General features: G+C 41.5%; 2 protein-coding genes and 1 pseudogene across 4 annotated transcripts; 2 read left to right on the top strand and 1 right to left on the bottom strand.

Annotated features, from left to right (window-relative positions):
- Positions 1 to 408: 408 nt before the first annotated feature.
- LOC119512589 lies at positions 409 to 834 on the bottom strand (annotated as a pseudogene).
- A 47,786-nt stretch (positions 835 to 48,620) lies between these two features.
- Positions 48,621 to 72,271, top strand: ACTG2 (actin gamma 2, smooth muscle). The gene is made up of 9 exons (XM_037807160.1): positions 48,621 to 48,739; positions 56,473 to 56,634; positions 57,405 to 57,533; positions 62,802 to 62,912; positions 63,192 to 63,276; positions 65,425 to 65,586; positions 66,430 to 66,621; positions 69,311 to 69,492; positions 72,051 to 72,271. Exons 2-9 carry the CDS (start codon positions 56,509 to 56,511, stop codon positions 72,192 to 72,194), a joined length of 1,131 nt encoding a protein of 376 aa, XP_037663088.1. The 5' UTR covers positions 48,621 to 48,739; positions 56,473 to 56,508; the 3' UTR covers positions 72,195 to 72,271.
- A 6,405-nt stretch (positions 72,272 to 78,676) lies between these two features.
- On the top strand, positions 78,677 to 112,198 carry DGUOK (deoxyguanosine kinase). 3 transcript variants are annotated; one of them, XM_037807040.1, is made up of 7 exons: positions 78,677 to 78,833; positions 90,315 to 90,427; positions 101,196 to 101,383; positions 104,820 to 104,967; positions 110,664 to 110,779; positions 111,401 to 111,500; positions 111,957 to 112,198. In XM_037807040.1, the coding sequence occupies exons 1-7, from the start codon at positions 78,692 to 78,694 to the stop codon at positions 111,981 to 111,983; spliced, it is 834 nt and encodes a 277-aa protein (XP_037662968.1). In that variant the 5' UTR covers positions 78,677 to 78,691; the 3' UTR covers positions 111,984 to 112,198. The 3 variants fall into 3 exon arrangements, with proteins under 3 accessions (XP_037662968.1, XP_037662969.1, XP_037662970.1); XM_037807042.1 differs by lacking the exon at positions 90,315 to 90,427 and having other exon boundaries at positions 78,704 to 78,833; XM_037807041.1 differs by lacking the exons at positions 104,820 to 104,967; positions 110,664 to 110,779.
- The last annotated feature ends 225 nt before the right edge of the window (positions 112,199 to 112,423 follow it).

The following is a 112,423-nucleotide window of genomic DNA, read 5'->3' as shown; positions in this document are numbered from 1 at the left end:
TTCCTAGTTTGAAGTTGCCAGTAAAATCAATTACAAATATTTATTCTAAAAGATGTTACTATGAAGGCTGCACAGTCAAATATCGATAATGATTATTCAAAAATTAAATTTATGGAATACCTAGAAGATGGGTTTAATTGGAACCTGCAGGCAGAATTACAATATTCATTAGCAATTATTTTTTTTAAAGACTTAGAAGGCCACTGTTTTAATGTAAATTAGTTTTGAAATCATCTCCCTTTAGTATTTTCAGTTGTCACAGAACCAAATTATTACAAATGATCACTGATACTATTTAGGCAAAAATTCTTGTGTTGGTGTTTTTAATGTTGTGTTCATCAAATTATGGTAAAAAGACAACCTTAAACAAGATGTAGTCACTCTATTTTCACTAACAGCACAACTATGTTATAGTAAACCAAGTTTATCTTCAAGCATCAAGTGTGGTTTTCCCATTACTTTACTTTGTGATGGATCATTAAGAACATCTTCAAATCCAATAGTGTCATCACTACCCCTCAAAATATCCAATGAAAGGTTTGAGCTTGGAAGAAATGGAAGCTGTTGAGCCTGCTGCATTGCCTTGAATTCCATCTGTAATTTTAGTGGAGCAAACAGACCTTGGTTGTTTCTCTTTGTGGAAAAATTAATTTTATCTTGGTTGAGCTGGAAATTCTTTTTTGATAATTCAAGAGGATGACTGGGCAAAAGTTCATTTTACACACAAGGAAAACCTTTCTGAAGAAGATCTTGACTTTCAAAATGTCCAGTTGATGAATGTTCAGTAACTGGAATACTGTCCCTTAACTGAGCTCCAAGTCCTCTGGCATTCATCTCAGCCCGCTGTCCTCAGCCTGTTTTCTCCATTTTATTTTGTTCTTTTCTGACTCAGGCAATATCTAGGAAGATGTTTGAAGCTCCAACTGATTCTGTATTTTTCTTTATATGAGCTGAGCCTAGTATTCAAATGTAGTGTAGAAGTAATGGTGGTGTTTGTGACACTTCAGGTGAGGGCAGAAGAGTAAATAACCTTGTATAGGAGAAGAATGACAGTTCCTTACTATGTCAGAAATGTGTAGGGAGAAAAAATTGTGACTGCATGAAGTTTGGCTTCACTGTAAATTTTGTGTCCTGAATCTCTTTGGTCTTTATTGCTTAAGTTTGTGGTCTTTGAACTTTTCTCCTCAGAGAACCAAGTCTCTATATTCTTTTCCTTCTCTTAGGTTCTTAACTCTCAAGATATAAGAAATTCTTTCTTCTGCAGTTTTTGGTGTACGTCAAATATGGGGACAAGTGGGTGTGGGCAGAGGGAAGAATGCCTCCCCAGTCACCTACCCCCTCCTTTCCTTGCTGTGGCCCTAGAGGCAGCCTGGACCATTCCATCTTGCCTTAAACAGTCCTGAAATTGCCCAGTCCTATACTTTCCAGAAGATTGTGTCCCCTTCTTTCCATTCCCAAGGCTAACACTTTGTTCAGGACTTTATTATCCCTTAATTGGACTACAGAAAGTCTTTTACTGGGTCCCTTTGTTTTCAGTGTTTCTTCATTCTGGTCTGTTCTGCACTGTATGATCAGAAGCTTCCCACATGTCAGCCATCATCGTGTTTCCGTTGTGCAAAAACCTGCAATAGCTTTCCATCACCTAAAATCTGAATTTAGCCTTTATTCAGAACTTTCCACATAAAGTTCTCCTGGTTGCACATTAAAGTGGGGAACTTCTTAAACCATACTTAAAAGGTCAGTTGGTTTTTGATAAAGATGCCAAGACCATTTAATGGGGAAAGAATAGTCTCTTCGACAAATGATGCTGGGACAACTGGATATCCACATGCAGAAAAATGAAGTTGGACCCTTACCTCAGGCTATATTTAACAGTTAACTCAAAATGGATCAATGACCTAAATATAAGAGCCCAAGCTATAAAACTCTTACAGAAAACATAGGGTAACTCTTCACGTCTTTGTATTTGGCAAAGGATTCTGATATCAAGAGTGAAAAGACAAAACAGAATGGGGGGAAATATTTCCAAATCTTGTATCCAATAAGGGTCTAGTATCCAGAATATATGAAGAACTCTCACAACTCAACAAAGAAAGACACTGTGTGACAATTTGGATGTATTATGTCCCCCAAAACTCCATGTCTTTGATGCAGTCTTTTGAAGGCAGATGTATTAGTGTTGATTAGGTTGGAACCTTTGGATTAGGTTGTTTCCATGGAGATATGACCCACCCAAACGTGAGTGACACCTTTGGTTAGGGTGTGACCTCTGATTGAATGTTTCCATGGAGATGTGGCCCTGCCCATTCAGCATGGGCCATGATTAGTTCACTGGAGCCCTGTAAAAGCTCAGACAGGAGCTACAGCTGAGGGATACATTTTGAAGATGGCCATTGGAAGCTGACATTGACATTTTGGAGAATGCCATTTTGAAATGCAACCTGGGAGCAAGCAGATGCCAACCACATGCCTTCCCAGCTAACAGGTTTTTAAATGCCATCCGCCATCTGCCATCCTTCAGTGAAGGTACCCTATTGTTGATGCCTTACCTTGGACACTTAATGACCTTCAGACTGTAACTTTGTAATCAAATAAACCCCCTTTATAAAAGCGAATCCATTTCTGGTATTTTGCATAAAGGCAGCATTGGCAAACCAGAACAACTAAAATAGACATTTTTCCATGGAAAATATACAAATGGCCAAAAGGCATGTGGAAAGATGCTCAACGTCATTAATCATTAGGGAAATGCCAATTAAAACCACAATGAGATACCGCTTTCATATCTTCTAGGATAGTCAAAAAAACAAACTAAGTGTTGAAGAAGATGTGGAGAAATTGGAAACCTCATACATTGCTGATGGAAATGTAAAGTGGTACAACCATTATAGAAAACCATTTGGTGGTTAATTAAGTTAAGCAGAATTCCCATTTTATCCAGCAATTCCATTCCTGGGTGTATACCCCAAAGAATTGAAAACGGACTCAAACAGGTATTTGTACACCAGTGTTCAAAGCAGCAGCATTCCAATAGCCAGAAGGTGTAAACAACCAAAATGTCTGTCAATGAGGGTTAAACAAAATGTATATACATATAATGGAATATTTCTTGGCCATAAAAAGGAATGAAGTACTGATACGTGCTACAACATGGATGAACCTCCAAAGCATTATGCTAAATGAAAGAGGCCAGATACAAAGGTGACATATTGTTTAACTCCATTTACATGAACTGTTCAGAATAGTTAAATCTATAAAAACAAAGTAGATTAGTGGTTGTCAGGGTCTGGGGAGAGAGGAAAATGGGAAGAAACTGCTTAACTGACATGGGGTTGATGAAAAAGTTCTGAAACTAGATGGTGATGATGGTTGTACAACATCATTAATGTATTTAAAGCCAGAAAGTTGTACACTTCGAAATGATCAGATGGTAAATTTTATGTTTTTATGTGTTTTACCACATACAAAAGATTAAAAACAAACAAACGAAAAATAAAAACTGAGGCCCATGCCCTCGGGCTATATGAATTTAATCAAAGTCTCTAGGCACAGCCACAGACTTTTTTTGTTTTCCTTAAAGCTGGAGACTGCTGGGATCAAAGCTTTAAAAAAGTGATGGCCTAGTGAATCCTACAACTTTGGTTTATTTCAAAAGGATTTTGAGAATAGTTTTAGGACCAGATCAGTTGTTCCCTGGGAAACAGTTTAAATCAATTGTCTCCCACTTTCTCGAATTTTAGTGTTTTAACCTCACCTGGGTTTGGAGATCAGTTTGTCTAAGGATCTCTCAAGCCTATGAGCCCAGAGTGGAACTTCTGTGTCAGGGCACATTTCTTTTTGTGAGGAGCTTTGTTTGGGGTACTTAGAAGGCCTACTCAGATCAGGGTCTTTGGAACATTATCCTCTGAAGGGGCAAATTAATAGAATGAGTGAAGTGCCAGATTGAATATTTAAGGACTTTGCTTCTAGGCCCAGGTGTTCATTCATCAGTCATTCACTTAACTTCCCAAATGCCTTTGAAATCTGTAAAATTAGAATTGTCTAATATGCCTACCTCAAATGAGGACTTGAGAGTTGTAAGATGCTATAAAGATTTAAGGTGTTTGTTGTTGGTATATCTTGAAATACTAGAAGTGAGATGCCATTGCTTCCACCTGTTGGACCTCTATCCCATTCAACTTCCAGTTAGAGGACTCTGCAGGCATATCCATATTGTTTATTACTAGCTGGGCTTTGGCTCCAAATCTCTTATCTGGTCTGTCTGGTGTTTGAGCTGGAAAACAGAATGTCAAGAATCACTAGAACCATTCCAAATTCTTACTCATTTTCCCTCTGACCCAGAGCAGAGCCAGTATCTAAGGGAGATTACACCATCTCTTTTTTTCCCCTGGCTTCACCTCAACTTTGTTTGAACGTTTCACTTTTGTTGTTCCAGTTACTTCTTGAGATGAAAGAAGAGCAAGAGAATTTTGACCCTCTTCACTGAAATCTTTTCTCCTTAGTCCAGGACTCAATTTTTAGTTAACCTTTGCCTACTTGGGGTTAGAAATGAGACCATAAGGGGTTGGTTCCAGTTCTGCTCTTGTGTCTTCTCTCACTGGGTAAGTTTACTCTAAGGGCTTCTTTCTTTGAACACCAATAGCATATATAGCCTTTTCCACACAAGTTGGTGTATGATTGTTTGCTGTTTTGCAGTGTTTTCTCATTGTCTTCTTGTGTGAGTCTCTGAACTATGGTGTAAGCTCTGATAGTATAGACACCATTTTTGCTCTATAGCACTGTATTGAGTTTCTTTCGATCAGTACAGCACTTCCTTTCTTCCTTCTTGCTTAGCCCTTCCTTGAGATAGTGCCCTTGGCATTATATATTGTGTGTGTGAAGAGGCTAGTTGGCCCTGCACCTTGGCCTTGAGAAGCTCTACCCCCATTTGTAAGAAGCCGTCTTTATTTTTATTTTTTTTTTTTTTTTACATTTATTATTTTTTTAAATGTTTGTTGTGGTAACATATATACAACATAATATTTCCATTGTATAATTAGTGGTGTTAATGACATTCACAATGTTGTCCTACCATCACCACCATACATTACACATATTTTTAAAATAATTTTTATTTTTTCATTTTTTTAACATTTTTAAATTGTGAAATATAATATACAGAAAAGTGATAACTTTGAAAGTACCATTTAACAAGTAGTTAGCAAATTTCAAAGAATGTTATGGGTTACAGTTCCACAATTTCAGTTATTTCCTTATCGTGAAGTATAACATAATGTGATAGCTTTCAAAGTACAATTTAACAAGCAGCTATAGAGCAAATTTCAAAGCATGTTATGTATGTATTCCAGTTTCACCATGTCAGTTATTTCCTTCTAGTTATTCTAGTACCCCAGAAACTTTTAAAGATTCAGTATTTGTAATCCTTTTTTAAATCTTATCTTGTAAGTTGCTACCCCTCTCTCTCCTTTGATCACTTTCTCAATCTTCAGGGATATCTGGGCAGTGACCACCCTAACTTATTTTTATTGAAAAAGGGAGGAGCGGGAGGATGCATCCAGTTGATATTCTTGGAGAGGCTGTTGACTCTGGGTTTGGGGACTTACCTGGCATAGGAACACTGTGGGGTTTAAGTTTCTGAAAAGTAAATTTAGTGAACCTTTTTATAGAGTCTCAGATAGGGACCTAGGTATTTCGGGACTACTTTTGGTTAAGGCTTGCCTTACTATGGCCATTGGAATATCTAGCTGAAGCTTGCATAAGAGTAAACTTCCAAGATAGCCTCTCAACTCTATCTGAAATCTCTTAGCCACTGAAACCTTCTTTTGTTACCTTTCCTTCCCCCACCCCCCTTTTGGTCAAAAAGGCATTCTCAATCCCTTGATGCCAAGGCCAGGCTTATTCCTGGGCATTGTGTCCCATATTGACAAGGAGATTCATTCTCCTGGGAGTCATGTCCCACATAGTGGGGAGGGTAATGAATTTATTTGCAGAGTTGGGCTTAGAGAAAGGCCACATCTGAGCAACAAAAGGTTCTCTGAAATGACTCATAGGTATAATTATAGGTAGGCTTAGCCTCCCCTTTACAGCCATAAGTTTCACTAGAGGAAGCCTCAAAATCAAGGGCTTGAATTATTAAGTAGTGGGTTCCTAATTTCACATAATAATATATTCTGTCCAAGATAAACAATCAGTGTCTCACATTATCTTCACTTAGTTGTACAATCATCTTCACTTTCAATTTTAAACAATTAACATAACCCAAAACACCCTAAAGCTCTTATCAGCCCCTAGTTACTTATCCCTAGTATTAGTGTGGTACTGGTTAGGTATTACTATTAAATATAGTCTATAAAATTCTGTTTGTAACTCTTTGTACCAGTGTTGTACTATAGAAGTAGATCATGTAAGCACTTATTTATATTTGTAGTGCTAATCTGTGGGATACATGCCTTTAAACAACCCCTTTCAATCATATTCGCCTTCAAGGTGGCACTGATACTTATAATCCCATTAACGAACTATCATCATCTCTGTCCATTCCCATGCCTTTAAGTTCACCCTCATTAACATGTCTGCTCATGGTAGGTAATCATTCCCCCTTCACTAACTTTTGACTGTCTCTAGTTCCCCTATATTCTACATTATAAGGCACTGATTTTATATTGTTCAGGGAGTTCATATTAGTGATAACATACAGTATCTCTCCTTTTGGGTCTGACTTATTTCACTCAGCATTATGTGGGAAGCCATCTATGTTGGTTTGCATATATTATGTCCCCCAGAAAAAGCCATATTCTTTAATGCAATCTTGTTGGGGCAGATTGATTAATCTTTTTGATTAGGGTGTGACCTCTTGATTGAAAGTTTCCATGGAGATTTGAACCCACCCATTCAGGATAGATCTTGATTAGTTTACTGGAGTCATTTAAAAAGAGCCATCACAGGCCCAGACTGCTGCAGCTGAGAGAGACATTTTGAGAATGGCCGTTGAAAGCAGACTTTTGCTGATGCTTTAGAGATACTAGCCGAGAGTTTGCTCCAGAGGAGCTAAGAGAGGACAAAATGCCCCAAGAACAACATTTTGGAGAATGCCATTTTGAAACACAACCTGTGAACAAAGGAAGAAGACACCAGCCACGTGCCTTCCCAGCCGTCGGAGGTATTCCAGATGCCATTGGCCGTTTTTCGGTGAAGTTACCCTATTGTTGATGCCTTGGTTTGGATGCTTTTATGGCCTTAGAATTGTAACTTTGTAATCTAATAAAACCTGTTTTATAAAAGCCAATCCATTTCTGATGTTTCGCCTACCGGCAGCATTAGCAAACCAAAACACCGTCTTTAACTCCTTGACTCAGACATGATATCTTGAGCCTGTACTGCCATGCCAGCGTCACCTTGGGCTAAAGGTCTGGGTACAAGAAGGTGATAGTCAGGCTCTCTCTGAAAGGAGGCAGCGGTTGAATTCTTCCAGCTACCAGGCAGATGGTTGTCCTGCCCAACAGGTACCTTAATGGCTGATCAGAGGAAGAGGGTCTACAAAAAAGGCTGAGACCAGGAGATAGTGACAGCAATATCTTGTCACCAAAACCAAAGGAGGCAATGGCTTAAAAAAAAAAAGTGTTAATTTAATGGTGTCAAATGCCTCTGGCTAAGGACCCATCTTGGTCCTTAGGATGTGGCAGTTAGGAGAGGCCTTCCCTGATGACCTCATCTAAAGAATCTCCAGCCATCACTCTACTCCATCAAGTCACCTTCTTTACTGTCTGTGTCATGCTGTCACTAGCAAAAGTCATCCTGTTTATATATTTCTAGTTTATGTATCTTTATCCCTTAAAGTCCTTGAGAATAACAACTCTGTTGTGTTCACCCTTGTATCATCAGTCATCAGAATAGTGCCTGACACTCAGTAAGATATGAATTAGGCACTCACCTAATAAGTGACAAAGCTTTGCTTTTTTGGGACCCAAACAGTAGATGTGCAAACATTTTGAATAATGATATTAAAGATCATGCAATTTAAAAATTAACAAGTTAATCTTGGAATGTCACCTCTAAGAAGGTAAAAGGAAAGCAGGTAAGAAAAAGAAAAACTACATATTTAGCCAATCATCTAGAGATGATTGCTAATGCAACATCACAAATTAAAACTTAAAAATTTTTTGACAGATTTTACAGAAAAGAAAATGTAGAACTTTAAATGCTTTAATTATTAAATAAGAAAGAATCAAAAGATATGAATTAAGCATTTGACTCAAAATAGTAAAAGAATACCAAATATACTAGGAAAGCCGGGAGGAAAGAAAGATTAAGACAGAAATTACTGAACTTTAAAACAGAAGAATTGGTAGAAAAATTCATAATGTTATTCTTTGAAAAAGCAATAAAGTAGCCTAGAAGAAAGAGAAAAAAATATACACAACTAGGAAAGAGTAAGGGATTACAACAAATGTACATTATAAAAAAGTCCTACGTATAACTAAACTAATGAATTTTCTACTCAATGCGATATACATTTTTCTGGAAAACAATATTATACATGTTAAGGAAACCAAAATTATCTTAAGAAGCAGAATACTCAAATAGACCAATAATCAATGAAGAAATGGAAAAAAACTGTGCAAGTAGTATCTCCAGATCATTGTATGAGTGAATTATTTTATACTTTCAAGGAATAAACAATTCTCATTCTATTGCAGAGCATTGGGAAATAGGCAAACCTTCCTAATTCATTTTTGTGAACACAATCTAATAAAGTATGCATACACATGCATGTGCATACACACACATACATACACTTCACAGCAATCTCAATAGTACAGATGCAAAAATCCTAAATAAAGCACTAACAAATTCACATGTATAGTAAGGGAATAACATTCATAACTGCCAGTATTTATTGTGCATCAGATTAAGAATTTACTCATGATCTTCCAGCTAGTCAATTGGAGACCAGGATGGCAGCATAGGTCTGCCCAACATCAGAGCCCATGAGGCATTTGGTAGGTTTGTCCCCAGAAGGTAATGATGGACCTATATAGAATTCCAATATAATATGTCACAAAAGTTGCTCAAAGTACTCCCAGGGATGTAAATCTCCCTGACGACATGGGACATGACTCCTGAGGATGAACCTGGACCCAGCATCATGGGATTGAGAAAGCCTTCTTGACCAAAAGGGGGAAGAGAAATGAAGTTTCAGTGGCTGAGAGATTTCAGATGGAGTCGAGAGGACATTCTGGAGGTTATTCTTACGCGTTATACAGATATATATATCTGTTTTTAGTTTTTAGTGCATTGGAATAGTTAGAAGGAAATACCTGAAACTGTTGAACTGCAACCCAGTAGCCGTGATTCTTGAAGAGGATTGTATAACTATATAGCTTGCACTGTGTGACTGTGTGATTGTGAAAACCTTGTGGCTCACACACCCTTTAGCCAGTGTATGGACAGATGAGTAGAAAAATGGGGACAAAAAGTAAAAGAATAATAGGGAAGGATGAGGGAATGGGATGTTTTAGGTGTTCTTTTTCACTTTAATTTTTATTCTTTTTTTTGTGGTAATGAAAATGTTCAAAAATTAATTGTGGAAGATCAACACGCAAAAATCTGTAGTGTTCCTATACACAAGTAATGTGCAACAAGAGGAGGAAATCAAGAAAAAAATCCCATTTACAATAGCAACCAAAAGAATCAAGTATTTAGGAATAAACTTAACCAAGGACACAAAAGACCTTTACATAGAAAACTATAAGAAACTGCTAAAAGAAATTGAACAAGACCTGAAAAAATGGAAGAACATACCATGTTCATGGATTGGAAGACTAAATATAGTTAAGATGGCAATTTTACCTAAACTGATTTACAGATTCAATGCAATACCAATTCAAATCCCAACAACTTACTTTACAGAAATAGAAAAACCAATAACTAAATTTATTTGGAAGGGTAAGGTGCCCCGAATAGCCAAAAATGTCTTGAGAAAGAGGAGTGAAGTGGGAGGTCTCACACTACCTGACTTTGAAGCATATTACAAAGCTACAGTGCTCAAAACAGCATGGTACTGGCATAAGGACAGATATACTGATCAATGGAATCGAATTGAGTGTTCAGAAATAGACCCTCACATCTATGGACAACTGATCTTTGATAAGGCAGTGAAGCCGAAGCAACTGGGAAAGAGCAGCCTGTTCAATAAATGGTGTTTGGAGAACTGGATATCCATTTCCAAAAGAATGAAAGAGGATGTCCATCTCACACCTTATACCAAAATTAACTCAAAGTGGATCAAAGACCTAAACATTAGCACCAAGACCATAAAACTCTTAGAAGAAAATGTAGGGCAATATCTTAAAGATCTTGTGAAAGGAGGTGGTTTCTTAGACCTCACACCCAAGGCACGAGAAACCAAAGAACAAATAGACAAATGGGATCTCCTCAAAATTAAACACTTTTGTACATCAAAGGACTTTGTCAGCGGGGCAAGATGGCGGACTGGTGAGCTGTATGTTTTAGTTACTCCTCCAGGAAAGTAGGTAGAAAGCCAGGAACTGCGTGGACTAGACACCACAGAGCAATCTGACTTTGGGCATACTTCATACAACACTCGTGAAAACGTGGAACTGCTGAGATCAGCGAAATCTGTAAGTTTTTGTGGCTAGGGGACCCACACCCCTCCCTGCCAGGCTCAGTCCCATGGGAGGAGGGGCTGTCAGCTCCGGGAAGGAGAAGGGAGAACTGCAGTGGCAGCCCTTATCAGAAACTCATTCTACTGATCCAAACTCCAACCATAGATAGACTGAGACCAGACACCAGAGAATCTCAGAGCAGCCAGCCCAGCAGAGAGGAGACAGGCATAGAAAAAAACAACACGAAAAACTCCAAAATAAAAGCAGAGGATTTTTGGAGTTCTGGTGAACATAGAAAGGGGAAGGGCAGAGCTCAGGCCCTGAGGCTCATATGCAAATCCCGAAGAAAAGCTGATCTCTCTACCCTGTGGACCTTTCCTTAATGGCCCTAATTGCTTTCTCTCTTAGCATTTCAATAGCCCATTAGATCTCTGAGGAGGGCCCTTTTTTTTCAATCCTTTTTTCTTTTTCTAAAACAATTACTCTAAGAAGCCCAATACACAAAGCTTCAAAGACTTGCAATTTGGGCAGGTCAAGACAAGAGCAGAACTAAGAGAGCTCTGAGACAAAAGGCAATAATCCAGTGGCTGAGAAAATTCACTAAACACCACAACTTCCCAAGAAAAGGGGGGTGTCCACTCACAGCCATCATCCTGGTGGACAGGAAACACTCCTGCCGATCGCCAGCCCCATAGCCCAGAGCTGCCCCAGACAACCCAGTGTGACAGAAGTGCTTCAAATAACAGGCACACACCCCAAAACTGGGCGTGGACATTAGCCTTCCCTGAAACCTCAGCTGATTGTCCCAGAGTTGGGAAGGTGGAGCAGTGTGAATTAACAAAGCCCCATTCAGTCATCATTTCAGCAGACTGGGAGCCTCCCTACACAGCCCAGCAGCCCAGAACTGCCCTGGGGGGATGGCACTCACCTGTGGCACAGCCCAGTCATCCCTCAACAGAGGACCCGGGGTGCATAGCCTGGAAGAGGGGCCCACTTGCAAGTCTCAGGAGCCATATGCCAATACCAAGGACTTGTGGGTCAGTGGCAGAGACAAACTGTGGCAGGACTGAACTGAAGGATTAGACTATTGCAGCCGCTTTAAAACTCTAGGATCACCAGGGAGGTTTGATTGTTAGAGCCACCCCCCCTCCCTGACTGCCCAGAAACACGCCCCATATAGAGGGCAGGCAACACCAACTACACACGCAAGCTTGGGACACCAATTGGACCCCACAAGACTCACTCCCCCACTCACCAAAAAGGCTAAGCAGGGGAGAACTGGCTTGTGGAGAACAGATGGCTCGTGGACGCCACCTGCTGGTTAGTTAGAGAAAGTGTACTCCACGAAGCTGTAGATCTGATAAATTAGAGATAAGGACTTCAATTGGTCTACAAATCCTAAAAGAACCCTATCAAGTTCAGCAAATGCCACGAGGCCAAAAACAACAGAAAATTATAAAGCATATGAAAAAACCAGACGATATGGATAACCCAAGCCCAAGCACCCAAATCAAAAGACCACAAGAGACACAGCACCTAGAGCAGCTACTCAAAGAACTAAAGATGAACAATGAGACCATAGTACGGGATACAAAGGATATCAAAAAGACCCTAGAAGAGCATAAAGAAGACATTGCAAGACTAAATAAAAAAATGGATGATCTTATGGAAATTAAAGAAACTGTTGACCAAATTAAAAAGATTCTGGACACTCATAGTACAAGACTAGAGGAAGTTGAACAACGAATCAGTGACCTGGAAGATGACAGAATGGAAAATGAAAGCATAAAAGAAAGAATGGGGAAAAAAATTGAAAAAATCGAAATGGACCTCAGGGATATGATAGATAATATGAAACGTCCGAATATAAGACCCATTGATGTTCCAGAAGGGGAAGAAAAGGGTAAAGGTCTAGGAACAGTATTCAAAGAAATTGTTGGGGAAAACTTCCCAAATCTTCTGAACAACATAAATACACAAATCATAAATGCTCAGCGAACTCCAAATAGAATAAATCCAAATAAACCCACTCCGAGACATATTCTGATCACACTGTCAAAAACAGAAGAGAAGGAGCAAGTTCTGAAAGCAGCAAGAGAAAAGCAATTCACCACATACAAAGGAAACAGCATAAGACTGAGTAGTGACTACTCAGCAGCCACCATGGAGGCGAGAAGGCAGTGGCACGATATATTTAAAATTCTGAGTGAGAAAAATTTCCAGCCAAGAATACTTTATCCAGCAAAGCTCTCCTTCAAATTTGAGGGAGAGCTTAAATTTTTCACAGACAAACAAATGCTGAGAGAATTTGCTAACAAGAGACCTGCCCTACTGGAGATACTAAAGGAAGCCCTACAGACAGAGAAACAAAGAAAGGACAGAGAGACTTGGAGAAAGGTTCAGTACTAAAGAGATTCGGTATGGGTACAATAAAGGATATTAATAGAGAGAGGGGAAAAATACGACAAACATAAACCAAAGGATAAGATGGCTGATTCAAGAAATGCCTTCACAGTTATAACGTTGAATGTAAATGGATTAAACTCCCCCATTAAAAGATATAGATTCGCAGAATGGATCAAAAAAAATGAACCATCAATATGTTGCATACAAGAGACTCATCTTAGACACAGGGACACAAAGAAACTGAAAGTGAAAGGATGGAAAAAAAATATTTCATGCAAGCTACAGCCAAAAGAAAGCAGGTGTAGCAATATTAATCTCAGATAAAATAGACTTTAAATGCAGGGATGTTTTGAGACACAAACAAGGCCACTACATACTAATAAAAGGGGCAATTCAACAAGAAGAAATAACAATCGTAAATGTCTATGCACCCAATCAAGGTGCCACAAAATACGTGAGAGAAACACTGGCGAAACTAAAGGAAGCAATTGATGTTTCCACAATAATTGTGAGAGACTTCAACACATCACTCCCTCCTATAGATAGATCAACCAGACAGAAGACCAATAAGGAAATTGAAAACCTAAACAATCTGATAAATGAATTAGATTTAACAGACATATACAGGACATTACATCCCAAATCACCAGGATACACATATTTTTCTAGTGCTCACGGAACTTTCTCCAGAATACATCATATGCTGGGACATAAAACAAGCCTCAATAAATTTAAAAAGATTGAAATTATTCAAAGCACATTCTCTGACCACAATGGAATACAATTAGAAGTCAATAACCATCAGAGACTTAGAAAATTCACAAATACCTGGAGGTTAAACAACACACTCCTGAACAATCAGTGGGTTAATGAAGAAATAGCAAGAGAAATTGCTAAATATATAGAGACGAATGAAAATGAGAACACAACATACCAAAACCTATGGGATGCAGGAAAAGCAGTGCTAAGGGGAAATTTATAGCACTAAACGCATATATTAAAAAGGAAGAAAGAGCCAAAATCAAAGAACTAATGGATCAACTGAAGAAGCTAGAAAATGAACAGCAAACCAATCTTAAACCAAGTAGAAGAAAAGAAATAACAAGGATTAAAGCAGAAATAAATGACATAGAGAATAAAAAAACAATGGAGAGGATTAATATCACCAAAAGTTGGTTCTTTGAGAAGATCAACAAGATTGACAAGCCCCTAGCTAGACTGACAAAATAAAAAAGAGAGATGACCCATATAAACAAAATAATGAATGAGAAAGGTGACATAACTGCAGATCCTGAAGAAATTAAAAAAAATTATAAGAGGATACTATGAACAACTGTATGGCAACAAACTGGATAATGTAGAGGAAATGGACAATTTCCTGGAAACATATGAACAACCTAGACTGACCAGAGAAGAAATAGAAGACCTCAACCAACCCTTCACAAGCAAAGAGATCCAATCAGTCATCAAAAATCTTCCCACAAATAAATGCCCAGGGCCAGATGGCTTCACAGGGGAATTCTACCAAATTTTCCAGAAAGAACTGACACCAATCTTACTCAAACTCTTTCAAAACATTGAAGAAAATGGAACACTACCTAACTCATTTTATGAAGCTAACATCAATCTAATACCAAAACCAGGCAAAGATGCTACAAAAAAGGAAAACTACCGGCCAATCTCCCTAATGAATATAGATGCAAAAATCCTCAACAAAATACTTGCAAATCGAATCCAAAGACACATTAAAAAAAATCATACACCATGACCGACGGAGGTTCATTCCAGGCATGCAAGGATGGTTCAACATAAGAAAATCAATCAATGTATTACAACACATTAACAAGTCAAAAGGGAACAATCAAATGATCATCTCAATAGATGCTGAAAAAGCATTTGACAAAATCCAACATCCCTTTTTGATAAAAACACTTCAAAAGGTAGGAATTGAAGGAAACTTCCTCAGCATGATAAAGAGCATATATGAAAAACCCACAGCCAGCATACTACTCAATGGTGAGAGACTGAAAGCCTTCCCTCTAAGATCAGAAACAAGACAAGGATGCCCGCTGTCACCACTGTTATTCAGCATTGTGCTGGAAGTGCTAGCCAGGGCAATCCGGCAAGACAAAGAAATAAAACGCATCCAAATTGGAAAAGAAGAAGTAAAACTGTCATTGTTTGCGGATGATATGATCTTATATCTAGAAAACCCTGAGAAATCGACGATACAGCTACTAGAGCTAATAAACAAATTTAGCAAAGTAGCGGGATACAAGATTAATGCACATAAGTCAGTAATGTTTCTATATGCTAGAAATGAACAAACTGAAGAGACACCCAAGAAAAAGATACCATTTTCAATAGCAACTAAAAAAATCAAGTACCTAGGAATAAACTTAACCAAAGATGTAAAAGACCTATACAAAGAAAACTACATAACTCTACTAAAAGAAATAGAAGGGGACCTTAAAAGATGGAAAAATATTCCATGTTCATAGATAGGAAGGCTAAATGTCATTAAGATGTCAATTCTACCCAAACTCATCTACAGATTCAATGCAATCCCAATCAAAATTCCAACAACCTACTTTGCAGACTTGGAAAAGCTAGTTATCAAATTTATTTGGAAAGGGAAGATGCCTCGAATTGCTAAAGACACTCTAAAAAAGAAAAACGAAGTGGGAGGACTTACACTCCCTGACTTTGAAGCTTATTATAAAGCCACAGTTGCCAAAACAGCATGGTACTGGCACAAAGATAGACATATAGATCAATGGAATCGAATTGAGAATTCAGAGATAGACCCTCAGATCTATGGCCGACTGATCTTTGATAAGGCCCCCAAAGTCACTGAACTGAGCCATAATGGTCTTTTCAACAAATGGGGCTGGGAGAGTTGGATATCCATATCCAAAAGAATGAAAGAGGACCCCTACCTCACCCCCTACACAAAAATTAACTCAAAATGGACCAAAGATCTCAATATAAAAGAAAGTACCATAAAACTCCTAGAAGATAATGTAGGAAAACATCTTCAAGACCTTGTATTAGGCGGCCACTTCCTAGACTTTACACCCAAAGCACAAGCAACAAAAGAAAAAATAGATAAATGGGAACTCCTCAAGCTTAGAAGTTTCTGCACCTCAAAGGAATTTCTCAAAAAGGTAAAGAGGCAGCCAACTCAATGGGAAAAAATTTTGGAAACCATGTATCTGACAAAAGACTGATATCTTGCATATATAAAGAAATCCTACAACTCAATGACAGTAGTACAGACAGCCCAATTATAAAATGGGCAAAAGAGATGAGAAGACAGTTCTCTGAAGAGGAAATACAAATGGCCAAGAAACACATGAAAAAATGTTCAGCTTCACTAGCTATTAGAGAGATGCAAATTAAGACCACAATGAGATACCATCTCACACCGATTAGAATGGCTGCCATTAAACAAACAGAAAACTACAAATGCTGGAGGGGATGTGGAAAAATTGGAACTCTTATTCATTGTTGGTGGGACTGTATAATGGTTCAGCCACTCTGGAAGTCAGTCTGGCAGTTCCTTAGAAAACTAGATATAGAGCTACCATTCGATCCAGCGATTGCACTTCTCGGTATATACCCGGAAGATCGGAAAGCAGTGACACGGACAGATATCTGCACGCCAATGTTCATAGCAGCATTATTCACAGTTGCCAAGAGATGGAAACAACCCAAATGTCCTTCAACAGATGAGTGGATAAATAAAATGTGGTATATACACACGATGGAATACTACACGGCAGTAAGAAGGAACGATCTGGTGAAACATATGACAACATGGATGAACCTTGAAGACATAATGCTGAGTGAAATAAGCCAGGCACAAAAAGAGAAATATTATATGCTACCACTAATGTGAACTTTGAAAAATGTAAAAGAAATGGTTTATAATGTAGAATGTAGGGCAACTAGCAATAGAGAGCAATTAAGGAAGGGGGAACAATAATCCAAGAAGAACAAATAAGCTATTTAATGTTCTGGGGATGCCCAGGAATGACTATGGTCTGTTAATTTCTGATGGATATAGTAGGAACAAGTTCACAGAAATGTTGCTATATTAGGTAACTCTCTTGGGTAAAGTAGGAACATGTTGGAAGTTAAGCAGTTATCTTAGGTTAGTTGTCTGTTTCTTACTCCCTTGTTATGGTCTGTTTGAAATGTTCTTTTATTGTATGTTTGTTTTCTTTTTAACTTTTTTTTCATATAGTTGATTTTAAAAAGAAGGGAAAGTTAAAAAAAAAAGAAAGAAAAACAAGGAAAAAAAGATGTAGTGCCCCCTTGAGGAGCCTGTGGAGAATGCAGGGGTATTCGCCTACCCCACCTCGATGGTTGCTAACATGACCACAGACATAGGGGACTGGTGGTTTGAAGGGTTGAGCCCTCTACCATAGGTTTTACCCTTGGGAAGACGGTTGCTGCAAAGGAGAGGCTAGGCCTCCCTATGGTTGTGCCTAAGAGCCTCCTCCTGAATGCCTCTTTGTTGCTCAGATGTGGCCCTCTCTCTCTGGCTAAGCCAACTTGAAAGGTGAAATCACTGCCCTCCCCCCTACGTGGGATCAGACACCCAGGGGAGTGAATCTCCCTGGCAACGTGGAATATGACTCCCAGGGAGGAATGTAGACCTGGCATCGTGGGACGGAGAACATCTTCTTGACCAAAAGGGGGATGTGAAAGGAAATGAAATAAGCTTCAGTAGCAGAGAGATTCCAAAAGGAGCCGAGAGGTCACTCTGGTGGGCACTCTTACGCACACTTTAGACACCCCTTTTTAGGTTCTAAAGAATTGGGGTAGCTGGTGGTGGATACCTGAAACTATCAAACTACAACCCAGAACCCATGAATCTCGAAGACAGTTGTATAAAAATGTAGCTTATGAGGGGTGACAATGGGATTGGGAAAGCCATAAAGACCACACTCCACTTTGTCTAGTTTATGGATGGATGAGTAGAAAAATAGGGGAAGGAAACAAACAGAGAAAGGTACCCAGTGTTCTTTTTTACTTCAATTGCTCTTTTTCACTCTAATTATTATTCTTGTTATTTTTGTGTGTGTGCTAATGAAGGTGTCAGGGATTGATTTAGGTGATGAATGTACAACTATGTAATGGTACTGTGAACAATCAAAAGTACGATTTGTTTTGTATGACTGCGTGGTATGCGAATATATCTCAATAAAATGAAGATAAAAAAAAAAAGGACTTTGTCAGAAAAGTCAAAAGGCAACCTACACAATGGGAGACGATATTTGGAAACCACATATCAGATAAGGGTTTAATATCCCGAATATATAAAGGAATCCTGCATCTCAATAACAGAAAGACAAACAATCCAATTAAAAAATGGGCAAAAGACATGAACAGACATTTTTCTGAAGAGGAAATACAAATGGCTCAAAAGCATATGAAAAAATGCTCAACTTCACTGGCTATTAAGGAAATGCAAATCAAAACCACAGTGAGATATCATCTCACACCTACCAGAATGGCCATTATCCAAAAAACAGAAAATGACAATTGCTGGAGAGGATGTGGAGAAAGAGGCACACTTATTCATTGTTGGTGGGAATGTAGAATGGTGCAACCACTCTGGAAGACAGTATGGAGGTTCCTCAGGAAGCTAAATATAGATTTGCCATATGACCCAGCTATTCCATTGCTGGGTATATACTCAGAGGAACTGAAACTTAAGACACAAACAGACATTTGTAAACCAATGTTTATTGCAGCATTATTCACAGTTGCCAAGAGATGGAAACAGCCCAAATGTCCATCAAAGGACGAGTGGATAAACAAACTGTGGTATATACACATGATGGAATATTATGCAGCTGTAAGACAGAACAAAGACATGGATCATGTAATAATGTGGATGAACCTTGAGGACATTATGTTGAGTGAAGTTAGCCAGAAACAAAAGGACAGATTCTGTATGGTCTCACTAATATGAACACACATTAATGAACAAACTTTGGGAGTTAAAAGCTGACAGCACAGGCGACCAGGAGATAAAAAGAGGGCAGAGATCAGCCATTTGATGCTGAAGGACTACAGAATGTTTAGGATTGATTGCATAGATCCAGAAACAGATAGCATAACACTGTGTGATGGTAGCACAGTATTGTAAGTACACTGAACAAAGATGTCTGTGAGTAAAGCTGAAAGAGGTAGAATAGGAGAATGTATGACACCAGAGGTAAAGATAGATGATAAAGACTGGGACTGTATAACGTGGCAGAAACGGGAGTGGCCAATGACTGTTACTAAATATACAAATATAAAAATGTTTTTGCATGTGGGAAAGCAAATGAATGTCAACCATGTAGAAATTTGAAAAAAGGGATGGTATTCAGGAAAAAACATAATCAAAGCAAACTGGAGTCTATGGTCAACAGTAACATTGTAATATACCTCCATTAAATGTAACAAAGGCAATACGCCAATGCTAAATGTATATGAGAAGGGGATATAGGGGAGTAATATGGGATTCTTGGTAGTGGTGTTATTTGCTGTCCTTAGTAGTATATTTTATTGTATGACGTATTATTTTTCTCTTTATCATTTTTTCTTATTGCTAAAAAAAAAACAAAACAATTTTTCTTGTAGTAATCAGTATGTTCAAATGCTGATTGTGGTGATAAATGTACAACTTTATGATAATACCATGAACAACTGATTGTACACTGTGGATAAATGTATGGTATGTGAATATAACTCTATAAAATTGTAGGAAAATATATATATAGGAGTAAAAGTGTTGGAGAAAACATGGTGAGAGGGATGATGCCTCACCAATATGGACTAACTACAATGTGTAAACTCAGAATTGAATCTTAGAACATAGCCTAACGTGGACACAATAATTGTAATAGTCCCTAGATTGTAAGCTCTTACAGCAGTTAACTCTATCCCTGAATTGTAAGGCCTATCTCTAAACTTTAAGATGCTGATCCCCTAGCATATGTTGTCACAAACATTGGGACTGGCAGTTTGATGTGCTGAGCCCTCAAGCATGGGACTTGCCCTTATGAAGCTCATTACCACAAAGGAAAGTCTAAAGTTGTATGTAATGGTGCCTAAGAGTCTCCCCCTGAGTACCTCTTTGTTGCTCAGATGTGGCCCTCTCTCTCTCTAACTGAGCCATCTCGACAGGTGAACTCGCTGCCCTCCCCCCTACGTGGGACCCAACTCCCAGGGTTGTAAATCTCCCTGGCAACGCAGAGTATGACTCCCGGGGATGAATGTGGACCCGGCATCATGGGACTGAGAGTATCTTCTTGACCAAAAGGGGGATGCAAAATGAGACGAAATAGTTTCAGTGGCTGAGAGATTTCAAATGGAGTCGAGAGGTCACTCTGGTGGACATTCTTATGCACTATATGGATAACACCTCTTAGGCTTTAATGTATTGGAATAGCTAGAAGTAAATACCTGAAACTACCAAACTCCAACCCAGCAGTCTGGACTCCTGAAGACAATTACATAATAATGTAGATTACAAGGGGTGACAGTGTGATTGTGAAGACCTTGTGGATCACACCCCCTTTATCTAGTGTATGGATGAGTGGAGGAATGGGGATAAAAACTAAAGGACAAATGGGATGGGATGGGGGGATGATTTGGGTGTTTTTTTTTCACTTTTATTTTTTATTCTTGTTCTGGTTCTTTCTGATGTAAGGAAAATGTTCAGAGATAGATGGTGGTGATGAACGCTTAACTATGTTATCATACTGTGGACAGTGGATTGTATATCATGGATGATTGTATGGTGTGTGAATGTATTTCAATAAAACTGAATTTAATAAAAAAAATTAATTGTGGAGATGAATGCACAACTATATCATGGTACTGTGAAAAATTGTGCACTTTGGATGATTGTATGGTATTTGAATATATCTCAATAAAATTGAATTTTTAAAAAAGTAGGTCAAAGCCCAGCATCGTGGGATTGAGAACATCTTCTTGACCAAAAGGGGGATGTGGAATGAAACGAAATAAAGCTTCAGTGGCTGAGAGATTTCAAATGGAGTCAAGAGGTCACTCTGGTGGACATTCTTATGTCCTATATAGATAACACTTTTTAGGTTTTAATATTTTGGAATAGCTAGAAGTAAATACCTGAAACTACCATCCAAGTAGCCTTTACTCTTGAAGATGATATAACAATGTAGCTTCCAAGGGGTGACAGTGTGATTGTGAAAACTCTGTGGATCACACTGCCTTTATCCAGTGTATGGATGAATAAGTAGAAAAATGGGGACAAAACCTAAATGAAAAATAGGGTGGGATGGGGGAGTGTGATTTGGGTGTTCTATTTTTATTTTTATTTTTTATTCTGATTCTTTCTGGTGTAAGGAAAATGTTCAAAAATAGATTGGGGTGATGAATGCACAACTATAAGATGGTACTGTGAACAGTTGATTGTACACCATGGATGATTGTATGGTATGTGAATATATCTCAATAAAACTGAATTTTAAAAAAAAGTAGGTCAAAGGAAACAAACAGAAACAAGAGTTTTTTGTAGATAGTAAGAAGGTATTTAAAAATGAAAACCATACCAACATCTATTCTTTATTTGTAACTACCCCCCTCCAGTGAAGTAAGAAGAAAGTTTCATTAATAAGATAAAATATATCTTCTGAAATGTTCAACACCCAGCATCATTCTTAATAAGGAAATACTGTTGTCAGGCACAAGATAAGACCCATTCTAGCTGCTGTTATTGAACAGTGTCCTAAACGGATTGCCTAGCCAATGTAATAAAGCAGGATAAAGAATGTGCTATTGGGTAGGAGACATGCAAACTGTCTAAGTATCTACCTAGAAACTCAAAGTTAATTCTGAAAAATGGTTAGACTTAAAAAGAGGTCAGCAAAGTCATCCACTATAAGACATCATATGTATATATAAATGTTTAAATAACTTTTCAGTAGAGGTAATAGCCAGTCATAATGGGGGGAAAGTCTCAGTCACCCTGGCAACCAAAAATATAGCCTACCTTGGAACAAAATTAACAGGAAATGTACAAGATTTGTGTGTAGAAAATGACTAAGCTTTACAGAGGGACATGAAGAAATTAAATGGAAAGACAGACATGCCCTGATGGGAAGACTTAATGATCTAAAGATGTTAAATATTCTCTAAGCAATCCATAAATTAAAATGCAAGTCAACTAAAAAATACAGTTTTTAACTTGAAAAGATGATTCCAAAATTCATCTTTTAGAATAGGTGAATAGGTGAAATAGCAAAAAAAATGAAAGAAGAATGTTGGGGGAAACTTAGATAACTCTTATAAACCTTTAAATGAAGTTAAAATAATGTGCTACTGGCTGAGGATTAGATTAAGAACTAGCAGACTTTATTGTTGAAAAAGGAGGACTTAAAGAGTTTTAAGTTGTCCAAGGCTACCAAACTCCAAATAAGTAGTGTCAGACTTCTAAACACATGCTCTTAATCATAATGAGATACTGCCTGCCTAAAATATACATAGATGTGTGTATTCATAAAAACTATGAGAGAGACCTACACCAAAATATTAATATTACTTATTTATAGGTGATGGAGTTACGGGATGATTAATATTATTATTTCTTTTCCAAATCTTTAACAGAGAACTGTTCAAAAGAGAATCTGGGAGAGGCGGGGCAAGATGGCAGACTGGTGAGCTGTATGTTTTAGTTACTCCTCCAGGAAAGTAGGTAAAAAGCCAGGAACTGCGTGGACTGGACACCACAGAGCAATCTGTCTTTGGGCATACTTCATACAACACTCATGAAAACGTGGAACTGCTGAGATCAGCGAAATCTGTAAGTTTTTGCGGCCAGGGGACCCGCGCCCCTCCCTGCCAGGCTCAGTCCCGGGGGAGGAGGGGCTGTCAGCTCCAGGAAGGAGAAGGGAGAATTGCAGTGGCTGCTCTCATCGGAAACTCATTCTACTGATTCAAACTCCAACCATAGATAGACTGAGGCCAGACACCAGAGACTCTGAGAGCAGCCAGCCCAGCAGAGAGGAGACGGGCATAGAAGGAAAACAACACGAGAAGCTCCAAAGTAAAAGCAGAGGATTTTTGGAGTTCTGGTGAACACAGAAAGGGGAAGGGCGGAGATCAGGCCTTGAGGCGCATATGCAAATCCCGAAGCAAGGCTGATCTCTCTGCCCAGGGCACCTTTCCTTAATGGCCCTGGTTGCTTTGTCTATTAGCATTTCAATAACCCATTAGATCTCTGAGGAGGGCTGTTTTTTTTTTTTTTTTTTTTTTTTTTTTTTTTTTTTTTAAATCCTTTTTTGCTTTTTCTAAAACAATTACTCTAAGAAGCTCAATACAGAAAGCTTCAAAGAATTGAAATTTGGGCACGTCAAGTCAAGAGCAGAACTAAGAGAGCTCTGAGACAAAAGGCAATAATCCAGTGGCTGAGAAAATTCACTAAACAACACAACTTCCCAAGAAAAGGGGGGTGTCCGCTCACAGCCACCATCCTGGTGGACAGGAAACACTCCTGCCCATCGCCAGCCCCATAGCCCAGAGCTGCCCCAGACAACCCAGTGTGACGGAAGTGCTTCAAATAACAGGCACACACCACAAAACTGGGCGTGGACATTAGCCTTCCCTGCAACCTCAGCTGAATGTCCCAGAGCTGGGAAGGGGGAGCAGTGTGAATTAACAGAGCCCCATTCAGCCATCATTTGAGCAGACTGGGAGCCTCCCAACACAGCCCAGCAGCCCAGAACTGCCCTGGGGGGACGGCACTCACCTGTGACATAGCACAGTCATCCTTCAACAGAGGACCCGGGGTGCACAGCCTGGAAGAGGGGCCCACTTGCAAGTCTCAGGAGCCATACGCCAATACCAAAGACTTGTGGGTCAGTGGCAGAGACAAACTGTGGCAGGACTGAACTGAAGGATTAGACTATTGCAGTAGCTTTAAAACTCTAGGATCATCAGGGAGATTTGATTGTTAGGGCCACCCCCTCTCCCCGACTGCCCAGAAACACGCCCCACATACAGGGCAGGCAACACCAACTACACACGCAAGCTTGGGACACCAATTGGGCCCCACAAGACTCACTCCCCCACTCACCAAAAAGGCTAAGCAGGGGAGATCTGGCTTGTGGAGAACAGGTGGCTCGTGGACGCCACCTGCTGGTTAGTTAGAGAAAGTGTACTCCACGAAGCTGTACATCTGATAAACTAGAGATAAGGACTTCAACTGGTCTACAAACCCTAAAAGAACCCTATCAAGGACAGCAAATGCCACGAGGCCAAAAACAACAGAAAATTATAAAGCATATGAAAAAACCAGACGATATGGATAACCCAAGCCCAAGCACCCAAATCAAAAGACCAGAAGAGGACACACCTAGAGCAGCTACTCAAAGAACTAAAGATGAACAATGAGACCCTAGTACGGGATATGAAGGAAATCAAGAAGACCCTAGAAGAGCATAAAGAAGACATTGCAAGACTAAATAAAAAAATGGATGATCTTATGGAAATTAAAGAAACTGTTGACCAAATTAAAAAGATTCTGGACACTCATAGTACAAGACTAGAGGAAGTTGAACAACGAATCAGTGACCTGGAAGATGACAGAATGGAAAATGAAAGCATAAAAGAAAGAATGGGGAAAAAAATTGAAAAACTCGAAATGGACCTCAGGGATATGATAGATAATATGAAGCGTCCGAATATAAGACTCATTGGTGTCCCAGAAGGGGAAGAAAAGGGTAAAGGTCTAGGAAGAGTATTCAAAGAAATTGTTGGGGAAAACTTCCCAAATCTTCTAAACAACATAAATACACAAATCATAAATGCTCAGCGAACTCCAAATAGAATAAATCCAAAAAAACCCACTCTGAGACATATACTGATCACACTGTCAAACATAGAAGAGAAGGAGCAAGTTCTGAAAGCAGCAAGAGAAAAGCAATTCACCACATACAAAGGAAACAGCATAAGACTAAGTAGTGACTACTCAGCAGCCACCATGGAGGCGAGAAGGCAATGGCACGATATATTTAAAATTCTGAGAGAGAGGAATTTCCAGCCAAGAATACTTTATCCAGCAAAGCTCTCCTTCAAATATGAGGGAGAGCTTAAATTTTTCACAGACAAAGAAATGCTGAGAGAATTTGCTAACAAGAGACCTGCCCTACTGAAGATACTAAAGGGAGCCCTACAGACAGAGAAACAAAGACAGGACAGAGAGACTTGGAGAAAGGTTCAGTACTAAAGAGATTCGGTATGGGTACAATAAAGGATATTAATAGAGAGAGGGAAAAATATGGCAAACATAACCCAAAGGATAAGATGGCCGATTCAAGAAATGCCTTCACGGTTTTAACGTTGAATGTAAATGGATTAAACTCCCCAATTAAAAGATATAGATTCGCAGAATGGATCAAAAAAAATGAACCATCAATATGTTGCATACAAGAGACTCATCTTAGACACAGGGACACAAAGAAATTGAAAGTGAAAGGATGGAAAAAAATATTTCATGCAAGCTACAGCCAAAAGAAAGCAGGTGTAGCAATATTAATCTCAGATAAAATAGACTTCAAATGCAGGGATGTTTTGAGAGACAAGGAAGGCCACTACATACTAATAAAAGGGGCAATTCAGCAAGAAGAAATAACAATCGTAAATGTCTATGCACCCAATCAAGGTGCCACAAAATACATGAGAGAAACATTGGCAAAACTAAAGGAAGCAATTGATGTTTCGACAATAATTGTGGGAGACTTCAACACATCACTCTCTCCTATAGATAGATCAACCAGACAGAAGACCAATAAGGAAATTGAAAACCTAAACAATCTGATAAATGAATTAGATTTAACAGACATCTACAGGACATTACATCCCAAATCACCAGGATACACATACTTTTCTAGTGCTCACGGAACTTTCTCCAGAATAGATCATATGCTGGGACATAAAACAAGCCTCAATAAATTTAAAAAGATTGAAATTATTCAAAGCACATTCTCTGACCACAATGGAATACAATTAGAAGTCAATAACCATCAGAGACTTAGAAAATTCACAAATACCTGGAGGTTAAACAACACACTCCTAAACAATCAGTGGGTTTAAAGAAGAAATAGCAAGAGAAATTGCTAAATATATAGAGACGAATGAAAATGAGAACACAACATACCAAAACCTATGGGATGCAGCAAAAGCAGTGCTAAGGGGGAAATTTATAGCACTAAACGCATATATTAAAAAGGAAGAAAGAGCCAAAATCAAAGAACTAATGGATCAACTGAAGAAGCTAGAAAATGAACAGCAAACCAATCCTAAACCAAGTAGAAGAAAAGAAATAACAAGGATTAAAGCAGAAATAAATGACATAGAGAACAAAAAAACAATAGAAAGGATAAATATCACCAAAAGTTGGTTCTTTGAGAAGATCAACAAGATTGACAAGCCCCTAGCTAGACTGACAAAATCAAAAAGAGAGAAGACCCATATAAACAAAATAATGAATGAAAAAGGTGACATAACTGCAGATCCTGAAGAAATTAAAAAAATTATAAGAGGATATTATGAACAACTGTATGGCAACAAACTGGATAATGTAGAAGAAATGGACAATTTCCTGGAAACATATGAACAACCTAGACTGACCAGAGAATAAATAGAAGACCTCAACCAACCCATCACAAGCAAAGAGATCCAATCAGTCATCAAAAATCTTCCCACAAATAAATGCCCAGGGCCAGATGGCTTCACAGGGGAATTCTACCAAACTTTCCAGAAAGAACTGACACCAATCTTACTCAAACTCTTTCAAAACATTGAAAAAAATGGAACACTACCTAACTCATTTTATGAAGCTAACATCAATCTAATACCAAAACCAGGCAAAGATGCTACAAAAAAGGAAAACTACCGGCCAATCTCCCTAATGAATATAGATGCAAAAATCCTCAACAAAATACTTGCAAATCGAATCCAAAGACACATTAAAAAAATCATACACCATGACCAAGTGGGGTTCATTCCAGGCATGCAAGGATGGTTCAACATCAGAAAAACAATCAATGTATTACAACACATTAAAAACTCGAAAGGGAAAAATCAATTGATCATCTCAATAGATGCTGAAAAAGCATTTGACAAAATCCAACATCCCTTTTTGATAAAAACACTTCAAAAGGTAGGAATTGAAGGAAACTTCCTCAACATGATAAAGAGCATATATGAAAAACCCACAGCCAGCATAGTACTCAATGATGAGAGACTGAAAGCCTTCCCTCTAAGATCAGGAACAAGACAAGGATGCCCGCTGTCACCACTGTTATTCAACATTGTGCTGGAAGTGCTAGCCAGGGCAATCCGGCAAGACAAAGAAATAAAAGGCATCCAAATTGGAAAAGAAGAAGTAAAACTGTCATTGTTTGCAGATGATATGATCTTATATCTAGAAAACCCTGAGAAATCAACGATACACCTACTAGAGCTAATAAACAAATTTAGCAAAGTAGCGGGATACAAGATTAATGCACATAAGTCAGTAATGTTTCTATATGCTAGAAATGAACAAACTGAAGAGACACTCAAGAAAAAGATACCATTTTCAATAGCAACTAAAAAAATCAAGTACCTAGGAATCAACTTAACCAAAGATGTAAAAGACCTATACAAAGAAAACTACATAACTCTACTAAAAGAAATAGAAGGGGACCTTAAAAGATGGAAAAATATTCCATGTTCATGGATAGGAAGGCTAAATGTCATTAAGATGTCAATTCTACCCAAACTCATCTACAGATTCAATGCAATCCCAATCAAAATTCCAACAACCTACTTTGCAGACTTGGAAAAGCTAGTTATCAAATTTATTTGGAAAGGGAAGATGCCTCGAATTGCTAAAGACACTCTAAAAAGAAAAACGAAGTGGGAGGACTTACACTCCCTGACTTTGAAGCTTATTATAAAGCCACAGTTGCCAAGACAGCATGGTACTGGCACAAAGATAGACATATAGATCAATGGAATCGAATTGAGAATTCAGAGATAGACCCTCAGATCTATGGCCGACTGATCTTTGATAAGGCCCCCAAAGTCACCGAACTGAGCCATAATGGTCTTTTCAACAAATGGGGCTGGGAGAGTTGGATATCCATATCCAAAAGAATGAAAGAGGACCCCTACCTCACCCCCTACACAAAAATTAACTCAAAATGGACCAAAGATCTCAATATAAAAGAAAGTACCATAAAACTCCTAGAAGATAATGTAGGAAAACATCTTCAAGACCTTGTATTAGGAGGCCACTTCCTAGACTTTACACCCAAAGCACAAGCAACAAAAGAGAAAATAGATAAATGGGAACTCCTCAAGCTTAGAAGTTTCTGCACCTCAAAGGAATTTCTCAAAAAGGTAAAGAGGCAGCCAACTCAATGGGAAAAAATTTTTGGAAACCATGTATCTGACAAAAGACTGATATCTTGCATATACAAAGAAATCCTACAACTCAATGACAATAGTACAGACAGCCCAATTATAAAATGGGCAAAAGATATGAAAAGACAGTTCTCTGAAGAGGAAATACAAATGACCAAGAAACACATGAAAAAATGTTCAGCTTCACTAGCTATTAGAGAGATGCAAATTAAGACCACAATGAGATACCATCTAACACCGGTTAGAATGGCTGCCATTAAACAAACAGGAAACTACAAATGCTGGAGGGGATGTGGAGAAATTGGAACTCTTATTCATTGTTGGTGGGACTGTATAATGGTTCAGCCACTCTGGAAGTCAGTCTGGCAGTTCCTTAGAAAACTAGATATAGAGCTACCATTCGATCCAGTGATTGCACTCCTCGGTATATACCCGGAAGATCGGAAAGCAGTGACACGAACAGATATCTGCACGCCAATGTTCATAGCAGCATTATTCACAATTGCCAAGAGATGGAAACAACCCAAATGTCCTTCAACAGATGAGTGGATAAATAAAATGTGGTATATACACACGATGGAATACTACGCGGCAGTAAGAAGGAACGATCTGGTGAAACATATGACAACATGGATGAACCTTGAAGACATAATGCTGAGCGAAATAAGCCAGGCACAAAAAGAGAAATATTATATGCTACCACTAATGTGAACTTTGAAAAATGTAAAACAAATGGTTTATAATGTAGAATGTAGGGGAACTAGCAGTAGAGAGCAATTAAGGAAGGGGGAACAATAATCCAGGAAGAACAGATAAGCTATTTAACGTTCTGGGGATGCCCAGAAATGACTATGGTCTGTTAATTTCTGATGGTTGTAGTAGGAACAAGTTCACTGAAATGTTGCTATATTATGTAACTTTCTTGGGGTAAAGTAGGAACATGTTGGAAGTTAAGCAGTTATCTTAGGTTAGTTGTCTTTTTCTTACTCCCTTGCTATGGTCTCTTTGAAATGCTCTTTTATTGTATGTTTGTTTTCTTTTTAACTTTTTTTTTCATACAGGTGATTTGAAAAAAGAAGGGAAAGTTAAAAAAAAAAAAAAAAAAAAAAAAGGTTGTAGTGCCCCCTTGAGGAGCCTGTGGAGAATGCAGGGGTATTCGCCTACCCCACCTCCATGGTTGCTAACATGACCACAGACATAGGGGACTGATGGTTTGATGGGTTGAGCCCTCTACCGTAAGTTTTACCCTTGGGAAGACGGTTGCTGCAAAGGAGAGGCTAGGCCTCCCTGTATTTGTGCCTAAGAGTCTCCTCCTGAATGCCTCTTTGTTGCTCAGATGTGGCCCTCTCTCTCTGGCTAAGCCAACTTGAAAGGTGAAATCACTGCCCTCCCCCCTACGTGGGATCAGACACCCAGGGAAGTGAATCTCCCTGGCAACGTGGAATATGACTCCCAGGGAGGAATGTAGACCGGCACCGTGGGACGGAGAACATCTTCTTGACCAAAAGGGGGATGTGAAAGGAAATGAAATAAGCTTCAGTGGCAGAGAGATTCCAAAAGGAGCCGAGAGGTCACTCTGGTGGGCACTCTTATACACACTTTAGACAACCCTTTTTAGGTTCTAAAGAATTGGGGTAGCTGGTGGTGGATACCTGAAACTATCAAACTACAACCCAGAACCCATGAATCTCGAAGACAGTTGTATAAAAATGTAGCTTATGAGGGGTGACAATGGGATTGGGAAAGCCATAAGGACCAAACACCACTTTGTCTAGTTTATGGATGGATGTGTAGAAAAGTAGGGGAAGGAAACAAACAGACAAAGGTACCCAGTGTTCTTTTTTACTTCAATTGCTCTTTTTCACTCTAATTATTATTCTTGTTATTTTTGTGTGTGTGCTAATGAAGGTGTCAGGGATTGATTTAGGTGATGAATGTACAACTATGTAATGGTACTGTAAACAATCGAAAGTACAATCTGTTTTGTATGACTGCGTGGTATGTGAATATATCTCAATAAAATGATGATTAAAAAAAAAAAAAAAAAAAAAGAGAATCTATTATCTGTACCATTCAACAAAGAATCTTTCTAAAGAGATTGCTTTTATAAATGGACAAAAAGGATAATACCTACTATTTGCAGAAACCCAAACTCCATTGCCCCTTCATTGTGGGACTCCAGCCAAGATCTTATTCTTAGACAGCATCAGTGAAAGTGCTTTGGGAACACTCTTGGGCATAGCAGGAGAGGCATGCAATATATGGAAACCTTCCACGAGGGTGACCTCACTGCTGGAGCCCGTTCAACATAAACCTTGCCTGCAAAAGCTAGCAGAGAACTTTGGACAAAACCTGGAGGGTGGAGAGCTGAGAAAGCACTGACTTGAGAAGAGAGAATTGCTGGTCTGAAGAAGTCCTATGTGTCTATCAAGAGCTCTGAGCTTAGCAATTCTCCTTTATGATCAGTTCCTAGGGAAGTATGGCTTTTTCCAGCCTTACCCTCCTCCAAAAAAATATCCCCACAATGACAAGGGTTATTTCTGTCTTTTTCCTGGGCCCAACTGAAAACAAAGTATGTTACCTGTGTTTGACAAATAGTAATGGGCTAATGATGGGTCAAAGAAGTGCAAATCCCACCCAGACTAAGAAGTAAACTGTTCTTAGATATTCCTCAGTCATTCCCTGTAAGTTATCTTCTTTATCCATGGAAATTTCCTCTCTTCATCTCACTTTGCCTTAAGAGAAACTAATGACATGACACCAAAGCACAATTTCATCAAAACATGGCCCAAGCCATCTACATCTACATCTTGAACAGCTCACAGCACCCCTGTCCACCATGCTTAACCACCTGAATCTGTAGAACTTACCTCACCCAAGCCTAGTGTCCTATACCGTTCCATTGACTTAGGAGTTTTAAATTATTTTTAATTGAACCAGGGTAGACACAGGATAAGCTCAGACAAACATTTTGGTTCTCTGTCCCAATATTGCTCTATAAACACAAGTTCTGTGATCATGCCCCTTGGGACCTCTGAATGGTCTAGGAAGAGACCATGTAATGAGACCAGAATTCTATGTCAGCCAAAACTCTTTCAGTTGCACAGACAACTAAATATTCAAACTGGTCTTCAGGCACAGCCAGATCCAGTGTCCACTGTCATCAGGACTCAAATTTTATTCATCTTCTGGTTCTTAGGTGCTCAGTGTTTGTTCAATCACTTTTTTCCCAATATAGTAGTTTTGACAGCTCTAGGTTTATATTCTGTTGTCTTGGTAAATCCAGGAGGAAAAAGAGAACTTCTATGTCCAACAGTTCCAATAAAAGTCCTGGAATGGAGTCTTGTTGAGTGGTGACTTGGGCCCTGCCTTCATCCTTGAGCCAATCACTGGCCAGGGTGATGGAATGCTCTGATGGCCAGGCCTGGGCCCTGGGCCTGTACCCCATTTGAACCACATGCACTGAGAGTGGGGGAGCATCAATTCTCCAAAGAAAAGTCGTGATGGCATTAGTAGTAGAAGGGGGAGTGGATGCTGGGCAGACAGAAGCAACAGATGTCCACCACAGGAGCGTAGGAGAAAAAGCTAGCAACTACCATCACCACTGTGGGCAGGCTGATCCAAGGTGAATGAGTTAATAAAACCTAAATGTGTGACAAAGTAACCATACGGGTGATTATAAAAGCCTATACTATTGTATTTTTTTTAAATGTAACTCCACTGTTTACTTCTAACATGTTCTAAAATGCAAATGCATAAAAAGTATTGATAAATCTATGGTTTGGGACTACAATGTATAAAGATACAATTTGTAACAAGTACAACAAAAAGGTGGAGGATGAAGGGATATAGGAACAGTGTGTATGCTATTGAAATTAACTTGATATCAAATCAAATGTGATTGTTATAGGATGTTAAGTTTAAGCCCTGTGGTAGCCACAAAGAAAACATTTGAAAAATGTATTTAGAAAAAAATGAGAAGGGACTTTTGTACAGTGCAAAAATAAATAAATATGAAAGTAGGCATTAGTGGAAGAATTGAGGGACAAAAAAAGGTATGACTTGACAAAGAATTTTAAAAAAAGGTGACAAAAAAGTCCTGCATTATATTATCATTAGTTACTTTAAATGTTAATGGATTGAACTATCCAGTCAAAAGGCAAAGATTGTCAGAATGAATAAAAAGCGTGAACCAACTATATACTGTTTGTAAGAGATTCACCTTAAATTCAAACAACAAGTAGGTTGAAAGTGAAAGTATGGAAAACACCATGCAAATAGTAACCAAAAGAGAGCTGGGTAGCTATACTAATATTAGATAAAAATAGACTAAGTCATAAACTGTTACAAGGAACAAAGAAGGTCACGATATGTTGGTAAAGGGGGCAATTTTAAAAAAAAGGTATATTTATAAATATGTGCACACTTAATGGCAGAGCCCCAAAATATTATGAAGCAAATGTTGACAGATTTGGAGGGAGAAATAGAACATTCTCATGTAAACCATGATTTCTTACATCCCTACCATGGATGGGCTAAATGATGTATGTCATAAGTAATAAACATTTGTATAATAAATCCAAACAAGTAGAGGAGCTCAGTTTTCCCATAGAAATGATGGCATCTCACTAAAGCACAAAATAATAATAAAAGTAAATCAGAGGAAGGAAATGAAATAAGCTTCAGTGGCAGAGAGATTCCAAAAGGAGCCGAGAGGTCACTCTGGTGGGCACTCTTACACACAATATAGACAACCCTTTTTAGGTTCTAATGAATTGGGGTAGCTGGCGGTAGATACCTGAAACTATCAAACTACAACCCAGAACCCATGAATCTCAAAGACAATTGTATAAAAATGTAGCTTATGAGGGGTGACAATGGGATTGGGAAAGCCATAAGGACCACACTTCCCTTTGTCTAGTTTATGGATGGATGAGGAGAAAAATAGGGGAAGGAAACAAACAAACAAACAGACAAAGGCACCCAGTGTTCTTTTTTACTTCAATTGCTCTTTTTCACTTTAATTATTATTCTTGTTATTTTTGTGTGTGTGTTAATGAAGGTGTCAGGGATTGATTTAGGTGATGAATGTACAACTATGTAATGGTACTGGGAACAATCGAATGTACGATTTGTTTTGTATGACTGCGTGGTATGTGAATATATCTCAATAAAATGAATATTAAAAAAAAAGTAATTCAGAGGTGTGTGTGGGAAAGGGGGGCAGCACAGTTTGGCCCATATATCCAGCCATTTGCTCACCTGGCTTAACCCAGGGAGGTATTTTGGTGTATCTGGGAGTACAGATGTACGTCACAGCCTTTAAACAGCTCCTAGTTTCCCTTCAGTGACATTTTTAATAAATATTTAGCGACGATGGGCTTGGAATTGTACTCTTTGGCAAGGGCCTGCAGTAGAGCTGCCATTCCTTGCAGTTGCCTGAAGAGGAGCCGAGGCTCTTGACATTCAAACCTTTTTTGTCTTGTTTGAACACAGCTCGCCAAGGTGGGGTGGGAGAGCTCGTGGCTCGCTTACTATACCACGTTACAGTGGAAAAGGAAATTGCAGTAACCAAAAAGGGAACAAGCAAATGCAGGGAATCAGATTATGGACCATGTTGTTGTCTCCTTATTTATGAACTTGGGAATAACTTGGGAATACAGACCTGGGTAAAAACGTTAACATTAGAGGTTCTGCTCTGTAGCCCTTCTTTCCATCCACCGTAAGCTAGGAGGATCCGTTACACATTCAGACCACTCCTTGTGCAAGAAAATAAAGCTATACCATCAAAGTAAGGAAGAATCCCTCCTGTTCTTTCATTCTCTCTCTCTCTCTCTTTTTTTTTTTTTTTTTTTTTTTTTTTTTTTTTTAAAGTAAGGGCTGTACAACCAGCACATCCTCAGACAGTATTAGATTTTTTTTTTTTTCAATGAGTGGGACAGTACTGGGTTCAGCACTCATTCTGGAAAGGGCCCCAGGAAAGCTGTTCCCACCTGTGCCAGCCCTGAAGTAGAACAGCAGTGTCAAATCACACTGAACACAATGAACTTGAATTCAGAGCTTGAGCCATCACTGATCCCTCCACACATGGCCCCAAACTGAGGCAGGGGCACTAAAACTGCAAACAATTTGATATGATTTCTGCCACCTTGGCCTTTGGTGGCATCACCACATCAAGCACATCTGCTCCTTAGGCCAAATGCTGACCTGAGAATCCCAGCCTTGCACAATTTAAGTAGTTGGCATAGAACTTGGGTAGAATGATCAGTAAGTGAAATGACCTTTAATTTCAGTTGGGGGAGGCACAGGTGGTCCTTATCCAAGGCAAGAGGAACTGGAGTCTGGGTTTAGCCAAACAGAGCTAAGCCCATCAAGTAAAAATGTAAGTAATAAACGCACTAAATAAATCAAGGCTCTTGACTCAGAAGGTTCACTAACAGTTCCAGAGGCACAAGGTCCTCCGTGGGTCCTTCATTTAGCTCAAGTTTTTGAATTGTATAGGCAATCAAGGGCAGTCCTGGGCTCTAGCCCCAAACGGCCCTCATATTTATAAAGGTTGGGGTGGCTGACCTTGTTTAGTGGGCATTGGAGCAAGTGACCTTCCTGGGCATTATTTCAGCCCTACTCAGACTCACTTTCCGGGATAACAGCTCAGAGCACTCTCCCAGAACCTGCCCTTGTTGCCGGACCCCTCAGCAAGTTTCAATTCTCCCCACAAGGTGGTACTGGAATAAAGTATTTTTAAGACGGTAAAAATGTATTATAATCTTTAACTTTCATAAGGTCCTGAATGGCTTCTTTCTATTGCTTTTTCCTATTTTGGCTTTGTTTGATTTGTTAAAGGTTCTTTGGGCTTCCCTTGTTATTTGTCTTAAACCAGTTGTAGAAGTGGGACCAGCATTTAATTTTGCAATTAAAACTGTTGTAAAATTTTTTGCATCGTTTTTGTAAGAACCTCACCTTCAGAATAACAGTGATGTTTCTGAAAGGTGTTGGCCAATCCCAAATTATGGGTGTCATTCACCCCCTCAGCCCTAGGGGAGGCAGTAGGAGGGTGCTGAGCTGACAGTGTGGACTGTGGTGCCAGACCGACCTGGGAGAGAGCTCCTGGCATCCCCACTTACTGGCTGCGTGACTTCAATATGTTATTAACCTCCCTGGCTTCAAAGTACTCAATGCTTCAAAATGCAAATAATGCCAGGATTAACTAAGCTAATGCTTAAACACAGGGTTTAACGCAAGGTGAAACACAAAGACAACTGAATAAATGGCAGCCATTGGGCATAATGATAAAGTAACAATGAGACCTACACTCAGCAGTTTGCTCCAAAGCAGTTTGCTTTGATGACTCTCGTCCATCCAGGAGAGGAGGGCAGAGGTTCCTAACAGCCCAGGTGCGGCTAAATCCCTGTAGAAACTACAACTCCAATCAAAATGAGGGGGAGGGTCTCGCTTTCACTTATTTAAAAGCCACCCTCTGGGTAGGCGGGCTTTTAAGTGTCAGATAAACAGGTCGACTTTTAAAAGATCCATCCAGCAGGGAGGCTACTAACTGCTTTTAAAGCCCTCCAGCCCCCTTTCCCCAGCCCCCATTCCAGGGTCTCCAGCCGCCCAGGATGAGGATAGGGACCCGGGGTGGGGGTGGGGTGGGGGGACCACACATCAAGGGCTTGCCGGGAAGGCGGAGCGTGGGAGTGGGGTGGGGGGGGGAACTGCTGGTAATAGCTAAGGGAAGGACGGGGTGAGGGGAGCCTGGACCCTGGGGCGTCTCCCAGGCCAGCCCAAAGCTCGGGACCCTTGGAAAGCGGTGGGAGGCCGTTCTGTTTCAACGACCTCCAGGGTTGGGGGTCCCCTCGGAGGGACGGGTGGGGAAAGGGCGTGTGCCTTTTTACTTGGCTGACCGGCAGGCTTCCTTCTCCATTTAGCACTGGCCGTCGTCCAAGTCCTCGGTTTGCCAGGTGCTCACATGCCAGCTTTCTGGCTGTGTTCACCTGTAGGGTTGTCTGTGGGTCGCCACTCTCTCCCCAAACACACACACACACAACTTGCTCAGTTCTTTGACGCGGGAGATCCGGGGTCCAGTTCAAACGCGCCCGCCCCCCGTGTAGGCGACACCCACAGCCCCTTGCTGACAGGCAGTCCTCTGGGGTGGGGCACCCGGCGCACAGGAAGGCTCAAGCGCAAGCCCCCATCTGACGCGTTCGGTGGCCAGGCAGCCCCCTGCCCCCTGTCCCCTATCAGCTTCTCCCCAAAGCTCCTCCGGTGGGGTCGCGGCAGAGCGACACAGCTGCTCGCAAAGCAAACGTCCGAACGCAGGGGGAGAACCACTGCGGGCAGCCTCGATCTTCAGAATGACCTCCTGGGGTCCCCCCTTCCTTGGCCGGCGGGGGCAGCTGTCCTCTCTCACCGCAAACGCCGCCATCTCTGTCTGGGAAGGGTCTTCCCGTCTCCTGCTGTCCTCCCTTCTCCCGTCCTCCCGCTCCCGTCCTCCCTCCCTGAGCCTGGGCCAGGCGAGCGCGGAGCAGCTGCTCCTGGCGAGGCTCCTTGCGCTGCCTCTTGGGAAGCCCGGGGAGGGGGTGCCTAGGGTTCCATTTTGGCATCTCCTAGAGCCCGTGCTTTGCAGTTGGGGACCAGAGTAGCAATTTCGGAGCGATAGTAAAATACTCAGTCAACATCCCGTCACACAGCTGAGATTTAATAGTTCAAATCTTGTATATTCTTACTGATTTTTTTTCTCCTTGTTTTATCATTTGCTGAGAAAAGTGTGTTAAAATCTCCCAATATGAAAAAATAAAAATAAAAATCTCCCAATATGAAGTAATTAGAAGCCTAGCAAATTCATAGAGGCAGAATGTAGAATCTAGGCTACCAGGGGCTAGGATGGAGGTGGGGAATGGGGAGTTTAGGCTTGAAATGTACAGGGTTTCTGTTTGGGACTAAGGAAAAGTTTTGATAATGGATGGTGGTTAGGATAGCACAACATCGTGGAGGTAAATATCAGCACAGAAATATATATATGAATGTGGGTAAAAGGGGAAATTTTAGGTTGTATATATGTTACTAGAATAAAAGGAAAAAAATCCTTGGAACTGCACAACACAAATAGTGAATCATAAGTTAAACTATGGACAATAGTTAATAGTACAGCTATTAAAATGTGCTCTTATCAATTGTAACAAATGTACTACACCAGTGCAAGGTGTTAATACTAAGGTGGTATATGGGAATCCTGTATTTTATGCATTATTTTTCTGTAAACCAGCAACTTCTCTAATAAAAAAAAAAAGTAAAAAAAAAAAGTGATGTCAGTTTAGACTTCTGACCTCTATAACTGCAAGATAACAAAGTTATGTTATTTTAGGGCAAAAACTAAAAATAAAAATAAAAAACACAAACCAAAACAAAAAAAAAGTGATGCCAGCATGAATTAGCACCACTGAATTGTGTATTTGAAAATGGTTAAATGAGAAATATTATGTTGTATATATGTCACCACGATAAAACATTTTTTTAAAAAAATGATGTCCACACAAAATGCAATGTGGGATCCTCCACTAGATCCTGGGACAGTAAAAGGGCATTAGTGGGAAAACTGCTGAAATCTGAATAAAGTCTATAGTTTAGTCAATAGTAATGCACTGGTGCTAATTTCTTTGTTTTGACAAATGTGCCCTGGTTAGGTAACATGTTAACCTCGGGAGAAGCTGGGTGAAGAGGATATGGGAACTCTGTACTACCCTTGCAACTTTTCTATAAATATAAAATTATTCCAAAAGAAAAAATTTATTCAAAAAAATCCAATATGGTTGTAAATTTATCTATTTCTCCTTTTTAAAGTCCATTTTTAACACACATATATTTTAAGCAATATTATGTGCACACAAATGTGGAATTGTTCTACACTCTGGTGGACTGATCCTTTTATATTATGAAATACCTCTTTTTGGGATAACTTTTTGCCTTAAAATCTACTTTGATGTTGGTATAGCTTGCTTGCTTTATTCTATTAAAGCAGTTGTAGGTTTACAGAAAAATCATGCAGAAAGTAGAGTTCCCATGTACCCCTCCCATTTATGCAATTTCCCCTAATATTAGTACAACTTTCTTTTATTGGTGTTTTCCACATTATTATTTTCAACTTGACTGTGTCTTTGTATAATATGCTTGTAAGCAGCATATTATGGATTCAATATAATCAAATATTGAATCAAACAATGAGTTATCTTTAAATAGGGTATTTAGTCAATTTAAACTCAATGTAATCACTGATATATTTGGGTATAAATCTACCACCTTAGAATCTGTTTCCTATTTTTTCACCTGTTTTTATTTTTTAAATTTTATTTCAAAATAATTTCAAACACAGTACATAATTTTGATGCGCAAAAATAATATAAACCCCATACTGAGGACTCCAACATACCCCAGAAATCCAGATCCACCAATTTTAACATTTTTTCACCTTTGCCATATCTATCTATCTATCTATGTATCTATCTATCTATCTATCATCTGTTTTCTGAACATTTGAGAGCAGATTGCACATCATACTCCTTGAACACATAATTCTTTCATGTACATTTCCTTCAAAGAAGGATATTCACTTAGGTAATCACTTTAAGTGCAGTTATCAAATTTGAGAAATTTAATGTTGATATAAAACTTATATTCCAATTTTTTCTTATATCCCACTAATATCCTTTCTCTGGCTTTTCTCCTCCATTCTTAGATCCCATCCAGTATCATGTTGCATTTAACTATTATTATCTCTTTAGTTTCTCTTTCTTTCTCTTTTTTTTTATTTGTGTAAACATATATATAACACAAATATTCCCATCTCAGCCTCTCCCAAGCAAACCATTCAATGGAATTAATCACCTTCACAATATTGCAGTACCCTCACCACATCCATTACTATAACTGTCCTTCACCTTAAGCTGAAACCCAACACTCAGTTTGCATTAACTCCCCATTACCTGTTCCCAATCCCTGGTAACCTGTACTCTACTTTCTGTCTCTGTGAATTTGCATATTTTCTGATATTTTCTTTGTGTACCATAGGGCTTAAATTTAACATCCTAAATCCGTAACAATCTCATTTGCTTTGATACCAACTTAACAACTTCAATAGCATACATAAAGTATGTTCCTATACCCTTCTGACCCCTTACCTTTGTGTAGTTCTTGTCACAAATTACATATTTTTACATTTTTATTTCAAAACTATTGATTTATCATTATACTTTATGTATTTGCCTTTTAGATCCTGGTGGAGGTAAAAAGCAGAGTTACAAATCAAAAATACAATAATGCTGGTATTTACATTTACCCATGTCATTGTCTTTACTGGAGATCTTTATTTCTTCATGTGGCTTTAGTCAATTGTCTAGTGTCATTCCCTTTCAACCTGCAGAACTCACTATAGCATTTCTTGTAGAGCTGATCTAATAGTGACAAAGTCCCTCGGCTTTTGTTTACCTGGGAATGTCTTAATCTCTCCCTCATTTTTGAAAGACAGTTTCACTAGAAGTAGAATTCTTTGGCAATTATTTTCTTTCAGCTCTTTAACTACATCTTCCCACTGCCTTCTTGCCTCCATGATTTCTGATGAGAAATCAGCAATTAATCTTTTAAAGCCTCCATTAAGTGTGACATGTTGCTTCTCTTTGGTGGCTTTCAGCATTCTCTCTTTATCTTTGGCATTCGATGGTTTGATTACAACATGGCATTATGTACATCTATTTGGGTTTATCCTGTTTGGAGTTTGTTGAGCATCTTGGATGTTTATATTTATATAATTTGTTAAACTTGGCAAGTTTTCAGACATTATTTCCTTGAATATTCTCTCTGACGTTTTCTCTTTTTTTTTCTGCCTTCTGGGACTCCCACAATATGCTTGATGGTGATCCACGGGTTCCTCAAGTTTTGTTCACTTTTCTTTTTCCTTTCTTCTTTCTGCTTCTTAGACTGAACGATTTCAACTGCCTTATCTTCAAGTTCACTGATTCTTTCTTCTGCCACTTCCGATCTGCTGTTGAATCCATCTAGGGTGTTTTTAATTTCTGTTACATGGTCTTCAGCTCTGTTTGGTTCCTTTTCATACTTGCCATCTCTCTAGTGAAATTCTTTTTGTGTTTATCTATTGTTTTCCTGATTTCCTTTAGGTCTTTGTCCATGTTTTCCTTTAGCTCTTTGAGCATATTTAGGACCATCTTTTTAAAAGTTCCGGGTTTGATCCTCTCCTTTGATGGTTTCTAACACTTTAAACTTCTCCTTTGATTGGGCCTTCATCTCCTGTTACTTTGTATGTTTTGTAATCTTTCATTGAAACTGGACATTTCGATATTTTCATGTGTTACTGATGGAATTTAGACTTTAAGGCATCTGTTCCTTAAGCTTGTATATCCAGCTGGTGTTGTGACAGAGCTTTCCTTGAATGCCAGGAACTAACCAAAAAAAAAAAAAAAAAAACCCACAAGAAGGAAAAAAAGAAAACACCTTTCCCAGTCTTTGCAAATTGACCTGAACAAATGCTATCCATCAGGGCTCATCCATATAGTGAGTTTTGAGAATAGCTCCAGGCCAAAGTGTAGGGCCACCCTCATCCTTTCTGCACATGCCTCTTGTCTTGGACATGCTTGTGTAGCCCTAGGAATGGCCCCATTTAGCTGGATATGAATATCCCTTCTTCCCTAGTACGGTTTTCCTCACATTCCAGGCCACTTTACTGTATGTCCTAACACCAGCAATCCTTGCCCCAGGCAAAATGACTCAACTGTTCTCCCATTGCATTCTGAAGGAGGAGAGCTCAGTAAGCCACCGTCTACACGCAGGGCAAGTTCTGGGGTGTTCACCACCTGACAGATTGGACCAGGCATAGATTCTAACAATATGTCCACAAGGGTTATTCTGCTCCCTCTGGAACCAGGACCAGGGATCCCCCTGGGAGCACAGGATGCCTCCATGCCAAGCCTGTGGGGGAATGGGAGAAAGGGCCAACCAGGGTGTCATGAAGCCCTTCCAATTTTACATGGCCTTTTTCTTGATTAGGTGTTCACCCTGCTACTGCAATTCTTTAACTGTTTTCTGGAGTTTTTAGAAAAATATTTCTGCCAGTTCTTGCTGGTTCTTCAATGCCTCCATAGGGGGACAGAGCTCTGAAGTATCTCACTCCACCAATTGAACTGGGGTGATGACCCCCCCTGTTTTGTATTTCTTTTTGTCTTGTTTCTTGTTTTGCTTCTTTTTTTTCCTAATTAGTCAGGTCATTTTTTTTTTCCTATTCGATTTGTTTTCTCCTTTATTTGTCTAATAGGTATACATTGTTTAGTCTTTTAGAGACATCCTAGATATTATAATATTTTTTCCCTGATTTATTGACATCTCATAAAATAGTACATTTACAATTTCCCAGACAATGCCAGGATCTTGCATCATTTTAACTTCATCTATTCTCCTCCTCCCTTTAGTGTTATTGTTATCATGCAGTATAATTTAATATATATTTAAAATCTCAAAAGATATTATTGCCTTTGTTCTGTTCAGTTAGCATTCATCTAGACCTGCCTACATGTTAACCCTTTTCATTGCTTTTTATTCCTTTCAGCATTTCTGTACTTCCTGCTGGAATAATTTTCCTTCTGCCTGAAGAACTCTCTTTAACACATGTCTGCTGGCCATCAATTAGCTCAGTGATTGCTTCTCTGGAAATGTCTTTATTTTGCCTTATTTCCTTCATTTTGCAGGATATTTCACAGGATATTGGATTATAAATTAAAGATATTTTCTTTCAGCATTTTAAAGATATCACTCCATTCTAAGTCTTACTGTTGTTCTTTTGAAGATAATGTATTTCCCCCTGGTTGCTTTTAAGTTTTTCTCTTTATCTTAGTTCCCATATACCCTAGCTCTACTCTTACGTGCCTAGGAATGACTTTTTCCCCCTATTTATCTTACTTCGGATACAGAGTACTTCTTGAATCTGTAACACAAAGACTTTCATCAGTTTTGGAAATTTCTTGGCTATAACTCTTCAAATATTCTTTCTGCCCCATACTCTGCCTCTTTCCTTTCTGGGATTACAATTACATTTTAGGCCTTTTCACAATACCCCAATCATCTCTTTTTCTCTTTGTTTTTGTATTTTGCCTCTTTTTCTTCACTATAGACCTTGGTAAGAATATTTTCTAATGACCTGCCTTCAAGTTCACTAATTCTTACTTCAGCTGTCTCTATAACATGCTATTAAAAACATATTTTGCACTATTAATTTGTTATTGAATTTTTCAAATCTAAAACTGCCATTTGATTCTTTAATAGATTTCAATTCTCTGCTCAAAATCACCATTTTCTCATCTATTTTCTTGACTGTATTAATCCTGCTAATTTGAAACTAAGTTGTTTGAAAGCCTGATAATTCCAAAATATGGATCACCTATGGTCTGTTTCTATTGTTTCTCTTCATCCTATTTCCAATATTCATTGTGTTTTTAAAAATTGAATGCCAGATACTGTGGATAAAATTTTGTTGAAGTTCTGGATGGGATTATCTCCCTCTAGGGAGAATTTACTCCAGATTTTGGCAGGCAGTTGGAGATCATCTCACTCAAATCTGGGACTGAACTTATTCAAAGTTGGATTCAGTCTCTGTAAGTCCTGGTCTATTTCTGATTTGCTCTTATTGTTACAACACAGTTTTCAAGGGTCCCAATGGAAAGTTTGGAGTGTTTAACTGTACCACTCTGAACTCCAATATTTTTATCCCTAGTCCCATGAGACTGTCAAAAGCCCTGGTTAGCTTCCTCAGTCTCTTATTTACTGCTTCTTGCTTAACTTCTTGGCCTCTGCCCCTGAGATGCTTAAGCAATGAACAGTGTCCCAAAAGGAAAACAGCATAGACTATCAGGTTCATCCAAATAAGTTTTCTTTTTCTCTAGAAACTTGGCCTCTTACTTTCTGGAGGTTTGACTTAGCAAAATGATTCATAATTAAAATGTGCATTCTACCTAACAAAGAAATCTCTATTCTTAGAATGATCTATGGAGATAATCCCAGATAAGTGAAAGCATGTTCATCACAGTATCTTTTATAATAATGACAAATTAGAAACCATTTAAATTTCCAGTCAGTAAAGGACTGGTTCAATAAACAAAGTGAAACACTATATATCCCATAAAATAGATGATGATGGAAATCTATATTAATGGGCACAGAAAAAATAAATTTCAAGACATTTTGTTAAGTCAAAAAAGAGGGATTTGTTCATTTAAAAGAGATTTATTGAGTGCCTATATCTTCTAGCCAATGAGGATATGACAGTGAGTTAAAAAGAAGGGAAATTGCTGCTCTCATGGAGCTGACATTCAGTGGCAATTGGCAATTCACTTTTATTTAATTAAAAGTGAAATACTACATGTGTATATGTATTGAAAAATGTCTGGAAAGATTTTAATTCATAGTAGTTATCTGGATAGTGGAGATTTTTAATTTTCTGCTTCATACTTCTTCCCTGAATTTTTTGAATGAGTAATCCTTTTAAATCAGAAAGAAAAAAATTCCATTTTGACTGAAATAAAGTGACAAATTTATTTTAATGAATCTCTGAATATTTGGTGTTTGCTATTTTCTTTCCTCAAATAAATTAAAAGGTCAAGACTGTTGAACAGGAGTTTCCAAAATTTTTTGACATTATAAACAGGTGCTCAGTCTTCCTAAGACAGGCATGAAACATGGGCAAGAAAATGGGGAAAGACAGTTGAATCAAAAGGAAAATGTTAAGCTTAGGGGAAAATATTTCTGTGATTTGTAGTAGACACTAATATGACATACAACTCATAGCTCAAAAAGATAAAGAAGAAAAATCCAAAAGAAAAAAATAGGCAAAGACACGAATGAGCCACTCTTAGAGAAAGACGTATGAATGGTTGATAAATGCCAAAATATGTTCATCCTCACTGGTTTCCAAATAATTTTAAATTTAAAATTTAAAACGAGCAGATGCTAAATTTCTCCTTTCAGATTAGGAGAAATTAAAGAGATACATAATTGCCAGTATAGTATATTGTCCTTTTGGGCACAAGGAGAACTGGGTGAACCAGAGGCTCAGTTGGGCAACTCACCATCCACCAAAGGGCAAGATATGAACATTTATTTCAATATTGTCTTTTGTGTGGTTTTGTTTTTCACATTTTTTTATGATTGTGTGTATTATTTTTACAATCAGAAAAAGTCAGTCATATGAAAACTAGCATGTCTTAATGTAACAAACAAATGGAATGAACACAAAAAAATTCAGTCTTGCCTGATCAAGCAATTCTACTTTAAAAAGTTTACCAGAGAGAAACACTCACACGCATGCACAAGTATGAAGTCTTATTAACTGCAATGAGGTTGGTATAAGTAAAAAATTGGAAACAACCCAAGAGTCCATCAATAGGATATTGGTTAAATAATTTTAGGTATAGCCCTACTGTGGAAAACTATACAAGAGTTTAACAATTATTTGAACTGATTTGGAAAGATATCAAAAGTTATCATTGAAAGGATATGGTAAGTTTCAGAACAGCTGTAAAATGTATTAACATAATCCAATTTTATTAAGTAATATAATAATGTTTTAAAATTAGGGGGGTACTGAGTACGTCTTTGTTGCTCAGATGTGGCCCTCTCTCTTTCTAAGCCAACTCAGCGGGTGATCTCACTGCCCTCCCCTCTACGTGGGATCTGCCTACCAGGCCCTGGCAAGGCGAGCTATGACTTCTGGGGATGAATCTGAACCCAACATCGTGGGATTGAGAACATCTTCTTGACCAAAAGGGAAATGCGAAATGAAACAAAATGAATTTTCGGTGGCTGAGACATTCCAAAAGGAGTTGAGAGGTCACTCCAGTGGGCATTCTTATGCACCATACAGATAACACTTTTTAGGTTTTAGTGCAGTGGAACAGCTAGAAATAAATACCTGAAACTATCAAACTGCAACCCAGTAGCCTTGACTCTTGAAGACGATTGTATAACAATATAGCTTAGAGGGGTGACAGTGTGATTGTGAAAGCCTTGTGGATCATACTCCCTTTATCCAGTGTACCGATGGATGAATAGAAAAATGGGGACAGAAACTAAATGAAAAATAGGGTGAGATGGGGGGTGATTTTGGTGTTCTTTTTTACTTTAATTTTAATTCTTATTCTTTCTGGTATAAGGAGAGTGTTCAAAAATAGATTGGGGTGAAGAATGACAACTATATGATGGTACTGTGAACAGTTGATCGTATACTTTGGATGACTGTACGGTATGTGACTATATCTCAATAAAATTGAATTTAAAAAATTGGGGGGAAGATCTGAACGAATAGACAGCATAGCGTAATCAGTGGCCATCTCTGAGTTAGGTCTGTATGGGATGGTCTTAGTTTGCCAAAGCTACTATCACAAATACCACACAATAGGTTTAATTCCTTAAATGATAGGGATTTACTGGCTCACGGGTTTGAGGCTAGAAGAAGTCCCAAACCAAGATATCGACAAGGCTTGCTTTCTCCCCGAAGATTACAGCGTTCTGGAACCGGCTGCAGCAGTCTTGGGGATCCTTGGCTTGCATCTCTGCCTCCCATCCCGTGGTGCTGTCCTCTCCATTCTTGCTTCTGTGACTCCCGGGTCCTCCAGCAATCTGAATTAAGACCCACCCTCATTCAGCTGGGCCATCTTAACCAAAATAACATCTTCAAGAAGTTCTAGCGACAATGGGTTCACAGCCACCGGAGTGCGGATTAAGATCATATTTTGATCTGGTATACATAACTCAATCTACTGCAGGGATTGTAGGGGACATTTACTTTCTAAAATACACATTTTTGGATTTTTGGATTTTTTGTATTGACAATTTTTTTATTGTCAATCAGAAAGAAAAAAAAAAAAGAAAGAAATGTTAAAGAAAGAATGGTTGAGTACCTCTGGCACCGGGTGAGCCTCTCCACATCCCCACCCCCTGCTCTCTGCTTGTCAAAGTCTGGGCAGACTCCAGCCTCCCCAAGCATTTCCTGAGAGCTTTGGTGTATTCCCGCAGCCTCCCCTTCTGATCCCTGGGCTGTTTAGTCCCTGGATTATGGCCAATTCCCTTTGACTGTAGACTCTTTACTGTTTATCAGATGATTGGCCAGCCAAGGTGTGAAGGTTGGAAGGGCGAGGTGTCTCCATCTGCACGCTGTCTCCATCTGCACGCTGGCCACGCACTGAATGATTTGAAGGGAACTGAGCCAACCCTGACACTGAGGGGAAATGGTGCCCCGTCTAGACCCTGATCAAATCAAGGCATCCCTGCCCTGCTCAGGGAGGGAGACCGACCACCAGGACATCAGCCCTCTGCTGCCTTGGCCAGTCAGGACTGACAGGCACTGTGTCCCTGCTCGGACAGCTGCACCCCAGCCCAGGACAAGAGGGCTCCTCAGCCTGGAATCCACGGCGACGGCTTTCCTAGGGACTTGAAAGGCTCCAGAAAGTTTCCCATGGGGCCTAGGATTTAGACGTAAGGCACTAATCAGAAGAAGGGGAATTAGACTTCCTCATGGCTATCGTGCCCCTTCTCTGTGGGGACAATCACAAGTCCACACTGAAAAGCCTTCCTCAGTCTCCCTCTGGGTTCTCTCAGCTGAGGACATGCCTTACTCCAACCTTCCCTGCCTAGTTTCTCAGGTAATGGGGAAGCCACACCTTCAAGCCATCACACCAGGTCACCCACCACTACTCAGCACTCCCGGCACAGAGCAGGTATTCTGTACACGCACATTTGGTGGAAGGGTGGGCACCTGGTGGGAGCAGGGGGTTCCTGTAAATCACTGACACCTGAGTCCTCCTCCAGACGTTTGAATCAGTAAGTCTGGGTGGGGTCCAAGAGTTCACATTTCTAATACGTTCCCAGGGAATGTGGATGATGCCTTCGTGCCTCTGTCTGGTGACCACCGTTTGGGAACTTCTGGTTTTGCAGATGGGGCAGAGTTGGGAAGGTTGATCAGAAGGCCAGAGGTGACCAGAGCTTGGAGCAGGGCAGGGCCAGTGGGGAGGGATAGGAGGCCCCAGAGCTTTCTTGGGGTGGGGGAAAGGGGTAGAAAACTACCAGCAAAGAGTGCCTGGGGGTTTCGGGAGCGCGAGGGAGAGAGTTGTCTGGAGGGACTCCTGGATCTCCAGCTTTCAGGCCTGATGGGATGGTGGTGGCATTCTCTGAGGCAGGGAAGCCAGGAGGCATGGCACTTTTGAAGACGGGGAGGAGGGTTTGGTTTTAGTTTGTGGGACCAGGGGTCCAGTAGGCCACTGGTAATTTTAGTGCAGATCAGGTGGGAGGTATTGGGATTGAGGGAACGTGGAGTTGAAACTAATCGCCACAGAGCTGGTCGCTGATGCTGTGGAAGACAAAACAGCCATGCGGGCAGAGGACATGGATGGCAAAGAGAAGAAAGAGCTAGAATGCAGGGGCTGTGGGGAATTCTACAGGCTTGTGAAGCTCCTTGGGTGAGGCAGGCCCTTGGTCTGCAATTCGCAACGTCTAAGGACAGGTAGTGGGAATTCAGTAAGAAGGGAGAGAGGTAGGAGAGAGGAGCACCCCAGAGGAGGCTTCAGGTGTCTTGGGGACCCCAGGTTACTTGATCTAGGGTCAGGAGCCGGTGCCGAGGGGCAGCAGGTAAGGAGGCCCCCCCCGGGATTTCTTTCCCAGGCCTGGATGGTGTTTGCCTCCAGCTTTTAGCTGTCCTGGGCTTGCAACAGACAAGGTACAGTTGTGCCCACTTTGGGGACGCTGCACGGGTTGGAGGGGGGTGCAGGGGGGACGGCAGGCCTCAGCGGGAGGAGGGGGGTGTGGAGGGAGGAGGCCCCACTGCCATTCTTGGTATGGTTCTCTCCGCAGGAGCTGAGTTGCATCTGGCCTGGCTCTGGGCAGCTTATAAGGCCTGGTGTGAGTTTTGTTTATGCAAGTGCAGCATAAAAGGAACAAATCCGCCAGCACCAGGGCTGCTGCCACTAGAGTCCTTTTGCATACATTTTTCAAATGATAATTCACTCTACCCAACCCCTTCCCCACCCCGCCCAAGGCCGATTTATTGAGAAAACCACCTTATATGGTAATATTGCTAACACACCGTCAGCTGGCCTTTTTAGGGGCTCTGTCTAAAGAAGATCCGCCTCTGGGGTTTTATATTGCTCTGGTATTTATGCCGAAGCCACAGCAGCCCCTGGTCACTGGGAGAAGGATCTTCTATACACTCGGTGAGTTCTGGGGCTGCCTGGCCCCCTGGGTGTGGGAGGTGCCTCCAGATTGGCCTGGCTTCTGTGACGCTGGCCAGGGTCACTGCTGCCGGGAAGAGGCCTGTCTGGCCATGGGGCAGCCGGGCCGCAGGTGGGCTCCAATGCCTGCCTCCCCTCCTGGCCCAGCTCACGGGGCCCTCTGCAGAATTACACTCTGGATCTGAAGGAAGCCCTTTGTCATGGGTCAGAATGTCTGGGACGTGGTTTGAGGGGAGCAGATGCTTTGCAGATCAATGGCTTCTTCTTGTGGTGGGGGGGGGGTTCAAAAAAAAGCCAACGATGGCCCCAGTGGCCAGGAGATGTCTGGGTGGGGGCATGAATGGATTTTCTTCGGCCCCTGTGCAGGTCTGTCTTCTGACTCGTGCTTGGCTGAGGTGAATGCAGAATTTTCTCAGTGCCTCAAGATTCTAGGGTCATTGGGGACAGGTGTTGGTCAGGGGGTGGGTTGGGGACTGGTGTCCTTTGGCACCATGAGGTTTTGGACTGGGGGACACTTGGGAGCCATCTAATCCATTCTCTTCTGATGCGGACATTGGGGCCTTGAGAAGTTAAATGACTCATCCAAAGACCCACACCCACCCGTGAAAACCTCCGTCAGTGCCATTGCTGCCCCACCTTCAGCACACACACAGACACGTGTGCATGAATAAAAAAACACTAAGACCAAGGGGGCTGCTCCCACTTTGTGATCAGTGTCTGCCAGCATCTCTGTACAGCTGAGGCTGCCTGGTGTCGTGGGGCAGGGCTTGGCAGCAGGTTCCCCGGCCACCAAAGTCACTGAGTGGCTCGGGCCAGCTGGCACGATCTCTGACCTCAATTTCCTCACCTGTCAAATGGGGGTAATAGTTAGGATACTGGCCGGGCAGTGGTGCTCCAGGAGTAAATGAGATAATGCGTGTAAAATGCTCAGCCCGATGCCCTCGTGATCTGGCCCTGAGTTCTCAAACTTTAAGGATCACCTGGAGGGTTTGTTAAAACATGGATTGCCCTACACCCCACTCCAGATTCTGACTCAGTCAGCTGGGGTGGGGCCCTATAATTTGCATTCCTACTAAGCAACCAGGTGATGTTGAGGCTGTTGATCTGGGACCATGTTTTGCATAGCGAGGCTCTAGTGCTTGCTTTTACTATTTGAATGTGGGTTTGGGCTTTGGGGCTGGCCCTTGGGTTGGAAAGAAGCAGAGCTTCCTGTGACTGGGATGGGGGGCAGTGCTGGAGAAGCTGCACTGTGCTTGGGATGCTCCATGCCAGGCCTGGGAAACCATCTGGCAGCACAACATCATGACCTTGGGGTGAGATTTCTTTCCTTCTTCCCTTTGTTCATTCCACTAACAGTTATTGAGCACTTACTATGTGCCAGGCACTGTCCCTGCTCCTTAGGGAAAGTGTAGGGGCTTCTACAGTCACTGAGAGAGACAGATAAACAGATGAGAACCATGGAGCAGATACAAACATGAAAGAGGTCAAGACCAGGAAAGCCCCTCACCCAGCTCAGGAGTTATCAGGGAAGACTTCCTGGGGGAAGGGGTACCCAAGCTGGGTCCTTGAAATGGGGATTGTCCTGGCAAAAATGAAGCATTGCCTCTGGGACTCTCCAAGTGATTCAGCTCCACTGAATTTAGAAGGCAAGGCAGGAAGCAGGGAATGCTAAAAATCAGAGGGGAGGGCAGGGTCAGATTATGCTAAACTAAAGAACTGGACAATGGTGGACTGTGATGGGTTTTGACGTCAAGAGATGTGCCCTTAGAAAGAACTGCTCTGGCAGCTGTGAGGAGAGTGGACTGGAAAAGGGCAAGCCCACCACTGCAGTGCACAGGGGTCCAAAGTTCATGGTGGAAGGAGAGTTAAAGGGGCCTGGTGATTGGTTGGGAGGGAAGTGGGGGGAGTCAGGGTGTTGGGTGTGGGCTCCCTGGAGGGTGGTGGTGTGAGTCTCCGAGTCCCTGGAGGGGTCAGAGCCAATTAGGGAAGGTTGATGAGGAGAGCATTCCTGGAGGTGACAAGTTGAGGGGACAGGGGTATCGGGTACAGATGATCAGCAGGCAGTTGTCTGCAGGTCTGGGGCCCAGGAGATGAGACTGAGCTGGAGATGAGCAGTGGGAGTAAATGAGATGCCGGGGTCCGAGCCAGAGGGCAGGCCCCAATGGCAGATTCCCGAGGCTCACAAATATTCTAGCCAGAAGTTTTTGTTGATGTAATTAATGTGTACGAGCCAAGTGAAGATACCCTGAATTTAATTAGAGGTGCTGCTAGAATTTTCCACCGTGTCAGTGTGTTTCATGAACTTATTCTTCTCCGACTGGGTTTCTCTTTATGTGTCTGTGTGCAGATAACAGTAGCCAGGCAGCTGCTTACATGTCATTTGAAGCCCTCACCCAAAAAGGTTCACCAGCTACTGGTTGAAATCTTGCAACTGAGAAGCCCTTTCTTTCAGGGCTGAAACTTTTCACTCAAATGCAAATGTCTTTGGAAACTGGCATCAGTTCAACCTCCAATAGTCATTGATTTATGAAGTGCATCATTTAATCCTTTCCAATATGGCAGGCTCCATTCTGGGAGCAAGTTTTGATGGGGAAGAGTGAGAGAGAGAATAATTCTTATTTGTGCAGCCCTTTGCAACAGGGGTTGGCAAAGTTTTTCTGAAAAGGGCCAGATAATAAATACATTAGGCTTTGCAGGTCATATGGTCTCCGCTGCAACCACTCAACTTCGCCATTGTAGCAAGGGCAGTGATGGAAGCCGCAGGCATTACATACATGAATGAGGTGACCCATTGAAACTTTATTTATGGACAATTTGAATTTCATATAACTTTAATGGGTCATGGAATATTATTCTTCTTTTGTTTTTTTCAATCATTTGAAGGTGTTTTAAAAACCATTCTTAGCTCTCGGGTTGTACAGCCTTAATTTGCTGACCCTGATTTATGAGGTGTAAGTATGCATTTCCATCATTTCATCTGATCCGTCATCCAGTGAGACAGATGTTATCGTTTGCATTTTATAATTGAGGAAACTGAGGGACATGTGGGATGGGGCTGTGGGAGGGGAGTGCCAGGAGGAAGGAGAAGGGCAGAGAAATGAGAGGTGAGTTGGACCTCTGAAGCCAAACCTTGCCTCTGCCAGGGTAGCAGGGAGCAGGGGTTGTAAAGCCTCTGTCCTCTTAGCGGGTTGGGGGTGGGGTGGGTGGCCAGGGAGGTGAGTGAACAAATTCTCCTTGGTTTGGGGCCACCTCTGGGGGAGTGGGTTTCAAGGGGAATAAAACCTGTGTTTCTAACTTCGTGAAATCCTCAATGAAGCCCAGATGTCATACGTGCTGAAAATGCCAGAACAATTCGCTCGGCTGTCCACAAGCTCAGTGCGGGTGTGACCCGGGAAACCACAGCAACTTTGGCTGCGTTTGGCTGACATGCTAAGTCTAGCCACAAATTACCAGAAAGCAACTGAGAAAGGTTTAGAATTTCTCCCAGCAGAGGCATTCCAGGGAAGTCTGGCTCCCTGCTAAGATCCTTTTTTCCAGGGCAGTGTGGGGCCGCCTAAGTCTCGACTCTAGGCTGACAGTCCCCACCCTGCCTTCTCATTTGGTTCTGCCTTCAAAAACGCAGATGTCAGAGCACCCACAGCGCTGCGAAATGGTGGTGGTGAAAGCTTGGAGAAACTTTGCGGCTTGTCTCAGCGGCCGCTCCGCTTGTGTGGGAAACTTCAGGGCAGACACAACACGGTTCATTGGAAAGTCAGGGCTTGACCTAGAAACTGCACAAGAGGGAGGGATGCTGAGGGGGACAGTGGAGCAAGATAGTCACAGGGTGCGGCTTTGCCTCTCAGTCACCTTCCGGCTTTCTAGGTTTTCCCCCCAAGGTGGAAAATCTGCTAGAACAGAGAAGCATAACCGCTTGCTGACCAGCCTGTGAGGAGAAAACTGTCCTGAGGTGGTTCTAAGTCAGGCCTGTGTGACTGAGCTTTCATGAGACTGGACTCTGGGGACACCAGGGGATCCTAGAGGCAGAGCAGACCCTGAGGTGATCATGGAGATGATGGGATTTTCATGCAACATTTATTGAGCAGCTTCTATGAACTAAATCTGAGGCTAGAAACATAAATCCAGGCACAGTCCTGGTGTAGGAGGGTCTCAGAGTCCAGTATGGAGAGAAGAACACAGACCCTCTTGTTTTAGGGCTTTGGCTGCCAGTGGCTCTAGAGAGACCAGCAGGCAGAAGCAAAAACTCCAAACATGGAGAAGTTATGACAGCTGCACTAAAGCGGCAAGGAACCTGTCCTGGGTTGGCACCAGCCCTGCCCTTCCCCTGCCAGGAGACCTCAGGCTAAGTTCTTTAACTCCTCTGAGCCTTGGGTTTCTAAATTTATAAAATGGGAATTAAAATGTCTTTTCTCAGGGCTCTTGGGAGGATTAAATAGATAATATTTGTGAAGAGCTCCAGAGTTTTAAAATTAAAAATACATTCTTACCAAAAATAGAGGCACTGGACATAGTTCTGGTTTTTTCCCTCACAAAGCTACTTGCACCTTTTTCGTTGCATTCACTATTCTTACGGAAGTTTCTGGACATTGGCTTACAAACCAATTTTTTTATTCTTTGATAACTTTTTTTGACATTAAGTTTGTTTCCAGTGTTGGGCATTTTTAACAAAGCTGTGATTAATAGGCTCTTGGCCATATCTTTACACTCATCAATGGGTTTCCCAAAGATAAATTCCTGGAAGTGCCTTTGCTGAGTCAAAAGATATGTACATTGTTTAAGGCTTGGTAAGTATTTTCAGATTCCCCTTCAAAACTGTCATATAATTTTACACTTAGTAGCAGCTAATACAAGTCCACTTTTTTTACCTCTTTGCCAACAATGGTGGCCCCAAGAACTGGACATGGAACCCCAGCCAGAGGTGCGGTTGGCTTTTACCTGACCACACCACACTGCTGCCAACGTGACTCCAGGTTGTGCTCACTGAGGCTAACCATGAGCTTTCTCAGTTTGGTTATTTTGATTCACAAGCAGTGCCTCATGTTTATCCTATTAAGTTTAATCTTCTGTTATACAGCTCATTTTCTCTGCCTTTTAAGATCGTCTAGGATTTTGATTCTGCCATCCAACATATTTAACATTACTCTTTCCCCCAGCTCCATTTTATCCGGAAATTTGATCAGCATGTGCTCTATATTTTCATCCAACTCTTTTATAAAAATGTTACATGAGAAAGGACCAAGAGTGGCACATATCACTGTCTCCAGTTGACACTGATCCATTAATTAATGCCTTTCAGTTACAGTAACTCAGGCAGCTATAAATATGCCAATTATATTATATTGCTAAGCCCACAGGGCTTTGTCAATAGGGATATCACGGGAGACTTTGTCAGATGCCACACTGACGTTAAACTAAAGTTTCCCACCGAACCCCTGGCTTCCCAGCCTGGCAGTCCTGGGGAAAACAAGAGAACCATTACTCTAACAGCATTTGTTCTTGGTAAACCTTTACGAGTTATAAGAGATCACTGCTTCTTTTCCTGAGTGTACGCGCGCACACACACACACACACACACACACACACCCCACATCACCACATCTTTAATAACACCTCTGGAATCTTGCCAAACTTACATATCAAGATTATCAGAGGTTTTAGGAATCTTTTTTCTCTGTTTGAATGTTGGAACAACATTTGCTTATCTCCATTCTTCTTGCATCTCTCTGATTCTCCATTCTTCCAATACGGTAGGAGGTTAGGTATCTTCTTTGCAATCCAGGAAGTGTTCAGACCCAGAGAAAATATTGTTTTAAGCAGGGAGGTAGTTCCCTTCACTCTCTGACCCCTCTCAAGCCTTGATTTCCTCTTGCTGATGTCTGTTCTACCTTTTTTTAACCTAAAAACCCTTCTCCTTGACTCTCATTCATTTTGATAACAGAAGCCTATTAAGAGTTTCGTCTTGGGCAGGAATTGGGTTATGCATTCTGGGGAATTGCTGGGGAGCAAGAGGGACCCAGCCCCTGCCTTCCTGGAGCTACAGACTGAGCAGAGATGATCACTGCACTGGCAAGGGAAGTTCAAGGTGCTGCAGGAGTGAAGAAGAGGGGCCAGTGGAGGCTGGTGGGCCAGAGCGGCCTCGTGAAGGGCCGCCATGGAAGCAGAGGCCTGAGGGTGATGGCAGATAACATAGCAAACAGATTGGGGAGGTGGTTCCAGAACCTGTGTCTAAAGGCCCAGCAGAGAGAGGAGAATGGAAAGAAACTCCACAAAGCCCGAGTGGGAGGGCAAGGGAGACAGAAGGACGAGGACAGGGGCAGGGGTCAGTTCTCCTGGGCCTGGAGGGCTGGTTAAAGAGCCGGGACTTGAGCTCCTGGGCCGTGGGGGACCAGAAAGGACCAACAAGGACAGAAGCAAAGCCGGATCCAGGGAGTCTGGCCTCTCCCCTTGAGTGCCTCATGCTTTGAACAGAACAGAAAAGGGACTTTCTTTTATCCTAAAAATGTTGCTCACAGGCTTCTGCTCGCTTCTATCTTAGCCCATCTGACCCGGCGCTCACAGGCCTGTGGCATAGTCTCGTCTTTGTTCGGGGCATGGTCTTTGCTCCCCATCTTGAGGACGAGGCCGGCTGGGGCCTGCACCACTGATTTCCATAGCACCCTTCTCCTTCCCCTCCTTGCCGGAACCCTCTGCGGTCACCCATTCCTAGGGACGCGTTGCCAGGTTTCACAGCTGCCTTCCCTTCTGCGCTTGTGCCTTGCTTTTCTCTGGACTTTCAAGGCTGTCCTCCCTGCCCCTCTGCTGGGACCATCATCCCCACTGACTCTCCAACCCACCCCTGGCTTCTGGGGCTCAGGCCTTCTTCTCTTCTCCTGAGGTTCTGTTGATTCTCTGTCATCACCACATGCCAAGAACTGCTCAGGTGTCTGCCTTTCAACTCAAAACAAAACAAATAAAAAACCTGTAGCAGGTGTCAGAAAACTATTCCCCTCTTCACTTTACAGCAGTCCCAGTTAAAGAGAATTCTCTGTTGTCTCCATCTGATGTGGCCGTGGCCAGCGGAGCCCCTTCGTGGGGTCACTTCTGCCCACCCCAGGCTGCCCTCCCACTTCTCGTGCTCCTGCCCTTAGGATCGCACGTTTCACCTGTGGCTGCTGCTTCCTGCTTTTTCCTTAGTAATTTGTTATTTGACTGATTTTTTACTGATGTCAACTGTCTGTGAATACAATGTCCTTGTGAAAATTGTAAAGATTATAGACATAACCCATCACCTCTTATCCCATTCTCCCTCCCCATGCCCCGAGGTAGTCATTCTGACTGGTTTGGTAAGTAAACTTTCAGAACTTTTACTTTATAAGCACAAATAGAAAATAATGGAAAATATGAGATATTGTTTTGTGCTTTTAAAGGAATTCACCTAAGTGGTTTTATAGTACACCATTCTGTTCTGAGACTTGTTTTTTCTTTGCTTAGCAGAATGTTTTGGAAATATCCACCCATGTCAGTCCATATAGATCTCCCTTGCTCCTCTATTAACTGCAGAATATATACCATAATTCCAGCATCTGGGTAGTTCTAAATTGTGCCGTTGTGTGTTCCTCTAGTTCAAGTGTACCAGTTTCCCACACCTTTGCCAATACCTATTGGCCCCAAGGGCAAGACAGTGTCCAAGGTGGTTTTGACAAGTGGCTGACAAATGCTCTTCTCCCCCAAACCCCAAGGTGCTCCAGCCCCCAGCTCACTCGGCCACACTTGCCATGTGTGAAGAGGAGACCACTGCGCTCGTGTGTGACAATGGCTCCGGCCTGTGCAAGGCTGGCTTCGCGGGTGACGATGCCCCCCGGGCTGTCTTCCCCTCCATCGTGGGCCGCCCTCGTCACCAGGTGTGTGGTCAACTGGATCCCAGGCTTTGAGGCACTGGGAGTGAGCCCTGCGTTATGGAGCGCATGCTGAGTTCTGTGTGTGTGCACGCGTGTGAATGTGTGTGGTGAGGGAGGGGCTGGGGGCTCTCTTCTGATGAGCTAATTGAGCAGGACCCTTTACATAAGAATATCCAGGACTAAAACCAATATCCACCAGACACACAATAACAGAATTATGTCTGGCTTGAATCTTCAGGGTTGCTAGGTTTGAAGGAAACCTTTTTTAGGTGTGTGCAATTAAATGAGCCCCTTGCCTTTAAGAAATTCTCACTCCATAAAGTGTAATCACATAACTAACTTAAGGTCATGGACTGTACCAGAGGCAAAATATTTTCACAGGAGAGCACAAAGAAGGGAGAGATTAAATCAGAACATGGACTGGGGAAGGGAAAGGCTTCATGGAAAAAGGATAACTGAGAAGTGCAAATGTCGGGTGTTGGAGATGGCCAGGTAAAGGTGTGTGTGTGTGTGTGAAGGTGAGGGGAAAGAATCTATGGCTGGCTGCACCCTGTGTAAATGTCAGTGATTCAGGAGAGAGAATAGAGACCAGCTTGCAAAAAATCCTCCCCCTTCTGTCCCTGACATTCCACATTCTCACCTCCAATGGTTGTGTTTCCAGATGAAGGAATCCTTTCCCATCTGTGTCCTTCTTCAGACTTCCCAATGCCTACATCCCTCCGTGTGGATCCCCCTGACAAATTCCTCTCTCTTTCCTTCCCTCTGCATCGCAGGGCGTGATGGTGGGGATGGGCCAGAAGGACAGCTACGTGGGCGATGAGGCTCAGAGCAAGCGCGGGATCCTCACTCTCAAATACCCCATTGAACACGGCATCATCACCAACTGGGATGACATGGAGAAGGTATCAGTGGCCGTTCCCCTGCATGTGCTTCTTTTAGTGATAATACATCATGGCCCTCTTATCCCTCAGGCCACCAGGCCCTGGAAACTCCACCTCTAGAATGGTTCCCATGTCTTTCCTTCCTTTCCATGCCCATGGCCATTTCCTGCCTCTGTCACCTGGGCTTCCCGGCTGGTTTCCCCGTCTCCTGCGCTCACCCACCCAAGTAATCCTCCACATGGCTACAAAGCTGATCTCTCTAAAAACAGATCTGATTGTGCCACTCACCTCCTCAGGGATCTTCAGTAGCGCCTCATTAGCCAACAGGAGGTTTCTGGCTCTCTGTTGTGGAATCTGATAAGGACCTGGCCCTGCCTAATTCCCAGCTTCATCCTTGCACGCAGCGTGCCCAGTGCTTGTCCCACTGCAGCCTGCTTCTTTCAAAGGCTGCTGCTGCTTCCAGAGAGGCAGATAACCCCTCTCTCCCTTTTATTCTCCTGTCATGACCTCACGTTGGTGCCATGATGCTTTATCATTATGATGATTATCTAATGAAAATTTTAAGTAGAAATTTCTAGGGGTTTCTAGAAGGTATTTTTTTTTGCATAAGAAAATGTCAGAGGGTCAATTTTTAATGGTAGAGTCTGTGCTAAAATAATGTGTACAAAGTGCTAGTAGAACCTTTCAGACATTGTTCTGATAAATTCTGCTGACAGTCATTTGAGAGTTTCTGCATGTCTGTCTTTAGAAACTTAATAGAGGGTTTATTGAGCAGATAAACCCTGCAACTGGGAATAAAGAATGCTGACTTGAAATTTGTAACTCATATCTACTTTTCTCCAAATCCTGGATTCAGTCACTGTGGATATAAGGTAAATACATAAAATGCAATCATTTTCACGTCACGCAGTGGCGTGGTTAAGAGCTTTGGAATCAGTGGCAGAGGGATCTGGGTCCAAATCTCGTGTCTGTCATTTAGTAATTTCAACTTTGGGCATGTTAATCAAACTCTGTAAAGAGCCTTGATTTCCTCATTTTGAAGTGGAGATAAAAATACTTTCTTCATTCAGTTGCTTTGAAGATAGAGTTAGGTAAATACTTAGTATAACCCCAAGTTATACTAGCCTTAATGCTCAATAAATGACATATATAATTAGTATATTTCTAACAATATCTATAATAGATAAAATACTTTATTAACAATGGTAATAAGTGTGAACTCTAAAGAAATCCCCTTAAAAGGAAAACCAAAGAAGGTAAAAGTTTTGAATTAATTTATAGGCTCTTTGCCATCCCAATAAAAATCTCACAATTTGTAATTAGGCAAAATAATCCTGAGGTGGCAAAATAAAACCCTAAAATAGGCAAAAATTATAAGAACAAAATGAATAAGAAAAATTATGAAGGGGGACTTGCCTTACCTAAATGTTAAAATATAATATAAAACTTCAAACACTTTGTGTGATACCAGCACAAAAGTAAAGAGGAAATACATGATGAAGGAAACTTCTAACATTAGAGGGAAAAAAGAATTATTCAGTGAATTATTCTAGGACAACTGATTATTTATTTTAGGGGGTAGGGAATCCTTGTTTATAACCCTTACCTCATATCATTTCACGAAAAACACATCAAGTGAGCATAAAAGTTAAATATAAAAATTCAAGTGATAAAAAAATAGGACAAAGTAAGTGTGAGTATTTAACAAATTTCTGGTGAAAGAAGTCATGGAGGAAAAGATTTGCCTTCTGGAAAATCATAACTTCTAGTATACTAAAAATAAAGCCAAACTTAAAAAGCACACAACAAATTGCAAAAAATATTCACAATAAGTGCAACGAAGGATTAATATAAATAGCTAATACAAAATGATAATTAAAAGTATAAAGTCTCTTCCAGATGAATAAGCAAAGGACACAAACAATGTACCAACTAGAAATTATAAAAAGTTGCAAATGTGAAAGAGTTTAAACTCTTTTGACACAAATAAAAAAATTCAAAGTAAAACAACTAGATAGCATTTTCACCTATCAAATATTTGATATTTTTAAGAATGAAAACACTGAATGAAGTTAAGGATATGGTAAATATGCACTTTCTTATTCTGGAAATAAAAATTGGTTTATCCTCTTTGTTGGTAATAGAAATCAAAAAGTCTTCCAATTTCTGTGCTCATTAGCCCAGTAATTCTACTTCTAGAATTCTTTTCTTTGGAGAACATCCTAAGTATTAAAAATGAAATGTAATATGCACAAAGATAGCTACCACAGTATTATTTATGAACAAAAATCAAAGACACCACAAATAGTAATGTGACTAAATATGGGATGGTGTTCTAGTTTGCTAATGCTGCAGAATGCAAAACACCAGAGATGGACAGGCTTTTATAAAACGGGGGTTTATTTCGCTACACAGTTACAGTCTTAAGGCCACAAAGCGTCCAAGGTAACACCTCAGCAATCGGGTACCCTCACCGGAGGATGGCCAATGGCGTCCGGAAAACCTCTGCTAGCTAGGAAGGCAGCTGGCGTCTGCTCCAAAGCTCCGGCCTCAAAACGGCTTTCTCCCAGGACGTTCCTCTCAAGCAAGCTTGCTCCTCTTCAAAACATCACTCCCAGCTGCACTCTCTTTCCTCCCCCCGAGTCAGCTCATTTATATAGCTCCACCGATCAAGGCCCACCCCGAATGGGTGGGGCCAAGCCTCCATGGGAACATCTCATCAAAATTATCACCGACAGCTGGGTGGGGCACACTCCAAGCAAATCCAAACAGCACCAAAACGCCTGCCCCATACAAGACCACAAAGATAATGGCATTTGGGGGACACAATACACTCAAACTGGCACAGATGGTATATAGTGAAATGTTGTTTAAGAATTAAAAATAAATACTGAATTTATTAAAAATAAATGTTTACAATGAAAAGGGAAATTATGTTAAATGAATTGAAAAGTGACAGGAAGCAAATTTGAACATAAAAGTATAGTAATGAATATGCAAAAATACATAAAGAAAAAAAGACCAGAAAGAAGAATGTTTTTAGGTGACAGAAGTGGAAATATGGGACATTTTTATTCCTTTTGAAATTTTTTCTTTTTTTTTTTTTTTTACCATCAATAGCTTTAATTCTTAAGGTACTTTATAATACCTCCAAAAAAATGAAATGAAATAAAATGCAGATGCTTGGGTCTAACACCCAAAGATCTGATCCATTGGATTTTAGATTCAGCCAAGGAGCCCCAGCTTTCACAATTTTGCCAGGTGATTCTCATATAAGGCATCTGTGAACAACATTTTACAAAATACTGCTATCACCTCTGGGCCAGTTTGAATGTATTATGTCCCCCAAAACGGCATGTTCTTTAATGCAATCTTGTGGGGGCAGATGTATTAGTGTTGATTAGGTTGGAATCCTTGGATTAGGCTGTTTCCATGGAGATGTGACTCACCCAAATGTGGGTAATACCTTTGATTAGATTATTTCCATGGAGGCGTGGACCCGCCCATTCAGCATGGGTCTTGACTAGTTTACTGGAGCCCTATAAAAGCTCACAAACAGAAGGACCTCAGAGCAGCTGGAGCTTAGAGAGACATTTTGGAGAATGCCATTTTGAAACACAACCTAGGAGCAAGCAGATGCCAGCCACGTGCCTTCCCAGCTAACAGAGGTTTTCCAGGCACCATCAGTGTTCTCCAGTGAAGGTACCCTATTGTTGATACCTTACCTTGGACACTTTATGCCCTTAAGACTGTAACTTTGTAGCCAAATAAACCTCCTTTATAAAAGCCTATCCATTTCTGGTATTTTGCATAATGGCAGCATTAGCAAACTGGAACAGCCTCATTATGACTAATTGCCACCTGCATGGCTCCTGTGAAACTTTCACAGAAGAGGCCTTGCTTCGTGCCATTTCCTCGGCATCATACCCTGCTCAGCCTCTGGAGAGCTTCTTTTGCCTTCAGGGCAACTCAAAATCCCCTGGACAATTAACTGCAACTGCCTCTTCCTTTACTCAAAATGTGGCTTGTGTCTTTGTGTTTTGTTTTTGCCTTTCTCCCTCCGAACTTTGAAACTAAGAACTGGGGGCTGTGTCTAATTCGTATCTGTCCTTTCACACTTGCCATCATCCTAGCTCTAAGCTGGGGGTCCATACATTTATGAAATCAAATGATCCCAGACCCCACCTTTGGGGAAATCAAAGCCCCATGTCCCTGCCACTCTTTGCTGAATCCCTCTGAAATAGAGATTCCCACTTGGTCATCCTGAATCACTGAAGAGGAAACTGGACACAGGGAGGGGATAAAAACTTCCTCTGAAACAGGGTGATTCTCAAGCAAGGGCAATTTTGCCTCCCAGGGGATATTTGGCAGTGTCTGGAGACATTTTTGATTGTCACAACTGGAGAGGTGCTACTGGCATCTAGTGGGTAGAGGCCGGGGATGCTGCTAGACATCTTACAATGCACAGGACAGCCCCTTCCCACAACAAGGAATTATCTGACTCAGCGCTGGCAGCAGGGCTGAGGTTGAGAGAGCCTGCTCTAAAGCACCAGCCCGGTCAATAATCAACAGTGAAAACTGAGCCCAAGGGTATGTCAGGGTCCCAGAAGGGCAGAGGATGCACTCAAATGGGAATTTGAAGTTAATTTAATGAAGGGCTACTTACAGAGGGGTGGGCAGGGTTAAGGCAACCAGAAAGGGATGTTGAAACATCCAGGAACTAGCAACAGTGGGAAGCTGTCACTCCCCTAAGCCTCAAGGGGTAGGGTGGGGAGAGGGTGTGTGCGTGTGTGTGTGTGCGTGTGTGTGAGACAGTGTCACTGGAGCTCGGTGAGAGCTGAGCCCTACAGAAGAGGGACCTCCCGACAGAAGCTGTGCTCAAGGAGGGCCCCAACCATTGCTGAACACTCTCTCTCTCTCTCTCTCTCTCTCCTGCCACTCTCCATTCTCTTGCTGGTATCTTCCATCAGCCAAACAGCCAGAAACTAGAAGGTGACGAATGCTGAGTAACACACTTTCCTATGGGGCACAGAGCAGAGGGGAGAAGGGAGAAGAATGAAGAAGGGGGAAAGTCAAATGGAAATGACTGACACACAAAGTATACTGGTCCTAGGTCTGAGCCCTGCCAAGAAGGAATTTTGCCTCTAAATGTCAGTCAGAAATTCCCAGGGTTGAGGGGTCTCCTCTGTGTTCAAAGACATGCTGTCTTTCCACAGCAAGGACATGTCAATCAGAATTTCCCAGCCCATTCTGAGCCTACTGGGCTCACTTAACTTTTGTCCCAACCAGATCTGGCACCACTCCTTCTACAACGAGCTGCGGGTAGCACCTGAGGAGCACCCCACCCTGCTCACTGAGGCCCCCCTAAATCCCAAGGCCAACAGGGAGAAGATGACCCAGGTAAGAAGCCAGGAAGACTTGAACACTGGCACAAGAATGCCACACAGGTGCTTGGCCCGATCCTCTCTTGACTCGTACGTCAATGCAACAGTATTTTTTGAGGACCTGCTCCGTGCATTGGTCCACACCAGGCTCTATGGGGGTGTGTGGGTTTGGGTAAAGAAAAAGTCAAAAGTAGGCATAGTTCCTGCCCTTAAAAGCTTACAAAAAATCTGTAGGCCAAGAGGGGCTGGGATTTCTTTTTGCTAGACAATCCTTTCTTCTGCATTGTCCTTTCAGATCATGTTTGAAACCTTCAACGTCCCTGCCATGTATGTGGCCATTCAAGCTGTGCTTTCTCTCTATGCCTCTGGCCGCACAACAGGTGAGCAGCCCCGTAATCTCTCCCTCCTCTGACATCTGGGAGACGAAGGGAAAAGCTGGGTCCCGCACAGGGACTCCCCCTGCCCAGAAGACTCAAAAGGACAGACAAATATCAGGGAAAATCTTACTTAGAGATAACAGATGAGAATGCTTATATGGAATACAGATATGAACCTGCCTGGTATAGCCAGAAGATATTTATTTTTTAAAAACTGTTTTTTATTAACGCATGTGTAGGTTTACAGAAAAAGCATGCAGAAAGTACAGAGTTCCAATATACCCTTTGCACACACAATTTTCCCTACTATTCATATTTTGCATTAGTAGGGTACCTTTGTTACAATTGATGAAACAATTTTCTGATTATATTATTAACTATAGTCTATAGTTTACATCAGAGTTCACTCTTTGTATTGTACAGTTCCATTCTGGTAACATCCATGCAACCTAAAATCAATTATGTTAACCACTTTCAAGTTTACAACTTAATAGTGTTAATTACCTTCGCAATGTTGAGCCACCATTACCACCCTCCATGACCAAAACTTGCTAGAAGATATTTACGTGAATTAACTATACTGAGTACTCTAAGTGAGGGCTGCTTCCCTCCTGGGAGCTGAGACACATTCCAACGCTACTGAACCGTCTCTGCCTCCTGAAGCAGCAGCGGCAGAACCTGGGATGGTGGATGTGAAAGTACGTGGCCTTGGTTTAGGAGAACGCACAGGGAAACAGAAGGCTTCAAAAGAAAGTGCTTTAAAAAATACATTAGAATTTACTGCATATTGGGATGTGCAGTAAAATTCATTTCTAAAAGTATATTTAAACACTTTCATAAATAATACATATTCATGATTTAAAAAAGCCACATTGTAGATTGAATTCACTTAACATTTGCTGCTGCTACTCCCACCAATAGAGTGATGCATAATACGGACTTGTCGGTTTTCATAAATATTACTTAATCATTCATGCATGCATGCATTAATTCATTCATCCATCAGTCAAATATTTTCCATTCCTCCCTACCCTGTAGCAAACACTGCATCAGGCCATGTATATACTGATGCGCAAGACAGGCTCTGCCATTGTGGAGCCAACAATTTAGTGGGGGAAAGACAAGAGGAAAAGATAATGTCTCTGGAGGTGATGAGGGCAGCGTTGGGAAAATACATCATATATAGAGTTTTGTATCCAGCCCTTTGCCCTTGGTTTTATGTTATGCACATCACGTTTTAGTGGCCACAGAGCAGTCAAGTGTGTTGTTTGCCTAATTTATTTATTTATTTTATCATTTCTCTATTCCTGAAGATACATCCTTAAGTCTTTATTTTTTGTTATAAAATATGCCATGATCAAAATCCTTGTACAAGGGTAAACTACTGGTTTCTGTATATTTATTTTGCCTCTGGACCTTAGTGAGCCATCTACTTAGCTCTATCAGTTTTTCAATTGATTCTGTTGGTTTATCTAGCTATACAACCAGGTCATCTGCAAATAATGACAATTCTGTCTCCTTTTGATAGTAATACTTCTTATTTCTATTTTCTGTCTTATTGCATTGGCTAGAACATCCAGGCCACTATTAAATAATAATGGTGACGTCGTAGTGTTTCCCCATCAATTATGATGTGACTGATGGACAGAGGGAGATTTCTCATGTTTAGAAAGCCTACCTTCTTTCATGGTTTGCTAAAAGTTTCATCAATAGAGAATGTTAAATTTTCAAATGCCTTTTGGTAATTTTGGAATTGGCTGGTTTTGATAATTTCTTCCAGCTCTGATATTCTGATCCTATGTCCATGGATATCAGTTTGATGCCTGAAAGAGGTGCAAATTACCCAGTCTCACTAAAAGAATGTGCAATTTGATTCAATGCAAATTGACAAGTGTATATTACTGTGAACGTGTCTCAAGGGATTCAAGAAGAGGAGACGTTGTACTTGCCCCCTAGAAGCTTATAGTCTAATTTGGGAAACAAGATTGACACACACTAATCCCATGTGATTGATGATTCTCATGGTGGGTGAATTTTCTTAGCTACTAAAGGGAAAGGTGGTCATTGAAGGTCATTTGGTGACTGGTCTCAGAAAGAAACAGATGAAAGAAAAGAGCAACATTTTCATGGGTCCTGTCCCCTTTGCCCTAGGTATCGTCCTGGACTCGGGGGATGGCGTCACCCACAACGTCCCCATCTACGAGGGCTACGCACTGCCCCACGCCATCATGCGCCTCGACCTGGCTGGCCGCGACCTCACGGACTACCTCATGAAGATCCTCACGGAGAGAGGCTACTCCTTTGTGACCACAGGTGCCCAGCCCCTTTCCTGATTCTGATGTGAGCTCAGAACCAAATCTGATCTAGGACCCCAAGTTCTCAAGAGTGATGGGAATTCTGGGGCTCTGTGTCCTTGGACATTCTTGGGGTAGCTGATGACCTGAGCTGGGGAGGGGCCTCCCCGTGAGACCAGATAGTTGAGGTGGCCCTATTAAAGGAGGAGGGCTCCCGACCAGGATGCTCTGGGGAGGGGCACAAGGCTCAGACCTAGTCCTTCTGAGCTGTGCTTGGCAGGGTCTTCCTTTAAGTGCCTTGCACAGCTCTGCCTCCATCTCCAGGGACCTGGTCCCCCGTCCACGTCCACACCGGGGTCAGAGAGGAATGGGTGGAGAGACCTGGGATGTCATTCATGAGCTCGGGGTGTTTATTCTGAGGACAAGTGGTACAACTGAGGCCTGAATTTCTAAGGGGAGGGTGCCAGGACTCAGTGGACCCCTGGATAAGAGGAGTCTTTGGATAGGGGCCCTCTTAGATTCTGTAGGATCACAACACACAGGCCTAAATCTAGACTGGAAATGTGTCCTGTAAAGCCCCCCAGGAAGACCCAGAGTTTTATTGGGGGCAGTGAGATGTGAACAAAGAGAAAAGCCCATGCGAAGTTGTGCTTGGGAATCAAGATTTTGAACTTCCACTTCAGAAACAGGAAGGGAGAAAATTACGGGATGGAGAAGCCCTTGACCCTCTTTGAGGGCAATTCTGTCATTGCCCTAAGAATGAATCCAGAGTGGATGTAAGGGGGTTTTCACGGAGATCAAAATGGGACAACCAAACCAAATGGACTGAGAATCCACTTTCTGTCACTTCTACTCCTTCCAGCCGAGCGAGAAATTGTGCGAGACATCAAGGAGAAGCTGTGTTACGTGGCCCTGGATTTTGAGAACGAGATGGCCACAGCAGCCTCATCTTCCTCCCTGGAGAAGAGCTATGAGCTGCCAGATGGGCAGGTCATCACCATCGGCAATGAGCGCTTCCGCTGCCCCGAGACCCTCTTCCAGCCCTCCTTCATCGGTGAGGTGCTGCCCGCGGTCCCCGCTAGTTGGGAGGGCAGGATGGGGGTGGGTGGCGAGGTACAGAAAGAGCAAAACCGGGAGCCGTGGACATTTTATTGTTTATACACACCTCACATTTTTCCAGAAAGGGCTGAAAATATAAACACAAATACAACTAGATAAAATCTAATTTTAAATAAAAGGATAAGGAAATTAAGACAAAGGAAAAGCGGGGTAGGGAATATAACTTGAAACTAAAAATGAGTTGAATACACCAAATGCATCAGGACACTTCGTAGATCACTTAACATTTAGGTAGCAGAGGTTCAATCTTGTAGTAGGAAAGAGGGTGGGCTTTGGGGTCAGACCTGGTTTTAAGTCTTGATTTTGCCCCTCCAAGCTCTCTGACCTCGGATGTGTTACCTTCTTCAAACTTCAGTTTCTCATCTATGAAATGAAATAATGATAGCACAGATGAGATACGGTTACAACCAGGATTAAAGAAGACACATATTTAATACAGGGACAACTCCATTCTAGAGAAGGGTCCAAGGAGAGACAGATTTGTAAGCAAACGTTTAAATACAGCGTAGGAAGTAGCAAATAGCAAGCTGGACAAAGGGCACATTTTCTGGCTTCTGGGGGGGTGGAAGGAGTGCAGCGTGGGGAATGGCTGGCAAGGCAGAGGGAACAGTGTGTGCAGAAGCACAGAGGTGTGAAAGATCTGGGGCACCAAAGACGAGGAGTTATGTATGTGTGTGCACGTGCACATGTTCACATTTCACAAGCACGGGAGATTGGAGATTGCTGCTGGGCACAGAACACAGAGAGTGTGGGGGTTATTTGTATCAGCCATGGAGCTCCCCAGGAAGTTTTTAGGCAGCAATGTAGCAAGATCAGTCTTGTGCTTTAGCAAGATTCCTTTCTCTGCAGTGTGGGATTATACAGCAGGAAAAAGGCGGAGGTGGGGGAGGCCAGGGAGGCAGCACGAGCTGGTTTGGCATGCAGGCCCTTTCCCTGCAGGAGATGTTCTTTTTTCAATATGATTTTATTGCAATATATTGACATACCCTACAATCATCCACAGTGTACAATCAGTTATTCATAGTACCATCATATACTTGTGCATTCATAACCAGAATCAATTTTTGAACATTTTCCTTATTCCAAAAGAAATAAAAATAGAAGTAAAAAAGAACACCTAAAACATTCCATCCCCCCATGCCACCACATTTTTTTTAAATTAAATTCAGTTTTATTGAAATATATTCACATACCATACAATCATCCATGGTATACAATCAGCTGTTCATAGTACCATCATATAGTTATGCATTCATCACCCCAATCTATTTTTGAACATTTTCCTTTTATCTAAAAAAATCAGAATAAGAAATAAAAGTAAAAAAGAACACCCAAATCATCCCCCCCATCCCACCCTATTTTTCGTTTAGTTTTTGTCCCCATTTTTCTACTCATCTGTCCATACCATGGATAAAGGGACTGTGAGCCACCAGGTCTTCACAATCACACAGTCACCCACGTAAGCTACGTAGTTATACAATCATCTTCAAGAATCAAGGCTACTGGGTTGCAGTTCAATAGTTTCAGGTATTTCCTGCTAGCTATTCCAATATACTAAAAACTAAAGAGGGATAGCTATATAGTGCATAAGAATACCCTCCAGAGTGACCTCTTGACTCCATTTGAAATCTCTCAGCCACTGAAACCTTATTTTGTTTCATTTCTCTTGCCCCTTTTGGTCAAGAAAATTTTCTCAATCCCACAATGCTGGGTCCAGAGTCATCCCCAGGAGTCATGTCCCATGTTGCCAGGGAGATTTACACCCCTGGGAGTCATATCCCACATAGAGGGGAGGGCAGTGTGTTCACCTGCTGCGTGGGCTTAGAGAGCGAGCGAGGGGGCCACATGTGAGCAACAAAGAGGTTCTTTGGGGGAGATACTTAGGCACAATTATAAGTAGGCTTAGTCTCTCCTTTCCTGCAGGAGATCTTGATGACAAGCTAAGGCAGTTAGATGTCAACTTGTAGGCTATGGGGAACAGCCAGAGATGACATGATGGGTATAGCGACACAATGGAATATTATTCGGCAATAAAAAAAGAATGTGGTAATGATACATGTCACCACATGGATGGACCTTGAAGATATTATGCTAAGTGAAAGAAGCCAGTCACAAAGCACCATGTATTGCATGATTCCATTTATATGAAATGTCCAGAATAGGCAGAACTGTAGAGTCATAAAGTAGATGAGTGGTTGCCTAGGGGTGGAAAGGGGAATGGGGAGTGACTGCTAATGGATATGGAGTTGGGGGTGGGTGTTGATAATGTCCTAAAATTAGATTATGGTGATGGTTGCACAATTCTGTGAATATGCCAAAAACCAGTGAGCTGTACATTTTAAAAGGGTGAATTTTATCTCAAGAAAGCTGTAAAATAAAACATGATGTGATGAAAGCATTCCTTTAGAAACGTGCATCTGGCACCAGTGCAAAAGATCAATCAGAAGGGCGCAGCTAAAGGCAGGGCGATGACCAGTTAGGGAAGCCAAGCTTATGATCCATTTGGAAGGTGATTAAGGGTCTGAGCCAGGGAAGCTGCAAGAACAGAAGGATCATTTGAGGAGCTGGAGGTGTGTGGATGTGTGAAGTGATGGCGGTTGACTGGATACTCTGGTCCCCACCAGGCATGGAGTCCGCTGGAATTCACGAAACCACCTACAATTCCATCATGAAGTGTGACATCGACATCCGGAAGGACCTATATGCCAACAACGTCCTCTCGGGGGGCACCACCATGTACCCTGGCATAGCCGACAGGATGCAGAAGGAGATCACAGCCTTGGCTCCCAGCACCATGAAGATCAAGGTGAGACTCGCCCCAGGTTCCTCCTCCCTGTCCTACCCACCTGGGAGATGCCTGGAGTCGGGCTGCCACCAGCTCAGTAGATTGGTGGTCTTCTGGGATCAGGGTTTCCCTGGTCTGGGCAGTTCCCTTCTGGAGAAGTGTGTTCTTTGGGCACTGATGGGCTGGAGACATGTTAGATACGGGCTCTCAAACATAGTCACGTGGATGTCACACAAGAAGGGACTTGAAGAACATGGAATGAAGAGTATATTGAAGGTTTGAGGAGAAAATCAAAGGGAGAGAAATGGAGGGGAAGGAAAGAAGGAGACAGCACTCTGGTGTCTTTAAACTTATAAAGAGGAGGGTGAAAATTCCAAAGAGGGTGCATGTGGCCAGAGGGACGGTTGGCTGCTGCTCCACCCCACAGGGACATTCTTTGGTTCTGGGACAGCCTCTGACCTACTGTCCTGTCTCGGCTACAGCCCTCCCCAGGGCTTCTCGCCTTTAGGCCTCGGCGGATGGGAGCTCACCTGTCTCATCACTTCTCCCCCAGCCTCTGGTCCTTAAGAAATCATAAAGACATTTTTACGGCTTCCAGGAACTTTGTGGATAACAGTTTAGAAACAGAGGTGGGAATAGAAATAAAGTAACAAATACATTGGAAGTGACAAAGTTGGTCTCTAGGCGAGCTGGGCCTGATCTGAAGAGGCTTCTTCAGCAAGGAAGGCTGTCCCGGGCCTTGTCCCTGCCTCCCAGGTGGGGCTCAGCACAGGGAAGCAGACGGGCCACCAGGAAACAGGTGAGGACCTGTGGGCTCGTCTCCTCCCCAGGGGGCCACTGGAGCAGCTGTGCTGGCCAGGACTATTGTGGGGTGGCCATTGGGCCAGGCCCAGGGCAGGGGCTTTTTAACGTGTCCCTCTGGTTACATGCACCCTCTTTGGAATTTTCACCCTCCTCTTTGTAAGTTTAAAGATACCAGAGTGCTGCCTTCTTCTTTTGTTCCCCTCCATTTCCCTCCCCTTGATTTCCTTCTCAACGCCACAATATTTTCTTGGTTCCACATTCTTTCAATCCCTTCTTGTATGACATCCACGATACCACATCTGGCCTCACCCCAGATTCTGATTAACAGGTCTGGGGTGCCCCCATTGCCCACGTCAACAAATGAACACCAGTGATTTGATTTACAACTCAGTCTGTGATAAGCCTGAGTTCATCAATATGTGCTGGCCTGCAAGGAGTTGAGGATCAAGTTAGTGGAGGTGACCAAGGCAAGGGCAACCTAAATAAGACAAGAGGAGAGAAAAGGGCATTCAGGCAGGAGAAGTGGAGCGAGCAAACATCCCTACCAAACTGGACAGCAAGATCCATGTAGAGGAGTTGGGGAAGACAAGGGTGGAGAGGCAAGCATTAAGGACAGGGAAGGAGAGATTTGGGGCAGGAGTGGGGCTGGGATCTAGGACCTCCAGTGTAAGACAAGCCAGAGTTTTCTCACAACTAGAACTTCCCAGCAGTGGCCTGTGTTACCTCTATTGTGGCCATGCATTCCCAGGCCTCAAGGTATCTGCTCAAAGAGCGTCTGGTTGACTTTTATAGGCCCATATGATAAAACAATTTCTAAAGACCCTTCTTATTCTGCAATTCTGTGATCTCTGCAATTTAGGAAATATGTAGCGAGATTTTCAGAGGACAAAAAAAGTTAATTTAGTATCTGTTTGCTCTAGAACTGAATTCTTAGCTCCTACGGACTGGGGAACTCATTGAAGGGTAACAGTTCTTTTGGATCCACTTTTAGCTGGGGTTCAAAATAGTTCCCACAGCATGATTAAAGCTAAGCTTGGAACTCCCATTGGAAAGGATGAACAATGTATTTGTGAATTTGAGAAATTTTCAGGTACAAGTGGCTTTTGACAGATGAAGTTCAATGTCGGGTCTGTAGATTGGCTTAGACTCGGGAATGGAGGAAGCCTATCCAGACCTGCCCATGAATCCAAACTCCAGGCAAGAACAGAACAGAGCTCCCACTATAGATGTTTGTATTGGTCAGCTATTGCTGAGTAACAACTATGAAATCTCAATGACACATAACAATAAGCATTTATTTCTATGCACCTGTAGGTCAGCTGGAAGTCGGCTGATTTAAGGCAGGCTTAGCTAGGCAGCTCTGCTTCAAGCTGCAGGTCCAGCCAGATCTGTATATATCATTATAGGGCCCAGGCTGAAGGGCCAGCAGCTCCTCAGGAGAAGGGCTTCTTGTGAAGATGGCACAGACACAAGAGAGCATGCTCAGCTGCCCAAGTACATTCCAAGTCCCTGTTTGCATCATGTCTGCTAACATCCCATTGAGCAAAGCCCAAAGTCATAGGCTGGAGCAGTACACTCTTCCCCCAGAGGAGTTAGGGTGGGGCAGGAAATAGTTCGAGCAATAATCTAATCTACCATGATGTTAATCCTGTCCATGTCTGATCGTGGTGGCTGTCCCCTCCCAGGGCTGCCTTGTGGGGTGGTGGAAGCCTTGTGATCCATCTTCCCTATTCCTTTGGGGACTGACCGTGATTCACCACATGTGCTCTTTGCAGATTATTGCTCCCCCAGAGCGGAAGTACTCGGTCTGGATCGGGGGTTCCATCCTGGCCTCGCTCTCCACCTTCCAGCAGATGTGGATCAGCAAGCCCGAGTATGATGAGGCAGGGCCTTCCATTGTCCACAGGAAGTGCTTCTAAAGTCACAACAGATTCTTCGGGTTCCCCTTGAGACTGCTCTGTCACCAATCACGAAACATTAAAACCCACAAGCCTTACTTCTTGGTGTGGGCTCTTCTTTTCCTGGGCTGGGTCCCCCACACTGAACCAATACAATGACCCTGTGGGGTTAGGTACTTTTATTATCTACATATTACAGAGGAGGAAATTGAGGCCCAGAGAAGTAAGGACTTGCTCTAGATCACACAGATCCAAGATTAAAATTCAAGTCTATCTAACTCCAAGTGGGTCCTCCTTCTACTACAGCACCCTGCCTCCTTTCCCTTGAGATAAGTAAGAAAGAGGGCTGGATGACTCTTGGGGCAATCAGAGATGTAAGGCCTTGTTCTCCAGGGTAGTACACTAGAAAACACAGACAGAAAGAGCATGACACAGGCTTATAGGATGCAAATAGGCAGGTTTCAAACAGAATGTTATTTAATTTAGGGGAAGATAACAGCCAGCTTAAGAGCTCTATGAGGATTAGATTGTATTTTTTTCCCAAAACTTATCAAAAAAGGAACAGCACCCTTAGGAGTTTTCTCTCCCTTTTCCCTCCTCTCACCCTTCCCCTCCCACTTCTTCTGTCTTTCTCTCTCCTCTCTCCACCCCTTTCTTCTATTTATTTCCTTCCCACCCCGGCCATTGGTCAATTCCACAAGTATTTACTGAATTCCTGGCTTCTAGAAGTGCTGAGCAAGGCCACATGGGATTTATGTTCCCCACAAAGATGATTCCTGCCCATGGGGGTCTTACTACATAATGGGAAAGACAGACATACACATACAGGACAATGATACCAGGTGAAATGTATGCACCCACAAAGTGCAATGAGAAAACAAGGGCTAATAATAATAGCTAATATTTGTTGAGTGCTTACAATATGGCAGGTACTGCTTTAGGAGCTTTACATGGATTTCCTCATTTAATCCTCACCACTACCCTATGAGGTAGTTATACCTACTTTCTAGCTAGTTTACTAGTTAACTAGGTCACTCAGTTAGTTAGTGGCAGAGCTAGGACCTCATTTCTGCCTGATGTACCCTACCCTTCCCACCTCCCCAAGTCCCACCCCTCAATCTCCTGATCAGATCCAGCCTGACCCCTGAGCCTTCCCAGACACACCTGTTGGGACCTCCAAGTCAGACGTCCCTCCTCCACCATCTGTGCACTGTGGGGGTGTGGAGGAGCATTTTTCCAGAAACCCTTAGAGAGTTGATGTCTTGGGTTGGGTTTCTCAGAAGCAGGCTCTGAAATAAGGATGTCAGTGCAAGTGATTTATTAAGTGCTCCCAGTAGAAACCACGAGGAGAGTGGGAGCCCAGTGAGGGTGCAAGCTGAGGCCAAGTCCCTGAGGAAGTGTCGGCCTGATCCCAGGTGGGAGCTCTGGAGGGTAAGTGGAGCCTAGAGCGAACCTCGGAATTATCCTTACCAGAGGCCAAGGCTCCCGGCAGTGATTGGTGAAGACATAGCCCGAGGGACGTCATGTCATATCCTGTCCTAGGCTTTCCACCCGTGCAGGCAACGGGCTCTGATAGGCTGAGGGTAGTCCTCCAAAGAGAAACACACACACACACACACACACACACACACACACACAAAGGGGGTCCCAGGAGTAGGGACCAAGCTCTGACACCACCACTATAGAGGGGTCCATCTGGATCTCCATGTAAGAAGGGAAGGCTGACTGGGGTCATTAAAAAGAAGCTTTGCAGGAGGCTCTGACACACATTTCCCCGCCTTACCTCCCACAAAAGCTGCTTCCTTCTCCCCCCAGTCCTGCTCCACTTCAAGAGATGCTGTCCCAGAATCCTTCAGCAAATGGCAGGTCATCTGCTGATAGAGAGTGGGACTTGGATGGGTTACAGTAGCTTGAGGAGAGTGAGATTTCAGCAGGAAGTCAACTAAAGAGAAAGAGAAGTGAAGTCCCAGGTACTGAGGGCCAAGCTGAAGGCAGCCATTTATTATTATTTTTTATGTAATGTCTATTGGATGCTAACTGTGTACCAGGCATTGTGTTAAGTGCTTCGTGTGGATTCTCTTTCTTAATCCTCACCCTTGGCCATTGGAATCCAGAGTCCACATTCTTAACCACCTCACTATAAGCCTCCCTTTATTATTAGGGTATCAGTCAAGTTTCAGCCAAGGGAGCAGAGCCACTATGCATATGAGGGGAGGAGCTGGGGAACTGAAGGTCTGGAAGTGATTATTGCAAAATCAGAGAGGACTCAGTTGTGTGTAGAATTAGCTGGGATCTCTGCTGGGCACATCTGCCTATCAAGGTATCTGGCTATGGGGGATACCCTACCCCCATCCCCGAGGAATGGCAGGGGCTTCCGGTCTGCCTTCCATATCTTACCCCAGCCCCCTTTTGGCCAAGTCTATCTGAGGGTCCTGGAGGGAGGGGCTTCCAGAAACATACTTGCCAGCATAACCAAATTTATTTAGCACAGTGCGACCCATTAGAAAATCTTTCATATAGATTAGAATACAGCTGCCCAGAAGTCTAAGTGGCAGAGGAAAGTCAGATCACATTTTTAATGGCTGCAAAGTGGTCTATGAAATATGGGGCAGGATTTTATTTATCACAATAGTATGTACATACATTTGAAAAAATAGAAACCCTTTCAGAGGTGCCCTCCCAGGACTGAGCTGAGCTCCTGGTGCAGAGTAGTTGTTGCTCAGCAAGTATTGGAGGAATGAATGGATTCTGAGTGACTCAATCCTCTGCTAAGGTGACATCAGCTCTGAAAACACCAGCAGGTATCTGACAACCCATCAGGAGCAGGAAGTGGCCTCATACTCGGGCTAAGCGGGAGATAATTTTGTTTACTAACATGCCTCCACTTTCTGTCTTCTGACCAATACCTAAGCTGGGATGAAAACGCCCTGTTTCCCACTTCCAGGAGGTACTGAACACCACTTTTTTGCATGTGTCTTCTTTGCTTAGAATGATCCCTTTAATTGCCCCCTTTCCTCAAGCACAGGGATGGGATCCCAACAGCCATGTTTTTCCACGAGACCCTGTCTCTTGGCTACAGATGACTGAACCCAGGGGAGATACCTGAACACAGCTGCACTGGTCAGACTCTCTCTCCTGGGAATTTGGAGTTGGGACAAGAAAGATAATGAATTTTAATGCAAGGATATAGCACATAATAAAGCAAAGCATAAAGAAATGTAGGAGAGTTGAAGGATCATTACTAGTGATGATAACAGGACAATTGACAGGCAGTTCAGGTAAAAGACATTTTCATTTCTTTCTTTAAATTATACATTAAGAAAAAAAAAAAGCTTTTAGAAGCCAGCCACAGAGTGACAGAAAATATTTGCAGAGGACTCATGTCCAGAATATATAAGGAACAATAAATCAGTCCATATAAGACAACACAATAGAAAATGGGCACATGACTTAAACAGGTCCTTCACAAAAGAGGATACCTGGATGGCTAATAAACATATGAAAAGTTGTTCATCTTCATTAATCTTAAGAAAAGTGTAAATTAAAACTACAAAGAAATACCATGACACACACACCTGAATGGATAAAATGAAAATAGGCAACAATGGCTAACTGTCGGTGAGAATGTGAAAAAACAGGGACCCACATTCACTGATGGTAGCACTGAAAACTGTGTAATCAAACACTGGGCAATTCTCTACTATTTGGGAATATCTGGTAAAGCTGAGCACATGTATAACCTATGACCCAGCAATTCCACTCCTAGCTATATACCAACGGAAAATGCATACTTATGTTTACCAAAAGACATGTACTCAAGAATACGTATAACAACATTTCTCATAATAGCCCAAATCTAAAAACTCCCAAACGTCTGTCAACAATAGAATGGATAAAATAGATTGTGGTATAGTGATTAGTGGAATATCATACAGAAACAAGAAGGAATTGATACTGATCAAACACAGGGTTCTCTGCCTAATGTGCGTAACAGCTAATGCATGACACCAGGGTTTCAAAAGGAGAAAGAGTTGATTGCTATATGAAGCAAGGAGAACAGATGATCCATCGGCCTAAAATCTGTCTCCCCAAACTGCAGTAATTCTGTAGTTTTCTAGTATCAAAAAATGGGCAGGTTTTAGGATAATGAGTATAATTGCTCGAGATGAAGTTAGATATGATCTAATTATTGAACATGCACAGATTGATTACCTGCTTAGTCACAGAATATATGTGAAAATAGTGGCCTTACTATGATGATGGGTGTATTTTTAGTATTATAATGAACTAAAGGTCACTTACAGGTTAAAGTTTAAGCTACCGTGCATGTCAGGTAGGCCAATTTTGGTTAGATTTAGCTTGGTCTAGTGAGATAACTTACGATTTGGGGAGGGTTAGTTCAGGACTGATTCACGTTCCTTCATTAATAAACAGTAGAGACTGTCTTTTGTGATCATAAGACTCCAAAGCTGTAAAACAGGTAAGAAGGTACAGGCGGAGCCAGTCATGAGGTTTTTACGATCACAAGATAAAGTTTATATGTTATGCAATCATTATCAAAGATCAAGGCAGCTGAGTTACAGTCAGTAATTTCAGGTATTTCCTTCTGGCTATTTTACCATATACTAGAAGGTAAGAAAAAGCCATCTATATAATGATTCAGTCATCATAATTATTTGTTAAATCTTAAATTTCTTGGTTACAGAAAGAAGTGCAACTACATACAACATGGATGAATTTCATAGATATTCTGTTGAATAAAAGAAGCCAGATGCAAGAGTACCTACCACATATTTCCATTTACATAAAGAACAGGCAAACTGATCTCTGCTGTCAAAAGAAAAGCTAGTGGTTTCCCTTCAGGGGAGTGACTGGAATATGGGGGAAGCTTCTGGGAGGCTGGTAAAAGTCTACTTCTCAATCTTGATCCAAATACACGGGTGTGTGCATTTTGTGAAAATTTCATTGAGCTGTACACTGACAATACATGCTATTTTTGCCACTAAATATTATACTACATTAAAAGGTTTTTAAAAATAACTTTTAGGAGTTCTTGCCAGCCTGGATCCAGACCTACAAAGGGCTACCTCAATTAACCTTCATTAGGAACCTTAGAGCAGTGGAGGCAGCAAGACCTCAGGGTGCAGAGAGCCTTTCAAACTTTTTTTGGACAAATATTTTCTAAGTCTGCATTTACATTAAAAAATAAATGAAAGCAGTTATTTTACTTAGAGGTGGCTGCCGGAGTGGGGAGTGGCAAAGCAGGACCAACTTCAGCTGCTTCAATAATGTCCACTTGAACCCACCCAGGTTATCCTAATTAAATTTACAATCTATTTTTAAAATAATGTGCATATCATGCAAACGTGGCTTCAACATCCTATATAAATCTCAGTATAAGGAAAAAGCCCTGTGCTTGCCATGCAAACAGCTTCAAGGCAGGTGTCCCAGCCGCCAGCCCCTCCCCACAGCCCCCTGCGATCAGATTGCTGCCTCCTCAAACCTCCCACATCTGAGAGGACCTGCTGCCGGCTTGACCTGCTGACTCCTGGTTTGACTCTTGTGTTTGAAGAGATGGAAGGTCCCCGACTGGATTTCATGGATCATTAATTCGGAGGTCGACGATGGGGTGTGGCAGAACATGTGCCAAGTTCAACTAGGCCTCAGCCCCTCCGAAGAGCACAGTTTTCCACCGAGGGCAGGACTCCTGCAAACTTCTTGCCTGGTTCTTCTCCCTTCAGACCCTCCCCTGCCTCACAGCCCACTCCCTTCATTGTCGACGCCTGCAAAACCAGATCTCTGCGGTTTAAGCCGAGTTGCATCACATCTCTGAATCTCCACCCATTTTGTCCTGACGGGATGTTTGCCTACTATGCAAATCGATTGAGTGAAAACTTACTCATTCAAGGGACAAAATAAGAAGTGGAGTGTAAGCGATAAACCTAATTTGTTAATTTAGTCAATGATGTGCCAGCTTCGTGCTTGGAATTACAGGGAAGAGAAAAAAGTTAATTTGTGTAAATCATCAGATCGTGTCATTCGCCTGCTTAAAACCGTCCAATTTCTTCCCACACTCGAATAAAAACCAGACAACCAATACCGAGGGCGGGGGAGGAGGGGGAGGAGAACTTTTCTAAAAGTACAACTATTTTGATTTGTCTTTAGGTATCAAATTTATTTTAAAGTTATATAAAATGCAAAAGTGATGGGACTGTAGATTTATCGCTTTAAAAATGTTATTTATTCAATGAACGAAAATGGAAGGGCTTATTCTTCCCGCTCCCCGCCCGCCAGCACCCCCAGTTATTAGCAAACTCTCAGGCAACCCCACGCTCCAAAACCTTTCCTTTTCACAGCGCTTCTCTACAAACATCGCGAGAACGGAGCGGCCCGGTGGCGCACCCCCTCCCTCCTACCCACTTCCTTCCTGGCATTTTCTGACGTCAGGGGTGTGTACGTCGCTACCCGAGGCGGAAATGCCCTCGGCGGAAGTGATCGCTGAGCGGATCGTGGGTGGGATGGTGGCGGGCCGGCTGTTCCTGAGGCTGCTGCGGGCACGCTCCAGTTCCATGGCTCAGAGCCCTCTCGAGAGCGCGCTCCCTTCCAGGGGCATGCACGCGGGGCGCGGCCCCCGAAGGCTCTCCATCGAAGGCAACATTGGTAAGGGCCGGAAAGTTCTAGAGAGGCTAGGAAAGGGAGCCGGGCCCGAAATCCCCTCTCTGATGCGGCGGGGCTGCTTGTTCTGAGCGGCCAGGGTGTGGGCCTTTGCCTCCTTGAGTTTTAGGACGTCGGCCCTCAGCACCCGCCCCCAGGGACACATTTGTTGAGGCGTAAAACCCATGCAGGCAGCAGATGAGACAGAAGAGTTCCACTAACTTGTTCTGGATGATGGAAATGGAGGCAACGAGGGGCAGGTTGCAATTTCTTTGTTTTTCTAAGATACGGTTGCCAGATTTGGGGAAAAAAAAAAGAAACAAAAAATAGGGCACCTAGTTAAAATTGAATTTCACAAAAGGAATAATTTTAGTGTAAGTGGGTCTCATGCAATATTTTGGACCCAAATATTGGGACTACAGAATTTATTCCTTGTTTATCTGAAATTCAGATTTGACTGAGTGTCCTGTATTTTATCAGGCAACCCTATCCTAAGAGAGTTCCTAAACCTCAGTCACTCCAGTACTGCTTTCACTAATTTTGCCATGTTCATGTGCTAGTCATACTGTCATGTCTTAACATTTTTCTTAGAAGCAACTTTTTAAACTTAACATTTATTAAATTAAAAATAACTTTGTTACGAAAGTAGATAATGAATCAGTATCATAATAAGTAGTCAAAAAGCAAAATGAAAGCAGAATATCTCAATGTAATGTTAGTAAATTGCCACTTGATGTTTTTACCTGCTAAGGGGCTGAGCCCTAAAGGATATTAGTAAGTATTCAGTATTAAAAACATTTTAGCAGCAAACTGACCATTTCTCATTTTATTCATTCAACAAATAAGCCTTTGAACCGTTTCCTTGTGCCAGGCATTGTTTAGGGCCCTGAGGATACAGGAGTGAACAAAACAAATAAAAATCTCACCTCTCATGGAACTTAAGTATTCTAGTGGGGGGAGATCAACAATAAACAACATAAGCCAGGTAAACAATATGTTACATGGTTATAAGTGTGATGGAGAAGAATCAAGACTGAAGGATTGAGGGGAGTTTGCAGTTTGAAATAGGGTAGTCAAGAAAGGCCTCACCGAGAAGGTGACATTTGAGCAGTGAGGGAGTGAGCCATTGGAATAACTGGGAGAAGAATCTTCCAGGGAGACAGAAGAGCAAGTGCAAAGGCCTTGATGTGGAGGGTGTGTTCAGGGAACAAGAGGGAAGCCAGTGTAGCTGGAGTGGAGTAGGGGGGGAGATGAGTTCAGAAGGTAAGGCCTTGCAGTTATAGTAAGGCCAAGGTAGTAGTTCATCATGGTCTTTTACTGTGATTGAGATGAGAAGCCTTTGAAACGTTTGAGCAGTCAAGTGACGTGACTTGGCTTAAATGATAAAAAGAGCACTTTGGCTGATACGTAGAAAGTAGAAGCTGTTGGGAGATTATTGCAGTAATCCCTGTGAATTAGACAGAGTTGGACCAGTGGAGGTGGTAAGAAGTTACATTTTCAGGTAGGGCCTACAGGATTTGGTGACAGATTGGATGTTGTGTGTGAGAGAAAGTCAGTGATTACTCCAGTTATTTTGGACTGAGCAACTCCAAAGATGGAGTTCCAATTTCCCTAAATGGAGAATACGGAAGAACATGTTTGGGGGTGGGAGTGGAGGGTGGAGAGAGGCTCAAGATTTTGATTTTAGACATCTTAGGTTTTTATATGCCTATTAGACATCTAACTGTAGATGTTGAATAAGCAGTTGGATATGAGAGTCTGGAGTTCAGAGTCTTCCTGGACTGGAGCAATATTTGTAGATGGTATTTAAAGCCAGGAGACTATGTGTGTTGATGGAAGGGATTGAGCTGCAGGACACAAAGATGTTAGACTGGGTAAATGGGGTGGAACCACCAAAGGAGACTTAGAAGGAATGACCCCTGAGATGGTCTGAAAAACAAAGAGTGATATCCTGGAAGCCAAGTGAAAAAGGTGGTCGAGACAGGAATGATAAACCATGTTATGCTGTTGAAGTAAATGAGTGAACTTGGAAAAAACAGGTTTTTGGAGTGGTAGAGGTGAATGCCTGAGTGAGGTTCAAGGAGAATGGAAGGTGAGGAATTGAAGACAGTGGGTTAAGACAAGTGCGTTTGGGAGAGTTTTCCCAAAAACAGGAGACATGGGTTGGTAATTGAAATGGGAAGAGGGATTGAGACCTTTTACATTTTTTTCTTTTGGTGGGAGAAATTATAGCATGTTTGTAAGCTAATGGGAATAGTCTAGTAGAGAGGAGAAGAATTGGTGATGGAGGAAAGAGGATAGAATTGCTGGAGTGTTTTAGTGACCAAGAGATCAGCCTTAACTAGCAGCACAGACAGTTTATCCTTAGTGATGAGGCATGGCAAAATATCTGAGTGCTGAATCAGGTCGATATGGTGGAAACTTGTGGAAGGTCTTTTGATTGTGTCATTTTTTTCAGTGAAAATAGGAAGCAAGGTTATCAGCTGAGTGGGTTTGAAGAGAGAAGACATGAAAAGGTCTGGTTAATGAACCAGAGAAAAGTAGACTTGCCAGGCACCTTAAGGACCCTCTCAGAGTTAGTGCTCATGAATTTAGTAAAGTGAGACCAGTCACCACAGCTGTGTGTTTTTCTCCATCCAAACCAGAAACTTTGAAAGGTCTGGGAAGGGGGGGGAGGGTGTTATTTAATGCCTGATGGGAATATTTAAAGCTCTTCTGTCCTATACTGTGGGAAACACACCCTTCAAGGAAGTGCTATCCTCAGATAGCCCAGAGAGGTACCAAAGTACTTCAGAAAAATAAGACTTTTGGACAGGTTGCCAGGTGAGTTCAAACTTCTGTTCCACTTTTCCTGACCTTTGCTCCCTAACCTATGCAGAGTTCTATGCTTCGTCCTTGCTTTCTCATTCAGCAGAGGCTTGCTATGAGTCCACCCCATGCTGAGCACAGCAGTGAATGTATTACTGCGCCTGTCCTTTAAGGAACTCACCACTGAGTGGGAGAAGCAAACTTCTAAATGTAACGTCCATTCCATGTGATTAGTGCCATGATGGGATACGGAAACTTGGAATCTCTCGGATAGGAATTCCCAAGGGGGCGAAGAGGAAAAAGGCTGTTCCAGGCACGGGAGGTAATATTTGCCTGAAGAGACAGATGCAATTTTAATAAAAGAGAAGTATCTGAATGTGCCTGCAGTTTAAGGGGCCTAGGAGAGAGTGGCAGAACAAGAGGTTGGAAGGTTAGGGCTGGCCAGATGCTGAAGAGTCTTGTGGACCATGCTAGGAGTTTGGAGTTTATTCTGTAGGCATTGGAGGCTACTGAAGACTTGAAGCCAGTATGTGCCATGATCAGATTAGTTTTGAAAAGGAAGTTGGCTGGAGTGAGCGACTGGAAAGCAAGCGCCCTAAAGCAGACACTTTCTTTGTCTTATTTGCTGTAGTACCCATAGTGCCTTACATCCACTTTGTTGAATGAGTGAATAAATGAATTGGGACAGAGTTTGGAACAGATAGACTAGTTTTGTAGCTATTGTAGTAGCTGGAGGGAGAGAAGAGGCAGGCCTGAACAGAAGCAGAAGAGGAACAGAAAAGCGATGGTTTGAAAGGAATTTTGGAAGTAGGATTGACAGGACTTGGTGGCCACTTGCAAGTGAGGAATAAGGAAGGGCTGACGATGACACTGAGGTTTCTAATTTGGGCACTGACTAAAAACAGGAAGGGAATAAAGGAAGAGGAGGCAAGAGTGGCATGTTTTGTGTGAGGCACCTGTGAAACTTCCAGAGGTAGGTGTAGACTGGAATATGTGCCTGGCATCAGGGGAGAGATGGAAGCTGAAATTCAGATTTAGAAGTTGTTGGCTTGTGGGGGTAGTTGCTGAAGACTTGGAAGTGAATGTGTTTGCCCAAAGAAAGTGTGACTAATGAGTAGACTGGGGGACCTTAATCTGGCTCGTTCTAGTTTCATCTCCCACTATTCTCATCACCCCACACATTCTGATGACTCTTCCCAGACAGAATTAGTCACTGCCTCCTCTGTGTGCTCTCATCACATTTTGTACCCACACTGTAGCAGCCCTTAAATTCTGTTAAGATTGTTTGCACATTCAGCACCTTCCCTGCCTTGGAGCCCCTCATTGTCCTGTTCGTCTTCATATGGCCAGCACCTAACCTTACTCATTCCGTAAGTCTTTATCAGATGCTTCAATTCTGTGCTGTGATACCCATGTGGAAGTTAGTCAGTAGTACCCAAAGAGGGACTATATTAAACTGTTGTTATGTCAAATCAAAGTTACCTTGTTCTCTAATCATGGGTAGCATCCCCAAACAAATCAGAATGAGAGTACCCACTTGGGAAACGTGAACAGGGAAAGGTGACCCCTGTCCTGATTGAAGTTCAGTATAAAAGGGGTTTTTCTTACAGTCCTACCAGTCTGATCCTGGAGACTGTACCCTGTAAGGAAAATGGGCTGATGGCATCTACATGAGTTATGAAGCCATATGCAATATGTGATTATAAGTAAAAAACTTGGTACCTAGAACCTCTTAAAATCTAAAACAAAATACCTAACTTACCTTCCAAGAGTGCTTATCACTAAAGTGTATTATTGTCTTCCAAAGCCAGTTATTTTATGGTTACAAATCTAAATTGAGGAAAAGGCTGCTGTGTGAAATAACTGTGGTCAGTGAGTCATCTCAGACCATTCTCACATTTTATTTTGAAATCCACACCAGAGAAGAGTAACTGTTTTACACTTTTGTGGTCTAGAGACAGTGGAGGTCTTGCCTAATAACATGCTTTCTCCAGCGTTCAGAATTAGTGACTTAAATAATATGTGCCTTCTATTTTTATTGAGTATAAACTATTGGGCAGAGAATGTGGGGGGGGGGCACTTAATTTATTCCAAACATCATATACTGGATTCTCTGTTTCTGTCATTCATCTAATTCCCTCCATCCATCTCCATTCTAGGTACCTGGCTAGATAGTTAGGATGCAAAAGGAATAAGGCTCAGTCTGTGTCTTCAGAAAGGGTGCTCCTAGTCTAGCTGGGAAAAGCAATAAGTAAACAAATAATTACAGTGTGATAAATGCAGGTGTAGATTTTGCATAAAGTACTTTGGTAAACCAGACCAGGCAGTAATTAACTCTGCCTAGGGATGGAGTGGAGCTGGGGAAAGTTCAAGAAGGCTTCACAGAGAAGGATGAATCAGCTGGTGGGCAGAGTGGAGGGGAGGGCACCCCACAGTGAAGATCTCTTCTGTCGAATGAAGGAGTTTGGATCTTTACTCTGGAAGCTGGGAGGATATTGGTTTTTGTTTTTTGTTTTTTTGTAAGCACAGTTTCTCATGGGAAAAAAAAGTATCAGGGCAAAAATGTGTTGTTTCTTTAAAGCCTGCTGACTGATTTTTATTGCTCGGTATGCTCTTAGGCCCAAAGTCTAAATAGTCTCAGGACTGGAGTCCTTGAGAGCAAGATCTTGGTCTAGTTCATCATTTTGGCAATCATGCCTAACACTTAACAGCTACTCCATAAACACCTGCTAATTGAACAAATTAGTGAATGAATGTAGCATTAAATGCAGTTCCTGAAATAAAGGGTTTAAATTTTCTGTGGAAGAACTTTTTTAAAAAAAGATATTTACTTTATATTTACTGCATTCTTTGATTTTTGGTAAAGGATTTCAGAATTGGAACTTTTCCCCATGTTTCCATCTTGTTCAGGAGAAGAAAGTGCCTGGAGGTGCTGATAAGTTAAGAAGCTCCCCAAAAGATGACTGTACTAAATATAAATCTAAAATAATAGAATGTATAATTTTGCATGTTGGATTAGATACTACATTACTACTAGATTTTTTTTTTTTATTAAATTCAGTTTTATTGAAATACATTCACACACCATACAATCATCCATGGTACACAATCAACTGTCCACCCTTATAGATTTTAGCATAAAGTAGCTACAACAGGCATCATAGATTATAGGAAAATTTGTGGCAGGAAAAACCATGACTTAGGAAAAGACAAACATTCCAGCTTGTGGAATGACAGTCCTGGTGCTAATAAATACCTTGTTGAAATTCTATACCCTAAGAAGGTGCCTCCTGGCCCTTTTCAAGTCACAGCACATATAACAAGATACACTGATGGCCAAGGCCCTAAAGGAAGGTTTGTAAATAGGCTGCTGATGAGATTTGATACCTCTCAAATTTCGTGATATTAAAAGTACTCTGAAAGAAAACAGTTAAGTTAACTAAATTTTGGTTAGTTTGAGATAATGGTATCAGTAGAGGATGGTGTTTTACATAGAAAAAGAGAAATCTTTGTCAGTGTTGACTGGAGGGGAGAGGCTTGCAGTGGTCACAGGTATTATGGTCCCTAGGAGGACGCCTCTGTAGCCATAGAGAACCAAACACCACTACTGTGGAGTCTCTTGGGACACCTTAAAAAAAAAAACAAAAAAACACCACAACAGTCTGTTTTAGTCTTCTAGCAGCTGAAACAAATACTGTACAATGGGATGGCTTAAACGACCGGAATTTTTGGCTCACGGTTCTGTGACTAGAAGTCCAGAATCAAGGGGTCATCAAGGCGATGCTTTTCCCCAGAGACTGGCGTTCTGGGGCTGGCTGTTGCCAATCTTTGGTCCTTGGCTTTTCTGTCACATGGCAGTGCACCTGGAGCATGTGCTCCTTCATCTTCTGGTTTCTGTTGACTCCATCTTCTTGATCTCCGTGGCTCTCTCTCATGCTCACTCTGAAGTTCATTTGGCCCATAAAGGACTCCAGTAATCTGGATTAAAGCCCAAACTGACACAGTTGGCCACGCCTTAACTAAAAATAATGTCTTCAAAAGGTCCTGTCTTACAGTGGGTTCACACCTACAGGACTAGAATAAGAACATGTTTTTCTGGGGTATGTAATTCAGTCCCCAATACTGCTATAACAAAAACAACAAAATCCAAGCAGGAAGGAAAGAAATTTAATCAAATATCTTAACTCTGAAAAAGTTATGCTGTGTTGGTTTTAATAGTACATATATAACTTTGAATTATTTTTATTTCAACATTTGTGGGTGGTGCCTGGCACAACTGAGATCCAGTGGAGTGCAGTTAAAGAAATACTGCCTGTGGTGAATTTCCCAGACTTTCCATGCCCTACAGGAGCATGGATGCACTGTCCTCTGGCCCTTCCACCACCATTTGCACAGATTCTTTGCTGAAATAGCTTCTGATTACTAAACAGACTTTCCAGAAAAGCCTTGGAATGGGGAATGGGGTGCAGGGTAGAGGGTATTGCTGGATATCAGATGTGACTGTTCCAGTAATTGGAACTGTATATTTCCCATTACCTCTAATCTGTTGGCATTCCGGGTTTTATGTGTTTAAATGGCATGAGTCAGTTTCTCAGGACCCTAATGAACTAATAGTGTCTGATCTCAAGGAATAGTTGGCTCTCCTTAACCCTCGGAGTCCTTCCTTTCCATCTGCAACAATTTTTTTGAGTAATTATTTTTAACTTTAAAAATTGTAAATAATTTTAACATGTTCACTTTAAAAGATGTAATTCTCACAATCATTCCATTCCACCCGCCTAACAAATCAACTACACTCCTCTTTTCATGTTAATTAGAATAGCTCTTCGGTCTATAGGCAGGGACCATGTTTTAGACGTATTCAACAATCACAATCTAGATATTGACCAGCTACTTAGAGTAGGCAGGTATTTGATAATATACAAACCCAATTCTGTTAGGTTCTCCAAAACAAGCCCAGATATATGGTATGGAGTCCAGAATTTAAAACAAACAAACAAAGAAACCTTCTTTGCTGATTTTTGTCATGTGCTTTAGATAGCAATCCTAAATATAAGTGTACATCAGGATCACTTGGGACGTATTTTTAAAATGTGGATTCCAGGGCCCAATCCCAGAGATTCAGATCCTGTTAGAAAACCAAAACTGATACCCATGAAACAATCAGAAAACAATTCAGTGTTAAGCATATAGTGCCAGTTGATTGATATTTCTTGCTTGATTGAACTGACCAGTGTGTTAGGAATTCATTGTGAGGTAGAGAATTCCTGAACTTCATGGAGAGGGTGAGACCTTAGGCTTGGTAGCGGGGGAAGGATTCAGACAGGCCCAGAAGAGCAAGGGAAGGTACTTATTCATCAAAGTGTGGGAAGAGCAGAGGCTGAGCAAATGTGAAAAGGCTCACTTAAGATGCTGGAGGTGGGGACCAAGAGACGAGCTGACTGTACGAAATGTACACATTCTTGTTGTTTGTTCTTATCCTGTGTATTCAGAGAGGAGTTGGAGTGGTGTGTAATAAATGTCATGTATTGGATGTGTGGGCTATTCTGCTGAGACATCTCTTTGCTGTCCATCAGTACCATGAGTGGCCAGGAGAATTGGCTAGGAAGATGCACCCCTTCTTTCTCTTGGCTCCATTTGGGTTCTTCTTGAGCTTGACACTCACTTGAGAAAGAACACCTAAGATAGAGGGAAATGAGACTTCTGTTATGGTATAACATAATACCATAATGTTACCATAAGGTTTTAATTTGTTGTTGTTATAATTTCCAAAAACACTATTAAGGGTCATTTTTGTGATTTGTTTTACAAATGTGGGTTTCATAGGGAACAGAAGTTACTGAAGTGATGTGTGTATTATTCCTTCAGTCAGGTCTTTAGACTAAACTTCGGTTCCTGCCCTACAGAGATGCCATCTTCTACCAGGGGAAACAAAGTTACAGTTGCTGTGATGGAGTCTGACCCATGAGGCCAGGCCAAGCTAATCCAGTTTGGAGATTTCAGGTCTGGAAAGGCTGTACAGAGGAGGTACATCTGAGCAGAATCTTGAAGTTGGAGTTGACCAGGTGGGGAGGGAAGGTGCTCCAGGAAATGGGAAAAGCATATGCAAAATCATATTTGCAGGAGAGTACATGGCATCATTTGAGTTGCAAGTAGTTTGGTCCAGCAGGAGCACAGGATGCCTGAAGAGTATCTGAGGCCAGAGAGGCATATGTAGGAGCTAGGTCTCCGTGTCTCTTTTAAACTATGCTAAGGGTTGGAATTTTGTGGTAAAGGCAGAGGGAGTTGTCAAAGAGTTTTAAGCACTCTTTCGTGTGCAGTGTGGCTGCAGTATGAATGATGGGTTGGAGATGGCAAGGCTCGGTCAGATAGGCAAGAGGTGGTGAGAGCCTGATTTTGAGCGCAGAGGTGGGAATGGAGAGAAAAGGACAGATGAGGAATATTAGAAGATAGATACAAAAGTACTTGGTGACTACTTGGGATTGCCAGATGAGGTTTTGACACAGACAATGAGTGGATGATGCTGCCATACTCGGAGGTTGGCAAAAGAAGATAAAGCGAATTCATTTAGGGGATATATTGACTTTGAAGTGTTTCTGGGATGTCCAAGTGGTGATTGCTGGAGGGCTCCTAGATAATGGATCTGGAGCTGAGGAGAAGTGTGGGCCAGACATTGGTGTGAATGGGAAAAGATAACTAGAATGTTGTAGTACTAGGACAGTTTCATCTCAAGTATTTCTCAAAACAACCACTACTTTCCATCTCTTCTACCATCACCCTGGTCCAGGCTATTATTATCTTCCACCTGGTCTGCCTACTTCTGTTTCAGTCCATTCTTACACAGCTGGCAATGTGATCTTTTAAAAATGAGATGGACCCTTGTAATTCCCCTACTTCAGACCTGTCACTTCCTTCCCATTACCCTTAGAAGAGAGTTCAGACCTGGCCCCTGCCTGCCTGCTTCTCCTAACTCACTGTGAGCCACTCTTCTTCCTCACTCAACCGTGCTGCAGCCACAGCCATGCTGGCCTTCTTTTAGGGCTTCAGCTTCTCTTAGGACTCGCTGTGCACCAAGTTTTCTCTCTCTTCTGGGCCTCTATCCTACTCCCTCTGCCTGGATTACTCTTTCCCCATCCTTGGCCTGGATAGCTCATCTTTAAGGTCTCACCTCAGATGTCATTTTTTTAGAGGGGCTTTCCCTGACCTCCCGAGCTATGTTAGAGCCACCCTGTATTTTTCTTTCCTAACACTCAACATAATCTGTCATTAGTAATTTGTGTGTTTGCTTAGTATCTCTCTCCCATACAAGCTCTGTGAGGGCAAAATCTGCCCTGAATTTTGTTTACTGTTGTAACCCAGAGCCTGACACAGTCCCGAGCCCTCCATGCATGTTTGTTAGATTTATCGATTGAGTGAGGGTCATAATCATTGTTTTCGTTTTTTGTCTTGAAATAGTTGCCATTTTTACGCTGTCATAGGACTAATAAATTAACTCAAAAGTTGACAATTTATGTAGCTGATTTCATCCACTTTTTTTTAACTTCATTTTATTGAGATATATTCACATACCACGCAGTCATACAAAACAAATCGTACATTTGATTGTTCACAGTACCATTACATAGTTGTACATTCATCACCTAAATCAATCCCTGACACCTTCATTAGCATACACACACAAATAATAAGAATAATAATTAAAGTGAAAAAGAGCAATTGAAGTAAAAAAGAACACTGGGTACCTTTGTATGTTTGTTTGTTTGTTTCCTTCCCCTATTTTTCTACTTATCCATCCATAAACTAGACAAAGTGGAGTGTGGTCCTTATGGTTTTCCCAATCCCACTGTCACCCCTCATAAGCTACATTTTTATACAATTGTCTTCGAGATTCGTGGGTTCTGGGTTGTAGTTTGATAGTTTCAGGTATCCACCAGCTACCCCAATTCTTTAGAACCTAAAAAGGGTTGTCTAAATTGTGCGTAAGAGTGCCCACCAGAGTGACCTCTCGGCTCCTTTTGGAATCTCTCTGCTACTGAAGCTTATTTCATTTCCTTTCACATCCCCCTTTTGGTCAAGAAGATGTTCTCCGTCCCACGATGCCAGGTCTACATTCCTCCCCGGGAGTCATATTCCACGTTGCCAGGGAGATTCACTCCCCTGGGTGTCTGATCCCACGTAGGGGGGAGGGCAGTGATTTCACCTTTCAAGTTGGCTTAGCTAGAGAGAGAGGGCCACATCTGAGCAACAAAGAGGCATTCGGAAGGAGGCTCTCAGGCACAATTATAGGGAGGCCTAGCCTCTCCCCTGCAGCAACCGTCTTCCCAAGGGTAAAACCTACGGTAGAGGGCTCAACCCATCAAACCACCTTCATCCACTTTTGACAGTGTAATTACATTTGCAGCTGTTTTTCAATACTCTGCCTCTGGGAGATAGAGACATTAAAATTGCAAATCAGATCTTCAGGTTATTTTCTTCTGTGTTGCCTGTATTTATTATGGCGACTCTGTTGGCGTGGCCTGACCCAATCAGGCTGACAATGGTATGGCTGCTGAGTTTTGAAATTGGAGAAACTGATATTTGTTCCCTTGAGGTGGGCATTTGTGGCAGACTTCAGTAGCAGTCTTCTCCTTCTGCCCTGATTTTTGGGAAGAGTCCCAATACATGCTGTTTGCATTGCAGCTGTGGGAAAGTCCACCTTTGTGAAGTTACTCACGAAAACTCACCCAGATTGGGATGTAGCTACAGAACCTGTAGCAACGTGGCAGAATGTCCAGGCTGCTGACACCCAAAAAGTAAGTTTTTAGTTGTGGTGGGTAGTTGGCAGGTGGGGGTGGGTAAACTAATCATAATAATTTCATTTGCTCTGGGTAGGGAAAGTTACCTGGTTAGCATCTCCTTTTTAAAATAGCTTCATTCCAGAAAGCAGACCACATACACCAAGGAGGATATAGCTTTTTTTAATATGTTTAGTTTTGATTTTGTGGTTTTAATATGTCTATGTCAGTGACTACCTCTGTTCTTTGTGATTTCCCAAAGCATGTCCAACCATCCTGGCCTTGAAGATTAATCTTGTTATTCCTAACTTCCAGCATTTGTATTACCACTGAAGCTGACCATCAGGATTAATAGTTAATTATAGTAATTTTAACTTATTTATTAACTCTTAGAAATTGGAACAGACCTTAGAGAGCATCCTGTCACCCTTTGAGTCAAGACAGAAATACTAGCTAACGTTTATAAAGCATGTACTCTGCCAGGCACTGTACATTTCACTTACACCTCGGGAGTTAGGCCTAGCATCAGGTCTCCTGCTTTGGGAAAGGCTGCGGAGTTGGTTTCCATACCAGCCCCATCAGTGTGAGTAGGAAAGGACCAGAGAAGGTAGATGAGGGGGTGGCAGCACCATGCCACAGGCTCCTGACCTCCTCCTGCAGCTCATCTGGAACAGTCACTGAGGGCCCATTCTGGTTTTTCATAACTCTAATGATTAAAAAGTTCTTCCCCATCTCCAGCTACATTGCCTTCCTGTAACTCTGACTCATTTGTTCAAGTTCAGCCTCTTAAATCTTTTCACTTTCCCACGTGACAATCCTTCATGTAGTTGAAGGCCATGATTTGCCTTTTTCCTTCCCCTCCTCCAGTTTTCTCTCTTTCAAGCCAAGCACCCCCAATTTCCTCCAAACAAGTCCTCATTCTGAAGTAACTTTGTCTGGGTGATAAGCTCCAGTTTGTTAGTTTTCCACATAGAATTTACTTTCTAAGAGTGGTGCTCATGGCTGAACAGGACATTCTGGACATAGTCTAAATGGTAGAGGGGGTCAGAGAACTTGTGCTTGATACCCTTTTTCTGTTCCCAATCCAGAATTGTGTTACCTTTTTTTGGCAAGCATGTCATGCTTATTGAAGATTTTTGTTTTGTAAGTTCTCTTTTTGTGTGTTTGTGTGTATTTGTGAAATTAAGTTTTCCTTTTAGAAAATAAATTGCATCTTTTTTTTTCTTTGTGTACCACTGGTCACCCATTGTGGTGATTTAAAAATAATGTTCACAACAATGCATGTCTCTGAGACACCTGAAACTCAGAGCTAGAGCTCGGCAGATATGAATGTCAGTATTAGTGCATACAGCCACTGTCAAAAACAAAAAAAAAAAACTGAAAAAGAGCCCAGACTTCAATTAATGATATGAATGAAGCAGGTCTGGTTAAGACCAGGGCAAGCCAAGCCAAAGGGTAAAGGTTGAAACTGATTGTGTTTTAAAACTTCAACTTCCATGTGAGACCAAGGGAAGAGATGTCTATTTGGTACAGGATCTAAATTTTCTAAACGGTACAACTCTACAGTCGATTTGTTCAAACACCACAATTGCATGGAACTTTGAATAGGAAGTGAGATACGGTAGGTTAGTATAGGCTAGAGTGAAATAATGACACATCCCAGAGTAATTTGGGCAGATAATAAAAAATATATTTACAGCCTCCCCCTCCCCAGCCCCGAGGATCTGGGGGAAGGTGTGGATGTGTTGGACATCCTCACCTGGACTGGTGTTGATGTTGTCACAAACATTGGGACTGGCAGTTTGATGTGCTGAGCCCTTGATCATGGGACTTGCCCTTACGAAGCTCATTACCGCAAAGGAGAGTCTAAACTTGCATGTAGTTGTGCCTAAGAGTCTCTGCCTGAGTACCTCTTTGTTGCTCAGATGTGGCCCTCTCTCTCTCTAACTGAGCCATCTCGACAGGTGAACTCGCTGCCCTCCCCTCTACGTGGGACCCAACTCCCAGGGTTGTAAATCTCCCTGGCAATGCAGAATACGACTCCCGGGGATGAATGTGGACCCGGCATCGTGGGACTGAGAGTATCTTCTTGACCAAAAGGGGGATGCAAAATGAGACAAAATAGTTTCAGTGGCTGAGAGATTTCAAATGGAGTCGAGAGGTCACTCTGGTGGACATTCTTATGCACTATATAGATAACACCTCTTAGGTTTTAATGTATTGGAATAGCTAGAAGTAAATACCTGAAACTACCAGACTCCAACCCAGCAGTCTGGACTCCTGAAGACAATTATATAATAAGGTAGATTACAAGGGGTGACAGTGTGATTGTGAAAACCTTGTGGATCACACCCCCTTTATCTAGTGTATGGATGAGTAGAAAAATGGGGATAAAAACTAAAGGACAAATGGGGTGGGATGGGGGGATGATTTGGGTGTTCTTTTTTCACTTTTATTTTTTATTCTTGTTCTGGTTCTTTCTGATGTAAGGAAAACGTTCAGAGATAGATTGTGGTGATGAACGCATAGCGTTATACTGTGGACAGTGGATTGTATACCATGGATGATTGTATGGTGTGTGAATGTATTTCAATAAAACTGAATTTAATAAAAAAAAATAAATTAAAAAAATAATGTTCACAGATTGTTTGGTCCTCCTCCCTTTAAGAGGTGGAGCTTAATTCCTTTCCCTTTGAGTGTGGGCTGGACTTAGTGACTTTCTTCAATGAATAGAATGTAGCAGACTTTCTAGGGTAGGTCTGAAAAGACTGTAGCTTCTGTCTCACCCTGTCTTGGATCAGCCTGTCTGGGGGAAGCCAGCTTCCATGTCATGAGAACACTCAAGCAGCCTGTAGGAGGCCACATGGCAGAGGGCTGAGGCCTCCTGCCACCAGCTGCCTTTCGTCTCCTTGAAGCAGATTTGCAGCCCAGTCAAGCCTTCCAGTGACTGTAGCCTCAGGCAACACCTTGGCTGCAACTTCAGGAGAAACGTTGAGCCAGAACCACCCAGCAGAGCTGCTCCCCAGATTCCTGCCCCACAATAATTATGAGACAATGAAAGTTTTTTGTTTAAGACACTAAATTTTGGCATAATTTGTTATGCAGCAATAGATAACTAATACTCCCGTAATCCCATTATCCAGAGGTAAAACAGTTAACAATTTTTGTCTTTTTAGACTTTTTTCTACAGAAGAGAAAATGCATATATTTACAGACACTTATATAAATATAATAAAGCATATACATATATGCATTTACTTTTTTTTTTCACTTGCTATTTCCCTCATATTTCTTTTTTTTTTTTTAGCATTTTTAACAGCTTTATTGAGATATAACTTACACGCCTTACAATTCAACCTTTTAAAGCTTAAAGCTTTAAGCATTTACTTTTTTAAATAAAAATTGTCACCTGAATGTAACTCTCCACAGTAAGGTCATTTTTTTTAAATTATTAATTTTATTGAGATATATTCACATACCACGCAGTCATACAAAACAAATCGTACATTTGATTGTTCACAGTACCATTACATAATTGTACATTCATTACCAAAATCAATCCCCGACAGTAAGGTCATTTTAATGGTTGCAGTATACCATGTAATATGAAATAGCGTCGTCATTTAGTTACCCAGTCCTCTATTTTAAATATTGTTTTCTAATTTCTTCCTCTTATAAACAATGTTGCAGTGATGAGTATCCTTCTAGCTAAATCTCTGTTTTTGTTTTTGTTTTTGTTTTTAATAGCTAAATTTTGTGCACCTGAGTGTTTTCTTAGGATACTCGAAACTGGAATTTTGATGTCTAAAAGTTATGCACATTGTTGATACTTTTGATATATTTTACCAGATTTCCCTTCAGAAAAGTTGTGCTAATTTCCTCGTGTTCTCAGCAACACTGGATGTTATTCTTTTTCTACCCTGCTAAGTTGAGAGTCAGGAAAATAGTGTGTTGTTTAATTCTACATTTCTTTGATTACCAGTGAGTTGAACATCTCTCTCTCCCTCTCTTCAGTGTATCAGCCATTTCTTCTTCTTCAGTGAACTGCCTGTTCAGACTCCTTGTCCTTTTTTTTTTTGTTGTTGTTTTTAACAAAGGTTATAATTTATTGAAGCTCCAGTACAATCTAGAGACTACTAGATTGAGAACTGGAAAAAACAGGCTGTGGAAGACCAGACTCTGCTAAATCACCTGCCCTTGTTGGACTTCTGTTTTCTTACCTATAAAATGGCAAGAGGGAAGGCTTGGATAAAATTTCTGAAGTCCCTTTAGCTCTCAAGTTGTATTATTTCTAGTGGAGATAGGAGACCTTTGCTCAAATAACTGATTAGACATCATCAGGTCTGTCAACAGATTATAAACAACTCTATGGTTAAAATAACCTTTTCCTCATTTGTGAGCAGTAACTCTTGGGAAATACATATATAAATAAAAGTATCTCTCTGTATATTCTGGTGCTTGAAACCTTCAAGCAACTATCTTAATGGTTTAATATACATTATACATTAAAGTCAGTTTTCATATAATAAATTTCCTCTTTACTCTTCATTGAAACAATCATTTTTTCCCCTCCTACTTATATTAGCAGGCCATACAAAGGAAATTATTTCTTAGGCTGTTTACCCTACCTCCATTTTGAATTGATGCATTATTTTAACAGATAGTAATTTCTCTTCTTGTGAATATAAAGTCTATTCCAAAATATGCTTCATCCTATATACACAGTGCTCACACCAATTAGATGCTAAATAAAACACTTGAAATGAACATGGAAAAACTATCCTAAATCAGAGAGGGGAAGATTTTCACCAAAACTTCTTAGTATTTACAAAAGTCCCTTGATTTATCAATATCTCTTTACATTTGCCAGAATAAAAGTCTGTAATGCTTTCTTGTTCATTTTTTTTTTTTTTTCCTGTTGAGATCTTCAAGTTTTTGTAATGGCCTCATAACAGCTTATTCACTTTTTGTTATATGTTGTTATTTCCTCCAGTTTGTCATTTTTTTTCCATCTTTATGTATGATATAGTCTGCAGTAAAATAATTTTAAATTTTTATGGAGTCAAATCTGTCCATCTTTTACTTCATTAGTTTCTGCCTTTGATGTTAAATTTTAAAAAGACCTCCTGTTCCCCAAGATTATGAAAAAATGTTTCTCTGTTTCCTTTTCTTGCTTTTATGGTTTTACTCTTTTTTTTTTTTTACTTTAAAAGATAGAGGGATCTAATTTTATTTTATTTTATTTTTTCCAGATGGTTCTCTACTTGTCCCAATAGTATTCATGTTTCATTTATTCTGGAGTAGTTACACATTTTGTTTTTATGTGACTGTGATCTTTTTTCCCATCATCGTTTCAAACTGGTTATTGCTGTTTTAAAGGGCTGCATTTGATTGTTGTATTTGTCTTGTATGGCTATATTCTTATATCTCTCTCTTTTTTTTTTTTGCTTTATTTTCTGGGGGTTTTAAAAAAGTAACAGTTATCTCTAAATCATAATAATGTGTAAGAGTTTTCTATGTCCATATCTCATTTGTATTTTCTTGTGTCCTTTCATTGGGTAGAACTAGTACAATACTAAATAATAGCAGTGATGGTAGTTATCCTTGTCTTGTCCTGCCTTTTATGAAACTATCTCTACTGTGGCATTAAGTTCTGTGCTTGTTTTTCTTTTCAATTGACTTCATATGCAAGATCTACCATTCTGTTACTAGGATACTGTTTTATCAGGATTAAATGTTGAATTTTTATCAAAAACCTTTTTAGTTAGTGAGATAACCACAGGGTTTTTGTTTTTTAATCTCTTAGTATTAGTAATAGATTTGCTAATGGTACCATCCTCACATTCCACTAATGAACTCCTCTTGGCCATGGTGTTCTATTCCATTAATTTGCAATTTTTAGAATATTGCATGTATATTTATAAATGTAATTGGTGTTTCTATTTGTGTATGCTGTTTTTGACAGGTTTTACCATCAGGGTTATGAAGTTAATTGAGAAACTTTAAATCTTTTAGCAGCTTAAGGAATTATCTATTCCTTGAAGGGGTGATAGAAATCATCTTAAAAATTATATGTATTCAGTGCTGTTTGGGGGAATAGTTATGGGACCACTGTTTGCTCCTTCATTTATTATATTTAGGTTCTTTTACCTTTTCTGGAGTCAATGTTGATAATTTTATTTTCATAGAAAATTTTCCTTTTCTTGATTTTTTTCACATTTAATGGCATGAAGTTAGTATATAGTATCTTTTTATACTAAACTCTTTTGTATCTGGAATTATATCTTTTGTCTGATGTTGCTTATTTGCATGAATATTTTGGGAGAGAATAGATTTGATAGAGGATTGTCTGTTTTGTCTTTTTTTAGAAAACCCAATTAAATGATTTTGTTTTTGAATTCTATAGGGAGTTGCGTTCTAATTCATTAATTTTTGCCTTTAAATTTATTTCTTTCTCATACTTTCTTTGCATGTTTTAAAACACTTTGGGTTAAATGATTAATTTGTGTATTTTTCCCTTTTTTTCTGTCTTAATAATAAAAGCATCTGCAACTATGAATTTTCTTCGTGGGATAAGCTTTGGCCGTATCTTCTAGATTGTGACATAAAGGGTTTTAACTGCAATTTCTAAAGAGTCTGTCGTAGTTTTGATTTATTCTTTGCCCGAGTCATTTTTTTAAATTACTTTACATTTTCTGAGTAGATTTTTGTGTGCGCTATTCTGTTATTAATTTCTAATTTTATTTTGTTGTGGTCAGAAAGTGTGGCTTACCCATAAATTTCAGGAACTTACTGAAGTTTTCTTTGTATTTTATGTATGATCAATTTTGGCAAATGTGCCGTAGACTTTTAAGAAGAATATGTATTACCCATAAGGTATGAAGTTTGATGTGGTTAGACACAGAATCAATTTAACAATACCTGTATAGAATAATTAAAATGTCTCTTAAGTTCAATTAAATAACCGTTGTAAGATGAATCCTACTTTCAGATATGTGCAAAGATGAGTTAGATTAATATCCTTTGAGTTCTCATTTTTGGGATCTAGTTTTTTTGAGTCAATTCTGAAAGAAGTATGTTAGCGTTTCATGCTTTATTGTGTTTTGTCTGTTTCTCAACTTCACTTTGTATTTATATGTATCAGTGCTTTGTTATTCCATGTAAAAAGATTCCTGAATTCTTTGTGGAGTCTTTATTAAATTATTAGTGTAAATTAACTCTCTCGGAGAATTTAATACTTTTATTCTCATTAGAATTCTTTCTGTTTGCGTCTACTTGGTAGATTTTGTTGTCCCTTTGTTTTCAAACCATCTGTGTCCTTTTGTTTTAGGTGTTCCTTTTATGAACCTGAGTTTTAGTTTTTTTAACCAGTCTGAGGGTTTGCCTTTCCTGGGGAGTTTTCTCCCTTATTATGATTGTATTTAATTTATTCCTGCCACTTTGTTTTTTTTTTAATCATCATATTTTTTATTGTGGAATATAACATACATACATAGAAGTAATAACTTTCCAAGTACAATTTAAGAAGTATTTAGAGAGCAAATTTCAAAGAATGTTATGGGTTACATTTCCACAGTTTCAGTCATTTCCTTATTGTGAATACAACATACACAAAAAGGTAATAACTTTCAAAGTATGATTTAACAAGTAGTTGTATAGGAAATTTCCAAAATGTTACGATTTACAATATCATCGTTTCAGTTTTTTCCTTATTATGAAATATAACATACATACAAAAAGGTGATAACTTTCAAATTACAATTTAACAAGTAGCTATAGAGCAAATTTCAAAGACTGCTATGGGTTACAGTTGCCACCATTTCAGTTCTTTCCTTCTGGCCATTCTAATGCCCTAGCAACAAAGAAAAAGAAAATTATATAGAGATTCAGTATTCATATTCCTTTGTTAAACTCCATCTGGTCTATTGCTATCCTTCCTCTAGTTTAATCACTTTCTTGATCTTCAGGGATGTCTAGGCAGTGACCACTATAACTTGTTCATGTTGTGAAGGGGAGTCGACATTATGGGAAAAGGCGATGCATCTGGTTGATGTTCTTAAAGAGGCTATTGCCTCTGGATTTTGGGACTTAACTGACATAGGAGCTCTCTGGATGATTTAAGTTTCTAAAGAATAAACTTAGTGAGTGCAACTTTTATAGAGTCTCAGATAGGGACTTGGGTATTCTTTAGGGTTTTCTGGGACTACTGTTGACTTGGGCGTATTCTGCTGTGGCCATTTGGGCTATTCAGCTGAAGCTTGCCTAGGAATAATCTCCAGGACATACATAAAATTTTTTTTCTAGTATTCAGTGAATTTCTTTCTGATGGAGGCTCATGTCTCTAAGATTGCCTTTGATTTTTTTCTTTGATTTTAGCTTCATTTTCCATTTGATCAGTTTCCTCTGATTAGAACTCCTGTTATACCATGGTTTTAAACTTTTTTTCTGTCCCACAATACCTAGATACACCACATGTTTCTATTAGAACAGTGATTCTCAGTGAGCCGTGGTGAGATTTGAGGAGAGTGTAATACACTCCTTATGAGCAAGAGTTTTTGGGGACAGCACCCTCTTTTTTGTTGGGGGTGGTACTTCACCTCTCTGTATTCGACTCTTGTCTAGTGAGAATGGAAAATCGTTTCCATGATTAGGCAGCTTTATCTCAGCCAGGGGTACTTTGAGGTTTCAGGAGATCATTTTGGCCTCTTTGGCGAATGTTGTTTGATACAAAGTTGTATTAGTTGCCTTAGCTGAAATACAAGTGACATAACATCATGATGCATCTTTCCAGAGGAAAGAAATAAAAACCAAAAATTCCACTATATTTCACTGTGTATTAGATCTCCTTCTAGCCTGCATGTCTTTTCATTTCTTTCATAATTTTCTGCTCTTTTTTTCCTCTTAGTTTAGGAAGAATTTCTTGAGCCGGTATTCTGTATGGATCTTCTAATTCACTAGGTTTACTTCAGTATCAGTGCCGGTTACTATCTTTATTGGTGTTTTATTTTGGCAGTTGCCTTTTTCACTTCTAAGAATGTTCCTCTTTTCATATTGCTCCTTTTTAATGACAGCCTGTTCTTGTTTTATTAATGTGGCACTCTCTTGAATCTCATTGAGATTTTTTTGTTTGTTTTCTTCTGTTTCTAGCTGCAGCTGTCTCCCAGGAGATTGCTTGTCCCGAGAACACAGATTGGTTCTCTTCTTTTGAACTGCTGACAATTTTTGTAACCAGTGATTTTCCCTGTAAATGTTTATACGTTTGGAGGGATGTTTGCATTTTGTCCTGTAGCTGAGAAGAGTTCTTTCAGAAATTGTGTAGATTCTTGTATAGTTATTTTGTTCAGGAATAGTCTCCCTTTGGTAGTCCACAGCCCGCTGGTGAAATAAAGCCCCCCTCATCCCTGCTCCCCATCAGCCTTGTCTGCCAGCGCAGCACCCACTCCATTTAATGGCCATCCGTACAGAGTTCCCATATTCCCCCTCACACACACACAGTTTTCCCTATTACAAATATTTTGTATTAATGTGGTAGCTTTGTTACAGTTGATGAACCAATATCATTATATTTATATAATTATTAACAATAACCCATAGTTTACATGAGGGTTCATTCTGTGTTGTACAGCTCTATGGTTTTTTTTTTTTTAATTTTTATTATAACTTATATACAACATAAAATTTCCCTTTTTACCACTTTCGAGTATACAACTCAGTAGTGTTAATTACATTCACAATGCTGTGCTACCATTACCACCATCCATCACCAAAACTTTCCCATCACCCTGTACAGAAACTCTGTACTAATTAAGTATTAATTCACCATTCCCCATCCTCACCCCCACCCTGGCCCCTGGTAACTTGTATTCTAATTTCGAACTCTATGAATGTGCTTATTCTAATTATTTCATATCAATGAGATCATACACTGTCTGTCCCTTGGGGACTGGCTTATTTTACTCAGCCTGATGTTTGTTCATCCATATTGTGGCTTTTTTATGGCTGAATAATTGTATGTATATACCACATTTTATTTATCCCATTCGTCTGTCGATGGACACTGGGTTGGTTTGGCTATTGTGAATACATGCTGCTATGAACATTGGTTTGCACAAAACTCAACTTTTGCATTGAGTCAGTGGCAGAGCTCAGAAAAGAATCCAGGACTCCTCAGTATCCCACACATGTTCCCATCTGTGCACGCTGAGTAAGTGGGTCCTGAAATGCATGTCATAAAGCCTCTAGAGTGGAAGAGGAGGGATTTTTTTTTTTTTTTTTTTAAACAAATTGCAGCCCTTCTATGAAAAAATGGAATCCTGTTTGCTGGTTGGTTGGTTGGTTGGATTTTCAAGTAAGCAGTTTCTTTCTTGTCTGGATTGAAGTTTGATGAAGAAATAGCCCCGGATGAAATCCCAGAAGAGAGACAACATTGTGTTACATTGGAAAGATTTCATTCAAAGTAGAGTTTTAGATGGTTGTTGATTGTTGGCCCCTCCATCCCCAGAATTCCCAAACCATCCATCAGGGAACGTTTTGATTCTATCTATGGTTCTTCCTCTGCTCTTCTCTGTTATTTTGAAGGTGACATGTCATCTTCCTTAAGTCCAATAAGGTAGGAAAATCTCTTCCTTGATTATGTGGTTTGATTAAGCTGGGGTATGTAATTGTATGTTTTTAGTGGAAGGAAATTTTTATAATTGCTTCCGTCATTGATTATTAACCTGCCAGAGGGGATAGGAAAATAAATATACCTTCTAGGAAATTCTCCTCTTTTGTAATTTCCCTCTAGGCCTGCACTACTCCAAGTCTTGGAAACTTGCTGGAGATGATGTACCAGGAGCCAGCACGTTGGTCCTACACATTCCAGACATTTTCCTTTATGAGCCGCCTGAAAGTACAGCTGGAGCCCTTCTCTCAGAAACTCTTAGAGGCCAAGGATCCGGTCCAAATCTTTGAGAGGTCTGTGTGCAGTGACAGGTAAGATGCTAAGGCCCCCACCAGTCACAAGCCCTGTGTTCAGCTCTGCATGGTTTGCTCCTCTTGCTAAGACCCTGCACCACTATAGTCATTGAAAAATTGTCTTCTTTTTAAGGACAGCACTATATAGATTGTCCAGAGTTGTGATTCCACAGAGGTATCATATATGTCAAGAGAAGAAATTATGTCCTTCAGAAACTTAATGTGTTTCATTTCCCACATTACTACTGATTACTTTATGTTCCCTTAATCTTTTCTGGTGTACAGACAACCTGGTAGCTACTTAGCATGACCATTACATGCTAAAAGGCACAGAATATGTACTTATGTAGCAGTATGTGTTTTAGGAAACCAAATGAGTCAGTGGTTGGTTATCACCTTGAAGGAAAAAAGCAGACAGAATTACAGTGTGTGTTCCTAAAATGATACATGGAATATATTCATGCTTCTTTATTCTTCAATGAAATAGCACATCTGTGAAATTGGGTTCTGTCTTGTATTTAGTCCGTTTTGACCCCTTCTGTGACACACTTATTACTGGCCAGAGTCTGTAATGGTCACCCAGTGCCTATTGCAGGTCAGGGGAAGGGAGCAAGGTGTGAAGTCACTTTTAACATGGGCCAGCAGCTAGCTTAGGAAGTTGGCCCATTTGTTCCTGAGAGCTGGTCCATCGTCCTCTGCCACAGAGACCAGACTGTGACAAAGTCAGGGGTCCTTGATCTGGACACTGCTGAGGTTTTGTTGTTTGTTTGTTTGTTTGTTTGTTTTTAATATTAAGACTACGAATAACTCTCAGTGTGAATTGATGCTTTAAAAAAATAATGGTTTGCCTTAAGTGCTTTTGAGCCATTAAAATGGAAAATGCTGTGTTTTCTTTGTCCATTTTCTTTTGAGCACGCTAAGTTTGTTGGTTACCCATTTAGTTCCAAATTAGACAAACTAGTTCTCCTTTTTAGTTATCGCATAAAGCCTCCTGGAAGAAAACATAAAGGGTACACTTGTAAATGTCATGTGATTTTTCTGACTTTACCTAAAATTATGGAAAATATGTAAAGAAAAAAAGCCTGTAGTCTTAACTTGCCTTCTCTATGTACCTCAAGAGAGCCTACTTTTTAAAAAAAAGCTAAATATGTGTGTTACAGATGGTTAGCCTGTAGGTGTTGGTTCTTTTCAATGACTAAATATCCTACTACCTATTTTCTTCCTCCCTTTCCCAAGCCTTGCCTCTGAGACTAGGAAGCTGAGTTACATGTTACCACCTGGGTTTCTTAGAAACATATTTACAATCAGTCTTGATTTCTAGCCCCTTAGTGAGGCAGGCATGTGAGGGACCCCATTAGGGGAAAAATGTTAAGCAGAAATGTGTTAAGTGGGAATACCTTGTGAAGGAGCCACATGGATCTTAATAAAGGGAAAGGTAAGAATTGATTGCACTACAGGCAGCTCCAGCATCCTAGGTGTTTTCTTCAGGGCTGCATTTTTGGACAGAAGGGTAACTAACTACAAATTCTAATCCTGATGGAACTTTAGACCCTCTACCGTCTTTAAGAATATACACATTCATTTATTTGTCAGCATACATTTACTGAACACCCCTGTGTGCAGGTTCCATGCTTGGCACTTGGGCTGCAGTAGTGGACAAGGCAGACCCAGTTCCTGCCTGCGTGGCTAGCTGGTCTTAACAGGGAACTTGACACTGAGCACACGTTCACACATGTGATATGTGCACCAAAGGAGAAACACGGATTGTTTGGGAAAGTGGATAACAGGGGTGAAGGAAATCTAAACCTTTTCTGTTTGAGTGAGAGGAAACAATAGCATGTGATTTTTTTTTTTTTCAGGGGCCTTGGCCCTCAGATTCTTCAGCTCTGTCTCTGCAGTCCCTGCACCCAGACGGCAGTGGACCCCAGCCCCACCTTAGCACCCGACATCATGTCCTTCCACTCCCTCTCCCCAGCACCACCAGCTCTGGAGGAATAAAAAAGTACTCATCCTCAAGAAAAGTGAGGCCCCCTTCTATAAGGCATACTAACAAATATTTATCTGATTTCTTTTTACAAGGCCTTAATTTTGTCTTCTAGTTACCCACAAAGAAGCTGATAACACTTTTCAGACCCTGAATTACAGAAGCTGCCTCTTTTCTTTGTTAACCTTCAACCAGACCTTAGCTAAACCATTCCAGACTGGGAGAGTTTACTTATCTAGCTCCCAAATGAGCTTCTTCATAGCCTGGCAAAGAGCTAGTTATAATAATAACTAAGGTGGCTGAAATGCTGTTGTAGGCACTTCATGAGTATTATATAGAATCATCACAGCTCTGTGCGTTGGGTTCTACTATTACCTCTTTTTATGGAGGAGGAAATGGGCTGGGAGAGTTCAGGTGACTTGTTTGAGGTGACACGGCTAGTGAGTGCTGGAGCCGGGATCACATCCAGGAATGTGAGTCTGGAGCCCATTCTCTTAATCGCCACACTCTCAGCCTTGCAGCCTGCATTTACTGAGCCATTCATAGACAGGGATTCTGAATTTCATTTTCTCAGAAGAGGCCAGTTGCTGAGCGTTGCCGTAGAAACGAGTTCATTGTTTAGGATGTAAATTGTGTTTTGTATCAAGATGCCTGGGGTTTGTAAGCAGAATTTACCCCTTACCAAGTGATGGTTTCTGTTTAGCTCTGATTTCCCATTTACCAGGTGCTCCTTTAGTTGCGGAAGTGAGCAAAAGGCAAAACTAGTTTGATTTTTAGCTTTAGCTTTATTTTATCTAGATTAGAAGCTCAGTGGCAGAGGAGGCAAGCAAGGATAGTCTGCTTTCTCTGTCACACTGAAGTCAGTAGGAAATGCATTTCTAACCCTAGAGACGACCCCACTTAACTACAGTTTCTTCTCCACTTGTCAGCTAAACAAAAGGATGGCCCCACAGCCCGAAGACTCAGAAGCCCCTCGGTCCATAAGTGAAATGTGGTGTGTGACTTTAGAATGAATTCACCTTTAAAGTAGGAGTCACTCGGTTTTTGTTTGAGGGCTTGCTATAATCATATTTATTTAACATTATTATTAGGAAATCTGAAAAGTTAGCTTTTATATGTGCCATTTGCTGTATGTTCTGACTGATTTCCAGCAGGAAAAGTTGTTAGGAACCAATGATAATTCTCTTCCAGGGTCCCTTTTCTTCCAGTTAATTAATCCATCTGGAGAGTTGTGATTTTGGCCTCTAAAGTCTAGATACTATTTCCCATCTTGGTGTTGAGGAGGGAGGAGGATATGGGTTAAAAATCCAGATTTCTCAAAGATTGATGAAGTCCTGGAAATGTTAAGTGGTCTGAACAGACATGAAACAAGTTGGTTATTGATTTTTCTGCTTCCCTCCCTCTTTTCCCTTTTATTCCATTCCCTGTTCTTTTCTACCCTACCTCTCATCCCACTTACATTTCAACCAGGTATATCTTTGCAAAGAATCTTTTTGAAAATGGTTCACTCAGTGACATCGAATGGCATATCTATCAGTACTGGCATTCTTTTCTCCTCCAGGAGTTTGCCAGCCGGCTCAGATTACACGGCTTCATCTACCTCCGGGCTACACCCCAGGTAACACAGAACCTAAAGCCTTAGTCTTTAGGGCCATATGAAAGCTAAGAGATGATGTTATCCATGCCCCTGATTTTCTGGTTGGAGAAATTAGAAAGTGGGTATTACACAGAGTAGGGAGAACAGACGTGAAGACTCTACTGTTCCAGTGTGGAGCACCCTGTTTCCCACAGGCTTTGTGCAACAGGGTGCTAAAGCCACTTACTCTGCATAGAAAGGGTCCCTTCTGATGTGGCAACCACATGGGACAAATTGAGCATTATCTTTATCCCCCAGGTTTGCAAATTGGACTCTGTGACCAGGCAGCCTGTGACAAGTAGCCTCAGCTCTAAGTGGGTCATTGGGTCTGAGGTGGTCTTGATGGTTTCCTGAATAGGGTGTGGGGAGGAGGAGAAGGAGGGCTTCTTCACCTCATCCTGATACTGCCCTAAATAGCCCCTCTTTGAACCTTGAGGATGTCACTGGTAAGGCAGAATGAACTGTAAAAGTTGCATTCTGTGACTCTCTGACTCGGACTTCAGAGCTAGCCCCGCACATGTGGGAAGGCTGAAACGAAGGCCCTCGTGTCAGGGAGGCTGCAGTTGGGGAAAAGGCCCATGAATGCGACCAAAACCAGATATTGGGGACCTTCGTTTCAGCAGTTTCCAGAGATTGTGAGGCAGAAGCTAGATCGTGGGAGGAAATAAAGAGATTCCACAGAAATAAGGGTGTTAGCGAAGTAAATAGGGTCTGAGGTACAAGGTGAAACTGAACTAGAGATTCAGTGAGGCCAGAGGGCTGAGAACCTTCAGTGAAAGGGGCCAAGCTGAAGTTAGATGCATTAATTGTGCATGGACTCACTGGGTCACGTTCACGTGACTTCTTTCAGTAGTCTTCCTTGCCTGGGAGCATGACCCGAAGAGGCAAATTATGAAGGTGATTATAATCTAGGGGTGGGGATTGGTGTCAGTGATTAGGGGAAGAAGAGGCCCCCGCAAAGAGGATGGGCATGAAATAGCTGAGTGTAGGGCTCAAGGTGAGAGAGAGAAGTCCTGGGCCCCAGGCAGGCTCTTGGCCTGGGCCAAGGAGGAGGGAGAGCACTGAGGAGTTGGACTGAGTGACGATTTTGTTTGGAGTCTGAAGAAGTGACAGGTTTCCAGTGGGAGTTGGGGGATGGCTGGGCTGAAAGAAGCAGTAGATTGAGGGCCCAAGCATCAAGATGCACCGACCTTACCTTTTCCAAGAGGAACAGAACTTCAAAACAGTCAGCTCAGTTTAAAAAAAATGCATTAAAAAAACAAACAGACAGAAACACTCAGTACCATGAAGACGTGGGGAGGAGCACCGGAGGAAGGGACCTGGCTAGTTCCTGGGAGGGGACAGGGTGGCTGGCTGCAGAGGCTCTTGTTTCTGGAGTTGAAGTTGAACATAGATACTGGGACCCAGCAAGGAAAGCAGGAAAGCCTTCCTCACTTTTCTTCTTTCTGTACCCTGAATAACTTTGTAAGAAGGGGATGAGGATGGTGGGGATGATTATTGGGGGGGGCGGGGTGTGTTATATCTTTTCTGGAGAAACTAATTGAGGTATTTCTACTGGAGAAGAAGGAAGGGAGTTCAAGGATTGTTGCAATTTTGTGGTAGAAAAAGAATAATAGCTTATTTGTTTGGGGATTAAATGGGGATTTTGGTGCTTTTTGGGGATCGACTCAAGCCCTGGTCCTGTGGGTGTGAACCCATTTGTAAATAGGAAATTTGAGGTTGTATTAGTTAAGATGTGCCCTAACTGAATGAGGGTGGGCCTTGATCCAATGTGGCCGAAGACTTTATAAGCAAAGGAAGTTGGATACAAAAAGAAGCTGTGGAAAGAGCAAGAAAGAGGAAGTCAGTGGAACCCAGAGAGGGGAGAAGACATTGCTATGTGATGGGAAAGCCAAGGAACCCCAAAGATTGCCAGCCAGACAGAAGATAACTAATCTCCAAAGAGGAAGTAAGCCTTCTAGCTTCTGAAACTGTGAACCAATAAATTCCTGTTGTTAAAACAACCCATTGTATGGTATTTGTGCGGTTAGGAAACTAAAACAGTGCTGTTTTGATGGCATTAGAGCCAGAGACCCAGGAATGGCCATATCCTTCCCTGAAGTCATCCCTAACCTATGAGATTGAGAGGTAACTATACCCAAGGGAAGAGCAGAATAGAAATTAAAGCATCTCTGTGTGAAAAGCCGTGCATGTGCCCAATACCCCACTGCAGAGCCCTGGCAAATGCTGAGTTGAGAGCATGTGAGATGGCCTTAAGGAGGGACTTCTGCTCCTTTCCACCTCCTCTCCCCTAAATTCTAAAAAGCAAGCAAACTGGCAATTAAAAAATCAGAAGAGAACTGGCTGGGCCTCAGAGTGTCCCTTCCCTTCCCCTCCCTGCCAGGAAGAGGGAGTGCAGCTGGCCAGTGTGCCTCAAACAGCCAGGCCCACCTGGGACTGCTGGCAGCATGGAGATGGGGAGCAGGGAATGTGTGAGAACACATGGCACCTGGGTTTGGGGCTCGGGCAGCACAGTGACCAGACCCCCTAGCAGTCACGGACAAGTTACTGTCACTGAGTGAGCAATCAGAATGGCCGCTCTTTCTCCTGGGTGGGTAGGGAGGATGCCAAACTGAAGGGTCCCTCCTATGCTGTTTGCATCTGCACTCTTTCCTATTCACCTTCAGGTGTGTCTTCCCCATAGGAACTGATCCAAAGAGGGATCAGAATAAGCAGCATTTGCACAGGACTTTAAAAAAAATAATAATTTGTTGTAACCATATTAGTAAAGCAAGAGTTATGCCAAGTGCTTGAAATATGACTTTACTAGACTTCTGGAGAGGAAAAAGTTTGCTCTATTACCCAATTTAGTAGGAATAAGGGAAATATTAGTCTATGTTAAGAGGGGAGACCTTAGCCATCAGTATTTGCAAGCAGTGTAGCTTTTGTATAAAGAATTGCTCTGCCCTTATGCAGATGTAAAAAAATTAAAGCCACATTTCAGAAATACTCATTTTCACTAATTCAGACAATATTTTTCTCTCAGAGGAAAATTAGATAGCTTTTGCTACATTTAGAAATTCTGAAGCTGCCTTGCTGGTAGGAGTGTAAGTTGGTTAATGTCTGAGGAAGGAGTTTGGCAGTACATCTTAGCAAGTGCACATCCCTTTTGACCTATTCATTCCATTCCTTGGAATTTACTCTATAGATGTGTGCCCACCTGGGCAAAACGGCCCCCGGGCAAGGCAGCATTGTTTATAACAGCAAATTATTGGAAACAACCCAAGTGTTCATCAGCAGGGACTGACTGAAAATATTATGCTCATCCACACACTAGGAAAAGCCATAAAAAAAACTGTAAAAGTCCTTTCTGTACCTTTATGGAAAAATCTCCAAGACATATAGTTAGAAAGGAAGATACAGAACACAGTATATTGTGGGACACCTTATATTTGTGTGCAAAAAAGTGGGGGGAGGAATATATATATGTTTATTTGTGTATGCATAGAATATTTCTGAAATTATACAAAAGGTTAACATAGGTTGATGGTGGGGAAGAGAACTGGGTAGCTGGAAGTCAGTGTAGTTTGAAAAATGTATGTGGTTGGGGAAGGAGGGGAACAAGGCGCAAATGTCTTGAAGCCGTCAGCAGTAAAGATGGAGATGTAGGGGCAGAGAGCTAGAAAGAGGAAAAGAAAAAGAGGCTGATTTGGAGTGAAGGAAAGTAGAAATGGGACAGATGAGAATAGGAGAAAAAGGTAAATGGAGATAGAGAGACTGGATCAGAAATGAAGACGGTGAATGAGTATGTGGAACAGATACTTACTGACCACCTACTCTGTCAGACCCTGTGCTCAGCCCTGAAGAGGGCAGACTGTGGCCCTGCCCCCTGGGGGCCACCGTCATTGTGCCCTCTCAGCAGCCTGTGCAGGCCTCCCTCTGTGGTCCGGCTCCTCTGAAATACCATTGGTGGTCTGTGTCTCCCCAGGGCCCAGCGCAGTGCCCAGCTCTCCAAGTGGTGCTCCGTAAGCTGGTGTGAGCTACACACACGGGGATTTGAGAGTACCGGGCTCTGCCTGCTGCTTGCATCCACGTTGATCCCTCCCTTACCTGAACGGTTGCACTTATGATCCACATTTCACAGTTCTGCCCTGGATTTGCTATTTCATGTCTGCCTTACTTATTGTCTAACTAAATTATAAATTCTGAGGGCAGGGACCTCATCCAAATTTGGGGCAAGTATTGATTCAGGAGAAAGGGAGAGAAGAGAAGGGATAAGTGCTAGAAGAAGTATTAGCTTGTTAGATGTGTTGCTGTTAATCCATTTGAAAAGTTGGACATAAGATTACATGTGAAATTTGTTTATTTGATGAGTTCCTTTGAAGAAAGGTAGGATGAGGGGGAAATAGCAGAGACCCTAGATGTTTCTGTTTGGTGAGAAAGTTTACGTATTTTAAGTGTTTGAAAGAGGGAAGACCTAAATCATCAGTGTGCTAATGCATCCATCCTCCCTAGGACAGATGACATTGAGTAATGAAATGTTTGCCAGGCAGAGAAGAAGGACAGTTCAGACAAAAGAAAACATTTGAAGCAAAAATGTTGAGGTGTGAAAGAGCTTGACCTGTCCTGCAGGCGGGAGGTCAAATTAGGCTAAAGCACCAAGCCCAAGGGTAGAGCCAAGGAAGGTGAAGATTGGAGAAGTAGGAGGGGTAGCCAGGCTCCTGGATTGGCCTTGTGTGGCAGAAGACATTCTCTGAGCCAGTGTGCTTCAAAACTAGCTGAGGGCAAAATAGAATAATGCACACCCTGAGAAAGGGGGAAGGGAAGGAGAGTTAGTGTCAGCCTCACTTTTCTTTGCCGCCTTTGTTGAATTTTTATCCATGCACATTTTGCATTCTGCTCCAGAGTGTTTGGTTACTTACCATTTTGTAAAGATGATGCTACCCATATTTCCTTGATCCCTGGGCTTATAAGTATCCCAATTTGAAAAGAATGGCCACAGACAGTAAGGAACCTGAGAAGTATTTTAAGCAAGGAAAGTAACACAATTATATTGCTGTGATCCAGTTATATTGGATTGAAGGGGACAGATTGGAGGGAGAGGAGAGCTTTTGCCTGGAGCCTGACATGCCTTATCTCAGTGATCCTCACAGGGATGGGTGGGGTTGAGGAAATGGAGACCCACAAAGATTGCACAGGTAGTACAAGGTGAAGACGGGGTTTTAATCCTGGACTTTGTGACTGCAAAGTTCTTTCCACTACACTTCACCACCTCCAGGAGGCAGAGTCGGTTAGCAAGCTCTTGCCAGAGTCCAGTTGAGAGATGATGAGGATCCGACCAGGCGCGGCTGAGAGGAGTGGCAAGGAGAGAGAGATTACTAAGAGAACTTAGTGGCTTCTTGGACATGGTTGGGAGGAGGAAAAAGAGTAATTCCATCCTTGGCTTGGGTGCCTGGGTGGATGATGTTTGCCATTAACCAGCTTACGATACTCCAGAGGAGGAGCAGTTTTAAGGCAGAGAGAGTGATGGAGCCAGTGGATTATTTCCTTTAACTGGATAAGAAAACAAGACAGTGAAGCAAAGGCATGGCTTGTAGTGGCCAGGATAGATCACAGGTTGTTCTGGGAGCCTCCCAAGACTGCACTGTAATGACTGAAAGAGCAAATAAGCTCAACTGGGCTTGGGGAATGTCTTTTAGGTTTGTTTGAAGAGACTACACCAGAGGGCCAGGGCAGAAGAGAAAGAAATTGAGTTGGCTTATCTCGAGCAGCTTCATGGTCAGCACGAAGCCTGGCTTGTTCACAAGACAACCAAGTAAGTGGGGAAAAGAGCAGTGTCAGATGGATTCCTGCCTCCCTATAGCCAGTTGTTAAAAAACAAGTTCAACAATCAGCCCCAAAAAAGGCTCAGAATGTACTGGAAGTGATTGGAGATGTCAAGCATTTTCCAACTCAGAAGTTTAATATTGGGTATAATCTATAAATTCCAAGGGACTTTTTTAGGTTGTGTTTCTCCAGCTTTTTTTTCCTGTTTAATGTTTCTCTAGGTTGACCATCGTGATTGATGATGGTGATAGTTGGCACAAGGTGAAGGGCTGAAAAATTTTGGAGAAATTGTCAGTTTTACTAAGTTGACATTCCTGGTTTCGTCTTTCCCTCCCCTTCAGGCTTGGCATGTTGTCCACTTAAAATGCTTAGAACGCTGACCTTCAGTATCCACCTCAAGACTAACGACAAATCTCAACCATCCTCTTTCCAGCCAACCTTAGTGAATTCTTCTCTCTCTCGTTTTTTAATGCTTTTTACATGCAGTTTCATTGTGAAGTCACATGAGTTTAGATTTGTTCTCTGGATTACTAAGACTGTGTGACTATGTGAAGCATGGTTCAAGTTTCTTTCCTCCTTTCTGTCCCCTAAATGTTCACACTTCTCATAGGCTCCACTCGGAGGCTCTGCTGAACATTCCAGTACTGGTGTTGGATGTCAACGACGATTTTTCAGAAGAAGTAACCAAACAAGAGGAACTCATGAGAAAGGTAGAAAGGACAGTGACTCCTGCTTTTAACTGGTTTTCCATTATTTTACTTTTTTCTTTCTGGTCTTTGCTTCAAACTTCAATATATTGGGTCTTGTGCTTTGCACCTCAAATTGCATTTCACACTCAAAGCATAGGGGATCTTGGACAAGTTACAAATATAATCCCTGTTCCCTAAAGTGGGTGATAATTGTTAAATAATGATTGACTTGTATCTTGTGCTGCCCAGCTAACCTCCTCTGAGGTGTTCTAGAACTAGAGAAAGGAGGCTTCTTGATTCCGTCCCCAGCTCTGCCACTTGCTAGTCTCTGACCCTGAGCAGGTCCCATTTCCTCTCCATGCCTATTTCCCCATCTTCACAAAAACCCCATGGTCTTAGCTACATAGGCGATGTGGGTGATTATTGAATAGTCTATTGGAAATGTGAAATTTCACTTTTGGTTTTTCTCTCCCACAGGTAAACAGCTTCGTAAAGAATCTGTAATCAAAACCATGATGTTCTGGCTGTGATCCAGGCTCCTTGACTTTCTGAAGCGAAAACAGTGTTGAATCACCCACCCACCTTCCCATCCCCACCCCATCTCATTTTATCCCTAGATCACTGTGGCACCCAGAAGTAAAGTTTGTGTTATCCTTGACTTTGCCATTGTCTTCTCCTAAATCTCAAGGACTTTTTCAAATAAAGTTTGTTCTACTTATTTTTTCTGTTCTGGTTCCATTCATTTACACCTGTATCTGTTGGTGCCTAACCTGAACTCCCCTCTAGATCTAGCAGTTTTCACTTGAGAAAAGTCTTGGCTTTCCTTCTTGAGTCTTACCAGACTCCCTCTGTGTTCAGTCGTTTCCCCCTGACATGCGAGGGCATGGACTGCCCCTAGAGCCTTCAACCAGGCCCAGCCATGGCCATGAAGAAAGAAAGTGGCT

Source organism: Choloepus didactylus, chromosome 17, assembly GCF_015220235.1.
Source record: "Choloepus didactylus isolate mChoDid1 chromosome 17, mChoDid1.pri, whole genome shotgun sequence".
NCBI classification, from domain to species: Eukaryota; Metazoa; Chordata; class Mammalia; order Pilosa; family Megalonychidae; genus Choloepus; species Choloepus didactylus.
The sequence above is the reverse complement of the archived record's forward strand: the minus strand, read 5'-3'. Positions and strand labels throughout refer to the sequence as shown.

Coding starts and splice junctions, on each gene's coding strand:
- DGUOK (XM_037807040.1), top strand. CDS start 78,692: ATGGTGGCGGGCCGGCTGTTCCTGAGGCTGCTGCGGGCACGCTCCAGT. Junction 78,834..90,314: donor CTCCATCGAAGGCAACATTG/GTAAGGGCCGGA, acceptor TTTGCATTGCAG/CTGTGGGAAAGTCCACCTTT. Junction 111,501..111,956: donor AAGAGGAACTCATGAGAAAG/GTAGAAAGGACA, acceptor TCTCTCCCACAG/GTAAACAGCTTCGTAAAGAA.
- ACTG2 (XM_037807160.1), top strand. CDS start 56,509: ATGTGTGAAGAGGAGACCACTGCGCTCGTGTGTGACAATGGCTCCGGC. Junction 56,635..57,404: donor TGGGCCGCCCTCGTCACCAG/GTGTGTGGTCAA, acceptor TCTGCATCGCAG/GGCGTGATGGTGGGGATGGG. Junction 63,277..65,424: donor TGCCTCTGGCCGCACAACAG/GTGAGCAGCCCC, acceptor CCTTTGCCCTAG/GTATCGTCCTGGACTCGGGG.